The sequence below is a fragment of the Eumetopias jubatus genome, unplaced genomic scaffold (genome assembly GCF_037043125.1).
Source record: "Eumetopias jubatus isolate StellerSeaLion01/CBP00866 unplaced genomic scaffold, mEumJub1_p1.0 scaffold_11, whole genome shotgun sequence".
Taxonomy (NCBI): Eukaryota; Metazoa; Chordata; class Mammalia; order Carnivora; family Otariidae; genus Eumetopias; species Eumetopias jubatus.
The window spans coordinates 61,820,127-61,964,305 of NW_028274817.1; the positions used below are offsets into that span (position 1 = coordinate 61,820,127).

A 144,179-nucleotide genomic window follows, 5' to 3' on the forward strand; every position below is an offset into this window, starting at 1 on the left:
TACAAAAATGTACATTAAAAATTCTTTATTAGCGGGCTTTGACGTTTTCTGACTTCATCTGCTAGTTTTCTTAAAGAATTTTTATGACAAAATATTATAGCAATATTCAGAAGAAGATCCATCTTTTCCTAGTTGACAAAGTCAAGAACAAAGTACTCTCTACCTTCTTTCTCAGTTATATGTCCCTTACAATTTAAAGCTACTTGCCAAAAATACACAAAATAAATTGAAGTCGATATATATTGAGCCTGTGAGTTGGTTTACATGGGATATTTAAGCGCATACACTTATATTTGCTATCTTGGGTCTTTTATATTACTACTTAAAAGATATTTTCTGCTACATATTGCTGGAAAAACAAACAAAAAATATTAAATAAAAGAAACTTTTTATGATACCAATGTTTCCCAAAGTTTTGAGGAATTTTTTTCTTTTTCTTCCCAATTTTAGAATGTTTTCCTTTGCCAGCTGTGGCAATTGCTTTAATAACATTACCTTTCATCTGGAGATTATAAACATCTAGTAATTTTAACTTATTTTTAACAAATTAAAGTTTGATATTAGAGAATTTAAAAAAAATTTTCAAAAGCTAGTATCTTTTCATTAATGCATAAATTTTGAACTGTCAACTTTCCTGCTCAGCATCTTTATGATTCTCTTCAGAGAATACATTTTGTAGTAAATATATAAAGAAATCAAAACATTTCAGATTGCTAGATTTAGGTTACTAATATTACTTGGTGGAATTTATTGTTAAGGGTGTTTTTGTGGTTTATCATGATACAACCCTAAGTAGAATTTATATAGCAACATGTTAATTATATTTGGAATTTTGTGTAGTCAAGTAATTTAAGGCAGTAAAACCGTCATTTTCTTTTTACTATTTTTTTAATTTAAATTCAATTAATTAATATATACTTTACTATTAGTTTCAGAGGTAGAGTTCAGTGATTCATCACTCTTATATAACACCCAGTGCTTGTTACATGACATACCGTCCTTAATATCCATCACCCAGTTACCCCAACCCCACCTACCTCCCCTCCAACAACGCTGTTTGTTTCCTTTGATTGTCTCATGGTTTGTCTCCCTCTCTAGTTTCATCTTCTTTTATTTTTCCCTCTCTTCCCCTATGATCCTCTGTTTTGTTTCTTTAATTCCACATATGAGTGAAATCATGAAAATTGTCTTTCTGACTGATTTATATCACTTAGCATAATACCCTCTAGTTCCATCCATGTCATTGCAAATGGCAAGATTTCATTCTCTTTGGTCATTGAGTAAAATTCCATTATACACACACACACACACACACACACACACACACACACACACACACACCACTTCATCTTTATCCATTTATCTGTCGATGGATAGCTGGGCTCTCTCCATAGTTTGGCTATTGTGGACATTGCAGCTATAAACACTGGGGTACACATGCACCTTTGGTTCACTACATTTGTATCTTTGGAGTAAATACCTAGTAGTGCAATTCGTGGGCCCTAGGGTAGATCTATTTTCAACTTTTTTGAGGAACTTCCACACTGTATTCTAGAGTGGCTGTACCAGCTTGCATTCCCACCAACAGTGTAGGAAGGTTCCCCTTTCTCCACAACCTCTCCAACATTTGTTGTTTCTTGCCTTGTTAATTTTAGCCATTCTGACTTGTGAGGTGGTATCTCATTGTGGTTTCGATTTCTATTTCCCTGATGCCAAGTGATGTGAAGCATTTTTTCATGTGTCTGATGGCCATTTGTATGTCTTCTTTGAAGAAATCTCTGTTCATGTCTTCTGCCCATTTCTTGATTGGATTATTTGTTCATTGAGTGTTGATTTGTTGTGTTCTTTATAGACTGGGATACTAGCCCTTTACATGATGAGGATTTGCAAATATTTTCTCCCATTCTGTAGGTTGTCTTTTGGTTTTGTCAATTATTTCCATTGCTGTGCAAGAACTTGTTATCTTGATGAGTTCCCAATAGTTCAGTTTTGCTTTTGTTTCCCTTGCTTTTGGAGACATGTCTACCAAGAAGTTACTGTGGCCAAGGTCAAAGAAGTTCCTGCCTGTGTTCTCTAGGATTTTGATGGATTCCTGTCTCACATTTAGGTCGTTCATCCATTTTGAGTCTATTTTTGTGTATGATGTAAGAAAATGGTCCAGTTTCATTCTTCTGCATGTGGCTGTCCAATTTTCCGAACACCATTTGTTGAAGAGACTGTCTTGTTTCCATTGGATATTCTTTCCTGCTTTGTCAAAGATTAGTTGACCATAGAGTTGAGGGTCCATTTCTGGGCTCTCTATTCTGTTCCACTGATCTATGTGTCTGTTTTTCTGCCAGTACCATAGTATCTTGATGATTACAGCTTTGTAATAGAGCTTGACGTCTGGAATTATGATGCCACCAGCTTTGCTTTTCTTTTTCAACATCCCTTTGGCTATTCGGGGTCTTTTCTGGTTCCATGCAAATTTTAGGATTATTTGTTCCAGCTCTCTGCAAAATGTTGATAGTGGTATTTTGATAGTGATTGCATTGAATGTATAGATTGCTCTAGGTAGCATAGACATTTTAACAATACTTGTTTTTCCAATCCATAACCGTGGAATGTTTCTTTGTGTCTTCTTCAACTTTTTTTAATGAGTGTTGTATAGTTTTCTGAGTACTGGTCCTTTGCCTCTTGGGTTAAGTTTATTCTTTGGTATCTTATGGTTTTGAGTGCAATTGTAAATGGGATCGACTCTTTAATTTATCATTTTTCTGTCTCATTGTTAGTGTATAGAAATGGAACTGATTTCTATGCACTGATTTTATATTCTGCCACATTGCTGAATTCCTGTATGAGTTCTAGCAATTTTGGGGTGGAGTCTTTTGGGTTTTCCACATAGAATATCATGTCATCTGCAAAGAGTGAGTTTGACTTTTTCTTTGCCAATTTCGATGCCTTTTATTTTTTGTTGTTGTTGTTGTCTGATTGCTGAGGCTAGGATTTCTAGTACTATGTTGAACAGCAGTGGTGATAGTGGACATCCCTGCTGTGTTCCTGACCTTAGGGGAAAAGCTCTCAGTTCTTCCCCGATTGAGAGTGATATTTGCTGTGTGCTTTTCATATATGCCTTTTATGATATTGAAATGTGTACCTTCTATCCCTACACTGTGAAGAGTTTTACTCAAGAAAGCATGCTGTACTTTGTCAATTGATTTTTCTGCATCTATTGAGAAGATCATATGGTTCTTGTCCTTTCTTTTATTAATTTGTTGTATCACATTGATTGATTTGTGGATGTTGAGCCACCCTTGCAGCCCAGGAATAAATCCCACATGGTTGTGGTGAATAGTCCTTTTAATGTACTGTTGGATCCTATTGGCTAGTATCTTGGTGAGAATTTTGGCATCCATATTCATCAGGGATGTTGGTCTGTAATTCTGCGTTTTGGTGGGGTCTTTGGTTTTGAGATCAAGGTAATGCTGGCCTCATAGAAAGAATTTGAAAGTTTTCCTTCCATTTCGATTTTTTGAAACAGCTTCAGAAGGATAGGTATTAGTTCTTTAAATGTTTGGTAGAATTCCCCTGTGAAGCCATCTGGCCTGGACTCTTGTTTGTTGGAATATTATTTTTTAAAGATTTTATTTATTTATTTGACAGAGAGAGACACAGCAAGAGAGGGAACACAAGCAGGGGGAGTGGGAGAGGGAGAAGCAGGCTTCCTGTGGAGCAGGGAGCCCGATGCGTGGCTCGATCCCACGACCCTGGGATCATGACCTGAGCTGAAGGCAGACGCTTAACGACTGAGCCACCCAGGCGCCCCTGTTGGGAGATTTTTGATTACTTCTTCAATTTCCTTGCAGGTTATGGGTCTGTTTGTGTTTTCTATTTCTTCCTGGTTCAGTTTTGGTAGGTTATATGTTTCTAGGAATGCATCCACTTCTTCCTGATTGCCTAATTTGTTGGCATATAGTTGCTCATAATATGTTTGAAAATTGTTTATATTTCTCCGGTGTTAGTTGTGATCTCTCCTCTCTGATTCATGATTTTATTTATTTGGGTACTTTCTTTTTTCTTTTTGGTAAGTCTGACCAGGGGTTTATCAATTTATTAATTCTTTCAAAGAACCAGCTCTTAGTTTCATGATCTGTTCTACTGTTCTTTTGGTTTCTATTTCATTGATTTCTGCTCTGATCTTTATGATTTCTCTTCTCCTGCTGGGTTTAGGCTTTACTTGATGTTTTTTCTCTAGCTCCTTTAGGTGTAGGGTTAGGTTGTGTATTTGAGACCATTCTTGTTTCTTGAGAAAAGCTTGTATTGCTATATACTTTCCTCTTAGGACCACCTTTGCTGCATCCCACAGACTCTGAAGAGTTGTGTTTTCATTTTCATTTGTTTCCATGAATTTTTTTTAATTCTTTAATTTCCTGGTTACCCATTCATTCTTTAGTAGGATGCCCTTTAGCCTCCATGTATTTGAGTTCTTTCCAAATTTCCTCTTGTGATTGAGTTCCAGTTTCAAAACATTGTGGACTGAAAATATGCAGGGAATGATCCCAGTCTTTTGGTACCAGTTGAGACCTGATTTGTGACCCAGGATATGATCTATTCTGGAGAATGTTCCATGGGCACTAGAGAAAAATATGTGTTCTGTTGCTTTAGGATGGAATGTTCTGAATATATCTGTGAATTCCATTTGGTCCAGGGTGTCATTCAAAGCCCTTGTTTCCTTGTTGATCTTCTGCTTAGATGATCTGTCCATTGCAGTCAGTGGGGTGTTAAAGTCCCCTACTATTATTGTATTATCCATGTGTTTCTTTGATTTTGTTATTATTTGGCTTATATAATTGGTGGCTCCCAAGTTGGGGGCATAAATATTTACTATTGCTAGATCTTCTGGTTGAATGGACCCTTTAATTATGATATAGTGTTCTTTCTCTTATTACAGTCTTTGGTTTAAAACCTAATTTTTCTGATATAAAGATGGCTACCCCAGCTTTCTTTTGATGTCCATTAGCATGATAAATTGTTTTCTACCCCCTCAGTTTCAATCAGGAGGTGTTTTTCTGTCTAAAATGAGTCTCTTGCAGACAGCGTATCAGTGGGTCTTGGCTTATGGGGGGGAGGAAGATGGTGGAGGAGTGGTAGTCCTTAGTTTTGTCTGGTACCTGGAATTCAGCTAGATAGCTATCAAATCATTCTGAACACCTGTGAACTCAACCAGAATTCTGTAAAAGAATTGCTGCAATTCTACAAATAGAAAAGCAACCACTTTCTGCAAAAAGAAGTGAATCCGAGGTGATATATCAGAAGGTATACTGCAGGGAGAGGGAGTAGCCTTAAGCCAGCTACCAGAAAGTGATATAATCGTGGAGAGCAAAATCAGAACTTTTAAAAGTCTGCTCCAGTGAGGGATGCCCCTGCCTGAAAGGCACTCATGTAGTAAAGCCAGGCAGAATTCTAGGTGGATCAGCCTCGTCTCAGGATCCCCAGAGTCAGAACGAATGGCACTGCCTGAGTGTGGCAGAGTTCCCAGGTGTCAGACTGGGGAAGCTGGCTGCAATTAGTGACCCCAGGAGTGGGCTTTCAGCTCAGTGTTACCATAAACCTAGAACCTCGGCATGGTCTGGTGACTGCTCTTCAAACAGGGGCCCAGCAAGTGGCAGAACAGCACTGAGACCCTCCTCCCTCCCCTGGGAGGAGTGGCACGGGTTCTCGCCACAGGAGTCTGCTAAGTTTGGAGACTCAAACCGGGATTGCATGCCTGAGATGAAAATGCTGGTCACAGCCTGGGTAAACGCAGAGTGCAGACAGAAACAAGGGAGACAAGAGTGATTGTTTTTACCTGAGGGCCCACTGAAGAGTGGTTGCCCAATCCTTCAGCTCTGGGGCTGGAGACTGGGAGGCCACCATTTTCATTCTCATCCTCTAAAGTGACACGGATTTCCTTCAGGGAACAAAAGCCACACAGAACAATCTGGAACCACTTAACTGAGCCTGGCTTCCCTGGCAAGGATGGTGCAATTCCTCAAGGCAGAGACACCTGAGAATCAGTGCAACATGCCCATCCCCCAGAAGATCAGCAAGAACATTTGGCTAATACCAAGTTTACTGATCACACAGAACTGCAAAACTCCAATGCTAGGGGAAAATAGTATATACAATTCATGTTCCCCCCCCCCCAGGATTCTTTAGTCTTGATTTTATTTTTTTTCCTTTTCCTTTTCAACCAATTTCTTATTTTTATCAACTATTTTTTAAAGTCTTTAATTCTCATTTTTACAGTTACATTCTATCCTTTCATTGTATTTAATTTTATTTTTGTATATATATGTTGTTTTCTTTCTTTACAATTTTGGGATGTAGTTTCTTCTAACAAACCAAAATACACCCAGAATCTAGGGTATTTCTCTTTTCTGTTCACCTGTATGATTATATTCTCTCTCTTTTTTTTTTTATTTTCTGTTTCAGATCTCTTCTGATTTGTTTAGTGTATATTTCTCTAGGGTCATTGGTATTTTAGTATTTTGTTCTCTCATCCATCTATTCTCCTCTGGACAGAATGACAACACAGAAAAACTCACCTCAAAAAAGAGAACAAGATTGGGGCGCTGGGTGGCTCAGTCATTAAGAATCTGCCTTCAGCTCAGGTCACGATCCTAGGCTCCTGGGATCAAGTCCCACGTCAGGCTCCCTGCTCCGGGGGAGGCTTGCTTCTCCCTCTCCCATTCCCCCTGCTTGTGTTTCCTCTCTCTGTCAAATAAATAAATAAAATCTTAAAAAAAGAGAGAACAAGAGGTAGTAATGACTGCCATAGACCTAATCAGTATGGATATAAGTATGATGTTAGACGTAGAGTTCAGAATAACGATTATAAAGATACTCCCTGTGCTTGAAGAAAAGCATAGAAGACACAAGAGAATCCTTTTCTGAAGAAATGAAAGAACTAAAATCTAATCAGGTCAAAATAAAAAAGGCTATTAATGAGATGCAATAAAAAATGGAGGCTCTAACTATTAGGATAAATAAGGCAGAAGAGAGAATTAGTGATATAGAGACCAAACAGTGCAGAATAAAGAAGCTGAGAGGAAGATAAACAACTACTGGATCATGAGGGGAGAATTCAAGAGATAAGTGATACCATAAGGAGAAACAACATTAGAATAATTGGGATCCCAGAAGAAGGGGGGGGCGGAAGGTATATTGGAGCAAATTAAAATGGAGAACTTCCCTAATCTGGGGAAGGAAATGGGCATTCAAGTCCAGGAGGCACAGAGAACCCCCCTCAAAATCAATAAAAATAGGTCAATACCCCAACTGTAATAGTGAACCTTGCAAATTTCAGAGACAGAAAATCCTGAAAGCAGCTCAGGATAAGAGGTCCATAACCTAATAAATAAAAGGGTTTTTTTGGTGGAGTCTTCTGGGTTTTCTATATAGAGTATCATGACATCTGCAAATAGTGAAAGTTTTATTCTTTCCTTGCTGATTTGGATGTCTTTTATTTCTTTTTGTTGTCCAATTACTATGGCTAGGAGGTCCAGTACTATGTTAAATAATGGAAGAGTGTATATCCCTGTCTTGTTCCTGACCATAGAGGACAACCTCTCAGTCTTTCTCCCTTGAGGATGATATTAGCTGTGGGTTTTTCATATATGGCCTTTATTATGTTGAGGTATAGTCCCTCTAACCCCACTTTTTTGAGGGTTTTTATCATGAATGGATACTGTACTTTGTTAAATGCCTTTTCTGCATGTTAACAGTATTATATGGTTCTTATCCTTTCTTTTATTAATGTGGTGTACCACATTGATTGATTTGTGAATACTCAACCACCCTTGCAACCCCAGAATAAATCTCACTTGATTCGGATGAATGATTATTTTAATATATTGTTGGATCTGCTTTGCCAATATTTGGTTGAGAATTTCTGTGTCCATGTTCTTCAGGGATACTGACCTATAGTTCTCTTTTTTAGTGACATCTTTATCTGGTTTTGGTATCAGGATAATACTGGCCTCATAGAATGAATTTGGAAGTTTTCCTTCCTTTCCTATTTTTGGAATAGTTTGAAAATAGCTATTAACTCAAAAACTCCACCAAGATATTGCTAGAACTAATAAACAAATTCAGTAAAGTCGCAGGATAAAAACTCAATATACAGAAATCTGTTGCATTTCTATACACCAATAATAAAGCAGCAGAAAAAGAAAATAAGGAATCAACCCCATTTACCATTGTATCCAAAACAGTAAGATACCTAGGAATAAATCTAACCAAACAGGTGAAAGACCCGTACTCTGAAAACTATAAAACACCACTGAAAGAAATTGAGGACACATAGAAATGGAAAGACATTCTATGCTCATGGGTCAGAAGAACAAATATGGTTAAAATGTCATACTATCCAAAGCAATCTACATTTTTAGTGCATCCCTATAAAAATACCAACAGCCTTTTTCACAGAGCTAGAACAAAAATCCTAAAATTTGTATGGAACCACAAAGACTCTGAATAGTGAAAGTAATCTTGAAAAAGAAAAGCAAATTTGGAAGCATCACAGTTCCGGACTTCAAGCTATATTACAAAGCTGTAGTCATCAAGACAGTATGGTACTGGCACCAAAAAAGACACATAGATCAATGGAACAGAAGAGATAACCCAGAAATGAACCCACAGATATATGAATTAATTTTTGACAAAGCAGGGAAGAATATCCAATGGGAAAAAGATAGTCTCTTCAACAAATGGTGTTGGGAAACCTGGACAGCAACATGCAAAAGAATGCAACTGGACCTCTTTCCTACAGCATGCACAAAAATAAATACAAAATGGATTAAAGACCTAAATGCAAGACCTGAAGCCATAAAAATCCTAGAGTGTTACACAGCCATTAACCTCTTTGACATTAGTTGTAGGAACTTCTTAGTAGATGTCTCCTGAAGAAAATGAAACCAGAATGAAACTGGACCACTTTCTTACACCATACAAAAAAAATAATCAAAATGGATTAAAGACCTACATGAGACAGAAAACCACTAAAATTCTAGAGGAGAACACAGGCGGGAACCTCTTTGACATCAGCCATAGCAACTTCTTTCTAATTATATCTCCTGAGGCAAGGGAAACAAAAGCAAAAATAAACTATTGGGACTTCATCAAAATAAAGAGCTTCTGCACAGCAAAGGAAACAATCAAAAAAAAAAACTGAAAGGCAGCCTATGAAATGGAAGAAGATATTTGCAAATGACATATCTGATAAAGGGTTAGTATCTGAAATACATAAAGTACTTATAAAACTCAACACCCAAAACATGAATGAATCAATTTAAGAATGGACAGAAGACATGAATAAACACTTTTCTAAAGAAGACATACAGATGGCCAACAGACACATAAAAAGATACTCATCATTACTCATCATCAAGGAAATACAAATAACTACAATGAGATACCACTTCACTCTTGTCAGAATGGCTAAAATCAACACTAGAATAAATAGGTGTCAGGTGAGGATGTGGAGAAAGGGGAATCCTCTTACACTGTTGGTGGGAATTCAAACTGGTGCAGCCACTGTGGAAAACAGTATGGAGATTCCTCAAAAAATTAAAAATAGAACTATCCTATGATCCAGCAATTGCACTGCTAGGTGTTTACCTAAAGAATACAAAATTACTAATTTGAAGGGATACATGCACGCCAATATTTATAGCAGCATTATCTACAATACCCAAATTATGGAAATAGCCCAAATGTCCATTGACTGAGTAATGGATATAGAAGATGTGGTATATATATACAACAGAATATTACTCAGCCATAAAAAAGAATGAAATCTTGCCATTTACAACAATGTGGATGAGCTAAAGAGTATTATGATAAGCAAAATAAGTCAGCCAGAGTTAGACAAATACCTAATGATTTCACTCATATGTGGAATTTAAGAAACAACAAATGAGCATGGGGGAAAAAGAGAAAGTCATACCAAGAAACAGATTCCCAATTATAGAGAACAAATTAATGGTTACCAGAGGGGAGGCCATTGGGGGGATGGGTTAAATAGGTGATAGGCATTAAAGAGTGCACTTGTGATGAGCATCAGGTGTTGTGTGTTAAGTGTTGAATCACTAAATTGTACACCTGAAACTAATATTATGCTGTATGTTAACTGGAATTTAAATAAAAACTTTAGAAAATTCAAAGTTTTTTATTTAATAGGTTTAAATCATGTTTCTAACCTTTTCTTAATATTTTTCTTCTACTCACAATCAAAAACTTCAAAACAAAAGTGACAAATTAGAAGAATGCCCTTTCCTGCTAATAGTTGACCACCATCATCCCAATCCCATATCTTCCACCTGGAAAATAGTAATGGGTTCCTGGCTAATGCAAATAAGTTTACTGAAGGATATTTGCTCTGCATGTTCAGATCCAAGCCAAAATGACTTGATTAGTGGGATATTAACCTAAGGATATCATGATCATTTATTTGCAGGAATGAGGCTTATTCCCATAATTAGGAAGCTATCCTGAGTTGTGACAAGAGCCATTTCCATTTCTAGTTTCCTGGGAAATACAGCAGGATCATCACCTGCAGCAATGTCAAGACCTTCTTAGATAGGTTGCTCCTATATCCCACCCTTTGGAAATATTGGGGGGAGGGTTCTCATCCATCATGTAATGTGGTGATGTGAGATTGCTAATGAGCCTCATCAAACAGATGAAGTGGTATTTCTCAAAGGCCCACACACTTCATCATCCCTCTGGTTATTAAGAAATCTAGTCCTTTACTAAGGTCACATTTTGACCTACCAAAACTCACTGTTTCTTTCTTTCTCCTGAAACAGGACAGGAAACAGAATTGGATGGAAGGGTAAGGAAGTGACCATAAAACTCCAATGACTGTCCAAATTCCCTTTCTCTAACTCCAAAACTTATTTGTTCTAAAGAATAGGGATAAGCTGGAACATGATGAGGCCTTTAAGTCTGTATTGCAATTAATAAATGGTTTACTACCTCCCCCTGGCCCAAAGTACCTCAGGCTTGACCCCTAAAACCATATGGTTTTTAAACATAAAAATCAAATTCCCAGTTTTCTCCTATTACAACATAATTCACATGAATCATTCCAAAAATGCAATTATATCACTAAGGCATTTCCCGACTTTTCATCAGTAGTGTCTGAGGTTATTATTCCAAACATCAATTTCTAGTAAAAAAAAAAAAAAATACAGTGATGTGATCATTTATTGGACTTGTAATAGAATTTACTTCCAATGACTTGTCCTCCATAACAGGAGTTAGGGAATTGTCACTTAATTCTGTAAAATTCTGAATCAAGATTTAGAATTTTTCATGGTAGATTATACATGGTACTTTAACTATACTGAAATAAATTGAGCTCAGGATAAAATCTACATGCCTTACTGTGACTTACAAGACCCTACATGATCTGGCATATGTGTACCTTTTCTCTTAACTCATGGCCTTTGTACTTTCTATTTCCTCTGTCTGGATCATATTTTGCAAAGCTGCCTCCTACTTGTCATTCAGGTGTCAGCTCAAATATCTCTTCAAGAAAAGTCTTCCCTAGCCATCCTATCTAAAGAATAGCCTTTTTCCATCTAGTAATCATCACTATTTGGAATTATTTTTGTTTACTTGTGTTTTGTCTCATGGCACAAGACTGGAAGCTCCATGAAAACAAGGACCTTCTCTCTCCTGTTAATCTAGATTAGTTGGCATATCATAGGTTTGCAGATAAATATTTGGTTCAATTCTTGAACCTGGCAATATGTTGGTAGCATTATCTTTTAGAAACCAGTACATCTAAGGATACTTCCTTCCAGCACATTTATTTTTGTCACATTCACCAATATTTAGCAATAATAATAGAACAATCCTAGTCACTCTGATGTCATTTTATGCATCTATTGGTTCTTTTTCACATTCTGTACCAGAGGTAAAAATAAACAGGACATTTTATCTGTACCACAAAGTCACTTCAAGTAAAAGAGAGAGAAATTGTGACATGATGCTATAAGTTGGTCATTCAGCAAATTTAATAATTGATTAAGAAAAAATACAGATGTGGAAAATTATGCCTTAGGAAACTGAAAGACTTAACACTGAAAAGAGGGCATGTAATTGATCAGGAGTAGTTCCCACCCCACCCCCCGAAAAAATAGCATGATAAATTAGCCTTATTCTTTCAACTTTTTAAGATAGAGGTGCCTAAACAAATGTCAGAATTGCTATTAGATTAGGGCCTCATCAAAATAAGTTAGGGAAGGTAGACAAAAAGGAAGAGATTCCAAAGAAATGTGCTCTTATAGATAACACAAAATATCTAAGTCTTAGCATTAACTGTCAAAAATAATTTCAATTCAGGGCACCTGGGTGGCTCAGTTGGTTAAGTGACTGCCTTCAGCTCAGGTCATGATCCTGGAGTCTCTGATTCAAGTCCTGCATTGGGCTCCCTGCTTGGCAGGGAGTCTGCTTTGCCCTCTGACCATCCCCCCTCTCATGTGCTCTCTCTCTCTCATTTTCTCTCTCTCAAATAAATAAAACCTTTTAAAAAAAAACTTCATTGAAATATATATATATATCTCAAGAGAATCTTCAATATAAGCAATGATAAAATGCCATAAGGTGTTCTTGAGTATAAACAACAATGTTCTATGAAAATACATTTTTAACTAGAAGGAAAATCTTTTTTGGTAGTGGTAAATAGTTTGGAAAACATATCTGAAATTATAATCCAATGCTTTTAAAGGGACTCCGGGGGAGCTTGGGAAGATGGTGGAGTAAGAGGACCCTGAGCTCACCCTGTCCTATGTTTTCAACTAGATATCATCCACATCCAAGTCAATATATGAGAGTGATCCAAAGACTGGAAGAACAAACTCCACAACTAAATATAAAGAAGCTGCATCTGAAAAGTTAGGAAGATCAGAAAGGCAGAGGGAGGCTGCCCACAGGAAGGACAGAGATATGTGTGAAGAGAGGGCAGAGAAATGGGCCCTCACACCAAGGAGCTCAGATGGGGAAGACTAATCCCTATAATGTTTGGCTTTAAAAACCAGAGGGTTTGAATTCCATGAGTTTGTAAAACCAAGGACTTGGAACCTGAAGCTTTAAAAGTCATTTGACTCAGCACTGGGCAAGCTGTGAGGGCAGTGAGAGCTGAGTAGCTGCCCTTAAAGAGACAGCAGCCTATGTGGAGAGGCAGGATAAAAACAGTAGTTTATACAATGCTGGGGACAAATGGGTGGCAGATCTGTTCCTACCGATTTCTGAGCCTTTGAGGGACTTCTCCAAAAATGAGGGATCTGACAGGTGCCATTTTCCTCCTCTGCCTCCCAGCATAAACAGAGACAGAAGCAGGAGGCAGAGCTGCACAGACACTTGCTACCTAACCTCCTAGCAGTGCACCATGTTCTCCTGAGGAATTTCCCACTCCAAGTTCTCCTGAGGAATTGCCCACTCCAAGCCTGCTAGTCTGGGCCCTGGGCTCAGGGCAAATTTTGTTAAAGCCATGCATGTGCCCTGCCCAGCTACTGGGTGCAGGGTTACCAGCATGCACCATGCACATCTGTGCACCACACCCAGACACACCCAGCCATCCTTGTGCACCCTGCCCCATACTGCACCCTAGGTCACACTAGTCCACAGCTCTAAGTCAAAGCATTGCTTCAAGGGATCTGGCATTGGACTAGTAGCCCAGTGCAAATTTTGCTCACACTGCTGCCCTACTCCCAAGTTCCACAGTGGGCACACCCCTTCAGAGCTGGCCTGACTGGATCCCATTAACACCACAGAGAGCAAGCACAGCCCACAACAGGCAGAGAGTCAGTGTGAAGACTACACTGAAAGGAAAAGTGACTCAAACACAACAGCAGGGCATAAACACACAAAGAATACTCTCATGAAGTGTCAGGTTCTGGTGAACAAGGGACACTGCACTACAGGGTACACCAGGATGTCTCTTAAAGGCCCTTACCTTTAAGACCATGAGATGTAGCTCACATTTCTAACACAGAGAAGCAGGCACAGAAATGTAGACAAATGAGAAGGCAGAAGAATTTATCCCAAATAAAAGAACAGGACAAGGCCACAGCCAGAAACCTAAGCCAAACAGATATAAATAATATGCCTGATAGAGAATTTAAAGCAATGATCATAAGGATACTCACTGGACTTGAGAAACAAGTGGAATACATGAATGAGAACCTTCACACAGAGATAAGGAAGAACGTAGTAGAGAGAAAGGGCACAATAAACAAAATGAGAAACATTCTTGATGGAATGAAGAGAACAATGGAAGAAGAGGAACAAATTAGTAAACTAGAAGACAGAGTAATATAAAGTATTAAAGCAGAAAAAAGAATTATGCAAAATGAGAATAGACTTAAGGAACTCACTGACTCCATTATTAATATTAGTATTACAAAGTATTATAAAAGCCTCAGAAGAAGAAGAGAGAGAAAAGAGGGCAGAAAATGTATGTGAGGGGCGCCTGGGTGGCTCAGTCGTTAAGTGTCTGCCTTCGGCCCAGGTCATGATCCCCAGGTCCTGAGATCAAGCCCTGCATTGCATTGGGCTCCCTGCTCCGCAGGAAGCTTGCTTCTCCCTCTCCCAATCCCCCTGCTTGTGTTCCCTCTCTCGATGTGTCTCTCTCTGTCAAATAAATAAAATCTTAAAAAAAAAAAAGAAAATTTATTTGAAGAAATAATAGCAGAAAACTTCCCTAATCTGGGGAAGGAAGCAGATATCCAGATCCAAGAGACACCAAGAGCCCCCAACACAATCAACAAAAGCAGATCCATACCAAGATATTGTAATTAAATTTGTAAAATATAGTGATAAAGAAAAAATTTTAAAAGCAAGACAAAAGAAGTCATTAAATTCTAAGAGAAAACACATAAGAGTAGCAGGAGATTTCTCAACAGAAACTGCAAGCCAGGGTCGCTTGGGTGGTTCAGTCTGCCTTTGGCTTAGGTCATGATCCCAGGGTCCTGGGATTGAGTCCTGAATCAGGCTCCTTGCTCAGTAGGGAGCCTGCTTCTCCCTCTGCCTGCTGTTCCCCCTGCTTGTGCTCTCTCTCTGTCTCTCTGACAAATAAAATCTTAAAAAAAAAAAAAAACTGCAAACCAGAAGGAAGTAGCATATCTTCAACATATTAAATGGCAAAAATCTGCAGCCAAGAATCCTCTAACCAGCAAGGCTATCATTCAGAATAGAAGGATAGATAAAGAGTTTCCCAAATAAAACTAAAGGAATTCATGACCACTAAACCAGTCCTGTGAAAAATACTAAGGGGGAAATCTCTGAGTGGAAAGGAGAGAATAGTAACAGAAGATATAGGTAACAAAAAAGCATTAAAAATTAATATTTCTGTAAAAATTCAGTCAAGGAACTCACCAAAATGATATAAAATATAATAACATATATTTAAAACATGAGAAGGAAAATATAAAAAAATAGGTGCTAATGTAACAAACATCAACTTAATATAGACTGCTATATGGCGAAGATGTTATAATCAAATCTAGTGGTAACCATATATCAAAAACCAATAACAAATATGAAAAAAATATAGATAAAGAAATCCAAATATATCCCTAAAGAAAATAGCCAAAACATGAAAGAGAGAAATATGAGAAAAGTTCAAAGAATGTGCATCTGGGTGGCTCAGTTAGTTAAGCATCCCGCTCTTGGTTTTGGCACAGGTCATGATCTCGGAATTGTGGGGCTGAGCCCCATGTTGGGCTCTGAGCCCAGTGTAGAGTCTGCTTGAGATTCTCTCTCCCTCTCATCTGCCCCTCCTGCTCATGCTCTCTCTCTCTCTCAAATAAATAAATAAACCTTAAAAATAATCAGAGAAAATCTTCAGAAACAACAACAAAACAAGTAATAAAATGACAATAAATGCATATATATCAATAATTATTTAGAAAGTAAATGGGCTAAACACTCCAATCTAAGGACATAGGGTAACAGAATGGATTAAAAAAAAAAAAAAAAGACCATCTACATGCTTCCTACAAGAGACCCATTTTAGACCTAAATATACCTGCAGATGGACAGAGGACAGAGGCTGGTCAGTGATCTATCATGCAAATGGATGTCAAAAGAAAGACAGACTAGCAATTTTTAAATCAGACAAAATACTTTAAAACAAAGACTATAACAAGAGTTAAAGAAGGGCATTATATTATTAAAAAGGGTACTATCCAGGAGCACCTGGGTGGCTCAGTTGGTTAAGCGGCTGCCTTTGGCTCAGGCCATGATCTCAGGGTCCTGGGATCGAGCCCTGCATCGGGCTCCCTGCTCAGTGGGAAGTCTGCTTCTCCCTATCCCTCTGCCTGCTGCTCCCCCTGCTTGTGCTTCTCTCTCACTATCTCTGTCTCTGTGTCAAATAAAAAGAAATAAAATCTTAAAAAAAAAAGCATCTGCCTTCGGCTCAGGTCATGATCCCAGGGTCCTGGGATTGAGCCCCACATCGGGCTCCTGGCTCAGCAGGGAGCCTGCTTCTCCCTCTCCCTCTGCCTGCCTCTCCCCTGCTCGTGCTCTCTCTCTCTCTCTCTCTGTATCTCTGTGTCTCAAATGAATAAATAAAATCTTTAAAAAAATAAAAAGGGGGACTATCCAACAAGAAGATACAACAATTGTAAATATTTATGCACTCAACATAGTAGCACCCAAATACACAAAGCTATTAATAACAAACATAAAGGAACTAATCAATAATAATACAGCAACAGTTGGGGAACTTAACACCCCATTTACATCAATGGAAAAATCATCTAAGCAGAAAATCAATAAGGAAACAATGGCTTTCAATGACACACCAGACCAGATGGACTTCACAGATATATTCAGAACATTTCATCCTAAAGCAGCAAAATACACATTGTTTTCAAAGGGCACATGGGACATTCTCCAGAAGAGATCACATACTGGGTCACAAATCAGGCCTCAACAAGTACAAAAAGACTGAGATCATACTATGCATCTTTTCCAACCACAACATAATGAGACATGAAGTCACACAGAAGAAAAAATTTGGAAAGACCACAGACCCATGGAGGTTAAACAATATACCACTAAACAATGAATGGGTCAACCAGGAAATCAAAGAAATTAAAACATACATGGAAGCAAATGAAAATGAACATGTAATGGTTCAAAACCTTTGGGATGCAGCAAATGTGGTCATAAGAGGCAAGTATAAAGCACTATAGGCCTACCTCAAGGAGCAAGAAAAGTCTCAAACAACCTAACCTTAAACCTATAAGGAGTAAGAAAAAGAAGAACAAACAAAACCTATAGTCAACAGGAGAATGGAAATAATAAAGATTAGAGCAGAAATAAATGATATAGAAACAAACAAAAGAACACCAGTAAAACAGATCAATGAAACGAGGAGTAGGTTCTTTGAAAAATTAATAAAGTTGATAAACCCCCTAGCCAGACATATCAAAAAGAAAGGAGAAAGGACCCAAATAAATAAAATCACAAATGAGTGAGTAGAAATAACAATTACACCACAGAAATACAATTATGAGAATACTATGAAAAAGTGTATGCCAACAAACTGGACAACCTGGGGAAGAAATGGATACATTTCTAGAAACATATAAACTACCAAAACTGAAACAGTAAAAAATACAAAACTTTAACAGACCAAAAAGCAGCAAACAAACAAGCAACCAAACTGAGTCAGTAATCAAAAATTTCCCAACAAACAAGGGTCCAGGGCCAGATGGTTTCACAGATGAATTCTATCAAACATTTAAAGAAGAGTTAATACCCATTCATCTCAAACTATTCCACAAAATAGAAGTGTAAGGAAAACTTCCAAATTTATTCTATGAGGCCAGAAATACTCTGATTCCAAAACCAAAGACCTCAGTAAAAAAGAATTATAAGCCAACATTCCTAATGAACATGGATGTGAAAATTCTTAATAGCAAATTAAATCTAATTGTACATAGCAAATTAAATCTAATTGTACATTAAAAGAATTGTTCAACATCATCAAATGAGACTTATTCCTGGGCTGCAAGGGTGGTACAATATTCACAAATCAATCAATGTGATAACACCACATTAATAAAAGAAAGGATAAGAATCATATGATCCTTTCAATAGATGGAGAAAATGCATTTGACAAAGTACACCATCCATTAATGATAAAAACGCTCAACAAAGTAGGGTTAGAAGGAATATAACTCAACATCGTAAAGGCCATATACAAAAAAACCCACAGCAGTATCATCCTCAATGGGGAAAAACGGAGCTTTACCTCTATGGTCAGGAACAAGACAGGGACAGGAACAAGACACTCTCACCGCTTTTATTTAACATAATACTGGAATTCCTAGCCATAGCAAACAAACAAACAAACAAACAAAAAGAAATAAAAGGCATCCAAATCAGCAAGGAAGAAGTGAAACTTTCACTATTTGCAGATGACATGATACAGAAAACCCAAAAGTCACCACCAAAAAATTGCTAGAACTGATACATGAATTAGTAGTCACAGGGTACAAAATCAATGTACAGAAATCTGTTGCATTTCTATGCACCAATAATGAAACAGCAGAATGAGAAATCAAGGAATCAATCCCATTTACAATTGCAACAAAACTATAAGATACCTAGGAATAAACCTAACCAGAGAGGTGAAATACCTGTTCTCTGAAAACTATAAAACACTGATGAAAGAAATTGAAGATGACACAAAGAAATGGAAAAACATCCCATGCTCATGCAATGGAAAACAAATTATTGTTAAAATGTCTATATTACCCAAAGTAATCTGCAGATTTAATGTAATCCCTATCAAAATACCAATAGCATTTTTCACCGAGCTAGAACAAACAAACCTAAAATTTGTATAGAAGCACAAAAGACCCTGAATGGCCAAAGCAATCTTGGAAAAGAAAAGCAAAGCTAGAGGCATCAAAATTCTGGATTTCAAGTTACATTTTAACGTTGTAGTTGTCAGGACAAGATGGTCTGGCACAAAAACAGACACTTAGGTCAACAGAACACAACAGAAAACCCAGAAATGAACCCACAACTATATGGTCAATTAACATTTGACAAAGCAGGAAAAAATAGCCAATGAAAAAAAGACAGTTTCTTCAACAAATGGTGTTGGGAAAACTGGACAGCAACATGCAAAAAAATGAAACTGGGCCACTTTCCACTTTCCTTTATGCACAAAAATAAATTAAAAATATATTAAAGACCTAAATGTGAGAGATGAAACCATAATAATCCTAGAAGAGAACACAGCAGCAACGTCTTTGACATTGGCCATAGCAACTTCTTACTATATATGTCTCCTGAAGCAAGGGAAACAAAAGCAAAAATAAACTATTGGGACTTCATCAGAATAAAAAGCTTTTGGACAGCAAAGGAAACAATCAACAAAACTAAAAGGCAACCTATGGAATAGGAGGAGATATTTGCAAATGACATATCTGATAAAGGGTTCATATCCAAAATATACAAAGAACTTACACAACTCAACAACCAAAAATGAATAATCCAATTAAATAATGGGTAGAAGACATGAACAGACATTTCTCCAAAGAAGATACACAGATTGCCAACAGACACATGAAAAGATGCTCATATCTTATCATCAGGGAAATGCAGTTCAAAACTACAGTGAGGTATCACCTCACACCTGTCAGAATGGCTAAAATCAACAGCACAAGAAACAATGGGTGTTGGTGAGTATGTGTAGAAAAAGGAACACTTGTGCACCATTGGTTGGAATGGCAAATGGTGCAGCAGCCACTGTTGAAAACATCACGGAGGTTCCTCAAAAGGTTAAGAATAGAACTACCCTGTGATACAGGATTGGACTACAGGGTATTTACTGGAAGAATATAAGGACAATAATTCAAAGGAATACACACCCCTATCTTTCCAGCAGCATTATCTACGATAGCCAAATTATTGAAACAGCCCAAATATCCATCAACTGATGAATGGATGAAGAAGGGGTGTATATATGTATACACACACACACACACACACACACACACAGAGGAATATTACTCAGCCACAAAAAATGAAATCTTGCTCTTGGCAATGACGTGGATGGAACTAGAAAGTATAATGCTAAGCAAAATGAGTCAGAGAAAGACAAATAATATGTGATTTCACTCATTGGAATAAAAGAAACAAGACAAACAAGCAAAAGGAAAATATGTGAGAGAGAGAAAGCAAGAATCAGACTCTTACTTATGGAGAACAAACTAATAGTTACCAGAGGGTAGGTGTTTGGGGGGATGAGTTAAATTGTTGATGGGTTTTAAGGAGTGCACTTGTCATGATGAGCACAGGGTGATGCATGGAAATGCTGAATTCCTATATTGCACACCTGAAACTAATATAACACTGCATGTTAACTAACTTGAATAAAAATAAAAATAAACTGCTATTAAAATATTGTTTTAAATGATGTTAAGTGGTTTGGTGGTATATGTGGGAAAATATGAGAATAGCCATGTGCTTAATGTCTTAAAATTTCACTGTGGGGGCACCTGGGTGGCTCAATCAGTTAAGCATCTGCCTTTGGCTCAGGTCATGATCCCAGGGTCCTGATAGGCTCCCTGTTGAGGGCCACTTCTCCCTCTCCCTCCACTTCTCCTTCCCTCTCATGCTCTCTCTCTCTCTCAAATCAATACATAAAATCTTTTTAAAAAAAAGTTCACTGTGTAGAATTTGTCCTTCAGGTAACATCTTTGTTTCATTAAGGTGTAAGCAGCATTAAAGTTAAATGCAGAAACACACACACACAAATCAAAATAAAGAGACTTCAATGTGGAAATCAGTTGGATGATTTCTCAAAATGTTAAATATAGAAATACCATATGATTCAACAATTCCATTCTGAGATCTGTACCCAAAAGAATTGAAGGCAGAGAATCACAGATATTTGTACACCAATATTCATAGCAGCATTATTGACCATAGTCAAAAGGTGGGAGCAACCCAATGTGTACTGTTGGATGAGTGGATAAACAAAATGTGGTATGTGTTGTATATACATATGTGTATATATACATGTATATATACACATATACATATGCAGTGTAATATTATTCACCCTTAAAAAGGAAGAAAATTCTGACACACGCCACATGACTGAACTATGAAGACGTTATGCTAAGTGAAATAAAGTATTCACAAAAGGACATTGTATTACTTCACTTATATGAGGTATGTAGTGCAAATTCATAGACACAGAATAAATATTGGTTTCCAAAGGACTGGATAGAGGGAAGAATGGGGAGTTATTGTTTAATGAATACAAAATTTGTCTTTGGGATAATGAATAATTTCTGGAAATAGTGGTGGATACAATGTGGATACATTTTGCAAATGCACTTAATGACACTATTTTTTTTCACTTAAAATGGAAAATTTTATGTTGTTTATGTTTTACCACAAAGTTTTAAAAACTCTCTGTTTTCTTGCCTGATAATTCATTTGTTTTAAGTATTTGAATTTAACCTATTTCATTATGAGCAACTCCATAGCCTGAGAAGCCATCCTGGGCCTTGGAATCAGGCAGACTTTGCTCTGCTACTTACTAGCTGTGTCATCCTTGGCTCATGACTGAACCTCTCTGAGCTTCAGTTTTCTCATCTGTAAAGTGTATATTCAACTCTTACTTTTAACGAGTAAAATGTTTGCTGTGTACAGAAAAATATATTGCCTAGAACCCAAATAAATAAAACATATAGAAACAGTGAAGCAGTGATATATATAAAGGAGGTAAGTACATTTTGTGGGGCTGGGAGGAAGATGTTCTATTACCCCTACCCCTACCTCCAAGTCACTTACCTGGAACCATAAAACAGAGAATAACATGGCTTGAAAATTCCTTGGATAGCTGTTTTAATTGCCTTGCCAGCTCTGACATTCTATGATTATTTGTCTTAGAGAATTTGTACTGTCTGGATCATTAAAATGCTATTAGGAGCAACCTTGATGAAAAGTGTGTGAAACACCTCGTAAATCACAAAGACCATCACAAATGGGAGCTACAGTTGTTATGATTATGTCCTACTTGATCCTGTATGTGGTGAAATGAAAAAAAAAACAACAACAACATTGGATAGGGAAGTCAGAATATCCAGACCCCTTCCTATAGTGGCATTGAGGAATATAGAGGGTTACCAATGAATGCTAAAAAAACACAGTACAGATAGAACACTAGATAGCAGCAGTAGAAAGATTGAAATGCAGAAAAAAGAAGGGTAAATGCCTCTTCTGACCCATTCCTTTCCTTGTGATATAAATTCTCACCTTGCTTTTGTAATAAAATTCATTATTAGAAAATTCATTAGATTAATTTTATATCTAAAAATGTTCATATCTAAGCAAGTTTAATCTAATAACTCCTCTCCATTTTATAATCAAAAGAAACAATTTAAAGCAAAAACTAAAAGATAAGACCAGAACCCCTTAAGTAAACTGTTGCCATAATGCTACTACTTTCCAGTAATGATAAAACCTGGATAAGGTCTATAGCACCATATCTTTAGTATTCTTGACAACCCAGCATGATGTTCATTGAACTCTCTATAGCTAGTTGGAGAGAAGCAATGGACTGAGATTAATATACCACACTCATATATGCATTTAGGTTGGAAGTAGAATTGATAATTGACCAGGGGGCTCTGAAATGCTTCTAAATTCCTTTTTCTTCCCCTTTCTCAGTATAGTGTGCAATAGTATGTGACAAATAAAGCTAAGTCTGCAGATTAGCCTTGTTCCACTTTCTTCCTGCAAACATTTGTTAAATGCCTAGTATGTTTAGGTGCTGTGATAAAAAAGACATCCTCAAGGAGCTCACACTTTAATGAAAAGGACAGAATGTATGTACAGTGCAATACTATATACACTACCAAGAGTAAATACAGAATGTTATAGGAGCACCTTACCTAAGCAATGGGAAACAGCAAGTAAAGGAATTATATATGGAGAGGCAGAGTGAGGACAAAGACACTTCTGTTAAGAGATCATGTTTTACAAAATGCAAGTAATTCAATATTCCCCAAAAATCGTGGCAGCCAGGGAAGGAGAAGGTAATATGACAGAGAGATGAGACTGGACAGTAGGCAGGGCCATATGTTGAAGGACAGAGGAAGATTTTGAACTTGATCTTCTAATCAATGGCTAGTCCCTGCTTAAGCAAAATAACGACATGGTAAGATTTTAGAAAGATTACTCACTACAGTAGGGAGGCAAGGATTCAAGAGGACAAGCAGAGAAGTTAGGAGGCTGTAACTATACTCCAAGCAAGAGATGAAAGGGACTTGTTTGTATAAAAGCAGTGTCATTGAAGCTAGAGAAAAAATAGGTTCAGAGATGTAGAAAGAGTCAGACTTGGTGACTTATGGAATGTGGAAGCTTTGAGAGAGAGGCATTGTGAATGATGGCCTGGTTTCTGACTTGTGAAGCTTGGATAGAGAATACAAGAGAAAAAAGTAACTGTGAACATAAAAGGAGGATAATAAGTTCAGTTTTTAATGTTAAATATAAGGTAACTACAGAATAGAGAGCTACACAAAAGTAGAGCAGGTAGTTGATTAAACAGATTTTGTCTGTGATGGGGACACAGCATTGGGGGTCATCAATATATAGGTGATAGCTGAAATTGCAAGAATGGATTAGATTGATCATAGAAAGTGTGTGGGTTTAAAAGGAAGAGATTAAGGTTAAACCCCCAAGGAACATCACATTTAAGGAATGGGTGATATAAAAACTTAAAAGGAAACTCATAGAGAGTCAAAGGTAGATAGAAAGTAAAGTGCTAACAAGGACATAAACATGTTAGATTTGGCTCTATGAAGCTTTTAGATAATCTTGGTGGTGGCAATTTCAGATAAAAGGTAAATGTAGAGAGCCAGATTCCAGTGAGTTAAAGAAAGAATGGAAAGAGAATTTCCAGTAGTATAGTGGACTACGTACATTGAGAAGCTTTCTTACAATGCGTCCACTAGATCCTGAATAGAACAGATATTTAATGTACTGCTGGACTTAGAAAATAAGAGATAAATTTGAGGCACCCTCCCTGCTAACTAGAATGAAGGTAACCTGAAACCGAGCAGATAACAACAGGCAAGCAGGAAAATGGCTTAGATACGAGGGCAAATGTCATTATCACTAAAATGGATCAGAAGACTAACTTTGGGTCAGCATCAAGCAGGAAAGCTGAATTTGAGGCTGTGGACATTAAGCCAAGACCCCTACCCAAAAAGGAGCTAAAGTTGTTCCAGGTTAGTAGTATACTCTGGCACACACAAAGACAAAGGCAAATATTCTCTGAGGGAAAGTGCCTTTAATTTAAACTCCTTGGAGATCCACAGATGAAGACCAATAAAATATGAGCATACAACAGAAGGTCACAAACACACAAGAACAAAACCATTATGCGTGTCAACAGAAAAAAAGCAAACAGCAGATTTAGACTCCCAAAGACTTCCTTTAGTTATTAGAATAGTCAGATATAAATTATAAAATACCTGTGTATGGACTGTTTCATGAAATGCAAGATAAAATCCAAAAATGAGAAAGCAACAAAATTACACATATACATTTTTAAATTATAGAAATATATTTATATATCTACATATTTATATATTATAATATAATCTATATATTATATATTATATAATATAATTTATATATCTAATATATAAATATCTATATAAATTATGTATATATGTGCTGATACCAAATGTCAAGATAGATAGATACATACATACATACATACATAGATTCTTTGAAAAACAACTAAATAGAACTTATAACATTGAAAAAAAAATTGTTGGGGCACCTGGGTGGCTAACTCAGTTAAGCATCTACCTTCAGCTCAGGTCATGATCTCAGGGTCCTGGGATCGAATCCCACATCAGGCTCCCATCTCCTCAGGGAGTCTGCTTCTCCCTCTGCCTGCCCCTCCCCCTGCTTGTGTGGTCTATCTCTCTGTCAAATAAATTTTAAAAATCTTTAAAAAACAATAATTGTTAAAGAAAACAATGTATGTACTGAAAAACAGATAAGATAGAGTTAAAATATTAGCAAACTAGAAGTTCAATCTAATGAAATTATACATAATGCAATAGAGAAAGAAAAGTGAAAAATATGAAGGGGAAGTTTATAATTATTGATTATGAATGAGAAGTTTTAGTATATATCTCAGAAGAGAATAACAAAAATAGAATGGTAATACTTGAATAGATAATGAATAAGAATTTTCCAAACCTCATGAGAGAAATGTATCTACAGATATCTGTATCTAATATCTGTGTCTACAGATATTAGAAGGGAAAAGTACACAAAGCAAGATTAAAAAAAAAAAAAGAAAGAAATGCTGTTCCAGTTCAAGATGGTGAAGGGGATTCAGAACTCATCTCCTCCCATGAACATACCAAATCTACAGATATATAGAGAATGGCTTCCTCTGAAAAACACCTTAGAAACTGGCTGAGTGACCCCTACATATTGGGCAAATGAGAAAAGGCCCACAATGAAGCACTTAGGAGACGGACACAATTTTGCCATAAACCACCCCCCCAGCATGGTGATCCACAGTCAGAAGGCACTCAAAAACCTAGACCTTCTCCCCAAGGAGTAAAGAGTTTGAATCACACATTGAACACCACAACTTTGAAGACCTGTGCCTGAGAGATGAACACCCAAAACATCTAACTTTAAAAACAAGTGGGGGAGGAGCAAGATGGTGGAGAAGTAGGAGACCTAAATTTTGTCTGGTCCCAGGAATTCAGCTAGATAGGGATCAAACCATTCTGAACACCTACAAACTCAACAGGAGATGGAAGAAAAGAATTGCAGCAACTCTCTGAACAGAAAAGTGACCACTTTCTGGAAGGTAGGAGGTGGGGAGAAGTGAATCCGAGGCAATATTTGGGAAGATAGACAGAGGGGGAGGGGGCCTCCGTCAGCCACTACTGGCAAGTGATAGAGCAACAGAGCACAAAATTGGAACTTTTAGAAGTCTGCTCAGCTGAGGGATGTCGCTCCAGTGACTAAGCGGGGGGTGGAACCCTGGCTGGGACAGTGTGGTCTCGGGACCCTCAGGGTCAGGGGGTGCCTGAGTGTGGCAGAGCTCCCAGGAATCAGAGCAGGGAAGCTGGCTGCAGAGATGGAGCTGAGGAGTGGGGTCTCAGGTCAGAGTTGCCATAAACCATGATCCGCAGCACAGTCAGGCCACTGCTATTCCAGCAGGGACCCAACAAACGGCAGATCCAGGGAGACTCCCCTTCCTCCCCCAAGAGGAGTGGTGTGGGAGCGCACTGCAGGAATCTGCTGGGATTGGAGACTCCATACAGGTTTGGGTGCCAGAGATAGAAATGCTGGGTCACAGGCTGGGTGAGCACAGAGTGCGACCAGAGACCAGGGAGACGGGAGTGAATGACTGCTTTTCTCTGGGGGCTCACTGAGGAGTGGGGCACCGAGTTCTCAGGTCCTCTAGGGTGGAGATTGGTAGGCTGCCATTTCACTCTCGTCTTCCAAAGCTATATGGAAAGCTTGCAGGGAACAATATCTACCGAGAGCAAACCCGAGCAGATTACTTAGACTGGCCCTGGCAAGGGTGGGGCAATTCTGCCTCCATCAAAGACATCTGAGAACCACTGCAACAGGCCCCTTCCCCAGAAGATCAGCAAGAACAGCCAGCCAAGACCAAGTTTACCGATCAATGAGAATGGCAGAACTCCAGTGCTAGGGGAATACTGCACATAGAATTCATGGCTTTTTCCCCATGATTCTTTAGTCTTTCAAAGTTAATTTTTTTAACTTTCTTTTTCTTTTTCTTTTTTTTTTTAATTTTTCATTTTCCCTTTTTCAACCATCTTATCAATCCCTTTTTTTAAAAATCTTTTTTATTTTTCATTTTTAAAGTCATATTCTATGCCTTCATAGTAGTTAACCTTATTTTTGGTATATATATATATATGTTGTGCTCTCTTTAAAATTTCAGGATACACTTTCTTCTAACAGACAAAAATATACCCTAAATCTCTAGTGTATGGCTTTGTTCTAGTCTCCTGCCTGATCACATTCTCTCCCCTTTTTTTTAAAATTTCTCTTCCTTCTTTTTTCAACCAACTTCTTATATAATCAATTCCTTTTATAAAATCTTTTATAATTTTCATATTTACAGTCATATTCCATCCCTTCATCGTATTAACCCTTATTTTTGTACATATATAAGTTTTTCGTTCTTTAAAGTTTTGGGAGGCATTTTCTTCTAACAGACCAAAATATGCCCAAAATCTAGTGTGTGGCACTGATCTATGTACCAGCCTGATCATATTTGATCATATTTAGTATTTTTGTTTTGTTTTGTTTTTGTTTGTTTTTATCTTTATCTTTTTCTTTTTTTTTTTTTCCTTTTTCTTTCTTTCCCTTTCTTTTCCCCCGGTTTCAGGTCTCTTCTGATTTGTTTAGTGTATATTTTCTGGGGACGTTGTTATCCCGTTAGCATTTTGTTCTCTCATTCATCTATTCTCCTCTGGACAAAATGACAAGGCAGAAAAAATCACCTCAAAAAAAGAACAAGGGGCAGTACCAACTGCCAGGGACCTAATCAATACGGACATTAGTAAGATGTCGGAACTAGAGTTCAGAATGATTTTAAAGATTCTAGCTGGACTTGAAAAAAGCATGGAAGATATTAGAGAAACCCTTTCTGGAGAAAAAAAGAACTAAAATCTAAGCAAGTCGAAATCAAAAAGGCTATTAATGAGGAGAAATAAAAAATGGAGGCTCTAACTGCTAGGATAAATGAAGCAGAAGAGAGAATTAGTGAAATAGAAGACCAAATGATGGAAAATAAAGAAGCTGAGAAAAAGAGAGATAAACAAGTACTGGATCACAAGGGCAGAATTCGAGAGATAAGTGATACCATAAGACAAAACAATATTAGAATAATTGGCATCCCAGAAGAAGAAAGAGAGAGAGGGGCAGAAGGTATATTGGAGCTAATTATAGCAGAGAACTTCCCTGATTTAGGGAAGGAAACAGGTATCAAATTCCAAGAGGCACAGAGAACCCCTCTCAAAATCAATAAAAATAGGTCAACACCCGGACATCTAATAGTAAAACTTATGAGTCTCAGAGACAAAGAGAAAATCCTGAAAGCAGCTCAGGAGAAGAGATCTGTAACCTGTAATGGTAGAAACATAAGATCGGCAACAGTTTTATCCACAGAGACCTGGCAGGCCAGAAAGGACTGGCATGATAGATTCAGAGCACTAAATGAGAAAAATATGCAGCCAAGAATACTCTATCCAGCTAGGCTATCATTAAAAATAGAAGGAGAGATAAAAAGCTTCCAGGACAAAAACTAAAGGAATTTGCAAACACGAAAACAGCCCTACAAGAAATACTGAAAGGGGTCCTCTAAGCAAAGAGAGAACCTAAAAGTAGCATAGACCAGAAAGGAACACAGACAATATACATTAACAATCACTTTACAGGTAATACAATGGCACTAAATTCATACCTTTCAATACTTACCCTGAATGTAAATGGACTAAATGCCACAATCAAAAGACACAAGCTATCAGATTGGATAAAAAAAAAAAAAAACACAAGACTCATCGATATGCTGTCTGCAAGAGACTCATTTTAGAACCAAAGACACACCCAGATGGAAAGTGAGGGTGTGGAAAACTATTGATCATGCTAATGGACACCAAAAGAAAGCTGGGGTGGCAATCCTTATATCAAACAAATTAGATTTTAAACCAAAGAGTGGAATAAGAGATGAGAAAGGACACTCTGTCATACTTAAAGGGTCTATCCAACAAGAAGATCTAACAGTTGTAAATATCTATGCCCCTAACATAGGAGTAGCCACTTATATAAGCAAATTAATAACAAAAGCAAAGAAACACCTCAACAATACAATAATAGTGGGGTACTTTAACACCCCCTCACTGAAATGGACAGATCATCTAAACAAAAGATCAAGGAAATAAAGACTTTCAATGACACACCGGACCAAATGGACTTCACAGATATATTCAGAACATTCCATCCCAAAGCAACAGAATACACATTCTTCTCTAGTGCTCATGGAACATTGTCCAGAATAGATCACATCCTAGGTCACAAGTCAGGTCTCAACCGGTACCAAAAGATTAGGATCATTCCCTGCATATTTTCAGACAACAATGCTTTGAAGCTGGAACTCAATCACAAGAGGAAAGTCAGAAATAACTCAAATACATGGAGGCTAAAGAGCATCTTACTAAAGAATGAATGGATCAACCAGGAAATTAAAGAAGAATTAAAAAAATTCATGGAAACCAATGAAAATGAAAACACACTGTTCAAAATCTTTGGGAGGCAGCAAAGGTGGTCCTAAGAGGAATGTATATAGCAATACAAGCCTTTCTCAAGAAGCAAGAAAGGTCTCAAATACACAACCTAACCCTATACCTAAAGGGGCTGGAGAAAGAACAGGAAATAAAGCCTAAACCCAGCAGGAGAAGAGAAATGATAAAGATCAGAGCAGAAGTCAATGAAATAGAAACCAAAAGAACAGTAGAACAAATCAATGGAACTAGGAGCTGGTTCTTTGAAAGAATTAACAAGATTGATAAACCCCTGGGCCAGACTTATCAAAAAGAAAAGAGAAATGACCCAAAGAACTAAAATCATGAATGAAAGAGGAGAGATCACAACCAACACCAAAGAAATACAAACAACTATAAGAACATATTATAAGCAACTATATGCCAGCAAATTAGTTAACCTGGAAGAAATGGATGCATTCCTAGAGATGTATCAACTACCAAAACTGAACCAGGAAGAAATAGAAAACCTGAACAGACCTATAACCACTAAGGAAATTGAAGCAGTATCAAAAATCTCCAAACAAACAAAAGCCCAGGGCCAGATGGCTTCCCAGGGGAATTCGAACAAACATTTAAATAATTAATACCTATTCTTCTGAAACTGTTCCAAAAAATAGAATGAAAGAAAACTTCCAAACTCGTTTTATGAGGCCACCATTACCTTGATCCCTAAATGAGACAAAAACCCCATCAAAAAGGAGAATTACAGACCCATAACCTTGATGAATATGGATGCAAAAATTCTCACCAAAATACTAGCCAATAGGATCCAACAGTACATTAAAAGGATTATTCACCACGACCAAGTGGGATTTATCCCTGGGCTGCAAGGTTGGTTCAACATTCGCAAATCAATCCACATGATACAATACATTAATAAAAGAAAGAACAAGAAACATATGATCCTCTCAATCTATGCAGAAATAGCATTTGAGAAAGTACAGCATTCTTTCTTGATCAAAACTCCTCAGAGTATAGGGATAGAGGGTACCTACCTCAATATCATAAAAGCCATCTATGAAAAACTTACAGTGAATATTATTCTCAATGGGGAAAAACCTTAGAGTTTTTCCCCTAAGGTCAGGAACATGGCAGGGATGTCCACTCTCACCACTGCTATTCAACATAGTATTAGAAGTCTTAGCCACAGCAATAAGACAACACAAAGAAGTAAAAGGCATCCAAATCAGCAAAGAAGAAGTCAAACTCTCACTCTTTGCAGATGATAGGATACTTTATGTGGAAAACCCAAAAGACTCCACCCCAAAACTGCTAGAACTCATACAGGAATTTAGTAAAGTGGCAGTACATAAAATCAATGCACAGAAATCAGTGGCATTCCTATACACCAACAGCAAGACAGAAGAAAGAGAAATTAAGGAGTTGATCCCATTTACAGTTGCACCCAAAACCATAAGATAGCTAGGAATGAATCTAACCAAAGAGGCAAAGAATCTGTACTCAGAAAACTATAAAATACTCATGAAAGAAATTGAGAAGACACAAAGAAATGGAAAAACATTCCCTGCTCATGGATTGGAAGAACAAATATTGTGAAGATGTCAATGCTGCCTAGAGCAATCTACACATTCAAAGCAATCCCTGTCAAAATACCATCCACTTTTTTCAAAGAAATGGAACAAAGAATCCTAAAATTTGTATGGAACCAGAAGAGTCCCTGAATAGCCAGAGGAATGTTGAAAAAGAAAAGCAGAGCTGGCGGCGTCACAATTCTGGACTTCAATCTCTATTACAAAGCTGTCATCATCAAGACAGTATGGTACTGGCACAAAAACAGACACAAAGATCAATGGACGAGAATAGAGTGCCCAGAAATGGACCCTGAACTCTATAGTCAACTAATCTTTGACAAAGCAGGAAAGAATGTCCAATGGAAAAAAGACAGTCTTCAACAAATGGTGTTGGGAAAATTGGACAGCCACATGCAGAAGAATGAAACTGGACCATTTCCTTACACCACACACAAAAATAGACTCCAAATGGTTGAAAGACCTAAATGTGAAACAGGAGTCTATCAAAATCCTAAAGGAGAACACAGGCAGCAACGTCTTCGAACTCAACCGCAGCAACTTCTTCCTAGAAACATCACCAAAGGCAAGGGAAGCAAGGGCAAAAATGAACTATTGGGACTTCATCAAGATAAAAAGCTTTTGCACAGTAAAGAAAACAGTCAACAAAACCAAAAGACAACCGACAGAATGGGAGAAAATATTTGCAAAAGACATATCAGATAAAGGGCTAGTATCCAAAATCTATAAAGAACTTATTAAACTCAACACCCAAAGAACAAATGATCCAATCAAGAAATGGGCAGAAGACATGAACAGACATTTCTGCAAAGACATCCAAATGGCCAACAGACACATGAAAAAGTGCTCAACATCACTCGGCATCAGGGAAATTCAAATCAAAACCTCAATGAGATACCACCTCACACCAGTCAGAATGGCTACAATTAACAAGTCAGGAAATGACAGATGTTGGCGGGGATGCGGAGAAAGGTGAATCCTCCTACGCTGTTGGTGGGAATGCAAGCTGGTGTAGCCACTCTGGAAAACAGTATGGAGGTTCCTCAAAAAGTTGAAAATAGAGCTACCAAAGGATCCAGCTATTGCACTACTGGTTATTTCCCCAAAAAATTCAAATGTAGGGATCCGAAGGGGTATGTGCACCCTGATGTTTATAGCAGAAATGTCCACAATAGCTAAACTATGGAAAGAGCCAAGATGTCCTTTGACAGATGAATGGATAAAGAAGATGTGGTTTATATATACAATGGAATATTATGCAGCCATCAAAAGGAATGAAATCTTGCCATTTGCAACGACTTGGATGGAACTGGAGGGTATTATGCTGAGGAAATAAGTCAATCAGATAAAAACATGTATCATATGACCTCACTGATATGAGGAATTCTTAATCTCAGGAAACAAATTGAGGGTTGCTGGTGTGGTGGGGGTTGGGAGGGATGGGGTGGCTGGGTGAGAGACACTGGGGAGGGTATGTGCTATGGTGAGCACTGTGAATTGTGTAAGACTGTTGAATCACAGACCTGTACCTCTGAAACAAATAATACATTATATGTTAAAAAAAAAAGAAGAAGAAAATAGCAGGAAGGGAAGAATGGAGTGGGAGAAATCGGAGGCGGGGACGAACCATGAGAGACTATGGACTCTGAGAAACAAACTGAGGGTTCTAGAGGGAGGGGGTTGGGGAGATGGGTTAGCCTGGTGATGGGTATTAAAGAGGGCATGTACTGCATGGAGAACTGGGTGTTATATGCAAGCAATGAATCATGGAACACTACATCAAAAACTAATGATGTAATATATGGTGATTAACATAATGAAATTTAAAAAAGTGGGGCTCATATGCATGATATCCACAAGACTATAGTGATCTGAGAAAGGGCTATTAAAGGCTTTGTACTCTCATACTCACCCACCCCAGGACCCAGTGCTGCAGTGGCTGATCAAGGGACTCCTGGACTTTGTGTGGGAGAGGGTCATTTGTTTACTTTTGAGCATGACTCTAAAGAATAGATATTTGACACCATTTTAAGGACCTGCTAGTATTCTCTCCAAGATGGTGACTGTTGGGCACCATTTTTGCACTCTCACTTTTTTTGCTCCAGCTGGAAAGCATTAGCTTTCTTTAAAAAAAAAAAAAATGCTTTTATTTCTTTTTCTTTCCCAGTGGGCACCATCTCTATATTTTTCCCCCTCCTTGCTCCATCCAGTGGAAGCCATCTTTGTGCTCCTTCTCTGTCATGCTCCAGACAGCCAGTAACTCCCAGAGAGGAGGGTTGTTTTTTTTAATAATTGAAGTATATACATTGCTATATTAGTCTCTAGTGCACAATATAATGATTCAACAATTCTATACATTATACAGTGCTCATCCCAAGTGGAGTCTTAATCCCCTTTTATCAATTTCACCCATCCTCCTAACTATCTTCCCTCTGGCAACCACCAGTTTGTTCTCTATATAAGAGTCTGTTTTTTGTTTGTTTGTTTGTTTGTCCCTTTTTAGCCTTGTTTATTCATTTGTTTGGTTCTTAAGTTCAACATATGAGTACAATAATATAATATTTGTCTTTGTCTATCTCATTTACTTCACTTACATACAATCTATGTCCATCCATGTACTGGCAAATAGCAAGATCTCATTCTTTTTTATAGCTGGGTAATATTCCTTAGTATATATACACCACTTTTTTAATCCATTCATCTATGGATGGATACTTCAGTTTCTTCCATATCTTGGCTATTGTAAATAATGATGCAATAAATATAGGGATACATATATCTTTTCATTTTTCTTTCTCTTTTTAAGATTTAGATTCCATTAACCAACATATAGTACATCCTAAGTTTCAGATACAGTGTTCAATAATTCATCACTTGCATATAACACCCAGTGCTCATCACATCACCTGCCCTCCTTAATGCCCTTCACCCAGTTACCCCATCACCCACCTACCTCCCCTCCAGCAACCTTCAGTTTGTTTCCTATATATATCTTTTCAAATTAGTGTTTTCACTTTCTTTGGGTAAATACCCAGTAGTGGAATTACTGGATCATATGGTAGTTATATTTTTAATATTTTGAGGAAACTCTATGCTCATATCCTCAGTGGCTCCATCAGTTTGCATTCCCACCAACAGTGTGCCAGGGTTTCTGTTTCTCCACATCCTTGCCAACACTTGTTATTTCTTGTCTTTGTGATTCTAGACATCGGGTATGAGGTGATATCTCATTGTGGTTTTGATTTATATTTCCCTGATGATTAGTCATGTAGAGCATTTTCGTATGTCTGTTGACCATTTATATGTCTTCTTTGGAAAATATCTATTCAGGTCTCTGCCCGTTTTTTATTTTTTTATTTTTTATTTTTTTTACACTTTTTAATTTTATTATGTTATGTTAGTTCCCATATAATACATCATTAGTTTTTGATGTGGTGATCCACGATCCATTGTTTTCATATAACACCCAGTGCTCCATGAAGTACGTGCCTCCTTAATACCCACCACCAGGCTAACCCATCTCCCCCTTCCCCTCTAAAACCGTTTGTTTCTCATCTCTCCCTCCAATTTCTCCCTCTTCATTTTCCCTTCCTTCTCCTTATGTTCCACAAATAATTGAAACCACATGATAATTGACTTTCTCTGCTTGACTTATTTCATTTAGCATAATCTCCTCCAGTCCCATCCATGTTGATGTAAAAGTTGGGTATTCATCCTTTCTGATGGCTGAGTCATATTTCATTGTATAGTTGGACCACATCTTCTTTATCCATTCGTCTGTTGAAGGGCATCTCAGCTCTTTTCACAGTTTGGCTATTGCAGACATTGCTGCTATGAACATTGGGGTGCATATGGCCCTTCTTTTCACTACATCTGTGTCTTTGGGGTAAATACTCAGGAATGCAATTGCTGGGTCTTAGGGTAACTCTATTTTTAATTTTTTGGGGCACCTCCACACTGTTTTCCAAAGTGGCTGTACCAGCTTGCATTCCCACCAACAGTATAAGAGGGTTCGCCTTTCTCCACAACCTCTCCAACATTTGTTTTTTCTTGCCCTGTCAATTTTTGCCGTTCTAACTGGTGTAAGGTGGTATCTCAATGTGGTTTTGATTTGAATTTACCTGACGGCTAATGATGATGAACATTTTTTCATGCGTCTGTTAGCCATTTGTATGTCTTCTTCAGAGAAGTGTCTTTTCATATTTTCTGCCCATTTTTGGACTTGATTATTTGTTTTTTGGGTGTTGAGTTTGGAAAGTTCTTTATAGATCTTGGATACCAGCCCTTTATCTGTAGTGTCATTTGCAAAGATCTTCTCCCATTCTGTGGGTTGCCTCTTTGTTTTGTTAACTGTTTCCTTTGCTGTGCAGAAGCTTTTTATCTTGATGAAGTCTCAGAAGTTCATTTTTGCTTTTGTTTCACTAGCTTTTGGAGATGTATCTTGAAAGAAGTTGCTGTGGCCGATGTCAAAGAGGTTACTGCCTATGTTCTCCTCTAAGATTTTGATGGATTCCTGTCTCCCATTGAGGTCTTTCATCCATTTTGAGTTTATCTTTGTGTATGGTGTTATAGAATGGTCAGGTTTCATTCTTCTGCATGTGGCTGTCTAATTTTCCCAGCACCATTTATTGAAGAGACTGTCTTTTTCCATTGCATGTTTTTTCCTGCTTTGTCGAAGTTTCTGCCCATTTTTTAAATCAGATAATTTTTTTTGTTAAGTTGCATACATTCTATATACATTTTGGATATTAACTCCTTTTTGGATATATCATTTGCAAATATCTTCTCTCATTTACTAGGTTGCCTTTCCATTTTGTTGCTGATTTCTTTCACTGTGCAAAAGATTTTTATTTAAGTGCAGTCCCAATAGTTTACTTTTGCTCTGCTTTTCCTTGCCTGAGGAAACATATCTAGAAAGTTATTTCTAAAGCTAATGTCAAAGAAATTACTGCCTATGTTTTTTTTTTTTTCTGGGAGTTTTATGGTTTCAGGTCTCACATTAAGTCTTTAATCCATTTTGAGCTTATTTTTGTGTATGGTATAAGAAAGTGGTCTGTTTTCATTCATTTGCTTGTAGCTGTCCAGTTTTCCTAGCACCATTGGTTGAAGAGACTGTCTTTTTTCCACTGTATATTCTTGCCTCCTTTGTCATAGATTAATTGACCACATAAGTGTGAGTTTATTTCTGGGCTCTCTATGTTGTTCTATTTATCTATGTATCTACTTTTGTGCCAGTACCATTCTATTTTGATGACTACAGCTTTGTAGTATATCTTGAAATCTGGGATTGTGATACCTCCATATTTGTTGTTCTTTCTCAAGATTGCTTTGGCTATTTAGGGTCTTTTGTGATTCCATGCAAATTTTAGGATTATTTATTCTAATTTTGTGAAAACATGCTGTTGGTATTTTCATAGGTATTGCATTAAATGTGTAGATTGCTTTAAGTAGTATGGACATTTTAAAAGTATTTGTTCTCTCAATTTATGAGCATAGGATATCTTTCCATTTATTTGTGTCATCTTCAATTTCTTTTATCAATGTTTTATTGTTTTCAGAGTACAGATTTTCCACCACCTTTGTTAAATTTATTCCTAGGTATTTTATTATTTTTGGTGCAATTCTAACTGAGGTTGCTTTCTTAGTTTTTCTTTTTGCTACTTCTTTCTTAGTGTATAGTAATGCAATCAATTTCTGCATATTAATTTTGTATCCTGTGATTTTACTGAATTCATTTATCAGTTCTAGTAGTTTCTCAGTGGAATATTTGGATTTTTTTTTATATATGTAGTATGCCTTCTGCAAATAGTGACAGTTTTACTTCTTCCTTATCAATATGAATGCTTTTTATTTCCTTTTCCTTTCTGATTGCTACAGCTAGGACTTCCAGTACTATGTTGAATAAAAGTGGTGAGAGTGGACATCCTTGTCTTGTTCCTGATTTAGAGAATAAGCTCTGTCTTTCAGTGTCAGGTATATTAGCTCTGCTTATTTTTTATATGGCCTTTATTATGTTGAGGTATGTTCCCTCTAGCTTAATTTGTTGAGACTTTATCATTAATGCAGGTTTTACTTTGCTGAGAATTTATTGAGAAAGTCATATTGTTTTTATCCTTTCTCTTGTTTATGTGATATATCATGTTGATTGATTTGTGATTATTGAACTACCCTTGCATTCTTGGAATAAACTCAACTTCCGTGTAGTGAATGACTTTTTTTCTAATATTGAATTAGTTTTCCTAGTATTTTGTTGAGGATTTCTGATCTATGTTCATCAGAAATATTTGCTCATAGTTCTCTCTTTTAGAAGTGTTTTTGTCTGGTTTTGGTATTAGGGTAATGCTGGCCTCATAGGATGAATTTGGAAGCTTTTCTTCCTCTTCTATTTTTTGGAATTATTTGAGGAGGTTTGGTATATACTCTTCTTCAGGTGTATGTAAAATTCAACTGTGAAACCATCTGATCCTGGACTTTTGCTTGTTGGGAGTTTTTTGACTACTGATTCATTTCATTGTTAGTAATTGGTCTATTCAAATTTTCTATTTCTTCCTGCTTCAGCTTTGGAAGGCTATGTTTCTAGGGATTTATCCATTTCTTCCAAGTTGTCCAATTTGTTGGCATATACTTTTTCATAATATTATCTTCTAAACTCATGTATTTCTGTGGCATCAGTTGTTATTCTCCTCCTTCACTTCTGATTTTATTTTAGTCTTCTTTCTTTTTTTCTCTTTCTTTCTTTCTTTCTTTCTTTCTTTCTTTCTTTCTTTCTTTCCTTTCTCTCTTTCTTTTTTTATTTTTTTTTGGTCTGGCTAAAGGTTTATCAATTTTATCAATCTTTTGAAATAAAATAGCTCCTGATTTTATTCATCTTATATATATATATACATATATATATGTAAATGTATATATATAATGGGATACCTATATTAGATTGGAATATATATACGTATATATTTCATTTTTTTCTGCTCTAATCTTTACTATTTCCTTCCTTCTGCTGACTTTGGGCTTTGTTCTTCTTTTTCTAGTTCCTTTACATGTAATTTTAGATTGAGATTTTTCTTGTTTTTTGAGGCAAGCCTGTATTGCTACAAACTTTCCTTTTAGAACAGCTTTTGCTGCCTCCCAAAGATTTTGGACTATTATTTTTTTTATTTTAATTTGTCCAAATGTATTTTTAAATTTCTTCTTTGTTTTCTTGGTCGGACCGTTCATTGTTTAGTAGTAGCATGCTGCTTAGCCTCCATGTATTTGTGTTCTTTCCTGATTTTTTTCTTGTGACTAACTTCTAGTTTTATACTGTTGTTGTTGGAAAAGAGGCACAATATGATTGAGGTCCCAATTTAATTAGTTTTCTTTTACAGGGCATGTTGGCTTGATTTGGTAGATTGTTATGTCCAGAACCCCGTTGTGCTCCTATGTTTGCCCAAAGCCCAATTGAACTGGCATTTTGTCCAGAACCTGCCTGAGCTGGTGGGTTGTTCTTCCTGGAGCCCAGTTAAGCTGGAAGTTTTGCTTGGAGCCCAACTGAGCTGGCAGAAAAATCTGCTCAAACCTTTCAGACCACAGTCCCCAGGTAAAGTTTCACAGGAATTAGTAGTGGGACACAAATGGTCTTATGGCCAGCATGCAGTACTGCTGATATATTAAATTAAAAGTTTGTCTTGTTTTGTATAAATAAAGGCTATTGGTGGTGGGGATCTCAGATAAGTGTGGGTCAATTATTTAAAGACTGTTGAAGGACTCAACACCTCAGGAAGACTCTGATAATAGGATAAGTTGGTCACAGAACAGGTTTTGATCTTAGGTCACCCACCAACCTCAAGAAGATTTCTGTTTAATGAGGTACACTGTAAAACATGCACAATTCCTAACATTTCCAAACATCCCTTTTAGGTATTAGTTTGGTTCCCAGAAACCCAGAGTTTTAGCTAATGAGATCCTTAAATTCTAAAGAGTCAAGCAGACTATCTTTTGGCACACATGCTTATTTTATGTCTAACAACAATAGTCCATGAAGTCACAGATATCTGGATAATTTTTTTAAATAACCTAAAATTGTGGTCGGTATGGGAATGCTCCAATTAGACAATATTTTTCGCTTAAGAAATTCACTTGAAAGTAAGAGTTCCCAAATTAACTAAACAGAATTGAATGCCTATATTAACTGGAATGCAGAAGTTTCCAAAAAGCTTCAAGTTTCCAAAATATTCTCATTGAGAGATTTGTTGCAAGGCTAATTAAAAATACAAGAGGTGCCTGAGAAAGAAGACTATAAGACTGATGCGAATCCCACTGCTCCCCTTAACTTTCTTTATCTGAGTACTCACAGTCTACTGATTTTATGTCTAAATTGAATTTCCATAGTGAAAAGACAGTTAAATAAAACTGACTGAGATTATAGGTGATCTTCCTCAGGTATTTTTACTCCTAGGTTAAAGATTATGGTCCACAGTAAAAGAAAATTCTCAAATCGAGGGGGAATCCTCAAAATTTTTTAAAAACATAGATTATCTCAGGGTACTAAATGAGAGAAAAATATGCAGCCAAGAGTACTATATCCAGCTAAGCTGTCACTGAAAATAGAAAGAGAGATAAAAAACTTCCAGGACCAACAGAAACTAAAAGAATTTGCAATCACCAAACCAGCCCTACAAGAAATATTGAAAAGGGTCCTCTAAGCAAAGAGAGAGACTAAAAGTAACATAAACCAGAAAGGAACGGAGACAATATACAGTAACAGTCACCTTACAAGCAATACAATGGAACTAAATTCATATTTTCAACAGTTACTGTGAATGTAAATGCCCCAATCAAAGACACAGGATATCAGACTGGATAAAAAAGCAAGACCCACCGATATGCTATCTGCAAGAGATTCATTTTAGACCCAAAGACACCTCCAGATTTAAAGTGAAGGGGTGGGAAATGATTTACCATGATAATGGACATCAAAAGAAAGCTGGAGTGGCAATCCTTATATCAGACAAATTAAATTTTAAACCAAAGATTATATAAGAGTTGAAGAAGGACAGTATATCATACTTACAGAGTCTAACAAACAATTGTAAATATTTTTGCCCCCAATATAGGAACAGCCAATTATATAAGCCAAGTAATAACAAAATCAAAGAAACACATAAACTATAATACAGTAATAGTAGGGGACTTTAACACGCCCCTCAACACAATGGACAGATCATCTAAGCAAAAGATCAAAAAGGAAATAAGGGCTTTAAATGACACACTGGACCAAATGGACTTCACAAATATATTCAGAACATTCCATCCCAAAGCAACAGAATACACATTCTTCTCTAGCTCCCATGAAACATTATCCAGAATAGATCACATCCTAGGTCACAAATCAGATCTCAACTGGTACCAAAAGTTTGGGATCATTCCCTGCATCTTTTCAGACCACAATGCTTTAAACTGGAACTCAATCACAAAAGAAAAATTTGGAAAGAACTCAAATACATGGAGGCTAAAAAGCATCCTACTAAAGAATGAATGAGTCAACCAGGAAATTAAAGAAGAATTTAAAAATTTTCATGGAAACAAATGAAAATGAAAACACAACTCTTCAACATCTGTGGGATGCAGCAAAGGTGGTCCTAAAAGGAATGTATATAACAATGCAAGCCTTTCTCAAGAAACAAGAAAGGTCTCAAATACACAATCTAACCCTACACTTAAGGAGCTGGAGGAAGAACATCAAGTAAAGCCTAAACCCAGCAGGAGAAGAGAAATGATGAAGATCAGAGCAGAAATCAATGAAATAGAAACCAAAAGAACAGTAGAACAGATCAATGAAACTAGGAGCTGGTTCTTTGAAAGAACTAATAAGATTGATAAACCCCTGGCCAGACTTATCAAAAAGAAAAAAGAAAGGACCCAAATAAATAAAATCATGAATCAGGGAGGAGAGATCACAACACCAAAGAAATACAAACAATTTTCAGAACATATTATGAGCAACTATATGCCAACAAATTAGGCAATCAGAAAGAAATGGATGCATTCCTAGAAACGTATAACCTACCAAAACTGAACCAGGAAGAAATAGAAAACGCAAACAGACCCATAACCAGCAAGGAAATTGAAGAAATAATAAAAATTCTCCCCCAAAACAAGAGTCCAGGCCGGATGACTTCCCAGGGGAATTCTACCAAACATTTAAAGAAGAACTAATACCTATCCCTCTGAAGCTGTTTCAAAAAATCAAAATGGAAGGAAAACTTTCAACCTTTCTATGAGGTCAGCATTACCTTGATCCCAAAACCAAAGGCCCCGCCAAAATGCAGTATTTATAGACCAACATCCCTGATGAATATGGATGCCAAAATTCTCACCAAGATACTAGCCAATAGGATCCAACAGTACATTAAAAGGACTATTCACCACAACCATGTGGGATTTATTCCTGGGCTGCAAGGGTGGCTCAACATCCACAAATCAATCAATGTGATACATCAAATTAATAAAAGAAAGGACATAAACCATATGATCTTCTCAATAGTTGCAGAAAAATCAATTGACAAATTACAGCATGCTTTCTTGAGTAAAACCATTCACAGTGTAGGGATAGAAGGTACACACTTCAATATCATAAAAGGCATATGTGAAAAGCACACAGCGAATATCACTCTCAATCGGGGAAGAACTGAGAGCTTTTCCCCTAAGGTCAGGAACACGGCAGGGATGTCCTCTATCACCACTGCTGTTCAACATAGTACTAGAAATCCTAGCCTCAGCAATCAGACAACAAAAAGAAATAAAAGGCACCGAAATTAGCAAAGAAAAAGTCAAACTCACTCTTTGCAAATGACTTTATACTCTATATGGAAAACCCAAAAGACTCCACCCCAAAATTGCTAGAACTCATACAGGAATTCAGCAATGTGGCAGAATATAAAATCAATGCGTAGAAATCAGTTCCATTTCTATACACTAACAATGAGACAGAAGAAAGATAAATTAAGGAATTGATTCCATTTACAACTGCACCCAAAACCATAAGATACCAAGGAATAAACTTAGCCCAAGAGGCAAAGGACTAGTACTCGGAAAACTGTAGAACACTCATGAAAAAAACTGAGGAAGACAAAGAAATGGAAAAAGTTCCATGCTCATGAATTGGAAGAATATTGTTAAAATGTTTATGCTACCTAGAGCAATCTACACATTTAATGCAATTCTTATCAAAATACCATCAACATTTTTTACAGAACTGGAACAAATAATCCTAAAATTTGTATGGAACCAGAAAAGACCCCAAATAGCCAAAAGAATGTTGAAAAAGAAAAACAAAGCTGGTGGCATCACAATTCCAGACTTCAAGCTCTATTACAAAGCTATAATCATCAAGACAGTATGGTACTGGCACAAAAACAGACACAGAGATCAATGGAACAGAATAGAGGGCCCAGAAATGGACCCTTAACTCTATGGCCAACTAGTCTTCAACTTCAACAAAGGATGTTGGGAAAATTGGACAGCCACATGCAGAAGAATGAAACTGGACCATTTCCTTACACTATACACAAAAGTAAACTCAAAATGGATGAACGACCTAAATGTGAGACAGGAATCCATCAAAATCCTAAGGAGAACACAAGCAGCAACCTCTTCTACCTCAGCCACAGCAACTTCTTCCTAGACACATCACCAAAGTCAAGGGAGGCATCAGCAAAAATGAACTTTTGGGACTTCATCAAAATAAAAAGATTTTACACAGCAAAGGAAACATTCAATAAAACCAAAAGACAACTGATAGAATTGGAGAAGATATTTGCAAATGAAATATCAGATAAAGGGCTAGTATCCAAAATCTATAAAGAACTTATGAAACTCAGCACCCAAAAACAAATAATGCAATCAAGAAATGAGCAGAAGACATGAACAGATATTTCTGCAAAGAAGACATCCAAATGGCCAACAGACACTTGAAAAAGTGCTCAACATCACTTGGCATCAGGGAAATACAAATCAAAACCACCAAGAGATATCATCTCACACCAGTCAGAATGGCTACAATTAACAAGTCAGGAAACAACAAATGTTGACCAGGATGTGGAGAAAGGGGAACCCTCCTACAATGTTGGTGGGAATGTAAGCTGGAGCAGCCACTCTGGAAAACAGTATGGAGGTTCCTCCAAAAGTTAAAAATAGAGCCACCTTATGACCCAGGAATTGCACTACTGGGTATTTACCCCCAAAATACAGATATAGTGAAAAGAAGGGGCACATGCACCCCCAATGTTCATAGCAGCACTTTCCACAATAGCCAAACTGTGGAAGGAGCCAAAATGCCCTTCAATAGATGAATGGATAAAGAAGATGTGGTCCATGTATAAAATGGAATATTACTCAGCCCTCAGAAATGATGAATACCCACCATTTGCATCAACATGTATGGAACTGGAGGAGATTATGCTAAGTGAAATAAGTCAAGCAGAGAAAGACAATTATCATATGATCTCTCTGATATGTGGAATTTGAGAATAAAGTCAGAGGATCATGGGAGAAGAGAGGAAAAAATGAAACAGGACCATAGCAGAGAGGGAGACAAAGCATAAGAGACTTTTATCTCGGAGAACAAACAGGGTTGTTGGAGTGGTGGGGGTGGGAGGGATGGGGTGGCTGGGTGATGGACATTGGGGAGGGTATATGTTATGGTGAGCACTGTGAATTGTGTAAGACTGATGAATCACAGACCTCTACTCCTGAAACAAATAATACATTGTATGTTATTAAAAAAAATAGAATACCTCCTGAGCTAGTTAAGAGAGGGAAATAAAAATTCATGTTATCACTTCCTTTCCAAATCCAGGCCCATTGGTTGTTAATCTTTTTTCTCCTGGGAATAACTATTTTTTTCTTGTGTATTTTATTTTAAATCCTAAGAACATGGCTTGGCTTTCTGCCTGCCTATGACATGCATATTGTTAGTTCTTTTTTTGACTGTCTTTGGGAGTGGCTCTTAAATTCTGTAAAAATAGCATCTTTTACACCTATTTTGAGGATGCCTCTTGGGTACATGAGGCTGTTTAATACTGACAGAAATCTTTAGTGTTTTACTTGGCTAAAATCTAGCAAGATATTTTTAGAAGATTTAATACCTCAGCAATCAGAAATTGACCATTTGGCCAAATTAAAAGCTGATATTCAAATCCTGATAAAATTTGTTTAGGTCTTTTCCTCCAAGTTAAATATACCCAGAGGAAAAGAAGACTTTCTCATAGGTGGATGGATGTGTCAGTCCTTTGATGTTATCTAGGCAGCAACCCATTCTTTGAGAAATTAAAAACTGTTGTCCTTATTTTATAAATCTAATCTTTAAAGGACCAGAGGTGTGTTTCCAAAAACAATTCAAAGACCAATTGTTTTTGCCAGTTCCAAAACTCCCCTTATCTATCTCAAAAGGTTTATAAGTACTGTAAAAATTATAGCCTTTAGAGAACAAAAGTCCTTCTAGAAAGTGTTTGCATTTTTCACCTGTGCCTTTACAATGTAAACATACTGTGTTCTGTCTGGTGTTCTCCAGGAATTCTTCATCTAGCCCATCTTTTTTATTTTTTTAAATTTTTAAATTATTTCTTTTTAGACAGAGAGGGGGAGGGCCAGAGGCAGATGGAGAGGGAGAATCTTTTTTTAATTAATTTATTTTAATTTAAATTCAATTAACATATAATGTATTATTGGTTTCAGAGGTAGAGGTCAGTGATTCATCAGTCTTATATAATACCCAGTGCTCATTACATCACGTGCCCTCCTTAAGGTCCATCACCCAGTTACCCCATCCCCCCACCTTTCTCCTCTCCAGAATCTTAAGCAGACTCCACACCCAGCACAGAGTCAGATACAGGGCTTGATCTCGTAACCCAGAGATCATGACCTGAGCCTAAAACAAGAGTCAGATGCTTAACTACTGAATTTAACCTAAAATAGGGGCCAGATGCCCCTAGCCTATTTTTTTTTTGCCCCTAGCCCATCTTTTTAAAATGCAACTTCCAGTGATATAATTCTTATCAAGTAAAAACAATGGGGGAAAGATATATAAAACTTGACTTGTCAAGGACAAAAATAATTCTTAAGTGTGCTCTCCACAAATATTAAAAGAAAGCTTTGGTCATCTAGACCAATAACCTTAATTTATTGCATCTACCAGAAAGAAAAATCATATCCAGTTTTTATAACTAGTAAATTTTGTATGCATTTCATGGCAGTAATATTAAAATGGAAGGTATAAGGTCTGCATGTATCTGTATGTTGACATGTGTGTTTATATATGTGTTGTAAATGTGTTTTTACCTCTGGATGACACTGCTAAAACTGATTTATAAAAGAGCTTTTTTAAGTTGGTTTAAAGGCAAGTACTTGTAAGGATTGGGCATTCTAAAACTCAAAGAGAGAAAAACCAACCCAGAAGCTTTTCAAGTTTACACGGTCTTAAAAAATATTTGATACAAAAGCTACTTTGAAATTGATAGTTTCTGGGCACCTGGGTGGCTCAGTTGGTTAAGCGACTGCCTTCGGCTCAGGTCATGATCCTGGAGTCCTGGGATCAAGTCCCGCATTGGGCTCCCTGCTCAGTGAGGAGTCTGCTTCTCCCTCTAACCCTCCCCCTCTCATGTACTCTCTCTCTCTCTCTCATTCTCACTCTCTCAAAATAAATAAATAAATCTAAAAAAAAAAAAAGAAATTGATAGTTTCATTAAAATAAACATGTCTTTTGGAGTTACCAACACCAAATATAATACAAATAATCAACTTTTATTCTACCTGAGTTTATTAAACTCTTGTATCTTTTGCAATTTGTCAGAAAACATGACTTAAAATGATAGCTGATTTTGTCTGTCTCGTGAAGTTTTCATGGATAATTACTAAGAACAAGTAGGTTGAATAGATTAAAAAAAAACATTTGTAGGTAAGCTATTAAATAGCTTTCAAAGTCTTTGGTAATCTAAAACTTTGAAGTTTTCCTAGGTTAAATGATAAATTGGGTTGAATTTATTGTATATCTAATTCTTTTCCTAATAAGAATACTGAAATTTTGATTACTAAACGTAGGTTTATTTACTTTTGTCTTACAGACAAACTAAAGATAACTGTGGATCTGTTAGTAAACAACATGTTTTATGCTTTATTGAAAGAATATAGTATGAAAAAACACATTTTTAAAAAATGTTTAAATATATTCACAAATTTGCAATTAAAAATGCTGATATATTATTCACAATTGCTTTCTACTTAGTTTTTACTAGAAATTAAGGTTTCTAAGCAATGAGAATTCCAAAATGTAATTAAGACTACTGGAAATAATAAAGGAAATAACTCTATATGAAAGGAAAGTAAGGTGGGTATTTTTGGTAAGAAAGGTATGAGGAATGGGAATACATTTTTGTTGAGGAAAAATAAAATAATTTTGTCCTAAAACGAGACTCATTTATAGAGAAGGAAAACAGGACAAAAATCTAAATGAAAAAGAAAGTTGTAGAAAGTTTGTGAAAAAAGAACCTTTGGAAAAAAATTTTTTTTCAATGGTTAGAACTGACTACAATCGAAATAAATGTTTTAATACATGTATATGGACTAACTGGACTAATACCTTCAATCTAAAGTAATACAGTGACTGAATAGATTTAAAAAAAACCACAAGACCAAACTATATGCCTACAAGAGACTCATCTCAGATGAAAGGACCCACATACTTAAAGTGAAGATATAGAAAGAGATATTCCATGCAAACAGACAATAAAAGAAATCAGAGGTAATTATACTCATATCAGCTAAAGTAGACTTTAAAACATAGACTGTAATAAGTGACAGAGAAGGTCATTACATAATGATAAAAGGCTGAGTCCAAAAAATGGATATAGCATTTGTAAGTATTTATACACTCAATATAGGAGCACCAATATATAAAACAAATATTAATAAGCCTAAAGGGAAAAGTAAACAGCCATACAATAATAGTAGAAAGTTTTAAATCTTACACCAATAGATACGTCATCCAGAAAGAAAATCAATAGGGAAGATCAGCCTTAAACTACACGTTAGACCAGACAGACTTAGATATATACAAAACACTCCAACCAAAAGCAGTAGAATACACATTCTTCTCAAGTTCCCATGGAACATTCTCCAGGATAAATCATGTACTTGGACACAAAACAAGCTTTAATAATTTAAAAAAACTGAAATCTTATTAAGCATTTTTCCAACCATAATGGCATTAAACTATAGCTCAATTACCAAAAAAAAAAAAAATCCAAAAAACCTGGAAAATTATCCAGTATATGGAGATTAAACAACATACTACTGAGTAACTGATGGTTCAGAGAAGAAATCAAAGAAGAAATAAAAATACCTGACAAAATAAAATGGAAATATAACATATCAAAACTTACAGGATGCAGTAGTAGCAGTTCCAAGAAGTTTGAGGGAAATTCATAGCAATAAATGCCTACATGAAGAAAAAAATCTAAAATAAACAACTTTACTCCTATTATAACTAGAAGAACAAACAAAGCCCAAAGTTAATAGAAGAAAGAAGAAAGAAAGAGAGAAAAAAAGGAAAGAAAAAAGAAAGAAAAAAGATCACAGTGGAAATAAATTAGAGACTAAAAAAAAAAAAAAAAAAAACAATAGAAAAAAATCATTGAAACCAAGAGCTGATTCTTCAAAATATAACCAAAATTGAGAAATCCTTAGCTAGACTCACCAAGAAAAAAAGCTGACTCAAAATCAGAAATTAAAGAAGGAGTGTTACATCTGACACCTTAGAATATAAAGGATCATAAGAGAACACTGTGAACAATTAAATGCCAACAAATCGGACAAACTAGAAGAAATGGATAAGTTCATAGAAACATATAATCTGCCAAGAGTGAATCATGAAGAAATAGAAAATCTGGGGGCACCTGGATGACACAGTCTGTTGAACGTCCAACTCTTGGTTTTTGGCTCATGTCATGATCTCAGGGTTGTGACACAGAGCCCTACATTGGGCCCCACACTCGGTGTGGAGTCTGCTTGAGATTCTCTCTCCCTCTGACCCTCCCACTGTGCTCTCTCTCTCTCTCTTTCTTTCTCAAATAAATAACTCTTTAAAAAAAGAAATAGAAAATCTGAACAAATCAATTACTAATAAGGAGATTGAACCAGTAATAAAAAACACCCTAACAAACAAAAGTTCATTATCAGATGGCTTCTCTTGGAATTCAACCAAACATTCAAACAAGAATTAATCTAATCCTTCTCAATTCTTCCAACAAATAAAAGAGTAGGAAACACTTTCAAATTCATTTCATGAGAGCAAAATTACCCTAACACCAAAATCAGGCAATGATGCCACAAAAAAAAAAAAAAAAAAACTACAAGCCAATGTCCCTGATGAAAATAGATGCAGAAATCCTCAGCAAAATATTAACAAACTGAATTCAACAATACATTAAAAAGTCCATACATCATGATCAAATGTGATTTAGTCCATAGATGCAAAGATGATTTAACATCTACAAATCAATCGATGTGATGCACCATATTAACAAAATGAAGAATAAAAATTATATGATCATCTCAATAGATGCAGTAAAATCATTTGACAAAATTGAACATCTAGTTGATAAAAACTGAGCAAACTGGGTATGGAGGAAATGTAACTTAACACAATAAAACCTAAATATGACAAGCCCACAGCTAACATTATACTGAATGGTAAAAAGCTGAAAGATTTTCCTGTAAGATCAGGAATAAGGAAAGGAAATTCTCACTACTTGTATTCAATATGGTATTGGGGGTCCTAGTCAGAGCAATTAGGCAAGAAAAATAAGTAGAAGGTATTGGAGTTGGAAAGGAAGACATAAAGCTGTCACTATTTATAGATGATATATTATATTAGAAAACCCTAAAGAGGCCACCACAGAAACCCCATGAGAACTAATAAACAATTCAGTAGAGTTGCAGGATATAAAATTAATATATACAAAAATCTGTTTCATTTATATACACTAATAACAAGCTATCAGAAAAAGAAATTTAGAAAACAATTCCATTTATAAGTGCATCAAAAGGAAAAACAATACTGATGAATAAATTTAAACAGGAGGGTAAATGATCCATAAACTGTAATCTATAAGACACTGGTGAAACAAGTTTGAAAAGACAAATAAATGGAAAGATATTTCATGCGAATGGATTAGAAGAATTAATATTTTTAAAGTTTCCATGCTATGCAAAGCAATCTACAGATTTAATGCAAGATCTATCAAAATTCCAATAGTATTTTTTACAGAAATTGAACAAAAAATCCTACAATTTGTATGGCACCACAAATAACCATGAAAAACCAAAGTAATCTTGAGAAAAAAGAACAAAGCTGGAGGCACCATATTTCCTGATTATTCAAACTATATTACAAACTAGAATAATTAGAACAGTATGATATTGGCATAAAAAACAGGCACATAGATCAGTGGAATAGAATTGAGAGTCCAGAAATAAACTCACACATATATGGTCAATTAATTTCCAAAAAAGGAGCTGAGAATATCAGTGGGGAAAAGATAGTCGCTTCAATAAATGATATGTTGGGAAAATGGGGCAGCCACATGCAAAATAATGAAATTAGACCACTATTTTACATCACACACAAAATTCACTCAAAATGAATTAAGTCTTGAATGTAAGGCCTAAAACCATAAGACTCCTAGAAGAAAACATAGCTGCTAAGTGTCTTGACACTGTTCTTAGTAATGATTATTTGGATTTGACACCAAAAGTAAAGGCACCAAAAGTCAAAATAAACTAGTAGGATTACATAAAACTAAAAAGCTTTGGCACAGGAAAGGAAATCAGCAACAATGTAAAAAGGCAACCTGCAGAAATGGAGAAAATATTTATGAATCATATATCTGATAGAGGGTTAATATTCAAAATATGCAAAGAATTCATACAATTCAATAGCAAAAACAAAACTGATTAAAACATAAGCAAAGGATATGAATGTATATTGTTCCAAAGAAGACATAAAGATGGCCATAAAGATGGCATGTAGAAAGATGCTCAACATTACTAATTATCAGGAAACTGCAAATCAAAACCACAATGGAATATCACCTCACACCTGTTAAAATAGCTGTTATCCAAAAGTCAAAATTACAGATGTTGGCAAGGATGTGGAGAAAAGGGAACCTTTGTGCACTGTTGGTGGAAATGTAAATTGGTGCAACCTTTATGGAAAACTAAAAATACGATAAACATATGATCCAGCAGTTCCACTTTTGGGTTTTTATCCAAGGAAAACAAACAAACAAAAAAATTAATCCACAAAGATATATACACCATCATATTTATTGCAGCATTTTTTACAATAGCCATGACATGGAAACAGCCAAGTATATGCTGATGAGTGAATATATATATACAATGATGTAAATGGAGCTACAGAATATTATGCTATTATGCTAGGTGAAATAAGTCAGTTAGAGAAAGACACATGCCAAATCATTTCACTCATATGTGGAATTTAAGAAACAAAACAAATGAACATAACAGGGGAAAAAGAGAGGAAAACCAAGAAATATACTCTCTTTTTTTAGATTTTATTTATTTATTTGAGAGAGAGAGAGTGCACAAACAGGAGGGACAGGAAGCGAGAATCTGAAGCAGACTCTGCACTGAGGGCAGAGCTTGATGTGTGGCTCCATCCCAGGACAGAGAGATCATGGCCTGAGCCAAAACCAAGAGTTGGGCGCTTAACAGACTGAACCACTCGGGTGCCCCCAAGAAATAGACTCTTACCTATAGAGAACAAACTGATGGTTACCAGAGGGGAGGTTGGTGGGGGGATGGGTTAAATAGGTGATGGGGATTAAGGAGGGTACTTGTGATGAGCACCAGGTGTTCTATGGAAGGTTTGAATCACTGAATTCTACACCTGAAACTAATATTACACTCTTAACTAACTGGATTTTTAAAAAATATTTTATTTATGTATTTGGAAAAAAGAGAGTGAGAGAGAGGCTTGAGCAGGGGAGAGTGGCAGAGGGAGAGGGACAAGCAGACTCCTTGCTGAGCAGGTTCCCCAATGCAGGATTCCATCCCTGGACCCTAAGATCATGACCTGAGCCAAAGGCAGACGCTCAACAGACTGAGCCACTCAACCACCCTTAATAACTGGAATTTAAATAAATACTTGGAAGAAAAAAATAGGTAGATAGATGATAGATAGCTGGTAGATAGATCTCTACATAACAGTGTAATATTATTCTGCCATTAAAAAGAATGAAATCTTGCCATTTGTGATACAGATGGACCTCCTTGAGGGTATTATGCTAAGTGAAATAGAGAAAGACAGGTGCCATATGATATCACTTATATGTGGAATTTAAGAGGAAAAAACACAGGTGAGCTCAAAAATTCAGAGAAAAAAATCACGGTTACCAGAGATGTGGGGTAGATGATGTATGAAATGGGTGAATAGGCTCAAAATTTACAAATTTCCAGTTATAAAATAAGTCATTAGGATATAATATACAGTCTAGTGACTGTAGTTAATAATACTGTATTGCATATTTCAAAGTTAATATGAGCTGATAAGTTAGAAGTTCTCGTCATAAGAAAATATATTTTGTAACTATATGTGGTGATATGTTAACTAGACTTACAATGGTGTTTATCTTGCAATACATACAAATACTGAATTATGTTTTACACCTGAAACTAATATAATATTATATGTCAATCGAGAAAATGTATATCCAGACATCTAATGACATTCTCAAAACAAGGGTAAATTTCTAAAAGAAATCAGAGAGGAAAGATAGGTCATATACAATAGAAAGCAACTAAACTAATAACCAACATCTTAGAGCAACAGGGAAGATAGAAGATAAATTATATGTTCAAAGTGTTGACAGAAGATAATTTTTAACATAGGATTGTGTAGCCAACAAATTTATCCTTTAAGGACAAGTGTAAAATAAAGATCTCTGGATAATATATCCTAATGGACCTTCACTAAAATAACTTCTAAAGTATAATACAGGTAGGAAAAAAGGTAATACCAGAAGGTGGGTCGGTAATGATAGAAAGAATGAGGACCAAAGAATTTGGCAAATATGTAGATAAATCTAAGTGACCATTTTTTAAAAATTAAAAACAACGTCTATGGGATTTTAAATGACAGAAAATCAATAATTTAGAAGTTGTGCAATTGAAGTAAAGGTGTTTTAAGTAAAAATGTTTAACTTTTTTGAGAAGTAGGTTAAGATATTATTTTTAGGTATTTAAAATTATGTACACATAGTAAAATTTCAAGGGTATATAATAAAAATAGAGTTTATATATTTTAAAGTAAGTGACAGAAAAGTAAGTTATTGGACTCCAGAAACTTAGAACCCTGAACATTTGTGAACACTTCCAGGTCAATGTAGCTGTCACTAAGACTTTCTAGTTTACAAATAATAAAGTGCCATTGGATCTTTTTTGATTCTTCAATAGATATAATAGATTTAAGTAATGCACTAATGCTGTAGACCTAAAAGAAAAAGAAAAAAATCTAACTTCAGTTCTAGGGGTGATGCTGTTTTGGAATATCTAGATAACCATCAATTCCCTGATGCTGGTTTTATATAACCTCTTAGACCTGGGTGAATAAGAATAGTATCCTGCAAAATTAAGCTGTATGTGGAACATAACTGCAGAGTTCTACAGACTACCTTCACATTAATTCATTAATGCTCTAAAAAAGAAAAAGAGATGCTTGCACTCTAGTATCCTGAGATTCACCTCTGCTTCCTCTGCAGTCCTATTTAGATCAATGATTCTTAAACCTGACTGCACTTTGAATCACCTGGAGAGTGTTAAAATCTACAAGTGGCCAAGCCCTTCTCCAGACCAGTTAAATTAGAATTTTGTGATTGATCAAGAATAGGTTGCTTATCCCCAGTCCCAGCCTTTGAAAATATTTTGAAATTGCCTATATCACCTTCCATCCCTTTTGTCAGGATCTAAGTATCCATTATCCACCCAGGCCGGCCTTGTTTCCAAAGCTTCATATTTCTGAACCTGTCACTCTCCCCTCAAAGCCTATCCTTTTGTAGTCCATTATCTCAATTCCAGCAAATAACTGACTAATCTTAAGTACTGAGTCATGACAAGAGTGTTAGTGACTAAAGATAGCTTAGTGTGTTCTCTAGAGGGAGAAGAGAGAAAAAGGGAGTTGTAGTTTAACAGGAGCATTCCAATAATGGAGAATATAAACACAAAGGAATGAATATGGAAAGAAGTAACTCCAAGCATTATATCGGAGGGTGCAAATTAGATATTTGGTACAAAATTCATATGAGAGCTCCAAACTTACTTGAAGTTAGTTACAGTTTCTGTATATGTATAATTTGACCTGTGAATATAATCTTCTTCACATGGGAGTAGAAATTGCATTTATTCCAGAGAATGGAATGGGCTAGACAGGGAAGATGAAAGGAAAGTAAAAGATAGTAAATCTTTTCTGATGGTTCCTACAAGAGCAAAGGTGTTCCAGCAAGTGTTCATGCTCTCTGCTGCTGAATCCATATATATTTTTAGGGGTAGAGAAATAACTTTAACTCCTTACTTGTTTTCTGAGAATAATTTAATGAACAATGAGAAGAAATATATTGTTCTTAGGCTGAAGGGAAAATATTTTAACAATTTTTTTCTAGGGGATTGGGAAAAGGTGATGGAGGAGTAGGGGACCCTATTCCAACTGGTCTCTGGAATTGAGCTGGATATCTACCAGACCACTAAGAGCACCCACGAAATTAGCCTGAGATGTAAGAAGATCTGGATCTGTACAAACAAAAGATTGCAGGTGGTTGGTTTCCAGGTATGAAGCAGGGAGCCATGAATCTGCAGGCAGATATCAGAGGATAAACAGCAGTGTGAGGGAGCCTGGCCAAGGGGATCCTATACCACTGGTGAGCAATAGCCTCCCGTTGGGGACGGGCACAGGCTCAAAGACCAGTAGCAGCAGGGAAAGGACTTTAAGGCAGCCCCTTGAATGGAAACCTGGAGCTGTGGGGTCATGCATGCGAACTGGGGGTGGTTAGTGGGTTTAGAAGCACAAAGGGCAGAGACGTGCTCTGACCTGGAGGCAAGGACTGGGAGCGCTGTGGAGGGGCATACAACCCAGGAGGCTGCAGTTTATACCAGCACAGACAGAAATGGAGACAGTGTGGCCTGGAGAGCTCACTGAAGAACAGACTGCAATTTCTCTGCTCCGAGGGAGAGGGTTGGAAACGGTCACTTCTGCTCTGACTCTCGGAAAAGACGCAGAAAGCTGACAGAGAAAGCCACCAGAGAACAAAGCTCCAAAAAAACAGTTCTCACTGAGCCCATCCCCCACCACAGGGCAGCAGGGCAACTCTGCCCAAACAGGGTGGCCTGAGTAACATCACAGCAGACCCCTCCCCCAGAAGACAGAATGGGAAAACAAGAGGCCAGCAACCCTAAGGTCCCTAGAAAACAGATGCATCTTGCTTGGGTTCTAGTCAATAATTTGGACTCTATATATTCCCTCAAACACCTCTCTACAAAATGACTAGGAGGAGAAAACCCCAAAATAGGAAAGACTCAGAGATTATGACTTACACTACAGATTTACAAATGAATGCAGATATAACCAAGATGTCAGAGATGGAATTCAGGCTAGCAATTGTGAAGACAATAGCTAGAATGGAGAAATCAATTAATGACAACATAGAGTCTCTAAGGCAGAAATGAAAGCTGAATTAGCAGAACTTAAAAATGCTATCAATGAGATCCAATCTAATCTAGATAATCAAACAGCTAGGGTAAGTGAAACAGAAGAATGAATTAGTGACCTGGAAGACAATTTAATAGATAAAAAGGGAAAAGAGGAGGCCAGGGAAAAACAACTCAGAATCCATGAAAATAGAATCAGAGAAATAAGTGACACCATGAAGTGTTCCAATGTCAGAATTATTGGAATCCCGGAAGGGGTGGAGAGCGAGAGAGGACTAGAAGATATATTTGAGCAGATTGTAGCTGAGAACTTCCCTAATCTGGGGAATGAAACAAACATCCGTGTCCTAGAGGCAGAGAGGACCCATCCCAAGAACAAGGAAAACAGGCCAACACCACAGCATGTAATAGTAAAACTCGCAAATCTTAGAACAAAGGAAACCATTTTAAGGGCAGTTAAGGGGAAGGGATTACTTCCGTATAGAGAGGAACATCAGAATAACGTCACACCTATCCACAGAGACCTGGCAAGCCAGAAAGGGCTGGCAAGACATATTCAGGGTACTAAACAAGGAGAACATGCAGCCAAGAATACTTTACCCGGCAAGGCTGTCATTTAGAATGGATGGAGAGATGCAGAGCTTCCACAACTGGCAGAAACTAAATGAATATGTGACCACTAAGCTGGCCCTGCAAGAAATATTAAGGGGGTTCTATAAAAGGAGAAAGTCCCCAAGAGTGATATACAACATAAATTTACAAGGACAATCTATAAAAACAAGGTCTTCACAGGCAATATGATGACAAATAGTTCATATCTTTCAATAATCACTCTCAACGTGAATGACTTAAATGCTCCCATAAAGTGGCACAGGGTTGCAGATTGGATAAAAAAACAGGACCCATCCATATGCTGTCTACAAGAGACTCATTTTGACCCTAAAGATACATCCAGACTGAAAGTGAAGGGGTGGAGATATATCTTCCATGCCAGAGGACCTCAAAAGAAAGCTGGGGTAGTAATTCTCATATCAGAAAATTAGATTTTAAACTAAAGACTGTAGTTAGAGACACAGAAGGACACTATATCATTCTTAAAGGGTCTATCCAATAAGAAGATCTAACAATTGTAAATATCTATGCCCCCAACATGGGAGCAGCCATCTACATAAGCCAACTGTTAACCAAAATAAAGAGGCATATTGATAACAATACGTTAATTGTAGGAGACCTCAATAATCCACTCTCAGCAATAGACAGATCATCTAAGCAGAAAAATCAAAAAAGAAACAAGAGCCTTGAATGACACACTGGACCAGATGGACCTCATAGATATATACAGAACATTACAACCTAAAAGAACAGAATACTCATTCTTCTCAAGCGCACATGGAACTTTCTCCAGAATAGACCACATACTGGGTCATAAATTAGGACTCAACCAATAACAAAAGATTGAGATTATTCCCTGCATCTTCTCAGACCATAATGTTTTAAAACTGGAACTCAATCACAAGAAAAAATTTGGAAGAAATTCAAACACTTGGAAGCTAAAGACCACTCTGCTCAAGAATGTTTTTGTCAACCACGAAATCAAAGAAGACCTTAAACAATTAATGCAAACCAATGAGAATGAAAACACATTGATCCAAAGCCTATGGGATATGGCAAAGGCGGTCCTAAGGGGGAAATACATAGCCATCCAAGCCTCACTCAAAAAAAAAAAAAGAAAAAAAGAAAAATCCTGAATTCACCAACTAACTCTGCACCTTAAAGAACTAGAGAAAAAGCAACAAATGATGTCTAAGCCACTCATTAGAAGAGAAATAATTAATATTAGAGCAGAGGTCAATTAAGTAGAAACCAAAAACACAGATTAGATCAACGAACCTAGAAGCTGGTTCTTTGAAAAAATTAATAAGATCGATAAACCACTGGCGAGACTTATCCAAAAGAAAAGAGAAAGGACCCAAATTAATTAAATTATGAATGAAAGGGGAGAGATCACGACTAACACCAAGGAAATAGAAGCAATTATTATCAACAACTATATGCCAATAAACTGAGCAATCTGGATGAAATGGAGGCCTTCCTGGAAACCTATAAGCTGCAAAGACTAAAACAGGAAGAACTTGACAACCTGAATAGGCCAATAACCAGTAATGAGATTGAAGCAGTGATCAAATCCTCCCAAAAAACAAGAGTCCAGGGCCTGATGGATTCCCTGAGGAATTCTACCAAACATTCAAGGAAGAAATAATACCTATTCCCCTGAAGCTGTTTCAAAAAATAGAAACAGAGGGAAAGCTTCCAGACTCATTCTATGAGGCCAGGATTACCTTAATCCCCAAACCAGACAAAGACCCCATCAAAAAGGAGAATTTCAGACCGATATCCCTGATGAATATGGATTCCAAAATCCTCAACAAAATCCTAGCTAATAGGATCCAACAATACATTAAAAGGATCATCTACCACGACCAAGTGGGATTTATCACTGAGATGCAAGGGTGGTTCAACATTCGCAAATCAATCAATGTGATATAACCCATTAATAAGAGGAGAGAGAAGAATCATATGGTCCTCTAATTTGATGCAGAAAAAGCATTTGAGAAAATCCAGCATCCTTTCCTGATTAAAACTCTTCAGAGTATAGGGATAGAGGGAACATTCCTCAAGTTCATAAAATCCATCTATGAAAAACTCACAGCAAATATCATCCTCAATGGGGAAAAACTGAGAGCATTTCCCTTAAGATCAGGAACATGTCAAGGATGCCCACTCTCACCACTGTTGTTCACATAGTACTAGAAGTCCTAGAAACAGCAATCAGACAACAAAAAGAAATGAAAGGTACTCAAATTGGCAAAGAAGAAGTCAAACTCTCTTTTCACAGATGACATGATATTTTATGTGGAAAACCCAAAAGACTCCACCCCCAAATTACTAGAACTCATACAGCAATTCAGTAATGTGGCAGGATACAAAATCAATGCACAGAAATCATTTGCTTTCTTATACACTAACAATGCAACTGTAGATAGAGAAATTAGAGAAATGATTCCATTTACAATATCACCAAAAACCATAAGATACCTCAGAATAAACCTAACCAAAGAGGTAAAGGATCTATACTCTAGGAACTACAAAACACTCATGAAAGAAATTGAGGAAGACCCAAAAAGATGGAAAAACATTTCATGTTCATGGATCGGAAGAATAAACATTGTTAAAATGTCTATGCTACACAGAGCAATCTATATCTTCAATGTCATCCCGATCAAAATTCCAAAGACACTTTTCAAAGTGCTGGAACAAACAATCCTAAAATTTGTATGGAATCAGGAAAGACCTTGAATAGCCAAGGAAATGTTGAAAAAGAAAAACAAAGCTGGGGGCATCACATTGCCCGATTTCAAGCTATATTACAGAGCAGTGATCACCAAGACAGTATGGTTACTGGTACAAAAACAGACATATAGACCAATGGAACAGAACAGAGATCCCAGATATGGACCCTCAACTCTATAGTCAAATAATCTTCGACAAAGCAGGAAGTAATATGCAATGGAAAAAAGACAGTCTCTTCAAAAAATAGTGCTGGGAACATTGGACAGCCACATGCAGAAGAATGAAACTCGACCGTTCTCTAACACCATACACAAAGATAAACTCAAAATGGATGAAATACCTCAATATGAGGGCAGGAATCCATCAAAATCTTAGAGGAGAACATAGACAGTAATCACTTTGGCATCGGCCACAGCAACTTCTTTCAAGATACATCTCCAAAAGCTAGTGAAACAAAAGCAAAAATGAACCTCTGAGACTTCATCAAGATAAAACCTTCTGCACAGCCTAGGAAACAGTCAACAAAACAAAGAGGCAACCCACAGAATGGGAGAAGATCTTTTCAAATGACACTACAGATAAAGGGCTGGTATCCAAGATCTATAAAGAACTTTCCAAACTCAACACCCAAAAAACAAACAATCAAGTCCAAAAATGGGCATTAGATATGAACAGACACTTCTCTTAAGAAGACATACAAATGGCTAACAGACACATGAAAAAATGCTCATCATCTTTAACCATCAGGGAAATTCAAATCAAGACCATATTGAGATAGCACCTTACACCAGTTAGAATGGCAAAAATTGACAAGGTAAGAAACAACAAATTTTGGAGAGGTTGTGGATAAAGGGGAACTCTCTTACACTGTTGATGGGAATGCAAGTTGTTACAGCCACTTTGGAAAACAGTGTGGAAGTTCCTCAAATAATTAAAAATCGAGATACCCTATGATCCGGCAATTGCATTCCCGGGTATTTACCCCAAAGACACAGATGTAGTGAAAAAAGGGTCATATGCACCCCAATGTTCATAGCCGCAATGTCTGCAATAGCCAAACTGTGGAAAGAGCCGAGATGCCCTTCAACAGATGAATGGATAAAGAAGATGTGGTCCATATATACAATGGAATATGACTCAGCCATCAGAAAGGATGAATGCCCAACTTTTACATCAACATGAATGGGACTGGAGGAGATTATGCTAAGTGAAATAAGTCAAGCAGAGAAAGTCAATTATCATATGGTTTCACTTATTTGTGGAAAATAAAGAATAGCATGGAAGACATTAGGGGAAGGAAGGGAAAAATGAAGGGTGGAGAAATCGGAGGGCGAGATGAATCATGGGAGACTATGGACTCTGAGAAACAAACAGGGTTTTAGAGGTGAGGGGGGATGGGGGATTGGTTAGCCTGGTTATGGGTATTAAGGAGGGCACGTCCTGCATGGAGCACTGGGTGTTATATGAAAACAATGGATCGTGGATCACCACATCAAAAACTAATGATGTTATATATGGTAACTAACATAACATAATAAAATTAAATTAAATTTTTAAAAGATTTGTTTCTATGGAAGCCTCTCCTTTTTTACTAGATGCCAAAGCAAAAACGTACACCTTCCCATAATTAATAAAAATGTACTAACATGTTTTCAATTGATATAAGAAATATAAGATGGGTATTAGGCAAAGTTAGGACATGGTGAAAAAACATTCAGTTGTGTTCCCCACTTAAGCTATATTTATCTTGAAGACTTAAATCTCTTGTATAATAGTCAAGGATCATCATTTTATCTCCTTCTTAATCTTTATGTTGTGTTGATGATTTTGCATTGCTTGCCTGAGACAAAACTTGATATGTGAACTTATAACCTTCAAAAATTTCAAAATTTTCTCATAAAGTTTTCTTCTAATTACCACTTAGTTGTATTTGATGTTTTCTTTAAAACTCAAAATGGAATTTTAAAAAAAAGTGAAGTACCACTAACTGCTTTTTAAGTTTTTATTTAAATTCCAATTAACATACAGTGTAATATTAGTTTCAGGTGTATAATTTAGTGATTCACCACTTACATAAAGCACCCGGTGCTCATCACAAATGCTCTCCTTAATCTCCATCACCAATTTAACCCAAGCCCTCACTCACCTCCCTTCTGGTAACAATCAGTTTGTTCTCTATAGTTGAGTCTTTTTCTTGGTTTGCCTCATTCTCTCTTTTATTCCCCCTATGCTCATTTGTTTTGTGTCTTAAATTCCACATATGAGTGAAATCATATGGTATTTGTCTTTCTCTGACTGACTTATTTTGCTTAGCATACAGTGCCTACAGTTAGTGGTACTTAACCACTAACTTTAAATTATCACAGTAACAAGGAACAAAGCAAATATGGCTACATGTAAGGTATAGTTAATCCAGAACTTTTCCCCAGTTGAGCTTTTGTTCCAAAATGGCTAAAATAAGCAAGTGCCTTGCTTGGTGTTTGACCTACTTTCTCTAACCTTCCTAGATTTCTTGGAGGCTTAACAAGAGTCTGCCCAAAGTTAGGTCACAAAAGGGAAAAGAAAGCATGGAAAGTTAGAGTCCTTCTGAGGCTGACTTCAGGGTGAAAGTCATGGTTGAAACATTTATGCTAAAGTGTGGACCTAAAAGAAAATGTAAAAGGTAAACCTATTCCCAAATAACAGAAGTGATCATTGTCATGCACCATTTGAAAAGCATGTCATACCTACCACTAACAGACTAAAAGAGCTTTTGAACAGATTGGTTTATCTAGTCATGGCCAGTGCCCGTTTGGAGGTTAAGCAGAAGCAGATTGCAAATATGGCATGCCTTTCATTTTGTGCTCACTAACACAAAAGGAACTCCAAAATTGTCTTTGTGTCATTAACACTTTTCTATGCCCCCTGCTGTGAGTCCACGAACAAATTCAACCCAAGGCATTGGAGTACACTAGTTCATTTGTCTTATTTCTGAAGGATCTGACTGATACCTATCCAACCCTCATGCCGAATGGGAGATTAATGGCTTGGTATGGATAAAATAACGATAGTTTTCCTTTGGGATTGACATTTTGGGGCCAGAGTCAGTTTTATTTGTAATTTATTTTTATTTAATTACACTGTAAGCATAGAGGGAAGGGGACGTGTCCATGAATTTTCTGCATTTATAGAAAAAAATGAATGTGCATGATTTTATCAAAATAAAAATTTTTAAAGATTTTATTTTTAAGTAATTTCTACACCCAGTGTGGAGCTTGAACTCACAACCCTGAGATCAAGAGTCACACTCCACTGACTGAGCCAGCCAGGCACCACAAAACACAAATTTTACAGAGAAAAAGAATATGTGACCTATTGATCTGAAAAATTACTTGGAGTATCTCTGTCTACAATTTTTTTTAATATTATGGTAGTATTTTTTGTTGCTGTTGCAGGACCTGTGAGCACAAATTAGTCACAGCTTGAACGTCTGTGTATATGAGTAAGATGGTGAAAGAATATATAAAAATAAATTATGTCAAAAATTGTTCCAGAAAAGGAAGAAAACTCTATTTGAGTAAAAGAACGGAAATAAGCATAAGATGTCAGAAATTGAGAAGGAAAAACAAGTTGAAGAATAAAAACGGAAAAGATAAGCAGTATATACATTATTCCATTCCATTGGGACTGCAGAATACAAAATGATAATAATTAATATTTGTTCACCTTTTTCAATGAGCTGGGTACAGTTCCAAGTAATTTAAATACACTTACTCATGTAATCCTCAAAGAGGTTGGTATGATTATTATCCCCATTTTATAGATGAGGAGTAAGGAAAATGAGACACAGGGCTAAGTAACTTTGCCAAGGTCATACAACCAGCACGTTGAAATTCTTAGATTTAAAACAAACAAACAAAACAAAAACCAAAAACCAAAAACTTAGATTCTAAATTAGGCAGTCTGACTCCAGAACCCATATTCTCAAGTACTACAATATGATGTGAGAAACCAGAGTCCCACTTTTCCTATTAAGAACCTCTTTTAACATCTTCTTCAGCAATGCTTGTGAAACTGGGGAAGAAAAAACAATGAAATCCTTTGGGTAAATACACTTAAAAAATTCTGAACCAACTACTATTTAGTCCAAATAATGGGCAAATGATTTTACTCATACCCTTGCATGGAGCCAGGACTCTAGAATGCAAAATGAAAAAGTGCAATGGTTTTTGTTAATGTTACATGTCCAGATTAGACCTCCTGATTTTATTCATTGCCATGGTCACATCTTGAACTTTGTCATCACATGGATAATTAAATAAACATGGAAGAAAAGTCAAATTAAGATGGCAGAAGAAAAAATAGCCAAGGACTTCCACTTCTGGCTATGATGATATAATTTGTATCAGATTAAACCTCCCTGTAGGAACACTTATAAAGACTTGATAAAATTTTTAAAACCCTTGCTTATTTGAAAGTGTCATATAACAATAGAGGCATTTAGGACTTGAGAAGCCAAAATCCTAGAGAGAGGGAAACGTATTTAAGTGAGGCAAACCAGATCTGATCTTTTTTTTTTTTTTTAACAATTTGCTTTTACCTGGTGTGGTGCATGGAAGTTGAACAGAAATTGGTAGCATAAGGTTTTCCATGGTCCCATAAGGAGACTATGGAAAGACAAAAATCAGAGTTAAATATTTGAGAAGAATGAACTGCAGAGACCTAAGCTGTGCAGCCAGTGAGATGGGAATGGAAAATGACACATGCCCAAGAAATCAAGTGAAAAACATATGCTAAAAAATTAAGCATAACTTTCAGACTATTGACAAAACAAGAGAAATAAAAATTAAAATTCAGGGCTTTCCAAGTTGAGGGGCCCTGAAAAACTCCTTGAATTGTAGTTAAAATTCTTGAAGAACTGCACTATATGAGTAAGGGCAAAACAGAAATAGACCAGCATTCAAAATGACTGAAAACAAACCTAGAACTATCTCAGTTTCTTATTGAATCAAGGTGTTCTGTCCCTACCATTAGTACAGTCCAGAAGAAACTTAAATCCTGTCTATAATAAGATAATATCCAGATCCCCAACAGGTTTTTATATGCAATGCCTAATATGTAAAATCTCAATAGAAAATTGGAATCTATGGGCAACCTGTTGGGACCCCTCTCACTCTTGAGAACTTTTTCTATATCTTCACTTAATAAACTTCTACTGTTTTACTCATACACACAAAAAAGAAAATTGGAATATATATAAATAATATAATGAATATTATAGAACCAAACAATAAAATATTTGAAATCAATATCTTAATATACAGTTTTAACAATACATTAGAAACAACAAAAAAGATTAGTAGATTGGAAAATAGGTCATATGAATGGATGGCATAAGGGAAAAGAGGATGAAAATAAGAAAAAGAGCATAAGACATAGGGTACATATGAAAAAGATCTAGCATATGCAATTGGAATCCTGTAAAGAGAGGGAAAAAACAGGGAACGAGAATATATTCGAAGAGATCTGGCAAAAATTTAACAGAACTGATGAATGTCAGGAAGCTCTAGAATCATGATAGTCTAAAAACATCAAGCAAAACATAAGATGAACATAGGGGAAGGGAAAGAAAAAGAAAATAAGATGAAAGCAGAGAAGGAGGCAAATCAAAAGAGACAATTTTTTTAAAGACTTTATTTATTTATTCATGAGAGACAGAGGTAGAGAGAGAGGGAGAGAGAGAGAGAGAGAAGCAGAGGGAGAAGCAGGCTCCCAGGGAGGAGGGAGCCCAATGCGGGACTCGATCACAGGACCCTGGGATCATGACCTGAGCTGAAGGCAGACGCTTAACCATCTGAGCCACCCAGGTGCCCAAAAGAGACTCTTAACTATAGGAAATGAACTGAGGGTTGCTGGAGGGGTGGTGGGTGGGGGGATGGGGTAATTGGATGATGAGCATTGAGGAGAGCACTTGAAGTAATGAGCACTGGGTGTTGTATGCAACTGATGAATAACTAGATTATACCTCTGAAACTAGCAATACAGTATGTTAATCGAATTTAAATAAAAAAATAAATAAAAACACGAAGCAGATTAAATTCAAAGAATGCCACACTAGACACATTATAGTAAAAATGATCAAAAATAAAGGGAAAGGGGGGTAGCTAAGATGGTGCCACAGTAGGAGGCTTCTAGGCTTGCATCATCCCTTAAACACAGCTAGATAACTATCAAATCATTCTGAATACTCAAGAAATCGACCTGAGGATTGACAGAACAAACTGCACAACTAGAGGGAGAAAAGAGGCTACTTCAAGGAAGGTAGGAAATGTAGAGACATGGTTTTGGGGAGAAACAGATCACAGGTGCTGTGGAGGGAAGGGAGCCCTCGTTGTGGAAAGAAGTGAGAGAGAGTGGAGTGCACAGGGATACACACAAAAAGAATAATTCCCCAAAGCCATTAGCTAAGAAAATGAGAGGGATTTAATTTCCTGAGTTTTTGCATCCAGCAGGACTCAGACTGGACTTTTAGAGGTTCAGACTTGACGGATAGACACTTGAGGCTGCTGCCCTACTCTTAGAGCATAGGCAGACAAGAAACCCTGGGGTAGACTGTGCGATCTGGGGATTCCCTAAGGGGCATGGGGAGAGGCATTTTGTACATTTTGGAGCACATCTGTGAAAGGTGGCATTGCCTCTCTAGGGACAAAAGAACCAGCTCCCCTACCCCTCAGCATAGGTGCACAGATGCCTGCTGAGGGTGGCTAATCCAGACACTGGCTGTTAAGTCTGCTTTCTCCAAACCCCATGTTCCTGTGCTCTGGCATGACTGCCCTTCTGGGTCAAAACTGCATCAGTCCCAGCTCGGTGACATCCTTTCCCAGAAGACCAGGGTATATCCCAGCCACACCAATTTCCTGAAGTTTGGAATTTTTTAAAAGATTTTATTTATTTATTTGAGAGAGATAGAGAGAGCATAAAGAGGAGGAAGGGCAGAGGGAGAAGCAGACTCCTCGATAAGCAGGGAACCTGAGGCAGGGCTCCATCCCAAGGCCCTAGGATTATGACCTGAGCTGAAAGCAGACACTTAACTGACTGAGCCACCCAAGTGACTCTGAAATTTGGAATTTTAAAAGTCAGCAAGACCTGACTAGGGTAGAACTCAAGGTGTGTTGCACTTCTCCAGGCTGTGAAGTGACCCAGAGACAATGAGAAATCAGCAATCTGAGAGATGCCTGTGACACACAAGGGGAAATTATTTGCTCTTCTGAAAGTGCTTCTCTGAGAACAGCAGGCACAGACTCCCTTCTCTGGGGACAAAGGAGCAGACTGGCACCATATCCCTCCCCACCCCTCAGCATAAACCCAATTCAGTAAACAGAATAGCACCAAAACTGGCTACCTAATTGCTTATAACAAGTCCCACCCCCCTACTCTCTACTGGTACTGCTTTTCTCAGGCAAGTGTGCCTTAGGACCAGCACAGGGGGCCCCTGCCCCAGAAGACAAGCACAAACCCCCACATGCACCATGTCTACTGATCATAAAGTTCTGCAAAACGTCAGTTCTAATGGAAATACCATTAGGTCTCTTTAGACAAGCAGATCAGAGTACATCTAATTAAAATAAACACACTCTGGCGAAGGTCCAAACAATTCCCACTGCAGACAAGGAGAGCCTCTGCAGATGACTGACCTGAGGGATAGAGCAGCCAAAACACAGCAGCAGAGTGCACATATCACACACCAGAGACACTACCTGAAGTGACAGTCCCTGGACATTATATGACCTTTTTTTCATTATGCCACCAAGAGCAGGAAACATAAGACACTTTCACAACACACATAAGAAGATAAAGACCTACACAAAATGTGAAGATGGAAGAATTCATCCCAAAAGAACAAACAAGAAAAGGTCACAGGCAGAGATCTAATTAAAACAGTTATAAGCAATATGCCTGATGGAGAATTTAAAGTAACAATCATAATGAAACTATGTAGACATGAGAAAAGGATGGAAGACATCAAGGGGACAGCTTCCATAGAGATAAAAGAGCTAAAAAAGCAATCAGGCCAAAACGAAAAACTAACTGGATATAATGAGCACAAGGATGGAAAAAGCAAAGGAAAAAATAAGTGACATAAAAGATAGAATTATGGAAAATAATGAACCTGAACAAAAAAAGAAAGCAAAATTTTGGATCAGGAGAGTAGAGTCAGAGAATTCAGTGACTCCATCAAACCTAATAACACTGGTATCATAGGTGTCCCAGAAAAAGAAGAGAGAGAAAAGGCAGCATAAGGTTTTTTTTAGGAAATTATGGCTAAAAACTTCCCTAATCTAGGGAAGGAAACAGATATACAAATCCATGACACACAGAGAACACCCAACAAAATCAACAAAAGGAGGCCAACACCAGGACATATTGTAGTTAAATCTGCAAAATTTACTGATAGAGAAAAAATTCCTAAAAACAACAAGACAAAAGAAGTCCCTAACTTACAAGGGAAGAACAAAATGTTTAGCAGCAGATTTCTCCAGAGAAAGGTGGCAAGCCAGAAGAGGGTGGCATGATATATTCAACATGCTGAATGGTAAAACTATGCAGCCAAGAATACTCTATTCAGCAAGGCTATCACTCAGAAGACAAGAGATAAAAAGATTCCAAGACGAAAACTAAAGGAGTTCATGAGTACTAAACAAGTCCTGCAAGAAGTATTAAAGGGGACTCATTGAGTGGGAAAAAACAAAAGATCAAAGGCAACAAAAATAACAAAGGATCAGGAAAAATTTCCAGAATCAATGACAAAACAAGTAATTAAATGGCAACAAATACATATCTATCAATAATTAATCTGAATGTAAATGGACTAAATTTTCCAATCAAGACATAGGGTATCAGAATGGATTAAAAAAAAAAACACCTATCCATATGTTGCCTACAAGAGACTCATTTTACACTTTAAAACATGAGCAGATTGATAGTGAGAGGATGTAGAAATATTTATTATGCAAATAGATGTCAAAAGAAAGCAGGAGTAGCCATCCTTATATCAGACAACCTAGATTTTAAACCAAAAATTGTAAGAAGAGATGAAGAAAGGCACTATGTCATAATAAAGTGGACAATTCATCAAGATCTAACAATTGTAAATATTTATGCCCCCAAATTGTGAGCAAATATATAAAACAATTAATAACACTCACAAAAGAACTCACTGATTATAATACAATAATATTAGGGGACTTTATCACCCCATTTACACCAATAGATCACCTAAACAGAAAATAAAAAGGAAACAGTGGCTTTGAATGACAAACTGGACCAAATGGACTTAACATATATTCAGAATATTTCATCCTAAAACAGCAGAATACACATTCTTTTTGAGTGCACATGAGACATTCTCCAGAATATATAACATCATAGGTCACAAATCAGGCCTCAACAAGTACAAAAAGTTGAGATCATACAATGCACCTTTTCTGAAAACAATGCTATAAGACTTCAAGTCAACCACAAGAAAAAAAAAATGGAAAGACCACAAACACATGGAGGGTAAAGAACATTCTGCTAAGAAATGAATGGGCCAAGCAAGAAATTAAAAAAGTAATAAAAAAATACACAGAAACAAACAAACCTGAAAACACAATGGTCCAAAATCTTTGGGATGCAGCAAAAGTGGGCCTAAAAGGGAAATATATAGCAATACAGGCCTAACTCAAGAGGCAAGAAAAACCTCAAATAATCAACCTGACCTTACACCAAAAGGAGCTAGAAAAAGAACAACAAATGAAGCCTAAGCCAGCAGAAGAAGGGAAATAATAAAGATTAGAGTAGAAATAAATGGTGTAGAAACTAAAAAAACAGTAGAGTAGAACAGATAAATGAAACCAGGAGCTGGATTTCTAAAAAAATTAATAAAATTGATGAACGGCTAGCCAGATTTATCAAAATGAAAAGAGAAAGACCCCAAATAAAATCACAAATGAGAGAGGAGAAATAAAAATCTACACCACAGAAACACAAACAATTTAAGAGAATATTATGAAAAAATATATATCATCAAATTGGACATTCTGGAAGAAATGGATAAATTCTTGGAAACATATGTGTGAATTGAACTGAAATTGAAACAAGAAGAAATAGGAAACTTGAACAGGCTGATAACCAGCAAAGGAATTGAATCAGTAATTAAAAATCTCCCAAAAAATAAACGTCCTGGGCCAGATGACTTCACAGGGGAAATCTACCGAACATTTGAAGAAGAGTTAGTGCCTATTCCTCCCAAAATCTTCCAAAAAATAGAAATGGAAGGAATACTTCCAAACTCATTCTATGAGGCCAACATTACCCTGATTCCAAAACCAGGCAAAGACCCTACTAAAAAAAAAAAAAAGTGATAGGTCAATATCCCTGATGAACATGGATGCAAAAATTCTTAACAAAATACTAGCAAATCAAATCCAACAGGACATTAAAAGAGGCATTCACCACAATCAAGTGGGATTTATTTCTGGGTTCCAAGTGTGGTTCAATATTCTCAAATTAGCAAGGAAGAAGTAAAACTTCCACTATTTAGAGATGACATGATACTCTATATAGAAAACTTGAAAGACACAACCCCAAAATTGTTAGAACAGCTATACAAATTCAGTAATATTGTAGGATAGAAAATGAATGTACAGAACTCTGCTGCATTTCTATACACTATAATGAAACATCAAAAAAGAGAAATCAAGGAATCATCCCCATTTACAACTGCACAAAAACTATAGGATACCTAGGAATAAACCTAATCTAAGAGCTAGAAGATCTGTACTCTGAAAAGTATAAAACACTGATGAAAGAAATTGAAAATGACATAAAACATTGGAAATCTATTCCATGCACAGGGACTGGAAGAACATATATTGTTAAAATACATGGAGTATAGTATTTAAAGCAATATACATATTTAATTCAAACATCAAAACACCACCAGTGTTTTTCACAGAGCTAGAACAAACAATCTTAAAACTTGTATGGAACCACAAAAGACCTTGAAATGCAAAAAAAAAAATCCTGAAAGAGAAAAGCAAAGCTGGAGGCACAACAATTCTGGACTCCAAGTCATATTACAAAGCTTCAGTCATCAAAATAGTGTTGTACTGGCACAGAAGCAGGCACATTGATCAAAGAAAGAGCATAGAAAACCCAGAAATGAGCCCACAACTATATGGTCAATTAATCTCTGACAAAGCAGGAAAGAATATCTAATGGAAAAAAGAGAGTCTCTTCGATAAATGGTGTTGGACAGCAATGTACAAAAGAATGAAACTAGACCACTTTCTTACACCAAACAAAATAAATTCAAAATGGATGAAAGACCTAAATGGAAGACAGGAAGCCATCAAAATTCTAGAGGAAAACACAGGTGGTAACCTCTCTGACAATGGCCCTAGCAACTTCTTAGTAGATATATCTCCTGAGGCAAGGGATACAAAAGCAACAATGAACTATTCAGACTTCATCAAGATAGAAATCTTCTGCACAGTGAAGGAAACAATCAATAAAACTAAATGGCAACCTTTGGAATGGGAGAAGATATTTGCAAATGACAGAGCTGATAAAGGGTAAGTATCCAAAATCTATAAAGGATTTATCAAACTCAACACCCAAAAGACAAATAATCCAGTTAAGACATGGGCAGAAAACATGAATAGACATTTTTCCAAAGAAAACATACAGACGACCAACAGACACATGTAAAGATGCTCAACCTCACTCATCCTCAGGAAAATACAAATCAAAATTACAATGAGATATCACCTCACACCTATCAGAATGGTTAAGATTAATGATACAGGAAACAACAAATGTTGGAAGGATGAAGAGAAAGGGGAACACACTTACAGTGTTGGTGGGAATGCAAACTGTTGCAGCCATTCTGGAAAACAGCATGGAGGTTCCTAAAAAAGTTAAAAACAGAACTACCCTATGATCCAGCATTTGCACTTCTAGGTATTTACCCAAAGGATACAAAAGTACTGATTCAAAAGGCTACATGCACCCTGATGTTTATAGCAGCATTACCAACAATAACCATATCATGGAAGAAGGCCCAAATGTCTTTTCACTGATGAATGGATACATATATATACACACAATGGAATGTTACTTAGCCATAAAATGAATGAAACCTTGCCATTTGCAACAATGGATTGAACTAGAGAGTATGATGCTAAGCAAAATAAGTCAGTCAGGGAAAGAGAAATACCATATTATTTCATTCATATATGGAATTTAAGAAACAAAACAGCTGAAGATTGGGGGGAAAGAGGTAATGCAGAAAAAAGACTCTTAACTATAGATAACAGAGGGTTGCTAGGGGGAAGTGGGTGTGGGTATTGGTTAAATGGGTGATGGGTATTAAGGAGGACACTTGTTGTGATGAGCACTGGGTGTTGTATGTAACTGATGAATCACTAATTTCTACACCTATAACCAATATTACACTGTATACTAAGTAACTGGAATTTAAATAAAAACTTGAAAAAAGAAACAAAAGAAATGAACACAAAAATTCAAGCAAGATGAGGAGAGAAAATTATATACTCTAAATAAAAATATAAGACCATACCTCAGAAAAAGAACTAAATAAAACAATGATAAGCAATAGTTCTAATAAAGAGTTTAAAGTAATGATTGTGAAGATGCTCACTGGTCTGGAGGGGAGAGTGGAAGAACTCGGTTACAGTTTTATAAAGATATAGAAGATATTTTAAAAATCAGAACAGAAGAATTCAATAAATTAAATGACAGAAAACACTTGAGGGAATCAACAGATTAGAGGATGTAGAAAAACATACTGATCAGGAAGACAAGATAATGCAAAGCAACCAATCAGAGCTAGAAAAAGAAAATAACTTTTTTTTAAATGAGGATAGTTTAAGGGAACTCTTAGACAATATCAAGCAAACAAACATTTGCATTATAGTGATCTTAGAAGAAGAACATTGAGAAAAGAGCAGAAAACTTATTTGAAGAAATAATACATGAAAACTTCCTTAATTTGGGAAGGAAATAGATGTCCAAGTTTAGGAAACACAGAGTTTCAACAAGATAAGCCCAATAAGTTCCTCACCACAACACATAATAATTAAAATGTCAAAGTTAAAGAGAAATAGTTTTAAAACAGCAACACAGAAGCAAAATATCACCTACAAGGGAAACTTATAAGGCTATCAACTAATTATTCCACAGAAACTTCACATGTCAGATGAGAGTGACATATTTATAACATACTGAAAGGAAAGATTATTCTATTTAGCAAGATTATCACTTAGAATTGAAGTACAGATAAATATTTTCCTATACAAAAAAAAAAAGGATTTTATCACCACAAAACCATTTGAAAAGTAATGTTAATGGGACTTCCTTAAGTAGAAAAGGAAAGGTCAAAATTAGACATAAGAAAATCATGAATAAAAAGATATAAAATATGAAAACACGCACATAAAGTGTGTTGGAGGGTGTTTAAAAATATTTTTTAGAATATGTTTGAATTTGTATAATCATCAACTTATTATAGCAAGCTATATACATAGGATGTTATATATAAACCTCATGGTAACAAGCCACAAAACTATAATAGATACAGAAAAAATTAAGAGACGAAAGCCAAACGTAACACTACAGAAACTGATCAATCACAGTGAAATAAAGCAAGAAAAGAAGAAAAGAATAAAAAAGAACTATGGGAGGGAAGGCAATTAACAAAAAGACATACATATTAAAAATTACTTTAAATGTCCATGGTTTAATGTTTGAATCAAAAGATATAGAGTGGAGGAATGGATTAAAAAAACAGCACCCATCTATATGCTGCCTACAGGAGTCTCATCTCAGGCATAATGACACATACAGACTGAAAATGAAAGGATGGAAAAGTACTAACCATGCAAATGGAAGCAATAAAAAAAAAAGGCAGGGGCAGCAATAGAACAGAAGAAATATACTTTAAAAGAAAGACTGTAGCAAGAGATAAGGGCAATAAATAATGATAAAGAATCAATCCAACAAGAGAATATAATAATTGCAAATGTCTATGCCCCAAATATTTGAGCTCCTAAATATATAAAGCAAATATTAATGGACATAAAAGGAGAAATTGATGGTAATACAATAATACTAGGGGACTAATACCCCCACTTACAACAACGGATAGATCATCCAGGCAGAAAATCAATAAGGAAACAGTGTTCTTGAATGCCACATTAGACCAGATGGACATCACAGATATTTATAGCATATATGCCACCCCAAAACAACAGAATACACTTTCTTTTAAAGTCCACATGGAACATCCTCCAGGATAGATCACAGGCCATGAAACAAATCTCAATATATTTATGAAGATTGAAATAATATCAGATATCTTTTCCAACCACAAAGCTATGAAATTATAAATCAATCACAAATTAAAAAAGATCTGGAAAGCAAACAACAACAAAAAAAGCAGAGAAAGTCTAAACAACCAATGAGTCAATGAGGAAATAAAAGAAGAAATAAAATAATACATGGAGACAAGTGGAAATGAAAACATAATGGTCCACAAATTTTGATGCTCAGCAAAATTATCTCTAAGAGGAAAACATATAGCAATACAGGCCTAACTCAAGAAATAAAAAAAAAAAAAGAAGCTCAATGTGACACATGAATCCACCAAAATCCTAGAGGAGAACATAGGCAATAACCTCTTTGACATCCGCCACAGCAACTTCTTTCAAGATATATCTCTAAAAACTAGTGAAACAAAAGCAAAAATGAACTTTTGGGACTTCATCAAGATAAAAAGCTTCTGCACAGTAAAGGAGACAGTCAACAAAACAAAGAGGCAACCCACAGAATGGGAGAAGATATTTGCAAATGACACTACAGATAAAGGGCTGGTATCCAAGATTTATAAAGAACTTCTCAAACTCAACACCCAAAAAAAAATAAGCCCAAAAATGGGCAGAAGGCATGAACAGATACTTCTCCAAAACAGACACATGAAAAAATGTTCATCATCATTAGCCATCAGGGAAATTCAAATCAAAATCACATTGAGATACCACCTTACACCAGTTAGAATGGCAAAAATTGACAAGGCAAGAAACAACAAATGTTGGAGAGGTTGTGGAAAAAGGGGAACCCTCTTACACTGTTGATGGGAATGTAAGTTGGTACAGCCACTTTGGAAAACAGTGTGGAGGTGCCTCAAAAAATTAAATATAGAGTTACCCTATGACCCAGCAATTGCACTCCAGAGTATTTACCCCAAAGACACAGATGTAGTGAAAAGAAAGGCCATATGGACCCCAACGTTCATAGCAGCAATGTCCGCAATAGCCAAACTGTGGAAAGAGCCAAGATGCCCTTCAACAGATGAATGGATAAAGAAGATGTGGTCCATATATACAATGGAATATGACTCAGCCATCAGAAAGGATGAATACCTAACTTTTACATCAACATGGATGGGACTGGAGGAGATTATGCTAAGTGAACTAAGTCAAGCAGGGAAAGTAAATTATCATATGGTTTCACTTATTTGTGGAACATAAGGAATAGCATGGAGAACATTAGGAGAAGGAAGGGAAAAATGAAGGGTGGGAAATTGGAGGGAGAGATGAACCATGGGAGACTATGGACTCTGAGAAACCAACTGAGGGTTTTGGGGGGGGTAGGTTAGCCCGGTGATGGGTATTAAGGAGGGCACGTACTGCATGGAGCATTGGGTGTTATACGAAAACAATGGATCATGGATCACCACATCAAAAACTAATGATGTATTGTATGGTGACTAACATAACATAATAAAATAAAATTAAAAAAATAAATAAAGACCCCCCAAAAGATAAATAAATAAAAAAATTAAAGAAAGAAGCTTAAATAAACATCCTAAGCTTACACCAAAAGGAGGTAGGAAAAGTAGAACAAACAAAGCCAAAGTTAAGTAGAAGCAAGGAATTAATAACTATCAGGGCAGAAATAAATGACATAGAGACTAATAAAGAAATAGAAAAAAAATCAATGAAACTAAGAGCTTGTTTTTTGAAAAGATAAAAAAATTGATAAACTTTTAACAAAACTAATAAAAAAGGAAAAGAAAAAGGGCTCAAATAAAATCAGAAATGAAATAGAACAAATGACACCACAGAAATACAAAGGATTACAAAATAATACTGTAATAAATTATATGTCAACAAATTGGACAACCTAGGAGAAATGGATAAATTCTTAGAAGAATATAATCTTCTGAACCTAATCAGGAAGAAATAGAAAATTGGAACAGACTGATTACTAGTAACAAAATTGAATCAGTAATTTAAAAACTACAAAAAAAGTGTCCATGACCAGATGGTTTCACAGATGAACACTACCAAACATTTGAAGAAGGGTTATTACCTATTTTTCTCAAACAGTTTTAAAAAATAGAAGAGGAAAGAAAATGTCCAAATTAACGTATGAGGTCAGCATTATCATGATACCAAAATGAGACAAATATACCAAAAAAAGAAAACTTCAGGCCAATAACCCTGGTGAACATACATGCAAAAATCATCAACAAAATATTAGCAAAACATATTCATCAATATATTAAAAGATCATTCATCACAATAAAGTGAGATTTATTCTGAGAATGCAAGGATGGTTTACTATCTGCAGCTCAATCAATGTGATATACCACATCAACAAAATAAAAAATAAAAATCATATAATCATCTCAGTAGATATAGAAAAGGGGTTTGACAGAATTCAACATCTGTTTCTGAAAAAAAAAAACTCTCAATGAAGTGGATTTTTAAAATAAGGTTTTATTTAAATACTAAAGACTTAATAACATATAGTGTAATATTAGGTACAGGAGTGGAATTTAGTGATTTTCACGTATATATAACACACAGTGCTCATCACAACAAATGCCCTCCTTAATACCATTCATCCATTTAGCCCATCCCCTCACCCACATCACCTCCAGCAACCCTCAGTTTCTTTTCCATAGTTAAGAGTCTTTTATGCTTTTCCTCCCTCTCTTTCCCCCTTATGCTCATTTGTGTTGTGTCTTAAATTCCACATATGAGTGAAATAATATGGTATTTGTCTTTCTTTGACAGACTTATTTTCATTAGCATAATATTTTCTAGCTCCATCCATGTCATTGCAAATGGGAAGATTTCATTATTTTTTTTAAAGATTTTATTTATTTGTCAGAGTGAGAGAGAGCACACAAGCAGGGGGAGCAGCAGGCAGAGCGGGCAGAGGGAGATGAAGGCTCCCCACTGAGCAAGGAGCCCGAAAAGGGACTCAATCCCAGGACCCTGGGATCATGACCTGAGCCAAAGGCAGATGCTTAACTGACTAAGCCACCCAGGTGTCCCAAGATTTCATTACCTTTAAGGCTGTGTAATATTCTGTTGTGTATATATTCCACATCTTCTTTATCCATTCATCAGTTGATGGACATTTGGGCTCCTTCCATAATTTGGATATTGTTGATAACACTGCTATAAACATTGGGTGCATGTGTTCCATCTAATCATTATTTTTGTATAATTTGGGTAAATACCTAGTAGTGTAATTGCTAGATTGTAGGCAAGTTATATACTTAAATTTTGGAGGAACCTCCATACTGTTTTCCAGATTGGCTGCACCAGTTTTCATTCCCACTAACAGTGTAAGAGAGTTCCCCTTTCTTTGCATCCTTGCCCAGTCCGTTGTTTCCTGTGTTCTTAATTTTAGCCATTCTGACAGGTGTGGGGTGATATCTCATTGTAGTTTTGATTTGTATTTTCCTGATGCCAAGTGACGTGGAGCATTTTTTCATGTGTCTCTTGGCATCTGTATATCATCTTTGGGAAAATGTCTATTCATATCTTCTGCCCATTTTTAATGGGATTATTCATCTTTTCAGTGTTGAGTTTGATCTAAAGTTCTTTATGGATTTTGGATACTAACTCTTTATCAGATATGTCATTTGCAAATATCTTCTCCCATTCTGAAGGTTGTCTTTTAGTTTTGTTGACTGTTTCCTTTGCTGTGCAGAAGTTTTTATCTTGATCAGGTCCCAACAGTTCATTTTTGCTTTTGTTTCCCTTTACTCAGGAGAACTGTCTAGTAAGAAGTTGTTACGGCTGCTGTCAAGGAGATTGCTGCTTGTGGTCTCTAGGATTTTGATGGTTTCCTATCTCACAATTAGGTATTTCATCCATTTTGAATTTATTTTTGAGTATGGTGTAAGAAAGTGGTCCAGTGGGATGCCTGGGTCGCTCAGTCGTTTGAGCATCTGCCTGCAGCTCATGTCCTGATCCTAGGGGCCTGGGATCAAGTCCCGCATCGGGCTCCTTGCTCAGCAGGAGCTTTGGCTATTTGGGGTCTTTTCTGTTTCCATTCACATTTTAGGATTCTTTGTTGTAGTTCTGTGAAAAATGCTGCTAGTATTTTGGAAGGGATTGCATTAAATATGTACATTGCTTTGGGTAGTATAGACATTTCAACAGTATTTGTTCTTCTAACCCTTGAGCATGGAATGTTTCTTAATTTACTGGTGTACTTTTCAATTTCTTTTATAAGTGATCTATAGTTTTCAGAGTACAGATCTTTTACCTCTTTGTTTAGGTTTATTCCTAGGTATCTTGTGTGTGTGTGTGTGTGTGTGCTATTGTAAGTGGGATCAATTCTTTGATTTTTTGTTCTGCTGCTTCATTATTGGATGCATGGAAATGCAACAGATTTTTTCATGTTTATTTTGTATCCTGTAACGTTACTGAATTTGAGTATCACTTTTAGTGATTTTTTGGTGGCGCCTTTTGGGTTTTGTATATATTGTATCATGTCTTCTGCAAAAAGTGAACGTTTGACTTTTCCTTGCCAATTAGGATGGCTTTTATTTCTTTTTGTTGTCTGATTGCTGAGTTCAGGACTTCCAGTACTATGTTAAATAACAAAGGTAAGAGTGTACATCTCTTTCTTGTTTTTAACCATAGAGGAAAAGATCTCAGTTTTTCCCCACTGAGGATTATACTAGCTGTGGATCTTTATTATACATCCGTTGTAATGTTCAGATATGATTGCTCTATCACTACTTTGTTGAGGGTTTTTATCAAGAATGGATGTTGTATTTTGTCAAATGCTTTTTCTGCATCTATTTAGAGGATCATAGCGTTCATCATTTCTTTGATTAATGTAGTGTATCACGTTGATTGATTTGTGAATATTGAACCACTCTTGTAGCCCAGGAATAAATCCCATTTGATCATGTTGAATGATTCTTTTAATGTACTGTTGGATTTGATTTGCTAGTATTTTGTTGAGAATTTTTTCATCAATGTTCATTGGGGATATTGGCCTGTAATTCCCTTTGTAGTGGGGACTTGATTTGGTTTTGGAATCAAGGTCATGCTGATCTAGTAGAATGAGTTTGGAAGTTTTACTTCTATTTTTATTTTTTTAAAAGATGTTGAGAAGCCTAGGTATTAACTCTTCTTTAAATGTTTGGCAGAATTCCCCTGTGAATCCATCAAGCCCTGGACTTCTGTTTCTTGGGGGATTTTTTTTTTAAAGATTTTATTTATTTATTTGAGAGAGCGAGAATGAGAGATAGAGAGCATGAGAGGGAAGAGGGTCAGAGGGAGAAGCAGACTCCCCGCTGAGCAGGGAGCCCGATGTGGGACTCGATCCCGGGACTCCAGGATCATGACCTGAGCCGAAGGCAGTCGCTTAACCAACTGAGCCACCCAGGCGCCCTCTTGGGGGATTTTTGGTTACTGATTCAATTTCTTTGCTGGTTATCAGCTTATTCAAGTTTTCTATTTCTTCCTATTTCAGTTTTGGTAGTTTCTATGTTTCTATGAATTTATCCATTCTTCCAAATTGTTTGATTTGTTGGAACATAATTTTTCATAATATTCTCTTGTAATTGTATTTCTGTGGTGGTGGTTGTGATCTTTCCTCTCTCATTTGTGATTTCATTTATTTGGGTCCTTTCTCTTTTCTTTTTGATAAGTCTGGTTAGGGGTTTATCAATTTTATTTTTATTTTTTAAGATTTTATTTAATTATTTGAGAGAGAGAACGAGAGAGAGAGAACAAGCAAGAGGAAGCAGCAGGCAGAAGGAGAATCAGACTCCCTGCTGAGCAAGGAGCCCAATGCGGGACTCAATCCTAGGGCCCTGGGATCATGACCTGAACTAAAGGCAGACACTTAACTGGCTGAGCAACTCAGGCATCCCAGGGTTTATCAATTTTATTAAATCTTTCAATGAACAGTTCCTAGTTTTACTGATCTGTTTTACTGATTTTCTTTTGTTTCTATGTTATTTATTTCTGCTCTAATCTTTATTACTTCCCTTCTGCTGTCTTTAGACTTCATTTTCTTTTTCCAGCTTCTTAGGTGGAAGGTTAACTTGTGCTTTTGGAAATTTTCTTGTTTCTTCAGGGAAGACTGTATTGCTATATACTTCCCTCTTTGACCACTTTTGCTGGATACCAAAGGATTTGGACAATCATGTTTTTGTATTCATTTGTTTCCATGTATTTTTTTTAAATTTCATCTTTAATTTCTTGTTTAATCCATTCATTATTTATAGGATGTACTTTACCTTCCATGTATTTGTGGTCTTTCCAATTTTTTTCTTATGGTTGACTTCATGTTTCATAGCATTGTGGTAGGAAAATATGAATGGTATGATTTCATTTGTTTTATACTGGTTGAGGCCTGATTTGTGACCCAGTATGTGATGTATTCTGGAGAATGTCCCTTGTGTACTTTTTTTTTTAAAGATTTTATTTACTTATTTGAGAGAGAGAGAGAATGAGAGAGAGAGCACGAGAGGGAAGAGGGTCAGAGGGAGAAGCAGACTCCCTGCTGAGCAGGGAGTCCGATGTGGGACTCGATCCCGGGACTCCAGGATCATGACCTGAGCCAAAGGCAGTCGCTTAACCAACTGAGCCACCCAGGCGCCCCCTTGTGTACTTGAAAAGAATGTGTAGTCTGCTGATTTAGGATGGAATATTCTGAATATATCTGTTAAGTCCATCTGGTCCAGTGTGTCATTCAAAACCATTGTTTCCTTCTTTATTTTCTCCTTAAATGATTTGTCCATTGCTGTAAATTGGGTATTAAAATCCCCTACTATTATTGCATTATTATCAGTGTGTTTCTTTATATTTGTTATTAATTGTTTTTTATATTTGGGTGCTCCCAAGATAGGGGCATAAATATTTACAATTGTTAGATCTTCTTTTTGAATAGACCCCTTTATTATGATATAGTGCCCTTCTTCATCTCTTCTTACAACCTTTGGTTTAAAATCTAGTTTATCTGGTATAAATATGGCTATTCTGGCTTTCTTTTGATGTCCATTAGTATGAACAATGTTTCTCTATCCTCTCACTTTCAATCTGGAGGTGTTTTTTGTTCTATAATGAGTCTCTTTTAGACAGCTTTAGATATATCGGATTTTTAAAGATTTACTTATTTATTTTAGAGAGACAGTGTGTGTGAGTGGGTGGGGGAGGGGCTGAGAGAGAGAATCTGCAAGCAGACTCCCCACTGAGCATGGAGCCTGACTCTGGGCTCATTCCAACAACCTTGAGATCATGATCTGAGCCAAAAACCAAGAGCCAGACATTCAACCAACTGAGACTCCCAGGTGCCCTGATGGGTCTTTTTTTTTTTAAATCCATTCTGACATTTGATAATTTAACATTTGACATTTGATGTCTTTTGACTGGTGCACTTAGTCCATTTCTATTGAGAATGATTATTGTTATGAATTTAGTGCCATTGTATTACCTGTAAAGTCGTTTCTGGAGATTTTCTCTGTTCCTTTGTAGTCTTTGTCACTTTTGGTCTTTTTTTCCCACTCAGAGAGTCCCCCTTAATATTTCTTGCAGGGCTGGCTCAGTGGTCACAAACTCCTTTAGCTTTTCTTTATCTGGGCAACTCTTTATCTCTCCTTCTATTCTGAATGACAGCCTTGTTGATTAAAACATACTTGAGTGCCATTTTTCCCATTCAGCATGTTGAATATATCATACCACTCCCTTCTGGCCTGCCATGTTTTTGTGGATAGGTCTCCTTCCTACCTTTTTTGTCTTCTCTTATACAGTAGAGAGTCTTTTTTTTCTTGCTAATCTCAGGAAGTTTTCCTTATCTCTAATTTGCAGGTTTTACTATGATATGTCTTGTTGTCCTGCTTTTGTTGATTTTTTAAAAATGTTTTATTTATTTATTCATGAGAGTCACAGAGAGAGAGAGAGAGGCAGAGGCAGAGGGAGAAGCAAGCTCCCTGCCTAGCAGGGAGCCTGATGCGGGGCTCGATCCTAGGACCCCGGGATCATGACCTGAGCCAAAGGCAGATACTTAACCATCTGAGCCACCCAGGCTCTGTTGATTTTGATGGGTATTCTCTGTGCCTCCTGGATTTGGATGTCTGTTTCCTTCTCCAGATTAAGGAATTTTTCAGCTATAATTTGTTCTAATAAACATTTTGCCCCTTTTCTTCTACTGGGACTCTTATGATATGAATGCTATTATGCTTTTTTTTTAAGGTTTTTATTTATTTATTAGAGAGAGAGAGAGAAAGCACAAGCAGGGGGAGCAGCAGAGACAGAAGGCGAAGCAGGCTCCCTGCCAAGCAGGGATCCCAATGCAGGGCTCAATCCCACGACCCTGAGATCATGACCTGAGCGAAGACAGACACTTAACGGACTGAGCCACCCAGGTGCCCGAATGCTATTATGCTTTATGGAATCTCTGATTTACGTTTACATTCACAATCCAGTGTTTTTCTTTCCCTCTTATTTTCAGCTTCATTATCTTCCATAGTTCTATCTTCTATATCACTTATTCTTTCCTTTGGCTCTTCCCTCCTTGTGGTCCTTACATCTATTCAGTTTTGCATCTCAGTTATAGCAATTTTTTTTTTTAATTTTAGTCTGACTAGTTTTTAAGTCTTTTATCTTTGTGGTAAGGGAGTCCCTGGTGTCTTCTATGCTTTTCTCAAGCCCAGCAAGTATCCTTATGATTGTTGTTTTAAATTCTGGATCTGTCATATTACTTATATCTATTTCGATTAGATCTCTTTCTGCGATCTTTTCTTGTTCTCTCTTTTGGGATGAATTCCTTCCTTTTGGCATTTTGTCTAGGTTTTTGTCTTCTTTTGTATGTTAGGAAAGCCTTATGTTTCCTGCTCCCAAGAGTAAGTTCTTTATGAAGATGAGGTCATATATTGTCTAGGGCCTGACACTTTAAGAATTTTTTTCTGGTGTATGGCATGTGCATTCTGCTGCTGTGTTTGGTTGCTCTTTCCCTCAGGTCAGTCCTCTGCAGAGTTTTTCCTTTCCTCCGGTGGGAAGAGTCTGGACCTTGTCCAGTGTGTGGTGAGTTTTAACTAGTTGTGCTCACCTCTGCTTGTTAATAGAGACCTAATGGTATTTCCCTTATAGCTGAAGCTTGGCAGCACTCTATGGTTAGTAGACTTGTATGCAGGGCATTTGTGCTGGTCTTCTTGGGGAGGGGTCTGATGCTCTGGTTCTCAGGCAAATTCTCACTAGTAAAGAAGCACCTGCAGATCAAAGGGGCTGGAGTTTGTTGTAGGTGGCTCAGGCCTCCACTTTGGGTGCTATGTTGTTCACTGAAGTCAATCTGTGTTGGTGGGTGGCAGAGAAAAATGGTGTCAGACTTCTTCCTCATCCCTGGTGAGGGTAGTTCCCACCAGTCACTATCAGGGAAACCCTCACAGAAGAGCAAACAATCTCTCCTTGTATATCCTAGGCATCCCTCAGATCCCTGCCTTCACCATGTTTGTATCTGGGCCATCTGCCTGCCCAAGAGTGCAGTGCACCTGTGTTTTGTCTCAGGCACAATGGTTGAGTTTCAAAACTCCAAACTTTAGGGATCATGCTGGTATGATCCATGCTGATCCTTTGGGAGAGGGTCTCACTGTGCTTTGTCTGGTGCCAGTTTGTCCCAGAAGGGCAGTTCCACAATGCACAGGAGCTTGGAATTTAGAGTAAAGTGTAGCAAAAACCCAGTGTCCAGGTTTGCTGCCCTGAGCATGTGTCTCTGCCTTTATGTTAAGGAACTGGAAGGCACAGTGACACCCACTGGCTCCTCTGTTCCCTGATAGGCAGTGCCACCTCTCTCACATGCACTCTAAGAAAGGGGAACCTTTTCTCACAGTGCATCCCAGGGAATCTGCAGATCATATTGTCCTCTCCTGGGCCACTGCCTTCATTCTCCACAGGACCACCACTGTGCCTGCCAGTTTCTACACCAGCCACTGCACAGATTTCTAAAAATGCAGTTGAGCTCTGCTGTTGTAAAAACTCACAATAATCAGTACCTTTCATTTTCCCAGGCAATGATTTTGGGGGAGTGTTTTTCTTGTGCAATCCCCTATATGCTGCTCTCTCTCTTTCTCTCTCTTTCTTTCTACTGTCCATGATTAGGGGTCACTCTGCTCCACAGCACCTGGGATTCTTTTCTCCCCCTAATCAATTCTCTGCACATCCTAATTTCCACAGTGTAGCCTCTTCTCTCCCTCTAGTTGTGCAGTTTGTTCTTTCAGTCCTCAGATCTATTTCTTGGGTGTTCAGAATGATTTGATATTTGTCTAGCTTTGTTTGAGGAACAAGGCAACATAGGGTCCCGCTACTACTCTGCCATCTTAACTCTTCCAATAAAGTGGATTTGGATATACCTTCACATAATAAAGACCATATATGAAAAACCCACAGCTAGCATCATATTCAACGATGAACGCCTCTGGAAGAGGACAAGCCCCAACTTCTTAAAAGTGTATGCACCACCCACTACTTTTAAGAGGAATGGTTGTAGCTGACTTTCTTAACTCAGAGAAATATACACAGGGAGTTAGAAAAAAAATAGGAGGCAGAGGAATTTGTCTCAAATGAAATAATAGGACAAAACCACAGCAAGAGACCAAAGAGAAATGAATATAAATAATATTTCTGATAAACAACTTAAAGGAATGATCATAAAGATGCTCAAAAGACTTGACAGAAGAGTGGAAGACATCAGTGAGACCCTTAACAAAGATATTAAAAAGAACCAATCAGAGATAAAGAACACAATAAATGAAATTAAAAATACATTAAATAGAATAAATAGGCTAGAGCAAGCAGAGGAATGAATTAACAACCTGAAAGACAGAATAATGGAAAATGAGCAAGCTGATCAAATGAGAGAAAAAAGAATTATGCAAAATGAAAATAGACTTAAGGAATGCAGTGACTCCATCAAGCATAATAACATTTGCATTATGGGGACTCCAGAAGAAGAGAGAGAAAAGGGACAGAAAAATTACTTAAAGAAATAATAACTGAGCACTGTGAATTGTGTAAGACTGTTGAATCACAGACCTGTACCTCTGAAACAAATAATACATTATATGTTTAGAAAAAAGAAGAAGAAGAAAAAGATAGCAGGAGGGGAAGAATGAGGGGGGTAGACGAACCATGAGAGACTATGGACTATGAACTCTGCGAAACAAACTGAGGGTTCTAGAGGGGAGGGGCATGGGGGGATGGGTTAGCCTGGTGATGGGTATTAAAGAGGGCACGTTCTGCATGGAGCACTGGGTGAATCATGGAACACTACATCAAAAACTAATGATGTAATGTATGGTGATTAACATAACATAAAAAAACCTGAAATAATAGCTGACAACTTTCCTAATCTGGGGAAGGAAATAGATATCCAGATCCAGGAAATACAGAGATCCCATCACAAAATCAACCCAAAGAGGTCCAGACCAAGACATATAGTAATTACAATGGTAAAAAGTAGTGAAAAGGGGGGAGGAGAGTTAAGATGGTGGAGTAGTAGGGGGACCCTGAACTTGTCTCATCCTTCGAATACAGCTAGATCAACATTCAACTAGACCATCTGAGGACTAAGGAAACAATCTGCATAGTTGAAAGGAGAGAATGTAGCAGATACCAGGTTTGGAGCCATGAATTTAGGGAGAGGAAAGCCAGGTGGCCTTTTGGGAGAGGGAACCCTTTTTGCAGAGCAAAGACAGGGAGAAGGAAAAAATGGGAGACAGCACAGAGGGTAGGGACATAAGCCATGGTGAGGAGATGCCCTGGGTTACACAGGGAGAAATCACACCCCTTCCTGGAAGTCATTTTGGAAGAGCATATTTTGCTTCTCCAAGGAAAAAAAGCCAACAAGGAGCCACTGAGCTGTGCTTTACACCAGGGTCAGAGGTGGGTGCAGAGGGCAGAAAACCTCAACTCTTCACTGTGAGCCACAATAGGCTTAAACTTCCATGTGTGCATGGAACAGCTGCTTTTTTTGTAGCAGAACTGAGCAGAAAGCAGACAGGAGCAGATTGCAGATAACCTGGCCAGCACTTTTCACTGCTGCAATAGATTGAAGCCTCTGTGAGGGCTTTTCTGGGACAGAACGGAGTAGGGGACTGAGTCAATAACCTGGTTCTAGCTTTTCGCTGAGCATTACAATAAACTCCAGCCTCTGCAGGTGCACTGTGCGACTGCTTTTTGGGGATGGGGCAGTGCTGGTCACACCCGAAGCCTCTCCTCCAGGGGATGAACATGACCTCGCACCTTACCAGGCCTTTTAAAACTTGTAGTTTTGAATCCCAGCCACCAACCAGAGATAAAATACAGGAGATCTGTGGCTCTAGGCAATGTTAATGGCCTGGGCACAGAAAAGTTAAGGGCAAGGAACTGACAAAAGCACAGGACACAAGAGAGAGTTTGCTTTTTAAAGAGAGTGTCCTGAAAAGAGGTGGCCAGGAGTTACCCTCCCCAGGGACAAGAAGACAGGGTGACAACATATTCTTTCTTTCAACATATTCTTTCCACCACAACCCCTCTCTCACCCCCGCACGCTGGCAGTCAGACTTCATAGAGAATCATGGTGCCTCCAGTGGAGTATGGAGTCCCCTACACTAAACCCCACCCCCCTGCACCCAGTGGGGGTGTTTTCACTAGGGCAAGACAGATTGTGAGCCAGCCCAGCAGACCTCTCCCTTAGAAGACCAATACAGACCCCCACATATACCAAGTCTACTGATTAAAGAAAGCTCCAAATATTAACTTCTGGTGGAAATAAGACCAGGCTTGTTTCTTTTTTAAATTTTTTTTTTTACTCCTTTGTTCTCAATTGTTTTAAATTTTTTAAAATTCTTTATTTTTCTATTTCTTATTTTTTATTCTTTATCCTTTATTTTTTATATATTTTTCTTTCTTTTTCTTTTCTCTATCTTTTTTTGGATCAGGATTATAATCTCTTGTTCATTTGTTGGTTTGTTTGTTTCCTTCTCTTGTTTTTCAGATCAGGCTTCTTAATTTTTTTCTCTTTTCTTCTATACTTACTCTTTTTTCCTTCCTTCTTTCTTATTTTTTTAGAATCAAGCTTATAGTTTATTGTTTGCCTGTTTGTATGTTTATTCCTTTTCCTTTGGTCTTGGATCAGGTTTTTTGTTTTTGTTTGATTTTCATTTTGTTTTTTCTTTTCTTTTTTTTTCTTTTACAGGCTTATTTTGAAGAACAAATCAGAGCACAACTACTTAAAGGTCCAAACACTTCCCACTACAAGCAAGGAGGAACTGTGTAGAAGAAGGATGAGTGGGAAAGAGCAGCAAAAACACAAGAGCAGAGTGTACACAGCATACAACAAAAAAACTTCCTGAAGTTTCTGTTGCTGTTGTTGTTATTGCTATTTGTTTTTTTTTTCCCTTTTTCTTTCCTTATTTCTTTTCTGGACAAAATGACTAGATGGAGAATTCACCCCAAAAGAAAGAAAAAGAGGTGATACTCACTGCCAGGGATTTAATCAATAAGGATATAAGTGAAATGTCTGAACTGGAATTAAAAAGGATGACTATAAAGATACTAGCTGGGCTTGAAAAAAGCATAGAAGACACTAGAGAATCCCTTACTATAGACATAAAAGAACTACAATATAATCAGGCCAAAGTTAAAAATACATTGCTGAGATGCAGTCAGAAAGGGAAGCTTTAACAGCAAAGATAAATGAAGCAGAAGACAGAGTCAGTGATACAAGAGACAAAATGATGGAAAATAAGGAAGCTGATATGGAGAAAGACAAATACTGTATGAGGAAGGGAGACTTCGAGAACTCAGCGATTCCATAAAGCAAAATAATATCTGGATAATAGGGGTCCCAGAAGCTGAAGAGTGGCAAAGAGGGGCAGAAGGTTTATTTGAACAACTTATAGCAAAGAACTTCCCTAACCTGGGGAAGGAAACATGTATTCAAGTCCAGGAGGCACAGAGAACTCCCCTCAAAATCAATAAAAATAGGTTATCACCTTGACATAAAATAGTGAAGCTTGCAAATTTCAAAGATAAAGAGAAAATCCTGAAAGGAGCTTAGCACAAGAAGTCCTTAGCCTAGAAGGGTAGATACATATGGCTGGCAGCAGAACTGTCCACAAAGATCTGGCAGGCGAGAAAGGACTCACAAAATATATTCAATGTGCTAAATGGGAAAAATAGGCAGCCAAGAATAGTTTATCTAGCAGAACTGTTATTCAGAATAGAAGGAGAGATAAAGAGTTTCTGGGACAAGCAAAAATTAAAGAATCTGAGAACACTAAACAAGCCATGCAAGAAATATTAAAGGGAAATCTTTGAGTGAAAAGAAAGCCCCAAGAAACAAAAACCAGAAAGGAACAGAGATAATCTACAGGAACAGCAACTTTACAGGTAATACAATGGCACTAAATTCATATCTTTCCATAATTACTCTGAATGTAAATGGACTAAATGCTCCAATCAAAAGACATAAGGTATCAGAATGGATAAAAAACAAAAAACAAAATCTATCGATATGCTGCTTACAAGAGACACATTTTAGACCCCAGATTGAAAGTGAGGGGGTAGAGAACTATTTATCATGTCAAAGGTATCAAAAAAAAAAGCTGAAGTAGCCATCATTATATCAGACAAACTAGATTTTAAACCAAAGACTGTAAGAAGAGATGAAGAAAGATACCATGGTATAGTAAAAGGGTCTATCGAACAAGAATATCTAACAGTTGTAAATATTTATGCCCCTAACTTGAGAGCAGCCAAATATATAAACCAATTACTAACAAATGAAAGAAATGCATTGATAATAACACAATAATAGTAGGGAACTTTAAGACACCACTCACAGCAATGGACATATCATCTAAGCAGAAGATCGACAAGGAAACAAGGGTTTTGAATGACACACAGGACCAGATGGACTTTACAGATATATTTAGAGCATTTCATCCTAAAACAGTAGAATACACATTCTCCTCAAGTGCATATGGAACATTCTCCAGAATAGATCACATACTGACTGGGTCACAAGTCAGGTTTCAACCAGTACAAAAAGATTGAGATCATACCAAGCATATTTTCTGACAAAAATGCTTTAAAACTTGAAGTCAACTACAACAAGAAAAAAATTAGAAGGATCACAAATACATGGAGGTTAAAGAGCATCCTATTAAAGAAATAATGGATCAACCAGGAAATTAAGGAAGAATTTAAAAAAAATAAATGGAAGCAAATGAAAATGAAAACATGACACTTCAGTACCTTTTGGATGCAGGAAAGGCGGTCCTAAGAGGGAAGTATATAGCAATATAGACCTTCCTCAAGAAGTAAGAAAAGTCTCAGATACACAAGTTAAACTTACACCTGAAGGAGCTGAAAAAAGAACAGCAAGTAAAACCTAAATCCGGGGCGCCTGGGTGGCTCAGTTGGTTAAGTGACTGCCTTCGGCTCAGGTCATGATCCTGGAGTCCCGGGATCGGGTCCCGCATCAGGCTCCCCGCTCGGCGGGGAGTCTGCTTCTCCCTCTGACCCTCTCCCCTCTCATGCTCTCTATCTCATTCTCTCTCTCAAATAAATAAATAAAATCTTTAAAAAAAAAAACAACTAAATCCGGCAGAAGAAGAGAAATAATAAAGATTAGACTAGAAATTAATGATGTAGAAATTACCAAAAAAAAGTAGAACAGATCAGTGAAACTAGGAGCTGGTTATTTGAAAGAATTAATAAGATTGATAAACCCCTAGCCAGGTTTATCAAAAAGAAAAGAGAAAGGACCCAAATAAATAAAATCATGAATGAAACAGGAGAGATCACAGCCAACACTGAAGAAATACAATTTTTTTTTTAGATTTTTATTTATTTGACAGAGAGAGACACAGCGAGAGAGGGAACACAAGCAGGGGGAGTGGGAGAGGGAGAAGCAGGTTTCCCACGGAGCAGGGAGCCCGATGCGGGGCTTGATCCCAGGACCCTGGGATCATGACCTGAGCCAAAGGCAGACGCTTAACGACTGAGCCACCCAGGCGCCCCTGAAGAAATACAATTTTTAGAGATTATTATAAGCAACTATATGCCAACAAATTAGGAAATCTGAAAGAAATGGATGCATTTGTAGAACCATATAAACAACCAAAACTGAACCAGAAAGAAATAGAAAATCTGAACAGACCCATAACCAGCAATGAAATTGAGTCAGTAATCAAAAATCTACCAACAAACAAGAGCCCAGGGCCAGGTGGCTTCCCAGGGGGATTCAACCAAATATTTAAAGAAGAATTAACACCTATTCATCTGAAACTGTTCCAAAAAATAGAAATACAAGGAAAATTTCCACACTCCTTCTATGAATCCAGCATTACCTTAATCCAAATGAGAAAAAGATCCCATTATAAAGGAGAATTAGAGACCAATATCCCTAATGAGCATGGATGCAAAAATTCCCACTAAAATACTAGCTAATAGATCCAATACATTAAAAGGATTATTCACCATGACCAAGTAGGACTTATTCCTGGGCTGCAAGGGTGGTTCAACATCTGCAAATCAATCAGTGTGACACACCACATTAATAAAAGAAAAGACTAGAACCATATGACTTCTCAAGAGATGTAGAAAATGAATTTGACAAAATACAGCATCCTTTCTTGGTAAAAACCCTCCACTGTGCAGGGAGAGAAGGAACATACCTCAATATCATAAAAGTCATATAGGAAAGACCCACAATAAATATCATCCTCAATGGGGGGAAAACTGAGAGTTTCCCCTAAGTTTAGGAATATGACAGGGATGTCTACTCTCACCACTATTGTTCATCATAGTACTGGAAGTCCTAGCTTCAATAATCAGACAACAAAAAGAAATAAAAGGCATCTAAATCAGCAAAGAAGAAGTCAAACTTTCATTCTTCACAGATGATATGATTCTTTATGTAGAAAATCCAAAATACTACAGCAAAAAGTTGCTGGAATAGATACAGGAACTCAGAAAAGTGGCAGGATATAATATCAATGCACAGAAGTCAGTTCCATTTCTATACACTGACAATGAAGCAGAAGAAAGAAATCAAGGAATTGATCCCACTTAAATTGCACCAAAAACGATAAGATGCTTCTCCCTCTCCCTCCACCTGCCACTCCCCTTGCTTTTGTGCTCTCTCTCTCTCTGTCAAAATAAATAAATAAAATGTTTTTAAAAAAAGAAAGCTGCAATTGTCAAGGCAGTATGGTACTGGCATAAAAACAGACACATAAATCAATGGAACAGAATAGAGAACCTAGAAATCAACCCTCAAATCTATGGTTAACTAATCTTCAACAAAGAAGGAAAGATATCCAGTGGAAAAAAAGACAGTCTCTTCAACTCTTGGTGTTGGGAAAAGTGGACAGCCACTTGCAGAAGAATGAAATTGGACCACTTTCTTATAGCATACACAAAAATAAACTCAAAATGGGTGAAAGACCTAAATGTGAGATAGGAATCCATCAAAATCCTAGTGGAGAACATAGGCAGCAAACTCTTTGATCTAGTTGTAGCAACTTCTTGCTAGACAAATGTCAGATAAAGGATTGGTATCCAAAATATACAAATAACTTACAGGACTCAACACTTAGTCAAGAAATGGGCAGAAGATATGAAGAGATGTTTCTTCAAAGAAGATATACAAATGGTTAACAGACCAGATGTCCATTGACAGTTAAATAGAAAAAGAATAGTGGTACACCCAAAGAGTGGAATATTACACAGCCTTCAAAAAGAATGCCATTTGTAATGGCATTGATGGAACTAGTGTGTATTATGCTAAGTGAAAAAAGTCAGTCAGAGAAGGACAAATACCATGTGATTTCACTCATGTGTGGAATTTAAGAAACAAAACAGATGAATATAGGGTAAGTGAAGGAAAAATAAAATAAGTTGAAAACAGAGAGGAAAGGAAACCATAAGAGTCTCTTAACCCTAGGGAACCAACTGATTGTTGCTGGAGAAGAGGTGGGTGGGGTATGAGGTCATTAGGTGAGGGGCATTAAGGAAGGTATTTGATGTAATGAGCACTGGGTGTTATATACAACTGACGAATCACTGAATTTTACATCTGAAACTAATAATATGGTATATGTTAACTAAATTGAATTTAAATAAAAAATTAAAAAAGAGGGAAAAAACAAAAGAAAATTCAGAACAAAATTCTTTAAGCCTCTCTGATTTTTGCAACGATCTGTTTAATTACTAGGAGGGCAAAAGAAAAAACTGACCCTGGTTTTGATTCATCAGTAATCAATAAAGGAAAACACAGGGGTTTCTTTGCCAATGTTATTGATTTCTCCATATGTTCTCAATACTAATAAGAACCTTTTCAGAGCAGTGGCGAACGTGACTGTAGTGGCAGCATGAAGTGGACCCCGATTGCAGAGGAATGAGAGTGCGAAGCTAAGAAACAGGCTTCTTGAAGAGCTCAAAGATACTTGGCTTCCTTATCTGACCCCCAAGGATGATGAATTCTATCAGCAGTGGCAGCTGAAATATCCGAAACTGATTCTCTGACAAGCTGGCAGCAGAACCGAGGAGCTCCATAAAGTATTGTGTAAGGATCACAGACCTGTACCCCTGAAACAAATAATACATTATGTGTTAATAATAATAAAAAAAAAGCACTCTGACTTTGGAAAAAAAAGAAGTGCAAGAAGCTTTCCTCATGCTGCACAAGCATGGCTGCTTCTTCCGGGACCTGGTTAGGATCCAAGGCAAAAATTTGCTCACTCTCGTATCTCGCCTCTTCACTGGCAACCTAGGCTGTACCTACAAGTACCTCAACACCAGGCTCTTATGGTACCCTGGCCAGTGAAGGGCGCTAGTCCAAAACACAACAAGGCTGGCATAGCAGCTGCCTGTCAGACCTTCCTCAAGCTCATGACTACCTGCAGATAGAGACCATGCAGGCTTTGGAAGAACTCACTGGTAAAGAGATATCTGATATCAATGCCATGCCGGTGTATATAGGTCCAGATTTCCACAGGGTCTGGACATTAAGAACAGAGCAACATACAACGTCACTTTGTTGAATTGCGTGGGTCCCCAGAAAATGCAATACATGAAAGAGGAGCCTTATTTTGGCATGGGAAAAATGGCCATTAGCTGGCATCATGATGAAAATTTGGTGGAACTGATGGCGGTGGCCATGTACAGTTATAGTTGTGAAAGCCCAGAAGAGGAAAGTGAGGATGACCCTCAGCTGGAAGGCAGAGATCCTGATACTTGGCATGTTGGTTTTAAGATCTCGTGGGACATAGAGACTCCTGGCTTGGGAATACCCTTTCACCAGAAACTTTCTCTTGGCTATCACCATCACACCTTAAAATCCTCTACAAGCAAATGAGCAGGTACAAAGAAGAGGCAGTGATCTAACATAGGTTATTGGGAAGGACTGACAAATAAGGTCAATGGGAAACAATAGAAAATAATAGGGCAGTGCCTACAAGATAATGCATCTAGTATTTAGCCCTTACATGAAAGCTCTGTTTTAAGCAATTTACATATATTTTATTTTAACCTCACAAATTATTTTGTTGAATAGGTATTATTGTTATCAACATTCTTTCTACTGTGATGAAATTGAGGCAGTGGAAAGTTAAATAAGTTTACCAAAGTTACACAGTTAGGTGATGTAACTAGAATTTGAAATGAGGCATTCTGCCTCCAGAGATGTTACTTCTAAGCACCATATTTCCATCCAGGTGTAAGCAAGTTTCTAGGAGACAAACAACCGTATTTTCTGGATGTTGTCTCATACATTAGGTAAAACATGTCCTTCTTCTTTTATTGTTTGTACTTTATTGACAGCATGGTTATCCTGAGTGACTTAAGGATAAGGCTATCACCTATGAATAGGTAAAATACAAATTGTTAGGAAATAAAACCGTGGGATGTAACCCTTATCTTATGAAAAAAGAAACCACTATCTCACTGATCCTTGCTTTTTTAGGTCTGGACTTAGAAGTATAGATATTCTTGGGGTGCTCCTTCATAGTATGTGTTAAAAAGATTTTGGTACCAGGACACAGACCTTTAGCTACTTAAGAGGGTGCCCTCATGGAGGACTCCAAGGGATATATGAGTAAGCCAGATTTATCAAGTTTTACATTACAATGTATTTATTTCTTTCTTGTATTCTCTGGACTTTTGCAATGTCTTCGGTGTCCTAGTATTATGATAAATATGCTATTGGATATTAAAGAAAAAGATGTATGCTTATTGTTTTGTGCAAAATCCAAAAGTTGATGTAGGAGTTCCCATTATAAGATGAGTAAGTTGAGGCAGCAGTAATTAGTCAACCATTGGTAAAGGCAAGGAAGATATATTAATTTTTTTTACATTTTTAAAACTTTACCTTTATTTTTATTCAGGTAAATAGTTTTAAAGAGCCAAACAGTCAAATAGTTATATAACACTTACAATACAAAATAGTAGTCCACACCTTTGCCCCTACCACCTCTCAATTCTCACTATCTAGAAGACACCACTTACAACTTTTATATGTGTTCTTTCTGGTATTTGCTTTTCTATTTCTAAATGGCATGCTTATACAGCTATTTCTTATTGTTTCAATTTTTGATTATCATGTAGAGACTCCTGACTATTACATTGTAGGATTTGGCTTCTTTACCCTCACAAACTCTGTACACACACACATACATACACATGCCCATAAGCGTGCTCACACATACAAGCACATTCTTGAGGAGGATATATTCAAACAAAAGATGGGGTTGTAAGATCAAGCTACCCCTTTCTAATGTTAAGATATGTTTTCCATTTCAACCTTGAAACATCTGGGTTTCCTCATCTTAGTTTCATTGTAATACCTACTCTGTTCTTTTATACCAAAATAATTAATCTTTGTTTTAAAGAATGAAGTTATACCTGAATATCTTCTGGCCACTGAATAAGCTCAAGGAACCCATATCATATAACACCTAGTGTACCAGTAGACATAAAATATAGTTCCATGTTTGTGAAGAAAATATTTGACACCTTTTGAGCCAGTAGAGAAATGTTGCCTCTGAAGTCATCTAGTATTGATGTATCGACTATACTTGACCACAAAATAAATGATGCAATATTTTTCCCTCATTTTTGCAATGGCTGCCATGTTTATGTCCATCAATATAAGAATTCCATAACAAATAGTACTATAAACCAGCTTTCATGTTAACGCACATCATACAACAATAAGCTGGAAGTGGTGAAGTAAAAAAAATTATGAACTTTGCAGCTAAATATAATTGATTTCTTTTTTAAAATTTTATTTTATTATGTTATGTTAATCACCATACATTACATCATTAGTTTTTGATGTAGTGTCCCATGATTCATTGTTTGCATATAACACCCAGTGCTCCATTCAATATGTGCTCTCTTTAATATCCATCACCAAGCTAACACATCTCCCCACCCCTCTCCCCTCTAGAACCCTCAGTTTGTTTCTCAGAGTCCATAGTCTCTCATGGTTCATCTCCCCCTCTGATTCCGCCCCTTCATTTTTCCCTTCTTACTATCTTCTTTTTTTTAATATACAATGTATTATTTGTTTCAGAGGTACAGGTCTGTGATTCAATCCAACCTCAACATCTTACTAGCCATGTGAGTTTGGTTAAGTTTCTTAGTCACATGAGCCTTAAATTTCTTACCTATAAGTGGAATAATAGCATCTACCTCAGGATTATAAAAGGATTAAAGAAAATAATGCATATAAAGAATTTCATATAGTGTCTGTCACATAATAGAGTCTGAAAAATATTGGTCTCTATCCCAACATTTTGGTGCTATGACCTGTATGACCAGTTATTTTGCTTATTTTGATTTCCAATTGTATGATATAGGTATTTAAAATGAGTTTAGCCTGAAGTAAACATCCATCTCATTAATAGATAATTGGTGGCCTTCCAACTTTTACTTGCTTCTTTAATAAACCACACAACATCAGAAAACAATTATTCATAGTTTAGGCAGTAGAAAATCTATTATTCTGAGGGGTGAAAATATTAGCAAAGTCTCTATTATTAAAAAGAATACCCTATCACCAATAACAAACAGCATTTCATCCCCAGAATGACTTTTTATAAGCTTATATGTTATCATATAATTATAGTAATACCTTCCGTTAAGCATCTACAAAGGTTAATCAAAGCTCATTTACTAGGTAGTGTTATCTGCCTTCAGTACTTTTGGTTTCTTGTGAAGTTTTTAGGAGACATTTAGCCAAATATTTGTGAATAGTGTGTCACCAGTTTGGTATAATATAATAAATCAATTAGTGATAAAGTAATTCTCTTGATCAAGGGTTTTTCTTTTGGCCTTAGTGGAAGATTGGTGCTTTTTAATTTTTTTCACTCAAGTATAATTAACATAGAGTGTTATATTCATACAATATAAGGATTCAACAGTTCCATACATTACTCAGTGCTCATCACAAGGAGTGTACTCTTTTAGAGAGTGAGAATTCTTATGCATTTATGATACTTCTAACTTCCTATCTTTATTAGTTATATATTGATAAGTAACAAAATACCCCAAAACTTAATGAACTAAAACAACAAATATTTATTTATTTATTTATTAAATATTTAATTCATCAATTTATTTGGAGGTTACAGAGGGAGAGGGAAAAGCAGGCTCCCCACTGAGCAGGGAGCTGGATGCAGGGCTCGATCCCAGGACCCTGGGTTCATGAACTGAGCCAAAGGCAGACGTTTAACTGACTGAGCCACCCAGTTGCCCCCAAATATTTATTTTTTTGCAATATCTGTGAGTTATAAATTTGGAAGTGACTTAGTTGGATGGTTTTGGTACAAGGTTTCTCATGAAGTTCATGTAAATGTGTCAATTTGGCCTATAGTCATCTGAAAGCTTGACTAAAGCTAAAGGCCCTACTACTAAGCTTATACACACATCAGTTAGTAAAAAGTTACTTGTTTTCTTTTCTGGCCCTTGACTGTAGGCTTTAGTTCCTTACAATGTGGTCTTTTCCTCATGACATGGCACTTGGCTTCACCAGAGAGAATAATTTAAGAGTAGGGTGAGCAATGTGGAAGATACGGTGTACATTTTTTAAAGATTTTATTTATTTATTTGACAGAGAGAGACACAGGGAGAGAGGGAACACAAGCAGGGGGAGTGGGAGGGGGGGAGCAGGCTTCCCGTGGAGAAGGGAGCCTGATGCAGGGCTCGATCCCAGGACCCTGGGATCATGACCTGAGCCAAAGGCAGACGCCAACGACTGAGCTACCCAGGTGCCCCAATACAGTGTATTTTTATGATCTTGTTTAGAAAACCTCAGGCAAAAACCGAGAAACTATACTTTCTATACAATTTAAAATATCTCTAGCGGATAATTAACAGGCCACTCAGCTAACCATGTAGAAACTTCAGTGCTACATGTGAAAAAGAATATAGCTTTAACAGAATTAGTTTAGAAAAGCTGCAAAACAAGCAAACAATAACAGTTAAACATTTTGGGGAAATGATAGAATCTGATTCAAGAGTCATTACATTACATTATTTAAAATTTCTACTTATCAAAAAAATATGATATGTGCAAAAAAACAAAAACAAAATAGTATGGTTCATACAGAAGAACAAAAATCACTAAGTAGAAACTGTTCCTGAGGAAGTTCTGACATTGGACTTACTAGATAAAACCTAAATCAGCTATTTTAATAGTTCATTAAAAAAATAAAACAAAACCTTCCCCCAAACACATTATGTCTAGGGAACTAAAGGAAAGAATGATAACAGTGTCTCACCAAATAATAATACCAATAAAAAATACAGAGTTTTTTAAAAGGACCTAAATAAAAATTCAGGAATTGAAAAGTACAATAACTGAAATTTAAAAACAAAATCACCAGAGGGGCTGGATAGCAGATTTGAGTAGGCATTAGGAAAAAAACAGTGAACTTGAGAGTTCAGTTGAGACTATTTGAGTCAGTGGATTGGAAGAACAAACATTGTGAAGATGTCAATGCTACCTAGAGCAATCTACACATTCAATGCAATCCCCATCAAAATACCATCCACTTTTTTCAAAGAAATGGAATAAATAATCCAAAAATTTGTATGGAACCAGAAGAGACCCCGAATAGCCAGAGGAATCTTGAAAAAGAAAAGCAAAGCTGGCAGCATCACAATTCCGGACTTCCAACTCTATTACAAAGCTGTCGTCATCAAGACAGTATGGTACTGGCATAAAAACAGACACATCGATCAATGGAACAGAATAGAGAGCCCAGAAATGGACCCTCAATTCAATGGTCAACTCATCTTTGACAAAGCAGGAAAGAATGTCCATTGGAAAAAAGACAGTCTCTTCAACAGATGGTGTTGGGAAAATTGGACAGCCACATGCAGAAGAATGAAACTGGACCATTTCCTTACACCACACACAAAAATAAACTCCAAATGGTTGAAAGACCTAAACGTGAGACAGGAGTCCATGAAAATCCTAAAGGAGAACACAGGTAGCAACCTCTTTGACCTCAGCCGCAGCAACTTCTTCCTAGAAACATCGTCAAAGGCAAGGGAAGCAAGGGCAAAAATGAACTATTGGGATTTCATCAAGATAAAAAGCTTTTGCACAGCAAAAGAAACAGTCGACAAAACCAAAAGACAACCGACAGAATGGGAGGAGATATTTGCAAATGACATATCAGATAAAGGGCTAGTATCCAAAATCTATAAAGAACTAATCAAACTCAACACCCAAAGAACAAATGATCCAATCAAGAAATGGGCAGAAGACATGAACAGACATTTTTCCAAAGAAGACATCCAAATGGCCAACAGACACATGAAAAAGTGCTCAACATCGCTCGGCATCAGGGAAATCCAAATCAAAACCTCAATGAGATACCACCTCACACCAGTCAGAATGGCTAGAATTAACAAGTCAGGAAACGACAGATGTTGGTGGGAATGTGGAGAAAGGGGAACCCTCCTACACTGTTGGTGGGAATGCAAGCTGGTGCAACCACTCTGGAAAACAGTATGGAGGTTCCTCAAACAGTAGAAAATAGAGCTACCATACGATCCAGCAATTGCACTACTGGGTATTTACCACAAAGATACAAATGTAGGGATCCGAAGGGGTACATGCACACCGATGTTTATAGCAGCAATGTCCACAATAGCCAAACTGTGGAAAGAGCCAAGATGTCCATCGACAGATGAATGGATAAAGAAGAGGTGGTATATATACACAATGGAATATTATGCAGCCATAAAAAGGAATGAGATCTTGCCATTTGCAACGACGTGGATGGAACTGGAGGGTGTTATGCTGAGTGAAATAAGTCAATCAGAGAAAGACATGTATCATATGACCTCACTGATATGAGGAATTCTTAATCTCAGGAAACAAACTGAGGGTTGCTGGAGTGGGGGGGGTGGGAGGGATGGGGTGGCTGGGTGATAGACATTGGGGAGGGTATGTGCTATGTTGAGTGCTGTGAATTGGTAAGACTGTTGAATCACAGATCTGTACTTCTGAAAGAAATAATGCAATATATGTTAAGAAAAATAAAAGAAGAAGAAGATAGCAGGAGGGGAAAAATGAAGGGGAGTAAGTCAGAGGGGGAGACCAACCTCTCATGGTTGGTCTCTGAAAAACAAACTGAGGGTTCTAGAGGGGAGGGGTGGGGGGATGGGTTAGCCTGGTGATGGGTATTAAGAAGGGCACATTCTGCGTGGAGCACTGGGTGTTATGCACAAACAATGAATCATGAAACACTACATCAAAAACTAATGATGTAATGTATGGTGATTAACATAACAATAAAAAATGAATAAAGAGATTATTTGAGTCAGAAAAAACAAAAGAAAAATGACAAAAAATAAAAAGAGCCTCAAAGACATGTGGAACACCATAATGCAAACCAACAGATGAATGATGAGAGTTCCAGAAGTACAGCAGGGAAGAAAGGATAGCTGAAAAATAATGACCAATATTTCCCCCAAATTGATAACAAACATTAACTGACGCAAAAGAAGTTTAGTGAATTCAGTAAGTTAAACTCAAAGAGATGCAAACCTAAACTCATCACAGTCAAATGTTTGAAAACCAAAGAGAAAGAGAGATTCTTGAAACCAGCAAGAGAGAAGCAAATCACCATGTATAAGGGATACACAATAAGATTAACAGCTGATTTTTTCATCATAATTCAGAGGTCAAAAGGTAGCAAAATGACATTCAAAGTGTTGAAAAATACTATCAACCAAGAATTCCATATTTAGTGAAACTATCCTTCAAAAATTATATATTTCTCTGATGATTAGAGATGTTGAGCACCTTTTCATCTACCTGTTGTCTATTTGGATGTTTTCTCTGGAAAAATGTCTACTAAGTTCCAATTTATATTTTTAATAATTTTTTTTCCAATTGAGCTGTATGAGTTTTTTAATATATATGTTTTAGATATTAACCCTTTATCATAAATATGATTTACAAATATCTTCTCTGATTCAGCAGGTTGATTTTTCATTTTGTTGGTGGTTTCTTTTGCTATGCAGAAACTTTTGAGTTTGATGTAACCCCATTTGTTTATTTTATCTTTTATCAGGAAACTGGTACAAAATATATGGTTAAGACCAATGTTAAAAAGCTTACTGTCTATGTTTTCTTCTACAAGTTTTATCATTTCAGGTCTTACACTAAAGTGTGTAATCCATTTTGATTGTTTTTAAATACAGTGTAAGGTAGTGGTTCAATTTTGTTTTCTGAATGTAGTTGTCCAGTTTTCTTAACACCATTTTTGAAATGACTGTATTTCTTCCATTTTATATTGTTGCTTCCTTTGTCACAGATTAATGGACCATATAAATATACTTTTTGTTTATAACTCCTTTTTCTCTTGAGTTAAAGAAAGCCTCACAAATAGCAATTAAAGTAAAAAAAGACTTTAAGACAAAAATATTTAAAATGGAGAAAGATATGTTATAACAATAAAAGGGACTATTCATCAAGAAGATATAAGAGTTATAAGTATCTATACACTTAACAACAGAATCCCAAAATAAATGATACAACATTTCTTGGAATTAAAGTCACAAATAGATAATTCAAATGTAGTAGTTGGAGATTTCAATACCCAACTTTTAATAATGGATAGAACAACTAGATAGATGATAAATACAGAAGTAGAAGACTTGATCAGCACTATATACCAACTATATTTAACAGATGTCTATAAAACACTTCACCTTATAACTGCAGAATATACATTCTTCTCAAGTGTTCACGGACTATTCTATATGTTAGGTCCTAAAACAATCATCAATAATTTCAAAAATATAGAAATCATATGAAATATCTTCTATAATCACAATGGAATGAAATCATAAATCAATAATAGAAGAAAATTTGGGAAATCCACAATTATGTAGAAAAAAATACACACACACACAAAAATACACACAAATAATCAATGTGTCAGAAAAGAAACCTCAAATAAAATTTAAAAAACACATTGAAATAATTAAGAATTATTTAAAGCACAACATAGATTAATGGATAACATGCAATGAAAGTAGTGCTTAGAGAAAAAATCTAAAACATAAATATCCACCTTAAGACATGAAGTAAAGAAGAGAAAAATTTCAATCAAAGAGAAAGAAATATAAAATATTAGAGTTTAAATAAAGTAGAAAATAGCAAAGAATATTAAAATTAAAAAATCAGTAGTTGGTTCTTTGTAAAGACTAAAAAAAAAAGACAATGACAAATCTTTAACTAGATCAACAAAGAAGGAAATAGAAAACACTAACTTACTAAAGCCCTGAATGATAAGGAACTTAGTATCAAACTTATAGAAATTAAAAGGATTATAAAAGACTATTTTAAACAATTATATGCCAAAAACTACTTAACCTAGATAATGGACAAATTTTTAGAAATACCCAAATTACCAAACGGACTTAAGAAGAAATAGAAAATCTGGGAGGAGGCTGGGAGGTGGATGAGTAGGAGGACCCTAAGCTCACCTCTTCCCAAGCATACCACTAGATAACACTCACACCTGAGTAAATAACCCAGAAAATGACCCAAAGACTGACAGAGCAAATTTCATAACTAAAGGTAGAGAAGAGGCCACATCAAAGAAGGTAGGAAGGGCAAAGATGTGGTTTGGGAGGAAAATGGACCTTGGCTGTCTGTGGCCAGGAGGGAGCCAGTGGCAAGGAGAAGGGCAAGACTATCCTGCAGTGGAATCCCTCATGGGGAAGATGAATTCCCCATAACATTTGGCTTTGAAAGTGAGAAGGGCCGAAGTTTGTGAGTTCTTACAACCAGCATGATTTATAGATGGGAATTTTAAAAATCAGGGGGCTTGGCTCTGGGTGAGTCTTGAGGGCATTAGGAAGCTGAGTCCCCACCCTTAAGTAGACAGCAGGAAAAAACAGGCAACAGAGATAGAGACAGCATGGAAGCAGTAGTTTGAAAAATTCCAGGGGAATAGGGGAGAGAGAGTTATTTTCACATCTCCGACCATGGCCCAGAGAGGAAGGGATTGCAGGGAGACCCCTGCAGGAACAAAGAAGCAGGCAGATGCCAATTCCCTCCTCCACCCCTCAGGATAAACACATCCACACTTTCCAGTCACCCTTGCTTTAGTCTTCACACTGGAATCCCTTCAGCCAGAAGACCAGCACAAACACCACCAAAGCTTGTCTCCTGACCCGTGCATTTTGCAGGACCTCAGTTCCAGCAGCAATGTGGCAATGGTGGCAGGAGGCCTCATTTCTCAAGCAGACCAGTGCACACCTTGTTGAAATGCATTCCACTTGGCCAGGAACCAAACACTGCCCACACAGGCAAAGAGAGACTCTGCAAACAACTGGACTGAAGGAAAAAGTGACCAGGACTCACCAACATGGCACATACCACACAAGTAGGAAACACTCCCTGAAGTGCCAAATCCAGGGGAAGGGAGGACACTGCACTGAGGGCACTGCAGGACATCTTCTTCATAAAGCCATTACCTTCAACAGCAGATGTAGCTGACTTTCCTAACACGCAGAAACAGTGAGCTAGACAAAATGAGGAGAGAGAATATGTCCCAAATGAAAGAACAGGATAAAACCACAGCAAGAGACCTAGAGGAAATGGATTTAAGTAATATGCCAGATAGAGAACTAAAGTAATGACAGTAATGATACCCACTGGACTTGAAAAGAATGGAGGACATCAGTGAGAACATTAACAAAGAGATAAAAAAAATCGAGATGAACAGCAGATTAAATGAAATTTTAAAAAATGATGGAATAAATAGGCTAGAGGCAGCAGAGAAATGAATTAATGATCTGGAAGACAGTAATGGAAAGTAATCAAGCTAAGCAAATGAGAAATAAAATAATTATGCAAAACGAGAATAGGCTTAGGGAATTCAATGATTCCATCCAGTATAATATTTCCATTATAGGGATCCCAGAGGAAGGAGAGATAAGTGGGCAGAAAATATATTTGAAGAAGTAAGAGATGAAAACTTCCCTAAACTGGAGAAAGAAACAGATATGCAGATGCAAGAAGTACAGAAACCCCCCAACAAAATCAGTCCAAGGAGGTCCACACCAAGACACATACTACCTAAAATGTCAGGTACTCACAAAATTAAAGGATATAAAATAGGACATTAAGTATCTAAACATTGTGGGAAAGGAGTAAAGAATGGATTCAAACTTAAATGACCATCGACTTAATATAGACTACTATATACAGAAGATTTTATATGCAAGCCTAATGGTAACCAGAAATTTAAAAAATAAACACTAATAGATATGTAAAGAATAAAGAGAAAGGAATCAAAGTATATCATTAAAGAAAGTCCAATAAAACAAGAAAAAGAGCAACATAAGACAGGATCAAAGGGGCACCTGAGTGGTTCAGTTGGTTAAGCATTTCACTTTGGCTTAGGTCATGATCTCATGGTCCTGAGATTGAGCCCTACGTCAGGCTCCCCGCTCAGCAGGGAGTCTGGTTGTCCTTCTTCCCCTCCCCCCACTCATGCTGTCTCTCTCTCTCAAATAAATAAATTAATTAAAATCTTAAAAAAAGAGAAAGGATTAGAGATAAACTACAAAACAACTACAAACCAAGTAATGAAATGGCAATAAATACGTATCTACCAATATTTACTTTGAATGTAATGGACTAAATGATCCAATTGAAAGACATAGAATGAAAGAATGGATTAAAAAAAAGACCCATCTTTATGCTGCCTACAAGAGACTCAATTCAGACTTAAAAATATTTGCAGATTTGAAATGAAGGGATGGAGAAATACTCCTCATGCAAATGGATGTCAAAAGAAAACCAGCATAGCAATACTTATATTGGACAAAATAGACTTTAAAGCAAAGATGATAAGAAGAGAGAAAAAAGATATTATATAATAATAAAGGGGACAATTCAACAATAAAATATAACAATTGTATATATTTATGTGCCCAACATGGGAGCACCCAACATATAAAACAGTTAATAACAAACATAAAGGAACTAATCAATAGTAATACAATAATAATAGGTTACTTTAAAACACCATATACATCAATGGACAGATCATGCAAACAGAAAATCAAGGAAACAGTAGCTTTGAATGACACATTGGACCAGATGGATTTAACACATATATTCAGAACATTCTATCCCAAAACAGCAGAATACACATTTTTTTCAAGTCCACATGGAACATTCTCCAATATAGATCACATATTAAGCCACACAACAAGTCTCCACAAATCCAAAAAATTGAAGTAATACCAGGTATCTTTACTGACCACAACACAGTGAAATTAGAAATCAACCACAAGAAAAAATCTGGAAAGACCACAAATAAATGTAGGTTAAATAACGTGCTACTGAACAATGAATGGGTCAACAAGGAAATAAAAGAAGAAATAAAAAAATACATGTAAACAAATGAACATGAAAACACAATGGTCCAAAACCTTTGGGATGCAACAAAAGCGGTCCTATGAGAGAAGTATATAGCAAAGCAGGCCAGCCTCAAGAAACAAGAAAAATCTCAACTAAAGAATGTAACTTTACATGTAAATGAGCTAGAAAAAGAACACATGAAGCCTAAAGCCAGCATAATGAAGGAAATAAGAAATATTAGAGCAGAAATAAATAACATAGAAACTAAAAAATAAAAAATGCAATAGAACAGATTAATGGAACCAGGAGCTGGTTCTTTGAAAATATAAACAAAATTGATACATATCTAACCAGACTTATCCAGAAAAAAAGAGAAAGTACTCAAATAAACAAAATCATAAATGAACGAGGAGAAATAACAACCAACACCACAGAAATACAAACAATTTAAGAGAATATTATGAAATATGATATGCCAACAAATTGGACAACCTAGAAGAAATGGATAAATTCCTAGAAACATATAAGCTACTAAAACTGAAGAAGAAAGAAATAGAAAACATGTACAGAACAATTATCAGCAAAGAACTTGAATCAGTACTCAAAAAAAAAAAAAAAAACCCAACAAACAAAAGTCCAGGACCAGGCAGCTTCACAGGTGAATTCTACCAAACATTTAAATAAGAGATAATATCTATTCTTCTCAAACTATTCCAAAAAATAGAAGAAGTAGAACTTCCAAATGTATTCAGTGAGGCCAGTATCACCCTGATACCAAAACCAGATAGTGACACCACATAAAAATACAACTACAGGCCAATATCTCTGATGAACATAGATGCAAAAATCCTCAATGAAAAACTAGTAAAAGAACTCCACAGTACATTAAAAAAAAATCATTCACTATTATCTAATGGAATTTGTTCCCAGGATGCAAGGGTGGTTCAATATTCATGTATCAATCAACATGATACAACATATCAATAATAGAAAGGATAAAAAACCATACAATCACTTCAATAGATGCAGAAAACAGATTTGACAAAGTCCAACAACCATTAATGATAAAAGCCCTCAGCAAGGTAGGTGTAGAGGGAGTATATCATAACATAATAAAGGCCTTACATGAAAAACCCATACAGTGAACATCATACTCAATGGTGGAAAACTGAGAGCTTTACCCCTAAGGTCAGAAACAAGACTAGGATGTCCCCTATCACCACTGTTATTCAACATTGTACTTGAAATCCTAGCCACAGCAATAAGATAACAAAAAGAAATAAAAGGCAATCAATGCATTATACCATATTAATAAAATAAGGGACAATAAAACAAATTATAATGTTATATATGATGACAAATCATTTGGCAAAATATAATAGCATTTTCATGTTAAAAAAGAAAAAAAAAACTCAAAAACTAGGAGCAAAAGGAAACTTCTCCAGCTTGGTATATGGAATCTACAGCAAACTACCAGTTAACTTTGTATTTAATGGTGAAATACTGAAAGCTTCCTTCATAAGATCAGGAGCAAGACAAAGGTGTTCACTCTTGACACCTTCTCCACTTCTATTTAAGAATTTCCTGGAGTTCCTAGCTAGTGCAATTAGGCAAGAAAAACAGATTAAAGGCACATAAATTGTTAAGAGACAAGTAAAAAATGGCAATGTCTTTTTGCAGATAACATGATTTGGTATATAGAAAATTCTATGGAATCTGTACACACTGTTTAAATGTGATAGTCTGACTCTACATTTTTATTTTTTTTAGTTCTGACAGCTTTTAAGCCTCATCCCTACTTCTGCTCAACATCTGGGAAAGCTGATAAGACAGCCTGGATGCTCCCACTTTTGGCATTGGTATGAAGTCTTTATTTTTATTTTTATTTTTTTAAGATTTTATTTATTTATTTGACAGAGACAGAGATAGCAAGAGCAGGAACACAAGCGCGGGAGTGGGAGAGGGAGAAGCAGGCTTCCCCCTGAGGATGGAGCCTGATGTGTGACTCGATCCCAGGACCCTGTGATCATGACCTGAGTTGAAGGCAGACGCTTAACGACTGAGCCACCCAGGTGCCCTGGTATGAGGTTTTAAAGCATAAGGCTTCTGTTTATACATGAGAACCTTCACTTCTTAATCACTGTAAAAACTGCAAGCCAGCTTCCTTTTTCGATCTATCCAGCCATTTTGAACATGCTTGAAAAGCTTGCTCTGGCATCCCCAGAAAGTGTCATTATGTATATATATATTTATCATTCTCTCTTGGTTTATTTGTGGCATCATCATTCTTGACATCCAAACTAGATTTTGAGTTGGAGGGGTCCATCCTGTTTCTGCCATATGTCTGTAATAAATTGCTGCTGTAAGCATGATATATAAGCAATTATCACCACCATTAGGGTCTCTCTCTCTCTCACTCTCTCTTTTTTTTTTTTTTTTTTTTTTTTTTGCTTTGGCTTGGAAACTCAGTCTCCCACCTGCTGGTGACAATGTACTTTGAGCAGCTGCTTTCTGGCTAGCATGCTTTCTCAGTTGTACTGCTGGCAAGCTTTCACTCTGAGCTGTAGAGCTTTGTGCTGTATTTGCTGAGTTTTACTGAGCATCGATTATAGATTTAACAAACCCAAGTTGTGTAGCCAGTTTGGAGAACAGTATGGATGTCCCTCAAAGAAATTCACAAAGAATTACCATATGACCCATCAACTCAGTTCTTAGGTATATATCCCAATTAATTGAAAACACGTTCACACAGATTTTGTACACAAATATTTATAGCAGCATAATTGTAATAGTCAAAAAGTAGAAACAATGTACATTTTCATCAAATAATGAATGGATATGCAAAATGTGGTATATTCATAAAATGGGGTATTATTCAGCCACAAAAAGGGACAAAGTATCAATACATGCTACAACATGGGTTAACCTTAAAAACATGCTCAGTGAAAGAAGACAAGCACGAAAAGCCACATGTCATATGATTCCATTTATATGAGATATCTAGGATAGGCAAGCCTATACAGAGGGAAAGTAGATTAATGGTTTCCAAGGGCTGGGTGAAGGAGGTTTGAGTAATTATGGCTAAGGGGTGTGGATTCCTTTTTGAAGTGAAAAAATTATGTAATTTGATAGTGGTGATGGTTGCCCAGCCTTGTGAATATACTGAAAAATCACTTAATTGTGCATTTTAAAAGAGTGAATTTTATGGTATGTGATTTTATCTCAATACCAATACTAATATTAGTGAATGAAATAAGTCATTCAGTCTTAATTAACTACCTAGTAAGTAAGGACCCCATTAAGTCCTACCCACACTAACGGGGAAAGGAATTAGATTCCAACCATTAAAGAGAGGAGTATAAAAGAATTTGTGGACATATTTTAAAAGACAGTGAATTATCCAGTATAAATTTATACTTTTGTTCTATAGAGTCTTATCTATCATATTGCTTTAGCTGTCATCTTTAAACTGATTAATCCCAAATATACATCTCTATCCCTGGTCACTCTCCTTAGTGCCAAACCTGTATATCCAATTGTAAAGCAGCTCCCATGAAAATGAATTTTGATATGTCCAAAACTGAGTATATCTATTACTCTTTATTGCACTCCTGCCAGTAAACATGATCTACTACTCCATGTGTGGTAGCCATAATCTTCCTTCAAGAAAAAAACTGGAGTTTCTAGGTGCTATATCTTTGAGATCCATCTCAGTGCCTAAAATAAGACTATGCTCTTCCTGGGCTGCTTCTAGCCAATGAATGATATAGCACAAATATTAAGTCTGAGACATCTTTGCTAATGTGGGACCCTATAATAGGTAATATTTGCTCTGAAATCTATAATTATGCCTGAAATTTTTAAAGATTCACTGAAGTCTGAGGTGCTTTCAATCTAATAATTCTTTCTTCTTTTTCTGCTTTTATAAGTGTCAGGTCATATTGTGATCTGAATGCTGTCCTTGTTTATTCCACTTCCCTTTCCTTATATCATTTATTAGTATTTTCCCCAAATAAGCATCTAATAATTATTACTCCATATCAGTATCTTGTTCCTGGAGGACCTGAACTGACACATGTTACCATTCTCATAGGAATGGCACAATCATCCATTAGTTACTCAAGACAAAAAACTTGAGAGTACTCGTATCTATTCTTTCTACCACACATTCCATAATCAAATGACCACCAAATCCTAATGATTCACTCTCCTCCATATTTCCAGGTCATTCTTTCCATTTCCACTCCTGAGGTCTTTATTAAAGTCTCTTAACTTCATGTTTGACTTTTTCTTTTTTTTTTTCTTTATGATTTCTCAGTTTTCATTTTTTAATTTAAATTCACTTTAGTTAACATATAGTGTAGTATTAGTTTCAGGAGTAGAATTTAGTGATTCATCACTTACATATAATACCCAATGCTCATCCCGATAAGTGCCCTCCCTAATGCCCATCACCCATTTAGCCTATCCCCCACCCACCTCCACTTCAGGAAGCCTCACTTTGTTCTCTATAATTAAGAGTCACTTATGGTTTACCTCTTTGTTTTTATCTTATTTTATTTTTCCTTCCCCTATGTTCATCAGTTGTTTTTTTAATTCTACATATGAGTGAAATCATATGCTATTTGTCCTTCTCTGATTTATTTCACTTAGCATAATATACTCTAGTTCTATCCATGTTGTGGCAAATGGCAAAATTTCACACTTTTAGATGGCTAAATAATATTCCACCATGTATCTACAGCACATATTCTTAAAAAAAAAGATTTTATTTATTTATTTGAGAGAGAGAGAATGAGAGATAGAGAGCATGAGAGGGAAGAGGGTCAGAGGGAGAAGCAGACTCCCTGCCGAGCAGGGAGCCCGATGCGGGACTTGATCCCGGGACTCCAGAATCATGACCTGAGCCAAAGGCAGTCGCTTAACCAACTGAGCCACCCAGGCGCCCTACAGCACATATTCTTTATCCATTCATCAGCTGATGGACATTTGGGCTCTTTCAATAATATGGCTATTGTTGACAGATCTGCTATAAACATTGGGGTGCATGTGCCCCTTCAAATCAGTCTTCTTGTACCCTTTGGGTAAATACCTACTAGTGTGATTACCGGGTGATGGGGTAATTCTATTTTTAACTTTTTGAGAAACCTCCATACTGTTTTCCAGAGTGGCTGCACCAGTTTGCATTCCCACCAAGAGTGTAAGAGTTGTTTTCCTTTCTTACACTTACACAGTGTAAGATTCCCTTTCTCTGCATCTTCGCCAACATCTGTTGCTTCCTGATTTGTTAATTTTAGCCATCCTGACAGGTGTGAGGTAGTATCTCATTCTGGTTTTGATTTGTATCTCCCTGATGATGAGTGATCTGAGCATATTTTCATGTGTCTGTTGGCTATTTGTATGTGTTCTTTGGAGAAATGTCTGTTCATATCTTCTACCCATTTTTGACTGGATTATTCATTTTTAGGGGGGTTGATTTTGATAAGTTCTTTATAGATTTTCAATAATAGCCCTTTATCTGATATGCATTTACAAATATCTTCTCATTCTGTCAGTTTCCTTTTAGTTTTGATGATTGTTTCCTTTGCTGTGTAGAAGTTTTTTATCTTGATGAGGTCCCAATAGTTCTTTGTTGCTTTTGTTTCCCTTGTCTTTGGAGACAAGTCTAGTAAGAAGTTACTCCAGCCGAGGTCAAAGAGGTTGCTGCCTGTTTTCTCCTCTAGGATTTTGATGGTTTCCTGTCTCACATGTAGGTCTTTCATTCATTTTGAGTCTATTTTTGTGTATGGTATAAGGAAGTGGTCCAGTTTTCTCAACACCATGAGTTGAAGAGACTGTCTTTTTTCCATTGGATATTCTTTCCTGCGTAGTTGAAGATTAGATGAATATACAGTTGTAGGTCCATTTCTGGGTTTTCTATTCTGTTCCATTGATCTATGTGTCTGTTTTTTTTTTAAGATTTTATTTATTTATTTGAGACAGAGAAAGAGCACACACATGAGTGATGGGGAGGAGCAGAGGGAGAGGGAGAAGCAGACTTTCTGCTGAGTGGGGAGCCCAATGTGGAGCTCAGTCACAAGACCCTGAGATCGTGGCCTGAGCCAAAGGCAGACGCTTAATCGACTGAGCCATCCAGGTGCCTTTATGTGTCTGTTTTTGTGCCAGTACTCTCTTGATGAATACAAGTTTGTGATAAACTTGAAGTCTGGGAATGTGATGCCTTGGGCTCTGTTTTTCTTTTTCAAGATGACTTTGGCTATTCGGGGTATTTTCTGGTTCCATACAAATCTTAGGATTGTTTGTTCTAGTTTTGTGAAAAATGATGGTGTTATATTGATTGGAATTGCATTAAATGTGTAGGTTGCTTTGGGTAGTATGGACATTTTAACAATATTTTTTCTTCCAATCCATTAGCATGTTATGCTTTTCCATTTCTTTGTGTCTTCTTCAATTTCTTTCATAAGTGTTCTATAGTTTTCAGAGTATAGATCTATTACCTCTTTGGTTAGGTTTATTCCTAGGTATCTTATGGTTTTTGGTGCAATTGTAAATGGGATTGATTCTTTGATTTCTCTTTCTGCTGCTTCATTATTGGTGTATAGAAATGCAACAGATTTCTGTAAATTGATTTTATATCCTGTAACTTTGCTCAATTGATGGATCAGTTCTAGTAAATTTGGGTGGAGTCTTTTGGGTTTTCTACACAGAGTATCATGTCATCTGTGAAGAGTGAAAGTTTGACTTCTTCCTTGTCAATTTGGATGCATTTTATTCCTCTTTGTTGTCTGACTGCTGAAGCTAGGTCTTCCAGTACTATGTTGAATTACAGTGGTAAGGGTGGACATCTCTTTTGTGTTCCTGATCTTAGTGGAAAAGTTGTCACCTTTTCCCCATTGAGATGAATTGTGGGTCTTTTGTATATAGCCTTTATGATGTTGAGGTATGTTCCTTCTATCCCTCCTTTCTTGAAGGTTTTTTATCAAGAATGGATGCTATTTTCTCAAGTGCTTTTTCTGCATCTATTGAGAAGATCATATGGTTCTTACCCTTTATTTAATGGGGTGTATCAAGTTGATTGATTCATGGATAGTAAATATCCTTGCTGCCCAGAAATAAATCTCACTCTATCATTGTGAATAATCCTTCTGATGTACTGTTTGACTTGATTAGGTAGTATCTTGTTGAGAATTTTTGCATCCATGTTCATCAGAGATCTTGGTCTATAGTTCTCTTTTTTAGTGGGGCCTTTGTCTGGTTTAGGGATCAAGGTAATGCTGGTATCATAGAATGAGTTGGGAATTTTTCCTTCCATTTTTTTTTTTTTTTTTGGAACAGCTTCAGAAGAATAAGTATTAATTCTTCTTTAAATGTTTGGTAGAATACCCATGGGAAGCCATCCAGCCTTGGAGTCTTCTTTATTGGGAGATTTTGATTACTGATTCAATTTCTTTACTGGTTATTTGTCTGTTCAGGTTTTCTATCTTTTTACCTGTTTCAGTTTTGGTAGTTTATACATCTCTAGGAATTTATCCATTTCTTCCAGATTTCCTAATTTGTAGGCATAAAATTTATCATAATATTTTCTTATGATTTTTTTGTATTTCTGTGGTGTTTTGGGCCATTTCTCCTTTCTTTTTGATAAGCCTGGCTAGGGCTTTATCAATTTTATTAAGTCTTTCAATGAAACAGCTCCTAGTTTCGTCTATCTATTCTACTTTTTTTTAAATTTCTATACCATTTATTTCTGTTCTAATCTTTATTATTTCCCTTCTCCTGCTGGATTCAAGCTTTATTTGTTGTTCTTTTTGCTCCTTTAGGTGTATGTTTAGGTTGTGTATTGGAGACTTTTCTTGCTTCTTGAAGAAGGCCTGTATTGCTATATACTTCCCTCTTTGGACAGCCTTTGCTGCATCAATGATTTTGGACTTTTGTATTTTCATTTGCTTCAATGAATTTTTTTCCTCTTTCATTTCCTGGTTAACCCATTCTATCTTAAGAAAGATGTTCCTTAACCTCCATGTATTTGTGATCCTTCCAAATTTTTTCTTGTGGTTGACTTCAAGTTTCATAGCATTGTTGTCTGAAAATATGCATGATATGATATCAATCTTTTTCTATCTGTTGAGACCTGAGTTGTGACCCAGGATGTGATCTAGTCTGGAGAATGTTCCATGTGTAGTAGAGAAGAATGTGTACTCTGTTGCTTTGGGATGGAATGTTCTGAATATATCTGTGAAGTCCATCTGGTCCAGTGTGTCATCCAAAGCCCTTATTTCCTTGTTGATCTTCTGCTGAGATAATCTGTCCATTATTGTGAGGGGGTTTTAAAGTCCCCTATTATTATTGTCTTATTATTAATGAATTTCCTTAAGTTTGTTATTAATTGATTTAGATATTTGGCTCCTCCCAAGTTGGGGGCATAAATATTTACAACTGTTGGATTTTGTTTTTGGATTGACCCCTTTATTATGATATAGTGTCCTTCCTCATCTCTCCTTACAGTCTTTGGTTTAAAATCTAGTTTGTCTGATATAAGTATGGCTACTCCAGCTTTCTTTTGATGCCCATTAGCATGATAGATGATCCTCCTCCCCCTCACTTTCAATCTGGAAGTGCTTTTGGTTCTACAATGAGTCCTTTATAAGCAGCATATCAATGGGTCATTTTTTTTAATCCATTCTGATACCTTATGTCTTTTGATTATAACATTGAGTCTATTTACATTCAGAGTAATCAATAGATATGAATTTATTGCCATTGTATTAACTGTAAAGTCACTACAGATTTTCTCTGTTCCTTTTTAGTCTTTGTTCCTTTTGGTCTTTCTTTCCTGCTCAACATGTCTGTTTTACTATTTCTTGCAGGGCTGGTTTAGTGTTCATGAACTCCTTTAGTTTTTGCTTGTCTTGGAAACTATCTCTCTTGCTATTCTGAATGACAGCCTTGTTGGTTATAGTATTCTTGGCTGCATGTTCTTCCTATTTAGCATGTTGAATATATTATGCTTCTACTCTGTTCTGCTAAGTTTCTGTGGTCAGGTCTGCTGTTAACCTTATGTGTCTAGCTTTGTGAGTTAAAGAACTTTTCTCTCAAGCCTCTTGAAAGAATCTTTGTATTTTGTAAGTTTCACTATGATAGGTCTTGGTGTTGACCTGTTTTTGCTGATTTTGAGGGGAGTTCTCTGTTACTCTTGGACTTGAATGTTTGTTTCCCAGATTAGGGATGTTCTCAGGTATAATTTGTTCAAATAAACCTTTTGCCCCCTTTTTCCTGCTCTTCTTCTAGGAATCCTATGGTACAGATATTATTGCACTTTGTGGAATTGCTGATTTCCCTATGTCTATGATCTTGACCTAATAGTTTTCTTTTCCTCCCCTTTTCAGCTTTATTCTTTTCCATAATTTTATCTTCTATATCACCTACTCTTTCCTCTGCTTCTTCCATTCTCATTGTGATTACATCCATCAGTTTTGCATCTCAGTTATACCATACTTTATTTCAGCCTGACTAGTTTTTAGGTCCTTTATCTCTGCAGCCAAGGTTTCTCTGGTGTGTTCTATGCTTCTTTTAAGCCCAGTTAATATTCTTATGTCTTTTGTTCTAAATTCTCATTCATATATATTTCTTATTTCTGCTTTCAGCAAATCTCTGGCTGTGATTTCTTCTTGATCATCCTTTTGGGGATAATTCCTCCATCTTATCATTAAGTCTGGGTTTTTGTCTTTTGTGTGTTATTAAAGTTTGTTATATTTCCTGCTCCTGAGAGCAATATTGTATTAAGAAGGTGTCATACCCTGTTCAAGGCTTGGTGCTTAAGGAAGTGTTTCTGTTGTGTGCTGTGTGCACTCTGTTCTTGTATTGTGACTGCTTTTCTCACAGATAAGTCCTCTGTTGAGTTCCTCCTTACTTGCAGTTGGTAGTGTTTGGACATTTAACTAGGTGTGTTTTGATGTTTGTGAAGATATGCCTTATTAAAAAAAAAAAAAGCCTGATCCAAGAAAAGAGAAAAGAAACAAATAAGAAAGCAAAGAAACAAGCTAAAAACTATAAGCCTGAGGAGTCCAAGATAACAGAGGAGTAGGAGACCTTAATTTCATCTGGTCCCAGGGATTCAGCTAGATAGCTATCAAACCATTCTGAACACCTGTGAACTCAACTGGAGATGGAAGAAAGGAATAGCTGCAAATCTACAAACAGAAAAGCAACCACTTTCTGCTAGGTAAGAGGTGCAGAGAAGTGAATCTGAGGAGATATGTGGGAAGATAGACAGCGAGGGGAGGGATCCTCTGTCAGCTGGCTACAGGAAATTGATACAGCAGAGGAACACAAAATTGGAACTTTTAGAAGTCTGCTCTGGTGAGGGATGTTGCTCTGGCAGCTAAGTGGGGGTGGAACCCTATCTGGGACAGTGTGGTCTCAGAATCCTCGGGGTCACAGGAAGACTGGGGATGCCTGAGTGTGGCAGAGCTCCCAGGTATTGGAGCAGGGAAGCTGGCGGCAAAGATTGACGCCAGGAGTGGGCTCTCAGCATGGGATTGCCATAAACTGTGATCCATGGCACCACTGGGTCACTGCTCTTCAAACAGGGGCCCCAAAATGCAGAACCAGGGACACTCGCCATCCTCCCTTAAGAGGAATAGCAAGGGGTGTGCAGCAGGAGTCTGCTGGGTTTGGAGACTCCAAATGAGGTTGTGTGCTTGAGACAGAAATGCTTGGTCACAGGCTGGATGAGCATAGAGTGCGGCCAGAGATCAAGGAGACAGGAGTCTCCTGCTTTTCTCTGAAAGCTCACTGAAGAGTGAGGACCCAAGCCTTCAGCTCTGGGGCCAGAGATTGAGAGGCTGCCATTTTCATTCTCATCCTCTAAAGCTGCACAGAAAGCCTTCAGGGAACAGAAGATACATAGAGCAATTGGGAGCAAATTACTTAGCCTGGCCCCAGGCAAGGGTGGAACAATTCCTCCTGGAGCAAAGACACTTGAGAATTAGTGCAACAGGTCCCTCCTCTAGAAGATCAGCAAGAACATCCAGCCAAGACCAAGTTTACCAATCAATGAGAATTATAAAACTCCAGTGCTAGGGGAATACAGCACATAGAATTCATGGCTTTCCCCCCCATGATTCTTTAGTTTTTCAGCTTTAGTTTTTTAAATTTTCTTTAATTTTTTTCTTTAATTTTTTAATTTTTCTTCATTCCTTTTAAACCAACTTCTTATCATATCAATTCTTTTTTAGAAATTTTTTCTTTTAGTTTCCATTTTTAAAGTCATATTCTATCCCTTCATTGTATTTAACCTTATTTTTTTGGTATGTATGTGTATATATATTTCTTTAAAATTTAGGGATACAGTTTCTTCTAACAGACCAAAATACACCCAAGATCTAATGTATGGTTCTGTTCTATTCACCTGCCTGATCATATTCTCCCTCCCCGCCTCAGTGTCTGGTCTCTTCTGATTTGTTTAGTGTATATTTCTCTGGGGTCATTGTTGCCATTTTAATAGTTTGTTCTCTTGTTTATCTCTTTTTCTCTAGATAAAATGATAAGATGGAAAAACTCACCTCAAAAAAGAGAACAAGAGGCAGTACTGACTACCAGGGACCTAATCAGTATGGACATAAGTAAGATATCGGAACTAGAATTCGGAATGATGATTACAAAGTTACTAGTTGGGCTTGAAGAAAGCATAGAAGACACAAGACAATCCCCTTCTGGAGTAATAAAAGAACTAAAATCTAACTACGTTGAAATAAAAAAAGCTATTAATGAAGTGCAATACAAAATGGAGGCTCTAACTGTTAAGATAAATGAGGCAGAAGATAGAATTAGTGATATAGAAGATCAAATGATGGAGAATAAAGAAGCTGAGAAAAAGAGAGATAAACAACTACTGGATCATGAGGGGAGAATTAGAGAGATAAGTGATACCATAAAGCAAAACAACATTAGAATAATTAGGGTCCCAGAAGAAGAAGGAGAGAGAGGGGTAGAAGTTATATTGAGGAAATAATAGTGGAGAACTTCCCTCATTTGGGGAAGGAAACAGGCATCAAAATCCAGGAGGCACAGAGAACCCACCTCAAAATCAATAAAATATGTCAACACCCCTCATCTAATAGTAAAACCTACAAATCTCAGAGACAAAGAGAAAATCCTGAAAGCAGCTTGGGACAAAAGGTCTGTAATCTACAAGGATAAAAACATTAGATTGGCAGGAGAGCTACACACAGAGACATGACAGGCCAGAAAAGACTGGCATGATATATTCAGTGTATTAAATGAGAAAAATATGCAGGCAAGAATAGTTTATCCAGCTAAGCTATCATTGAAAATAGAAGGAGAGATAAAACGCTTCCAAGACAAACGGAAACTAAAAGAATTTGCAATCACCAAACCAACCCTACAAGAAATATTCAAAGGAGTCCTCTAAGCAAAGAGGGAGCCTAAAAGTAACATAGACCAGAAAAGAACACAGACAGTATACAGTAACAGTCACCTTACAGGCAATACAATGGCACTAAATTCATATCTTTCAATAGTTATCTTAAATATAAATGGGCTAAATGCCCCAATCAAAAGACACAGGGTATCAGATTGGGTAAAAAAAAAAAAAGACCCATCGATATGCTGTCTGCAAGAGACTCATTTTAGACCCAAAGACAAATCCAGATTTAAAGTGAGGGGGTGGAAAACCATTTATCATGCTAATAGACATCAAAAGAAAGCTGGAGTGGAAATCCTTATATCAGAAAAACTATATTTTAAACCAAAGACTGTCATAAGAGATGAGGAAGTATATTATATCATACTTAAAAGGTCTATCTAACAAGAAGATCTAACAATTATAAATACTTATACCCTTAACATTGCAGCAGCCAATTATATAAGCCAATTAAAAACAAAATCAAAGAAACACATTGACAATATTACAATAATAGTAGGGGACTTTAACATCCTCCTCACTGCAATGGACAGATCATCTAAGCAAAAGATCAACAAGGAAATAAGGGCTTTGAATGATGCACTGGACCAGATGGACTTCACAGATATATTCAGAACATTCCATCCTAAAGCCACAGAATACACATTCTTCTCTATTACACATGGAACATTCTCCAGAATAGATCACATCCTGGGTCACAAATCGGGTCTCCACTGGTACCAAAACATTGGGATCATTCCCCGCATATTTTCAGACCACAAGGCTTTGAAAATGGAACTCAATCACAGGAGGAAATTTGCAAGGAACTAAAAAACTTGGGGATTAAAGACCATCCTACTAAAGAATGAATTGGCCAACCAGGAAATTGAAGAAGAATTTTAAAAAATTCATGAAAACTAATGAGAATGAAAACAGAACTGTTTAAAGTCTGTGGGATGCAGCAAAGGCGGTCCTAAGAGGAAAGTATATAGCAATACAAGCCTTTCTCAAGAAACAAGAAAGGTCTCAAATACACAACCTAACCCTACACCTGGAGCTGGAAAAAGAACAGCAAATAGAGCCTAAACTCAGCAGAAGAAGAGAAATAATAAAGATTAGAGCAGAAATCAATGTAATAGAAACTAAAAGAACAGAACAATAGATCAAAGAAACTAGGAGCTGGTTCTTTGAAAGAATTAATAAGATTGATAAAACCCTGGCCAGACTTATCCAAAAGAAAAGAGAAAGGACCCAAATAAATAAAATCATGAATGAAAGAGGAGAGATCATAACCAACACTAAATAAATACAAACTATTATAAGAACATATTATGAGCAACTATATGCCAACGAGTTAGACAATCTGGAAGAAATGGATGCATTCCTAGTCACATATAAACAACCAAAACTGAACCAGAAAGAAATAGAAAACATGAACAGACCCATAACAAGCAGGGAAATTGAAGAAGTAATCAAAAATCTCCCAACAAGCAAAAGCCAAGGGCCAGATGACTTCCTAGGGGAATTCTATCAAACATTTAAAGAAGAATTAATACCTATTCTTCTGAGGTTGTTCCAAAAAATAGAAATGGAACGAAAACTTCCAAACTCCTTTTATGACACCAGAATTACTTCGATCCCACAACCAGACAAAGACTCCACCAAAATGGAGAACTACAGACCAATATCCCTGGTGAACATGGATGTCAAAATACTCACCCAAATCCCAGCCAATATGATCCAACAGTACATTAAAAGAATTATTCACCATGACCAAGTGGGATTAATTCCTGGGCTGCAAGGTTGGTTCAACATCTGCAAATCAGTCAATGTGATACACTACATTAATAAAAGAAAGAACAAGAACAACATGATCCGCGCAATAGATGCAGAAAAAGCATTTGACAAAGTACAGGATCCTTTTTGAATAAAATTCTTCACAGTGTAGGGATAGAGGGTACATACCTCAATATCATAAAAGCCATTTATGAAAATACCACAGTGAATATCATTCTCAATGGGGAAAAAACTGAGTTTTTCCCCTAAGGTCAGGAAGATGGCAGGGATGTCCACTATCACCACTGTTGTTCAACATAGTACTAGAAGTCCTAGCCTCCGTAATCAGACAACAAAAAGAAACCAAAGGCATCCAAATTGACAAAGAAGAAGTCAATCTCTCACTCTTTGCAGATGGTATGATACTTTATGTGGAAAACCCAAAAAACTCCACCCCCAAATTGCTAGAACTCATACAGGATTCAGTAAAGTGGCAAGATATAAAATCAGTGCACAGATATCAGTTTTATTTCTATACACCAACAACGAGACAGAAGAAAGAGAAACTAAGGAGTCAATCCCATTTACAATTGCACCCAAAACCATAAAATACCTAGGAATAAATCTAACCAAAGAGGCAAAGTATCTGTACTCAGAAAACTATAGGATATTCATGAAAGAAATTGAAAAAGACACAATGAAATGGAAAAACTTTTCATGCTCATAGTTTGGAAGGACAAATATTGTGAAATTGTCTATGCTACCTAGAGCAATCTATACATTTAAGGCAATCGCTATCAAAATACCATCAACTTTTTTCACAGAGCTGGAACAAATAATCTTAAAATTTGTGTGGAATCGCCAAAGGAATGTTGAAGAAAAAACACAGAACTGGTGGCATCACAATTCCAGACTTCAAGCTCTATTTCAAAGCTGTAACTATCAAGACAGCATGGTATTAGAGCAAAAATACAGTATAGTACTGGCACAAAAACAGACATATAGATCAATGGAACAGAATAGAGAACTCAGAAATGGACCCTTCAACATTATGGTCAACTAATCTTCAACAAAGCAGGATAGAATGTCCAATGGAAAAAAGACAGCCTCTTCAACAAATGGTGTTGGGAAAATTGGACATCCACATGCAGAAGAATGCAACTGGACCTTTTCTTTACACCATACACAAAAATATTCTCAAAAAAGGATGCAAGACTTAAATGTGAGACAAGAATCCATCAAAATCCTTGAGGAGAACACAGATAGCAACCTCTTCGACCTCAGCCACAGCAATTTACTTTCCAAAGGCAGAGGAAACAAAGGCAAAAATGAACTATTGGGACTTCATCAAGATAAAGAAGCTTCTGCACAGCAAAGTAAACAGTAGACAAAACTGGTAGACAACCGAAAGAATGGGAGAAGATATTTGCAAATGACATATCAGATAAAGGGCTAGTATCCAAAATCTATAAAGATTTTATCAAACTCAACACCCAAAGAACAAATAATCTAATCAAAGCATGGCTAGAAGACATGAACAGACATTTTGGCAAAGAAGTCATCCAGATGGTCAATGGACACATTAAAATGTTCTCATCACTCAGCATCAGGGAAACAAATCAAAACCATAATGAGATACCACCTGACACCGGCCAGAATGGCTAAAATTAACAAGTCAGGAAATGAGAGATATTGGCGTAGATGCGAAGGGGAACCTTCCTACACTGTTGGTGGGAATGCAAGCTGGTGCAGCCACTCTGGAAAACAGTATGGAGGTTCTTCAAAAAGTTGAAAATAGAGGGGTGTCTGGGTGGTTCAGTCAGTTAAGCATCTGCCTTCAGCTCAGGTCATGATCCCAGGGTCCTGAGATCCAGGGCCGCATCGGGCTCCCTGCTCAACGGGAAGCCTGCTTCTCCCTCTCCCACTCCCTCTGCTTGTGTTCCCTCTCTCACTGTGTCTCTCTGTCAAAAAAATAAATAAAATCTTAAAAAATGGTTGAAAAAAGAGCTACCCTATGACCCCGCAATGGTACTACTGGGTATTTACCCCAAAGGTACAAATGTAGTGATCTGAAAGGGAAACTGCACCCCAGTCTTTACAGCAGCAAAGTCCATAATATCCAAACTATGTAAATAGTGCAGATTTCCATAGACAGATGAATGGGTAAAGAAGATGTGGTATATATATATATATATTACGCAGCCATCAAAAAAAGAAATCTTGCCATTTGCAAAGACGTGAATGGAACTAGAGGGTATTATGCTAAGCGAAATAAGTCAATCAGAGAAAGGTAATTATCATATTATCTCACTGATATATGGAATTTAAGAAACAAGGCAGAAGATCATAGGGCAAGAGAGGAAATAATGAAACAAGATGAAACCAAAGAGGGAGACAAACCATAAGAGACTCTTAATCTCAGGAAACAAACTGAAGGTTGCTGGAGGAGAGGAGGGTGAAGGGATGGGTAGGCTTGGTGATGGACACTGGGTATGTGTTTTGGTGAGCCCTCTGTGTTGTGTAAGGCTGATGAATCACAGACCTGGACCCCTGAAACAAATAATACATTATATGTTAATAAAAAAAAAGCTATAATCCTGATGCCAAGCAAAAAGGAAGAAAGAAGGAAAAAAAGAATAAAATAAGAGAATCTTGACCAAAAAATTAAAAAAGGAAACAAATAGTCCAACAAATGAACAAAAAACTATAAGCCTGATTCCAAAGAAAAAAGAAAAAAAGTAACAAAATAAAATAAAATAAATCAAAAAAACAAAAACAAAAAAAAAATCTGTTCTTATTTCCACCAGAACTATAGCAGACATTTTGGAATAGTCTATGATTAGTAGAGTTGGTACTTGTGGGGAGATTGCACTGGTCTTCTGAGGGAGAGGCTCAATGTGCTGGCTCAGAGTCAGACCTGCCTTAGTAAAGATGTCTCTGTTGGGTGTAGGGGAACAGGGTTTGGTGTAAACAACTCCAGCCTCCACTGGCAGTTCTGTTTCTCTCTGAAGCTTCACCGTGCTGATGGGTGGGTAGTGGTGGAAGATTGCATCACCCCACCCTCTTTTCCCTGGGGAGGAGGACTTGTGCTTTTTCTCCCAGAGGAGAGACTCACAGCACTATGCCTGGCACTGTTCTGTCCCAGAAAAGCAGTCACATAGTCATGAAGTTGACTAAAGTCTATGGTGAAGCACAGTAAAAATCTGGGACCAGGTTATCTGCCCTCTCTATGCATCTCTGTCTACTGCTGTGGAATGGCTACTCATTGGCACTCAGTGGGGCCTTTGTCCTTTGAGGGGCAGTATACCCTCTTCCAAATGCACTCCAGGAAGGGGAACATTTGTTCTCTCCCAGTGTGACTCAGGGGATTCCCATACCATGGCATCTTATGTGACCACTATGTGCTGCTCTCTCTCCCACTCCCTCCCTCTCTCCCTGACTTCTCTCTGCAAAAATAGCTCCCTCCCCTCCGTGGCACTATGTCTTTTCTTTCCTCAATTCACATTTCTGAACCTCACATCTGCCATATTCTCTCCCTCCAATTGTGCAGATTGTTTTGTTAAACTATGATTGATTTCCTAGTTGTTCAAAATGATTTGATACTGATCTAGCTGTGTTTGAGGGATGAGGCAAGCCCAGGCCCCCTTCTACTCTGCCATCTTAATTCCTCTTGACTTTTTCAATTGTCACTGAAATTAATTGCCCTGATTCTTGGTTAATCACAGTTGCAACTAAGCTAATAACTAAGATATATCAATCACTCACTATATGTGAGACTATGTGTTAAGAACTCTCTGTGGATTACCTAATATAATCCTTAAAATAACATTATGAGGTAAATGTTGTTATTATCCCCTTATATTGTATAAAGAAACAGACACACAAATCAATTAAGTGATTTGCCTCCCCCCAAAAAAAATCCAGTAGGTGGCAGAGTTGGAATAAATTTCAACAGTGCTGTCAACAATTTTTTAAAAAATCTGAGCCATGTTGTTTCTCTGCTTAAAATTCTTCAACATTTCTCAAACAGTTCAGGTTAATGTTCAAATTACTTCACACAGCACACAACATCCTTTATTACACTATTTCTTCAGCTTCTCCCTGGCATGTATCCAATGATCCAGCCATACTAAATTTTAGAAATCCCAGAGCTTTCTCAAAAAAATTCATGCTTTCCCCTCACTATTCCATTAACTTAAAGTGCTCTTATTTCCCCATATCATTCCCCATGACAATTCTTGTTCTTTTCCCCATGACTAAATTCTTTTCATTCTTCAAAACTTTGCTTAAATATTGCTTTCTCTAAGATGCCTGCTCTGATGTCCCCTCTGTACCTCAGATATGGCTGCATGTCTCCATAGGTGATTTTATAGTATCTTAAGAATGTCTACATTATAGAATTTGCCATATTGCATTGAAATATTTTACTTATGAATACTTCTATCAGATAGATCATTAAATCTTAGACTGCTTTTATCTTTATGTGCATATCATACAGAATGAATAAATGCATTCAAACTTTGGCATCTGCCACTGCTTATGCTAAAAAAATGTTTAGTAGCAGAAAAAAATGGTAACGTTTTTGCAAATAAGAAGTTTTGGAACTATCATACAGCCTATTGTTCTCTGTTCAATTGTATTGTTTCTGTTTGCTTCTACCACCACTATGGACATGTACACATGTGCTCATAAAAGTAAAATTGTTCTTTGTCTATAAGATAGAATTCCTCATATCAATAAGTTTGATTGATGACTGAACAAAGATCTCCAGGTGTTTCAGAACCTACCACTCACTGGGCTGATATATGCAGAAAGCCTCCTTCACCACCTTTCTAATTTGTGTAGTTAACAGAAATATTGTGGCAGCCACCTAGCAAATGAGACAAGGGATAGGATAACAAATTGGTAGAGTGTGGTGTAGGAATAGTAGAGGAAGAGATCAGAGTGCAGGAATCTTAGTGACGACCAAGGTTGTGCTGGGTCCTAAGACAATTGCCAAGGAGGCAAGAACTTTTTGTAATTAACAAGCCCTGAAGTCATTCAATGAAGATTGAGAAGGAGTGAGCAATTTTACACTATGTGAACATTCTTAGACCAGACATAAAGATAAGAACAGACTGTATTTCAGGGAGCCAAAAACCCTGTGTTCTAGTCTAGGCTTAGCCACTCCTTCCTTGAGCAAATCACTTGACTTTTATGTTCCTCAATATCTCCATTTTTAAAATGAAGCAGCTGGAATAGTTAAAATTTAAAGTTCCTTAAAGATCTAGGCTGGGGGAGAGTTAAGATGGCAGTGTTGTTGGAGGACCCTGGGATTGCCTCATCCCTTGAACACAGCTAGATAACTATCAAACCATTCTGAATATGCAAGAAATCAGCATAAGGACTAATAGAACACACTTCACAACTAGAGGGAGAGAAGAGGCCACACTGAGGAAGGTAGAAAGTGTATAGATGTGGTTTGGGGGAAAAACAGATTGCAGGTGCTGCAGAACAGAGTGAACTGTGGTCACCAAGAAAAGCAAGAAAGAGAGGAGCATACAGGGGAATGCACACTTCCCCAAAGCCATTGACTGGAAAAACAAGACTGATTTTTGTGAGTTTTTTCAACCAGTGGGGCTCAAAGACTGGAGTTTCAGAAGTCCCCAGGCATGGCTGTGATAGAGACCTGAGGATACTGCCTTACTGCTGGAGTGAATGCAGTCTATCTGAGGTGGTATCTGAGAATCCCCTAAGGGGCATGGGGAGAGACTGTTTGTACTTTTTGGAGCATTGCTTTTCTGGGGACAAAATAAGTGTTGGATGCCATTTCCCTACACTGCTCCTCAGCATGAGCACAGAGACATCTGCTGAGGGCAGCTAAGCAAGACATTTCTACTTAGCCTGCTTGCTCCAAATTTCAAGCCCCTGTGCTCTGGCATGACTGCCCTTATGAGTCTAAACTGCATCAGTCCCAGTGTGGTGAGACTCTTTCCCAGAGGACTAGGGAAGATCCCCACCACAACAGGTGCCTGAATTCTGGAATTTTAAAAGTCAGCAAAATTGATTAGAGTAGAGCCTAAGGTGCACTAAACTACTCCAGGCAGGCAAGTAACCCAGAGATAGACAGTGAAATCAGCAATCTGAAAAGCACCTGTGATGCAAAAGGGGAAATTATTTACTCCTCTGAAAGTGCATCCCTGAGAGCAGGAAGCATGGACTCCCCTCTCCAGGGCAAAGGAGCAGGGTGGCACCAATTCCCTCTGCCACCCTTCAGCATAAACCAACTTCAGTAAACAGCACAGTGCCAAAACTGGCTGCCTAACCTGCTTACACCAAGTCAGACCCCACCAATTCTCCACTGGTACTGCTTCTCTAGGGCAAGTGTCTCCAACAACCAGTGCAGTGGACTCCTCCTCTAGAGAACCACCAAAGACCCCTGCACACACCATGTCTACTAACTGTAGATTTCTGCAAAACTTTGATTCTAATGGAAACAGTATTAGGTCTCTTTTATTTTATTTTTTTTTAATTTTTCTAATTTTTTTTTTATATTATGTTAGTCACCATACAATACATCATTAGTTTTTGATGTGGTGATCCATGATCAATTGTTTTCATATAACACCCAGTGCTCCATGCAGTATGTGCCCTCCTTAATACCCATCACCGGGCTAACCAATCCCCCATTCCCCCTCACCTCTAAAACCCTGTTTGTTTCTCAGAGTCCATAGTCTCCCATGGTTCAGGTCTCCCTCCGATTTCCCCACCCTTCATTTTCCCTTCCTTCCCCTAATGTCTTCCACGCTATTCCTTATTTTCCACAAATAAGTGAAACCATATGATAATTGACTTTCTCTGCTTGAATATTTCACTTAGCATAATCTCCTCCAGTCCCATCCATGTTGATGTAAAAGTTGGGTATTCATCCTTTCTGATGGCTGAGTCATATTCCATTGTATGTATGGACCACATCTTCTTTATCCATTCATCTGTTGAAGGGCGTCTCGGCCCTTTCCACAGTTTGGCTATTACGGACATTGCTGCTATGAACATTGGGGTGCATATGGCCCTTCTTTTCACTAGATCTGTGTCTTTGGGGTAAATACCCAGGAGTACAATTGCTGGGTCATAAGGTAGGTCTATTTTTAATTTTTTGAGGAACCTCCACACTGTTTTCCAAAATGGCTGTACCAACTTGCATTCCCACCAACAGTGTAAGAGGGTTCCCCCTTCTCCAAAACCTCTCCAATATTTGTCGTTTCTTTCCCTGTCCATTTTTGCCATTCTAATTAGGGTAAGGTGGTATCTCAATGTCGTTTTGATTTGATTTTCCCTGATGGCTAATGATGATGAACATTTTTTCATGTGTCTGTTAGCCATTTGTATATCTTCTTCAGAGAAGTGTCTGTTCATGTCTTCTGCCCATTTTTTGACTTGATTATTTGTTTTTTGGGTGTTGAGATTGAGAAGTTCTTTATAGATCTTGGATACCAGCCCTTTATCTGTGGTGTCAATTGCAAATATTTTCTCCCATTTTGTGGGTTGCCTCTTCGTTTTGTTGACTGTTTCCTTTCCTGTGCAGATTTTTATTTGGATGAAGTCCCAAAAGTTCACTTTTGCTTTTGTTTCACTAGCTTTTGGAGATGTAGCTTGAAAGAAGTTGCTGTGGCCGATGTCAAAGAGGTTACTGCTTATGTTCTTCTCTAGGATTTTGATGGATTCCTGTCTCACATGGAGGTCTTTCATCCACTTTGAGTTTATCTTTGTGTATGGTGTTAGAGAATGGACGAGTTTCATTCTTCTGCATGTGGCTGTCCTATTTTCCCAGCACCATTTATTGAAGAGACTGTCTTTTTTCCATTGCATGTTTTTTCCTGCTTTGTCGAAGATTATTTCACTATAGAGTTGAGGGTCCATATCTGGGTTCTCTATTCTGTTCCATTGGTCTATATGTCTGTTTTTGTGCCAATATCATGCTGTCTTGGTGATCACCGCTTTGTAATATAGCTTGAAATCGGGCAACGTGATGCCCCAGTTTTGTTTTTCTTTTTCAACATTTCCTTGGCAATTTGGGATCTTTTCTGATTCCATACAAATTTTAGGATTGTTTGTTCCAGCACTTTGAAAAATGTCATTGGAATTTTGATTGGGATGGCATTGAATGTATAGATTGCTCTGGGTAGCATAGACATTTTAACAATGTTTATTCTTCCGATCCATGAGCATGGAATGTTTTCCCAACTTTTTGTGTCTTCTTCAATTTCTTTCATGAGTGTTCTGTAGTTCCAAGAGTATAGATCTTTTACCTCTTTGCTTAGGTTTATTCCGAGGTATCTTATGGTTTTTGGTGGTATTGTAAACGTAATTGTTTCTTTAATTTCTCTTTCTACAGTTGCATTGTTAGTGCATAAGAAAGCCACTGATTTCTGTGCATTGATTTTGTATCCTGCCACATTAGTGAATTGCTCTATGAGTTCTAATAATTTGGGGGTGGAGTCTTTTGGGCTTTCCACATAAATTATCATGTCATCTGCAAAGAAAGAGATTTTGACTTCTTCTTTGCCAATTTTAGTACTTTTATTTCTTTTTGTTGTCTGATTGCTGTTGCTAGGACTTCTAGTCCTATGTTGAACAATAGTGGCAAGGGTGGGCATCCTTGACATGTTCCTGATCTTAAGGGAAAGTCTCTCAGCTTTTCCCCATTGAGGATGGTATTTGCTGTGGATTTTTTACAGATGGATTTTTTGAACTTGAGGAATGTTCCCTCTATCCCTATACTCTGAAGAGTTTTAATCAGGAAAGGATGCTGGATTTTCTCACATGCTTTTTCTGCATCAATTGAGAGGACCATATGGTTCTTTTCTCTCCTCTTATTAATGTGTTCTATCACATTGATTTATTTGCGAATGTTGAACCACGCTTGCATCCCGGGGATAAATCCCATTTGGTCATGGTGGATGATCCTTTTAATGTATTGTTGGATCCTATTAGCTAGGATTTTGTTGAGGATTTTGGAAGCCATATTCCTCAGGGATATCGGTCTGAAATTCCCCTTTTTGATGGGGTGTTTGCCTGCTTTGGGGATTAAGGTAATGCTCACCTCATAGAATGAATCTGGAAGCTTTCCTTCTGTTTCTATTTTTAGAAACAGCTTCAGGAGAATAGGTATTATTTCTTATTTGAATGTGTGGTAGAATTCCCCAGGGAATCCACCAGCTTTGGACTCTCGTTTTGGGGGGTTTTTAATCACTGCTTCAATCTCATTACTGGTTATTGGCCTATTCAGGTTGTCAAGTTCTTCCTGTTTCAGTCTTGGCAGTTTATAGGTTTCCAGGAAGGCATCCATTTCATCCAGATTGCTCAGTTTATTGGAATATAGTTATTGATAATAATTTCTAATAATTGTTTCTATTTCCTTGGTGTTAGTCACGATCTCTCCCCTTTCATTCATAATTTTATGAATTTGGGTCCTTTCTCTTCTATTTTGGATAAGTCTGGCCAGTGGTTTATTGATATTATCAATTTTTTCAAAGAACCAGCTTCCAGTTTTGTTGATCTGATCTACTCTGTTTCTGGTTTCTAATTCATTGATCTCCGCTCTAATCTTAATTATTTCTCTTCTAATGCATGGCTTAGGCATCGTTTGTTGCTTTTTCTCTAGTTCTTTTAGGTGTAGAGTTAGTTGGTCAATTCAGGATTTTTCTTTCTTTCTTTCTTTCTTTTTTTTTTTTTTTTGAGTGAGGCTTGGATGGCTATGTATTTCTCCCTTAGGACTGCCTTTGCTGTATCCCATAGGTTTTGGACCAATGTGTTTTTGTTCTCATTGGTTTCCATGAATTGTTTAAGTTCTTCTTTGATCTCCTGTTTGACAAAAACATTCTTGAGCAGAGTGGTCTTTAGCTTCCACGTGTTTGAATTTCTTCCAAATTTTTTCTTGTGATTGAGTTCCAGTTTTAAAGCATTATGGTCTGAGAATATGCAGGCAATAATCTCAATTTTCTGAAATCAGTTGAGACCAGATTTGTGACCCAGTATGTGGTCTATTCTGGAAAAAGCTCCATGTGTGGTCAAGAAGAATGAGTATTCTTTTGTTTTAGGGTGAAATATTCTGTATATATCTATGAGGTCCATCTGGTCCAGTGTGTCCTTCAAAGTCCGTGTTTCTTTGTTGATTTTCGGCTTAGATGATCTGTCTATTGCTGAGAGTGCAGTATTGAGGTCTCCTACAATTAACATATTGTTTATCAATATGACTCTTTATTTTGGTGAACAGTTCGCTTATGTAGATGGTTGCTCCCATGTTGGGGGTGTAAATATTTACAATTGTTAGATCTTGTTATTGGATAGACCCTTTAAGAATGATATAGTGTCCTTCTGTGTCTCTAACTACAGTCTTTAGTTTAAAATCTATTTTTTTTGATATAAGAATTGCTACCCCAGCTTTCTTTTGAGGTCCGCTGGCATGGAAGACGGATCTCCATCCCTTCACTTTCAGTCTGGATGTATCTTTAGGTTCAAAAGGAGTCTCTTGTAGACAGCATGTGAATGGGTCCTGTCTTCTAATCCAATCTCAAACCTGTGCCATTTCATGGGAGGAATTAGGCCATTCACGTTGAGAGTGATTATTGAAAGATACGAATTTATTTTCATCATGTTTCCTATGAAGTCCTTAGTTTTATAGATTGTCCCTGTAAATTTCTGTTGTATATCACCCTTGAGGGCTTTCTCCTTTTATAGAACCCCCCTTAATATTTCTTGCAGGGCTGGCTTAGTGGTCACCTATTTTTCCAGTTTCTGCCGGTCTTGGAAGCTCTGCATCTCTCCTTCCATTCTAAATGACAGCCTTGCTGGATAAAGTATTCTTGGCTGCATATTCTTCTCGTTGAATACCCTAAATATGTTTTGCCAGCCCTTTCTGGCTTGCCAGGTTTCTGTGGATAGGTATGACATTATTCTGATGTTCCTCCTTCTGTACATAAGGAATCTGCTCCCCCTAACTGCCCTTAAGATGGTTTCCTTGGTTCTAAGATTTGCGAGTTTTATTATTACATGCTGTGTTGTTGGCCTGTTTTCCTTGATCTTTGGAGGGGACCTCTCTGCCTCTAGGACAAGAATGTTTGTTTCATTCCCCAGATTAGGGAAGCTCTCAGCTACGATTTGCTCAAATATATCTTCTAGGGCGCCTGGGTGGCTCAGATGGTTGAGCATCTGCCTTCGGCTCAGGTCATGATCCCAGGGTCCTGGGATCGGGTCCCACATTGGGCTCCCTGCTCCTTGGGAGCCTGCTTCTCCCTCTGCCTCTCTCTCTCTGTGTCTCTCATGAATGAATAAATAAAATCTAAAAAAAAGTATAAAAAAAGAAAAAGTAATGTGGTATTACTATTAAAAAATATATATATATATATCTTCTAGTCCTCTCTCTCTCCACTCCCTCAGGGATCCCAATAATTCTGACATCGGAACGTTTCATGATGTCACTTATTTCTCTATTTTCATAGATTCTGAGTTGTTTTTCCCAGGCCTCCTCTTTTCCCTTTTTATCTAGTATATTGTCTTCCAGGTCACTAATTCCTTCTTCTGATTCACTTACCCTAGCTGTTTGATTATCTAGATTAGATTGGATCTCACTGATAGCATTTTTAAATTCTACCAATTCAGCTTTCTTTTATGCCCTTAGTGACTCTATGTCGCTATTAATTGACTTCTCCATTCTAGCTATTGTTTTCACAATTGCTAGCCTGAATTCCATCTCCTACATCTTGGTTATATCTCAATCCATTTGTAAATCTGTGGCATATATCATAATCTCTGAGTCTTTCCTATTTTGGATTTTTCTCCTCCTAGTTGTTCTGTAGAGGGGTGTTTGAGGGAATGTATAGAGTCCAAATTATTGACCAGAACCCAAGCAAGATGCACCTGTTTTCTAGGGACCTTAGGGTTGCTGGCCTCTTGTTCTCCCAGCCTGTCTTCTGGGGGAGGGGCCTGCCATGCTGTTACTCCGGCAACCCTGTTTGGGCAGAGTTGCCCTGCCCCCTGTGGTGGGGGATGGGCTCAGTGAAAACCGTTTTTGGGGGGCTTTTGTTCTCTGTCTAGTTTTCCCTGGTGGCTTTCAGTGTCTTTTCCAAGAGTCAGAGCAGAAGAGACCATTTCCAACCCTCTGCCTCAGAGCAAAGAGATTGCAGTCCGTTCTTCAGTGAGCTCTCCAGGCCACACTGTCTCTGATTCTGTCTCTGCTGCTATAAACTGCAGTGTCCTGGGTTGTGTGCCCCTCTGCAGTGCTCACAGTCCTCGCCTCCAGTTCGGGGCACGTCTCTGCCCTTTGTGCTTCTAAAACTGCCAGCCGCCCAAAGTTCTCACGCCTGGTGTGTCGCTCTGGGTTTCTGTCTGGGGGGCTGCCCTAAAGTCCTTTCCCTGCTGCTACCGGTCTTAGATTCTGTGCCCAGTCCCCAGCGCAGTAGGGTATCACTCACCGGGGGTGTAGGATCCCTACAGTCAGGCTCCCTCCCGCTGTGGTTTATCCTCTTATATCTGCCTGAGCAATTACAGCTCCACGCTTCGTACCTCGAAACCAACTCCCTGCAATATTTTGTTTGTAAAGATCCAGATCTATCTTCTTACATCTCAGGCTGATTTCGTGGGTGTTCAGAGTGGTCTGGTAGATTTCCAGCTCAATTTCAGGGACCAGTTGGAATAGGGTCCCCTACTCCTCTGCCATCTTTTCCTGCACTGCCTGCTGTTAATTATGAGAAAATCATCTCTCCCTCTCTCTTTTTTTCTTAATTAGCCTCCTCATGGAGCCTGAGATCAAGATCTGAGTTGAGATCAAGAATTGGATGCGTAATTGACTGAGCCACCCAGGCACCAACATTTTCTCTTTCATGTGAGTTCTGATATTCCTCCAGAAATATTGTGCAGTCTCTCAGAAATAATTCCCCATAAAGTAACAGTTCCAAAAAGTGTTTTATAAAACATTAATTGCACTACAAATTGAGAAATAAATGAAAGTACCCACGGTCTAATGCATTTGGAAAGCACCAGAGTCAATAAAATTGAACATGTTATTTTACAGGTATTTTCAGTTTCTAATATGCTAATTTGTATTATGATATTCCAACAGAAAAAAGTGATCATGCCCCAAATTATTTGACCACAGAACTCCATTATCACAGGATATCTGATAGGACTGGCACTTTATGGAACATAATGTGAGAAACAATTTTATAGGTTATTGCTTAAAGAGTGCTTACTAATATTTTTCCTTTTTTAAGTTTTTATTTAAATTCTAGTTGGTTAATATATGGTGTAACACATGGTGCTCATCACAACTGCACTCTTTAATGCACACCACCAATTTTACCCATCCCCAACCAATCTGCCCTCTTGTAACAATCAGTTTGTTCTCTATATTTAAGAGTCTGTTTCATGGCTTGCCTCCCTCACTCTTTCTCCCCCTTTGCTTGTTGTTTTGTTTCTTAAATTCCACAAATGAGTGAAATCATATGGTATTTGTGTTTCTTTGACTGACTTACTTTGCTTAGCACAATACCCTCTAGTTCCATCCACGTCATTGCAAATGGCAAGATTTCATTCTTATGGCCGAGCAATATTCCATTGTGTATATATATATATATATATATATATATATATACCACATCTTTTTTATTCATTCATCAGTTGATGGACACTTGGGTTTTTTCCATAATTTGGCTATTGTAGATATTGCTGCTATAAATATTGGAATGCATGTATCACTTTGAATTAGTATTTTAGTATTTTTCAGGTAAATACATAGTAGTTAAATTGCTGGATCATAGGGAAGTTCTATTTTTAACTTTCTGAGGAAACTTCATACTGTTTTCCAGAGGGGCTGTAACTAGTTTGCATTCCCACAACAATGCAAGAGGGTTACCCTTTCTCCACATCCTTGCCAGCACCTGTTTCTTGTGTTCTTGATTTAGCCATTCTGACTGGACTGAGGTGATACCTCATTATAGTTTTGATTTGCACTTCTCTAATGATCACTGATATTTGGTATCTTCTCATGTGTCTGTTGGCCCATCTGTATGTCTTCTGTGGAGAAATGTGTATTCATGTCTTCTTCCTATTTTTTAAAAATTGGATTATTCTTTTTTTGGGTGTTGACTTTTCTAAGTTCTTTAAATATTTTGGATGCTAGCCAGTTATCACTTATGCCATTTACAAATATTTAGCCAGTTATCACATATGCCATTTACAAATATCTTCTTACATTTCATAGGTTGCCTTTTAGTTTTATTGATTGTTTCCTTGGTTGTGCAAAAGTTTGTTTGTTGGTTGGTTTTTTATGAAGTCCCAATAGTTAATTTTTGTTTTCATTTCCCTTGCCTCAGGAGACATATCTAAAAAAAAGTTGCTATTGCTGAGGTCAAAGAAGTTACTGTCTGTTTTCTCCTCTAGTATTTTGATGGTTTCCTGTCTCACATGTAGGTCTTTCATCCATTCTGAATTTATTTTTGTGTATGGTGTGTAAGAAAATGGTCCAGTTTCATTCCTTGCATGTTCCTGTCCAGTTTTCCCAACACCATTTTTGAAGGGACTGTCTTTTTCCCATTGGATACTCTTTCCTGCTCTGTGAAGGTTAATTGCCCACCTAGGTGGGGGTTCATTTCTGTGTTTTCTACTTTGTTCTATTGATCTAGAGATCTATTTTTATGTCAGTACCATACTGTTTTGATCACTACAGCTTTGTAATATAACTTGATGTCTGGAATTTTGATGCCTCCAGCTTTGCTTTTTTTTTTTTTTTCAAGGTTGCTTTGGCTATTCAGGGTCTTTGGTGGTTCCATACAAGTTTTAGAATGGTTTCTTCTAGTTCTGTTAAAAAAGGCACTTGGTATTTTGATAGGGATTGCATTAAATATGTAGTTTGTTTTGGGCAGTATAGACATTTTAATAACATTTGTTCTTCTAATCCATAAGCATGGAGTGTCTTTCCATTTCTTTGTGTCATCTTCAATTTCTTTCATCAGTTTTTGTAGTTTTCAGAGTACAGATCTTTCACCTCTTCGGTTAGGTTTATTCCTAGGTATCTTATGGGTTTTTGGTTCAATTGTAAATGGGATCGATTCCCAAATTTATCTTACTGCTGCTTCATTATTGGTGTATAAAAATGCAACAGATTTCTGTTTATTGATTTGTACCCTGCAAATTTACTGAATTCATGTATCAGTTCTAACAGTTTTGTGATGGATTCATTCGTTTTCTATATAGGGTATCATGTCATTTGCAAAAGTGAAAGTTTAACTTCTTCCTTGTGGATTTGAATGCCTCTTATTTGTTTGTGTAGTTTAATTGCAGAACTAGGATTTTCCAGTACTATGCTAAATAACAGTGGTAAGAGTGGCCATCTCTGTCTTATTCCTGATCTTAGAGGAAAAGCTCTCAGTTTTTCCCCCATTGAGAATGATATCTGTGGGGTTTTCATATATGGCTTTTATTATGTTGAGGTATATTACCCTTAAACCTACTTTGTTGAGGGTTTTTTTTTTTTATCGTAAATGGATGTTGTAATTTGTCAAATGCTTTCTCTACATCTATTAAAATGGGGATATGTTACTTATCTTTTCTTTGTTAATGTGATGTATCACCTTGATCGATTTGTGAGTAGAGAGCCATCCTTGCAACTGAGGAATAAATCCCACTTGATTGTGGTGAATGATTTTTTAAATGTATTGTTGGATTTGGATTACTACTATTTTATTTGGAATTTTTGCATTCATGATCATCAGGAATATTGGCCTGTATTTCTCTTTTTTAGTGAAGTCTTGTCTGGTTTTGGTATCAGGGACAGACCTCATAGAATGAATTTGGAAGTTTTCTTTCCTCTTGTATATTTTGGAATAGTTGGAAAAAATAGGTATTAACTCTTCTTTAAATACTTTTTTAGAGTTTGCCTGTGAATCCCTTTGTTCCTGGACTTTCATTTGTTGGGAGTTTTTTTTTTTTTATTACTGATTCTATTTCTTTGTTGGTTATTGGTCTGCTCAAGTTTTTTATTTCATCCTGCTTCAGTTTTGGTAGTTTACATGTTTCTAGGAATGTATCCATTTCTTCTAGGTTGTCCCATTTTTTGGCAGATAATTGGCATATAGTATTGCTACTCTGGCTTTCTTTTGACATCTATTTGCATGATAAATATTTTTCCACCCCCTCACTTTCAAACTGCAGGTGTCTTTAGGTCTAAAACGTGTCTATTGTAGACAGCACATAGATGGTTCTTGTTTTTTTTTTAAGATTTTATTTATTTATTTGACAGAGAGATACACAGCGAGAGAGGGAACACAAGCAAGGGGAGTGGGAGAGGGAGAAGCAGGCTTCCCACTGAACAGGGAGCCTGATGCGGGAGGCTCGATCCCAGGACCCTAGGATCATGACCTGAGCTGAAGGCAGATGCTTAACAACTGAGCCACCCAGGAGCCCTGGTTCTTGGTTTTTTATCCATCCTGACACCCAATGTCTTCTGATTGGAGCATTTAGTCCATTTATATTCAGAATAATTATTGATAGGTATGTATTTAGTATCTTTTTATTACTTGTTTTGTCATTGTTCCAGGAGAAATTCTCTGATCCTTTCTTGTCTTTGTCCTTTTGGTCTTTCTTTTCCACTTAAAAAGGAACCCTTTAATATTTCTTACAGGGTATGTTTAGTGGTCAGGAACTCCTCAATTTTTTGTTTGCCTGAGATATTCTTTATCTCTCCTTCTTTTCTGAATGATAGCCTTGCTGGATAGAGTATTCTTGGTGGCAGATTTTCCCCATTCAGCACCTTGAATATATCATGCTACTTTCTTCTGGCTTGCTAAGTTTCTGTGGAGAAATCTCCAGCTAGCCTTTTGGGTCTTCCCTTGTAAGTTAAGGATTTATTTTGTCTTGATGCTTTTAAGATTTTTTCTTAATCATTATATTTTGTAAATTTAATTACAATATATGTTAGTGTTGACCTGCTTTTGTTTATTTTGATGGGAGTTCTCTATGCCATCTCATTTGGATTTTTTTTTTCCTTCCCCAGATTAGGGAAGTTTTCAATTATGATTTCCTCAAATAAACTTTCTGCCCCCTTTCTTCTCTCTTCTTCTGGGACTCCAATGATATGTTATTATGCTTGATGGAGTCACTGAGTTCCTTAGTCTCTTCTTGTGTTCCAAAATTATTTCTCTCTTTTGTTCAGCTTCATTATTTTCCATTATTCACTAATTTCTTCTTCTGCTTCTTCCAGCCTGCTGTTCATTGGATCAAGCCTGTTTCCAATCTCACTTATTGTATTCTTCATTTCTGATTCTTTTTTTTTTACTCTTTTATTTCTGTGGTAAGGGTCTCCTTAATGTCTTCCATTCATTTCTCAAGCCCAGTGAGTATCCTTTTGATTCTTGCTTTAAATTCCCCATCAAGCATATTACTTATATCTGTTTTGTTTAGAAGTATGGCTGAGTTCTTTTATTTTGGATGAATTCCTCATCTTGGCATTTTGTCTAAGTCTCTCCCTTCTTCTCTGTGTTAGAAAAAACTGTTATGTTTCTTGCTCCTGAACGTAATGGCTTTATGAAGCAGAGGTCATGTAGAGGCCAGGGCCTTGTGATTCACGGAGTGTCTCTGGTGAGTTCTGTGTATGGTTTGCTGTTGGATTTTGGGTGCTCTATCCTTCAGGCCAGTCACTTATAGAGGCTTTCCTTGCTTGCAGTGGGCAGTGTTTGGTCCTTGGCCAGAATGTGGCAAGTTTTAACTAGGTGTTTTGATTTGATAACATTTGATTGTTTTGATGTTTGATGTTTGATAACATTTTGATTGATAACATTTGATTGTTAAGTGACACCTGATATTACTTCCACTAGAACTGAAGTCCTGCAGAACTCTTGTCAGGAAACATGGTATGGGAAGGGGTATCTGCTAGTGTCCTGGAGGATGGGCTCCACTGTGCTGGGACTGAAGCAAGCTTGACTGAGAAGGAGAGTACCACCAGATCACAGGGGTTTGGGATTTGGTGTAAGCACGTTAGGTAGCCAGTATGTGATCTGCTTCATGCACCTGACTCTGTGTATGCTGAGGGGTGGGGAAGGAAAATAGCACCAGCCCACTTCTTTGTCCCCAGAGAGGTGTCTCTGTGAATGCTGCCTCTCAGGGAAGCAGTCTGAGAAGAGTCAACAATCTCTCTCCTGTGTGTCCCAGGCATTTTTCAGATCACCATTTCCATGCTGTATTTCTCAATGTTTTTTTGCCTGCCTCTTCTCCAGGAGTAGCACAGTGTCCTCCTAGGTCTATCCTGGCCATGCATGCTAACCTTCAAAACTCCATACTTTAGAGATGTAGTGTGTGCATGGCCCTGTGCTCATCTTCTGGGGAGAGACCTGCTGTTTGGGACTGAGGTCAGCTTGACTGAGAAGGGCAGTCTTACCAAAGCACAGGGGGTGGATCCTGGTGTAAGCAAGTTAGGCAGCCAATGTTGGTGCTGTGCTGCTTCACAAAGGTTGTTCTGTGTTTATGCTGAGGGCTGGGGGAAGGAAATGTTGCTGGCCAACTCCTTTGTCCCTGGAGAGGCATCTGTCCTTGAAAGCTGCCTTTTAGTGATGTGGTCCAAGAAGGAAGAATAACCTCCCCCCCCCTCTTGTGTGCCCTAGGCATACTTCAAATCGTTGTTTCCATGCTATCTGCCATTGGGTTGTTTGCCTGACTTCTTTCCAGGAACAGGGCAGTGCCCTCAGGGCTCTATCTCAGCCTAGACAAATGACCTTTAAAACTCCATACTTTAAGCCCCACTGGTTGCAAGAGCTCACAAAAATCAGCCCCTCTTGTTTTCTAGACAATCACTTTAGAGAAATGTTCTCCTTGTGCATTCTCCTGTGTGCTCTAATCTCTCTTGCCCTTCTCCATGGCATGGCTCCCTCCCCTCCTCAGCACTTGCAATCCATTTCTCCCCTAAATCACATCACCACACTTCCTATTTTCTTTGATGTGGCCTCTTCTCTCTCTGTATTTCTGAGGTTTGTTCTGTCAGTCTTCAGGTTGATTTTTAGGGTATTTACACTGATTTGATACCTATATAGTTTGGTTCATGGGATGAAAGGAGTCTAGGGTCCTTCAACTCTGCCATCTTCCCTGAAGCTTTTTTTTTTCTTTTTCTTTGTTCTTTTAAAGATTTCATTTTTAAGTAATCTCTATACCCCACATGGGGCTCAAACTTATAACTCTAAGATCAAGAGTGGCATGCTCTATAGACTTAGCCAGCCAAGCATCCCTAAAGCTTTGTTTTCTTGATGTATTTTTTAATGTGTAGAAATTTCAGTTTGAGGGAAAATGTATTTTTTCTCTTGACTTTATAACTCCTTTTTGGCCTAGGTAAAATCATTTAGACAATTAAAAATTTGCATTTTGTCATTTCTAGGAAGCACTAATATAGGGCTACCAGTAGCATTATCTTAAGACCCAAATTCCTGCCAGAATAACCAGTGGGTGAATGAGTTAGAGTAAAACAATGCTTCTTTCTCTTCCTTTATAAAACGTTCCAAAATCTGAATGTGTACTTGTATAAAAAGTATAACAAATATAATAGTGTTTAAAACTCTTAAGTTTCGGTAGAAAATAAAACATTTGTGCCATAGATGGTAGAGTTGAAAATAGAATTGGAGATCAGGAAAACCCCAGTCATTTTAGATATGGGATGCTTAAGTATTGAAATGTGGATTTTTAAGCTCTTAAAAATCATATAGTCTAAGTCTCTCATTGTACAGATCAGAAAATTAAGGCACTCCTTAAAAATTTTTCTTCACAATGAGGTCAGAGAATGACTGAGTTTGTATGTATATTTGCAATTAGATAAAAAAATAATAATTCTTACCAGAGAATGATTTTGAGAAAACAGGGTTAGGCTGTTTTGAATTACACTCTTTGAAATCTCCTATATGAATGCTGCTTCTTAAGGCCTAATTCCATTCAGAGGAAGCAACTCATGAGGCAATTTCCTCCTTTGATCTTTTACTCAGAATTACCAACTCTGTCCTAGTACTAAGACCATCCCTAGAAATAGATGGTGCAGTGATAGGAGAATGGCCTCCCCAGTATATCCATGTCCTAATTCTTGGAACATCTGAAAAAGTTACATTACATGGCATAAAAAAGGGATTTTGTGAATACAATTAATGTGACAAACTTTAAAATAGGGAGATTATTCTACATCATCTGCCTGGGCCTAAACAATTATGTAAACCCTTAGAAAATTCAATCCTCTGTTGTTGGAAGGAGCCAAATGAAAAGCATGAGAAAGAATATGGGCATCCTTGAGGAACAGAAAGTAGCTCCTGGCTCAAACAACCAAGGAACTGGGAACTTTAATCTTAAAACCACAAGGAACTGATTTTGGCCAACAACTGAATGAGTTTAGATAATTTTTCCTCTGAATGTCCAGAGAAGAACTCAGCCTAGCAGATAACTTTGTATCAGCCTAATAAGAACCTAAGCAGAGAACCTACTTGAACCTACCCAGACATTTTACTTAAATTTATTATTTAGAGTTGTGAAATAATAAATGTGTTTTGTTTTAAGTAGCTGAATTTGAGGCAATTTGTTACAATAGTAACAGAAAATTAATACACATGAAGTAGCACACTTGTAGAGTGCCCTGCTTCTCACTGGTCTGCTTATTCTGTAGCTTTGGGTACCCATTCCATGAAGACCTTTCAGAATATGGTGTACTGTAAAAAGATTAAATCATTTGTTTCTTCAGAAGATTCCCTTACATGCTTTGGCTGTTATGTTCCATTGTCCCTTATGAAACAACTAGGGCTTAGAGGAAGAGTTCACAGGATACCATTTCTGATAGGAAGCTAGAGGGAAAGATCTGATGCATATAGCCTTTATGTAATCATTTAGTAAAGATTCCTGAGAAATGGGCATCAGCATAAGGGAACTGAACTCTTTAGTTGAGGGAAAGAGAGGGGTGAAGCAAGAACAAATGCACGAAATATTAACTTCTATTGCTACAAGGACTTTTTCAAACTTCATTTAGTTTTTCCTGCTCCTGAAATTTCTTATTTTATTATTTTTTAACGATTTTATTAATTTATTTGATAGAGAGAGACACACCGAGAGAGGGAACACAAGCAGGGGGAGTGGGAGAGGGAGAAGCAGGCTTCCCGCTGAGCAGGGAGCCCTATGCAGGGCTCGATCCCAGGACCCTGGGATCATGACCTGAGCTGAAGACAGATGCTTAATGACTGAGCCACCCAGGCGCCCCACCCCTGAAATTTCTTATTTTAATGTGAATACTACTTTTCCCCCTGCGATCAAATATTATACAATAGAAAATAGAAATATACAATAGAAATAAAAGGACTTGGTAACTTTTCTGTGTCACTTCATAACAGCTAATCAATTTCCCAAACGCTGCTGGATGGGGTATCTAGCAGGGCAGACAGAAGTAACAGATGGCTAAGACATGCCCTTTGGCTCAAATCCTAGGATCATTCATCATTTTCCTGCTGACTGTTAGCAGCACACACAGGACCATTTTAAATGTATCTGAAAAGCAGAAACAAACTGATGTAATGAAATGAATTAGGCAAGAAGGGTGAACTGTGTAACCCATTGGATGAATTTTTCTCTCCCATCTCAGGGGCAGAGAAATCTATCTGCATTCATACAGCTTAAATATAAAGAAAATGACTTTCCAGGAGAGCTGGTACTTGACAGTTGACCATGCTCAGAGGTAGAGACTTGGAGAGATGGCCTGTGTGATTTACTTGAAAGCTAACTAAAGGCTTTCCATAATCTGAGTTTCTAGTGGAAACAGTACAACACAAAAGTAGAGGATGCGTGGGGTGAGAAAATGTGGCAACAGGAGAGAAAATGACAAAGAAAGGAAATGAATTAGGAAAAAAATCACTTTTTGGCACCTTGGTGGCTCAGTAGGTTAAGCGTCTGCCTTTGGCTCAGGTCATGATCCTAGATTTCCCAGATTGAGCCCCCATATCAAGCTCCCTGCCCAGTGGGGAGTCTGCTTCTCCCTCTGCCTCTCCCCACTTTTGTTCTCTCTCTCTCAAATAAATAAATAAATAAAAATCTTTAAAGAAAAGTCACTTTTTGATTCACAATGTATTCTCACAGTCCTTCCTTACCAAGAAGTCAAGATAGATGATAAAATTATCTCCAATTTGCAGGACAGAAAGTGGCCTACATTATTGAGCTTCTGAGTATCTACATAGTGCCAAATATTCTCTTGGTCTGATGAGTCTTGAAAATAATATATTTAGGAGAGTAAACAATCAACAAATTGAATTATTGTTGATCCAATGTTTATAAGAAAACTTGGCATCTCCAGTGGCACCAAGAACCTCAGCATAAAAAAGTCTCTTTAGAGAAAAATAATATTTTTGAGATCCAAAAGTATCTTTCTTGCCCATTCAGTTTACATCTCAGTAGCATTGAGATAACAGTAGGACTTATGTCATATAGATTTTGTGAAATTAAAGGAGAAGTATCTGAAAAATAAATAGCTAATAAATGTTATATAATGTTAATGATTTTTCTATTATCATACTTCTACAAAGAAAATAAAAATTTTAAACAAGATGTTCCTATAAACAATTCATAAAGTTATTGTTAATTTAATAGTCTGGCATAATTTAAGATGGAATAAGGATTCTGGAGACAGACTACCTAGTTTCAAATCCTGATTTTGCCACTTTCCTTGCTGGGTAAGCTTGGGAAAGTTTAATCTTGCTATGGCTTGGGTTCCTTTTCTTTGAAATAGGAAATAACAAATTATAATAAGGTTTATGAGTAATGCATCTAAAATGTTCTGAATATTTCCTGGCACATCATAAGTGCTCAAAACTGTTCTATATTTTGGGCGCTTGGGTGGCTCAGTTGGTTAAGCGGCTGCCTTCGGCTCAGGTCATGATCCTGGAGTCCCGGGATCGAGTCCCACATCAGGCTCCCTGCTCAGCAGGGAGTCTGCTTCTCCCTCTGACCCTCTTCCCTCTAGTGCTGTCTCTCATTCTCTCTCTCAAATAAATAAATAAAACCTTTAAAAAAATTGTTCTATATTTTGCCCCTGGAAAGATGTTATATCAGCCAGGATAGGATGGGCTATGCAATGATAACAGATTCTGAAATGTCAGTGGCTTAAGCTAATAAGAGAACTTCTCTTTATAGTATAAACTAATATGAGTCAGGCAATGCTCTTAAACTTTTACCTAAGCACCTTAAAACATGTAGCTTCCAATATTATTGCTGCATGGAAAAAAAGGAGTTAGAGTTTATTTGAGATGTCTCTAATAATCAAGACAACATACTACTTACGAGAAAGCAGTCATATGGGTCCAATTTAACTTAGAAGAGGCTGGAAAATGTAGGGGGAGTATAAAGAGAATTTGCCACAGGGGTAGAGTGTATATGTTTTGAAATTAGACAGACTTGACTCTGAACCCTGATGATGCTATTTAATACTCAGTTTTTTGACAGTTTCTGCCTATAACTCTCTGTAATGTAATAAATGGTCATACCATGTACCTAGTTCTAAAGCCAGAATTTAGCTATCTTTGATTCTTCCCTTACACTTTAACTCCATATCCAATGTATCAGTCAATTCTGTTGTTTTTATTTACAAAGTGTAGTCTAGAACTATGTCTCTTTATTTTTATTACCACATACCTAGATCAAACTATTATAATCTCTCATATATACTACTGTAACAGACTTCTAAATATTCTTGCTAATTTCACTCTACAGTCCATTATCAAAAGGGCATTAAAAAAGTTATCTTTTGGTTACCATAGCATTGTAATGTATTTGGAAACCTGGGATTGTGGTACTTCCAGCTTTGTTCTTCTTTCTCAAGATTGCTTTGGCTATCCAGGGTCTTTTGCAGTTCCATATAAATTTTAGTACTTTTTTTGTTGGTCTGTGAAAATTGTTATTTTGAAAGGGATTACATTAAATCTGTAGATTGCTTCGGGTAGTATGAACATTTTAATGATATTGTCTTTTCCAATCCATGAGCATGGAACATCTTTTCATTTGATTATGTCATCTTCATTTTTTTTATCAGTGTTTTTTAATTTTTGGAGTACAGGTTTTTCACACCCTTTGTTAAGTCTATTCCTGGGTATTCCATTCTTTTTGATGCAATTGTGTATGGGATTGCTTTCTTAATTTCTCTTCCTGCTACTTCATTTTTATTGTATAGAAATGCAACAGAATTATGTATATTAATTTTGTATGCTGTTACTTTACTGAATTAATTTGTCAGTTCTAGTAGTTTCTTGGTGAAATCTTTTGGGTTTTCTATATATAGTATCATGTCATCTCCAAATAATAAAAGTTTTACTTATTTTTTACCAATCTGGATACCTTTTATTTATTTTTGTTTGAGTGCTCTGTCTGGGACTTCCAGTACTATGTCAGATAAAAATGGTGATAGTGGACATCCTTGTCGTATTCCTGATTTTAGAGGAAAAGTTCTCAATTTTTCATTATTCAGTTTGATGCTGTGTTTTTTTTTGTTGTTTTGTTTTGTTTTGTTTTGTTTTGTTTTGTTTGTATAAGGACTTTGTTTTGTTGTGGTATATTCCTTCTAAAGTAGTTTTGTTTTTTAATCATGAATAGATACTATAATTTGTCAAATACTTTTTCTGGATCTATTGAGATGTTCATATGGTTTTTATCCTTTCCTTTTTTAACATAATCATTCACATTGATTGATTTGCAAATATTGAACCACACTTTCATCTTTGCAAAAAAATCCCACATGATCATGGTGGATGATTCCTTTTTTAATTTATTGCTGAATTCAATTTTCTAATATTTTGGATTTTTGTATTTAAGTTCATCAGAGATATTGGCCTGTACTATTCTTTGTGGTGTCTTTATCTGATTTTATTATCAGGGTAATGTTGGCCTTATAGAATGACCTTGGTTGCTTTCTTTCCTCTTCTATTTTTTGGGGGAGGGGATAGAATAACAATAATAGTTATTAACTTTTTTTAATGTTTGGTAGAATTGGCCTGTGAAGTTCTCTGTTCCTGGACTTTTGTTTGGAGTTTTTTGATTACTGATTCAATTTCATTGCTGGTAATAAGTCTGTTCAGATTTTCTATTTCTTCCTGCTTCAGTTTTGATAAGTTATAGGAATTTATCCATTTCTTCTGGATTGTCTAATTTGTTGGCATATAATTTTTCATAATATTATTATTTAAAATGTTTGCATTTCTGTGGTGTTTTTTGGTTACTTCTCTTATTGTGATTTTGTTTATTTGACTACTCTTTCCTTTTCGATGAGTCTGACCATAAGGTTATCAATTTTTTTGTTTGTTTCTTTCTATATCATTTATTTCTGCTCTAATCCTTATTATTTCCTTCCTTCTGGTGGTTTGGGGTTTTGTTTGTTCATATTTTTTGGCTCCTTTAGGTTTAAGGTTAGGTTGTTTTTTTGAGATTTTTCTTGCTTGTTGTGGTAGGCCTGTATTGCTATAAACTTCTCTCATAGATTTTAAAGTTCGCTCTTTATCACTACTTTTTTGCCATTTTAATTACTATGTGTCTTGGTGTAGACCTCCTTGGGTTGATTTTGTTTGGAGATCTCTGTGCCTCTTGAATCTGGATATCTGTTTCCTTCACCAAATTAAGGAAGTTTTCAGCTATTATTTCTTCAAATAATTTTTCTGCCCCCTTTTCTTTCTTTTCTTCTTTTGGGATTCCTATAATATGAATGTTACTATGTGTAATGGAGTCACTTCATTCCCTAAGACTATGCTCATTTTACACAATTCTTTTTTTCTCTCATTTGCTCAGTATGATTACTTTCCATCACTTTGTCTTTCAGGTCATTAATTTGTTCCTTTGTATCTGGTAGCCTGCTATTTATTTTATAATGTGTATTTTTATTTTCTTTTATTCAGTTCTTCATCTCTGATTTTCTTTATCTCTTGTTAAAATTCTCACTGATGTTCTCCAATCTTTCATCAGGTCCATTGAGTATATTTATGGTCATTACTTTAATTCTCTGTCTGGCATATTACTTATATTTGTGCTGAGCATGGAGTCTGCTTGAAGATTCTCTCCCCCTCTGCCCCTGCCTCCACTTGCTTGCTTTCACTCTCTCTCTCTAAAATAAATAAATAAATCTTTAAGTCCTACTGTTATCCCATTTTAATGAGAAGAAACTGGGTAAGCAAGACAGATACTTTCTGGATTTTAAACTCTTAATTTATTCCCAGGCCCTGATGCTTATAAAAATGTGAATTTATAGTTTTGTTTTTTTTCCAATTATTTTTGGTAAGAAGTTTGATTTGTTTCCAGTTACTGATCCCACCAATAATTTGGACCCTTTGAAAAATTTTAGACAGATGAATGACTTCATATGACTTACATTTAAAAGATAACCTTTGCATTCTTTATGTTGGAATTTAATTAACAAAAAGTGTTATATTGTTCCAGGTGTACAAAATAATGATTCAAAGATTTGAAACATTTCTCGGTGATCAAGGTAAGTGTACTCTTTTATTTATTTTTTTATTTATTAGGGAGAGAGAGCACAAGCAAGGGGAGCAGAAGAGGCAAAAGGAGAAGCAGGCTTCCTGCTGAGCAGGGAGCCCCATGTGGGGCTCGATCCCAGGACCCTGGGATCATGACCTGAGCGAAGGCAGCTGC

The 144,179-nt window shown here is 37.0% G+C and overlaps 1 pseudogene; it reads left to right on the forward strand.

The window, feature by feature from the left end:
* The first annotated feature begins 24,191 nt into the window (after window positions 1-24,191).
* On the forward strand, window positions 24,192-91,774 carry LOC114207445 (alpha-ketoglutarate-dependent dioxygenase FTO pseudogene; annotated as a pseudogene).
* The last annotated feature ends 52,405 nt before the right edge of the window (window positions 91,775-144,179 follow it).